This window comes from Cricetulus griseus, chromosome 8 (assembly GCF_003668045.3).
Source record: "Cricetulus griseus strain 17A/GY chromosome 8, alternate assembly CriGri-PICRH-1.0, whole genome shotgun sequence".
In the NCBI taxonomy this organism is placed as follows: Eukaryota; Metazoa; Chordata; class Mammalia; order Rodentia; family Cricetidae; genus Cricetulus; species Cricetulus griseus.
In genome coordinates, this window is record NC_048601.1 from 10948003 (window position 1) to 11092181 (window position 144179).

The 144179-nt window shown below is 42.7% G+C and overlaps 1 protein-coding gene across 1 annotated transcript; it reads left to right on the forward strand.

Annotated features, from left to right (window-relative positions):
- The first annotated feature begins 13128 nt into the window (after positions 1 to 13128).
- Positions 13129 to 109279, forward strand: Slc15a5 (solute carrier family 15 member 5). Its single transcript, XM_027429932.2, has 9 exons — positions 13129 to 13462; positions 19202 to 19424; positions 31750 to 31919; positions 44313 to 44536; positions 50013 to 50199; positions 62804 to 62986; positions 71329 to 71460; positions 105940 to 106048; positions 109138 to 109279. The coding sequence occupies exons 1-9, from the start codon at positions 13129 to 13131 to the stop codon at positions 109277 to 109279; spliced, it is 1704 nt and encodes a 567-aa protein (XP_027285733.1).
- Positions 109280 to 144179: the final 34900 nt, after the last annotated feature.

Below are 144179 nucleotides of genomic sequence, written 5' to 3' on the forward strand. Positions count from 1 at the left end.
ACACTCAATGATGCTCGTGTGACCTAAGTAAGCCCTGATTTAATATGTATCAAGAAGAAGTCAGGATTTCCCGTGAAAATAAAAATGAGCATTTTTCTCATTATTTTCAAGCTTGTTGACACCTACCTGGATAATTCACACCAACAAAAATCTTTGGCCCCAAAATAAGGGCTCTATATGAATTAATAGAGTCGTTGTTTTAATGAGCTGTGCAATCATACCCAGTCTCATTTACACAATGTAAACAGAATCTACATGTTTGGTTGGTGAGAATGCTTTAACTAAAGCCAGACACGGCCAGATCTTCTTTTATTCTCCTTTGGTCATTTTCTACTCAAGGATACATTGTGGCCTAACATGCACCAAGTTTCAATAAAAGTCGCTTTACTCTCTTGCTTTTTTTTAAAAAGCCTATCCTCAGCAATTCCTCCAAGGACTTCTTCAGAGTTATCTGTAGATGGGAAAGGCAATTCACAATGCAATAAAATTTATAGCTCATAAAATTATGAATAAGCCGAACGTAAAAAAAGAAAAGTTAAACTAGGTTTAAAATGATTTTTATAATATCAACCACATGAATTGACACAGAAAATGAATCGCAAATGTGAGGAATGCAACAACTAAATGCTAGGTGCTGTCTACGTGTTTAATGGGGACAGGCAGCACAGCACGAAGAGATGCTTGGGAAAGAGTCACTGATTTCTCAGCAGAAATGGCCAAAGTGGGGCCGGGGTAGATTTTGCTATTTTTTTTAATCATATTAACTGAATATGCCAGCAAATATACAAGCAAACATTCTTAAAAAAAAAAAAAAAGAGGGATGTCCAGAAACTAGAAGGTGAAATGTGAATCAGCCCAATGACTGCTGGTTTCATATCAGAAAAATAAAAATACAACAAATAAAGAATCAAACAGGCTGAAGAGATGGCTCAGTGGTTAAAAGTACTTGTGGCTCTTACAGAGAACAGAGTTCAGTTCCAAACACTCAGGCTTTGCAGCTCACAACCTCCTGTAACTCAAGCTCCAAGGGCCCAAGTCCTTCTTTCCACCTCTGTGAGTACCCACGCAACATGTGGTATCTACTCACACAGACAAATACATATAAAAACACACACACACACACACACACACACACACACACACACACACACACACACTAAAAAGGGAATTAAACCCCACTGGCCTGGAGTTTTACCTAGTAGGCTAGGCAGGTTGACCAGAAAGCCCCAGAAATATTCCTGTCTCTGCCTCAAGTGCTTGGATTTCAAACACATGTTATCATACCTGCCTTTTCTTTACATGGGTTCTGGGGTCAATTCAGGTTTTCGAGCTTATAAGGCAAGCCCTTTGCCCACTGAGTTATGGCCCCACCCCCATCATGTTCTTTCTTAAAAGAAGTTCTATTGATTAGCTGTATAAAAGAACTTCTGGATTTCCGTTTCACTTACCTACTCTGAATTAGTCTGAATTAGCTTTCCATCACCATGACTATATTTTTAGAAAAGCAACCTAAAGGAATGGCATCATTCCTTTTCTGTTCCTATGGAAAAAAATGTTCTAACAAAAATTAAGTTGGAGGAGAAAGGATTTTGGGGGGCTTATGGTTCCAGAGGGCTAGAACCTATCACAGTGGGAAGGGTATGGCAACAGTCAGAGGAAGAAGCATGGCAACAGGTGAAGGAAGTCACATTTTTATACACATAGAAAGAGGGATATGGGAGAGGGTGTTGGGTGGAGCTATGAGACCTCAAAGACCCCTACTGATGCATTTTCTACAACATGGCTCCACCACTTAAAACTTCTATAACCGCCACAAATGGTACCACCTACTGGGGACAAAGTAGTCAAACACACATGCCTGTGAGGGACTTTCATTCAAACCCACACAACAGGGAAAAGTTTATTTTGCCTCATGATTTCAGGTTTCTATGACAGCTGGTTCCATTGCTTTAGACTGAAATGAAGGAAAACTCTGTGGGATGAGGAACATGTGACATAAGAGGCTGCCAACCTCAGGGCAGACAAGAGACACAACAAGAAAGAGGAAAGGGCCAGAGGCAAGCTGTCCCCTTGAGAGACATTCTTCCTGTGATCCACTTCCTCCAACTGAGTCACAACTCCTGGTGATCTCTTCCCCTGGGAACATCAGTGGAGTTTGTGATGTTGGCAGCTATGATCCAATCACATCTCAACATTATCTGCTAGGGGCAACCCTTCAACAAATGACCTTGTGGGGATACTTCTTATCCAAGCAATAAAACTGTTAGACACCACAGCCCCCTCAGAATACAGAAGGGTGACTTGGTGTTTTATTGCTCTGAAGAGACACCATGACCCCAGCAACTCTTATAAAGGAAAACATTTAATTGAGGCGTGCCTACAGTTTCAGAGGATTAGTCCACATTTGTCACAGCAAGTGTTGGGAGCCAAATCTCAGGGCTGGGCATGAGATCCTAGGCCATTCTTGGCCGGCCACATAGTTGTATATTAACCTTTACATAGCAGCTCCTCTGATATGAAACGAGCAGTCATTGGTTTACATAGAACCTCAGCTCAAGAAAGGAAACAACTTGACTCAGTCCTCCACCCACAGGCTGAGACACCTAGGCAACCCTTCCTGGACCTCTTACTCATGAACTCTTTACCCTGCCAAACATCCTCTTTGTGGCTTCCTAATATCCTGCCTACATTAACACCTGGTACACAAACAACCCATTCTACACCTCTCCATATCCTGCTCTGCTGGCTATATAAGCTGGCCTGAGAAAAATAAAGTTTGCCACTTGATCAGAATCCTGTCTCATGGTCGTTCTTTCTTCATCTCTTTTCCCCATTCCCTATCCCTGACTCTCTTGCCCCAGGTTGATGTCCTGTAGGTCGGAACAGCAGGGAGCATGGTGGTGCATAAACAGACCAGGGAAGTAGCTGGGAGTTCTATATTCAGATCCACAAGCATCAAGAACAGAGAGACACTGAGCCTGGCTTGCGCCTTTGAAAGCCTCAAAGCTCACCCCCAGTAGCACATTTCCTCCAACAAGTCAGACCTCCCAAGCCTTTCAAATGGTGCCACTCCCACATGACAAAGCATTCGAACACATGACCCTATAGGGTCATTCGTATTCAAATCACGACAATGGGTAAAAACTATAGATATACTATCTAGAACTTTAGATCTACCATGGGGTTTTGTCCAGTGTAGCATTCTTGTCTGACTGACTACACAACATACTTTCCAAGATGACCTCAACTGTTCCATTGGCTTTAATGATCATTTATATATTAATGATTCCAGAATGAATTATCATTCATATTCTTGTGCCCCAGGCCAATACATCTATCATTATCTCATTTTCCCTCTGGAAACTTTGAGTAGAAAATCCAAATTCAAAGTAAATATCCAACCATAACCTGCTTTTTCTCCTAAATTCTCTAAACCTGTAAAATATCCCTCACACAAATCAATGTGGGCTGAGGGTGAGGCAGCATGAAAATGAAGTTGACATCCGTAAATCTCTCTGTTCCCATGCCAATGAACTGACATATTTAGACACCAGTGTCCATAACACATCTACTAAGCTTCTATCTTTCCATTTTTAGTACATCTGGGTCCCAAGTCTGTTCCTGCTGTTTCCTCCATTTTCTTCTCTTTGTTTTGAAGGGTCTAGCTCCCTGTTTTGGCAGCCACAACAGCCTAACACATGCTTGCCTGACTTTGCCTTGGTCACTAAGAGGTCAGATGCCTGCCTCGTGGCAAGAAACCAATCAGAAGTTAGCTGGTGGTGCTATGTTTTACATCTCTGGGTGTGCTTTATGGACAAGTGCACAGCAACGACGTGCAGAGCATAGCAACCACCCTGAGAGGACCTATGGGCCATAACAACCAGTTGACAAATCAACACAGGTCAAGTCCTCCAAGACTGGAGGCACACCAATACTGAGTACCCCCTAGACACTCCCCTTATGCTGTCCTATAAGATCTCTATCCCGTGGGTTCTCAGATGGGTTCCCAGCCATCCACCATGGTGGATGGATGAAAGGCCTGAGCTAATGGGGTTAGCTGGTTAAACAACTGCAATAAAGCCTCTTGCTGTTTGCATCAAGCTTTCACCTCCACCTAGTGATTTTGGTCATTGCAGTCCTGAGCCAAGATCCTGGGGGCCTGAGCCTCTGGGAGTCTTTCAATTTGAACTGTGAACCCTCTTTATGAGCCCCTTGAAGAAGAAACGAGAGGGTAAAGTGACTTCAGACACCATTCATTTCTTCCTCATTCTGATCAACAAATACACATGGAGGAAATCCACAACATGGAGGAGAAGAGGGCATCTGGCCATTTCTGGTCACAGAGCAAGCCTAGCATCCTATGGTTATCACCTTCTTGGGTTAGTTCTTGATGTCTCTGTGAGTAGGATTCATGGTGTAAACTTTCCCAAGCAAAAACATCACCCAACTGTGTCCTCAATTGTGGACGGTATCCTTCCTCATTTCTGAGCACTTTGCAAACACCTTCTGCTCAGCATTGAATGTCATGGAAACATTCCCTCATTAATGATATCAGAACCATGGCCATCACCAAGTCAAGTCACTACATTTGAGTCTTATCAACTTGACATATTGATTACTTAGTCCTTTCATGCAACTCCATCCACAACACTTTTATTTCCCCCACACTCCAAAAGCAGCTGTGTTTTCCATTTTAAATATCAAAATCCTCCAATTTGCCCTTTCTCACACCCAGTCTCCACTGAGTGACCTCAACTACTCCTACAGTTCCTGGTACTGTATGTAAAGGTGACTGGGTCTGTTGTCAGCTGCATCTTCTCGTCCAGATGTGGGTCTTTAAGGTGTCTTTTTGCCCTATTGTTACTCAAAGACTACCAGGATGATGCCTCTTCTGAGACTCTTACATACCTTTCCAGAAGGCTCCATTACATGAATGTGCTACCCCACCCAGTTTGTGTGGCACTGAGGTTCAAAACCAGGGCTTTGGACATACCGGGTAAGCATACTACCAACTAAGCTATATACCCGACCCTGGAGGTTATCTTATTGTGACTGTTTATATATGGCATATCTAAAATATCTCATCCACTTACTGAAATAAGGGGAAAGTTAGCTTCTTCTTGTATCTGGCAGAGTGCCTGACAGAGAGCAGATGCTCTGTGTGTGTTGAATTTTGATTGGTTCTAAATGGTGTAAATTGAGTGATTTGTTACCTAAGTTTATGGTGTATACATGCCAGCCTTATGCTGTCTTGTCTTATACCGAATTATTGTATAAGTCACTTGATCTATTTTATGGCCAGCAGCTATGAACAGCTTAAATTCTGCATTTTGACCAGTTGTGGATCTCAGTAATCGTCTCTGTCTATTACAGGAAGATTTGAAAAGCCGGAGGCTCAGGACACTTGTTGCTAGGTAGTGTCTCCTTGACAGGGAAGATGAGCGATGAAATCTCAACAGTATGGTTACCTGAACAAGACCAGCATAACAACAATACCAATTGACATGCCCACATGAGCAGGAGAAATTCCACATGATTCCTCCCCTAGAAGAAGAGCAACAGGTGGTCAATGGCTGCTGAGAAACAAAGAATCAGTTTTTTCCAGGGATGGGTTTCCACACAGGCTCTCCAATCTCAAGTGATCAGCCTGGAAACATGTACATACCAACAATGCCGAATGGACACAATAGGCTGCACATACATGTGTGTGGAAGGAGGGGACTTAAAATTCTTTTAGAATTTTGTGATCTAAAATATATACAGAAATGTCTGTGCAAACTTGCTATGAGATCCATCATAGGGACCAGATAAGCAAGACCTTGCCAGTCCTATGGAACAGCTCACTATTCCTCCCGTGCTCCCCCCGTTGCAGGAGAGGCATTGCTCCTATTTGTAGATGTTGCTTTCCAGTACAAAAGTCTTTTTTTCTGAAATCTGTGTCAGGAGCTAGGAAACGAGTTAGCAAGAGATGCCGCCTCACTCTCTGAGATAACTTGTTCTAATTTTCTCATTAGTGAAGACGACATCATCATAAAAAATATCTGCCAACAATCTGATATAAAAATGTACATGTGTCGTGAAAAATAATTGCTCTTCAATTACCTCTGAATTATAAAGCTGCTACACAGGTGCAATAATACATGGGCCCTGTGAGTATGAAAAACTGCAAAGCCTGGGTAATTATGTATATTTCAATGAAGACCCTAGAATGAAATTTTCAGAGTTTAGAGAAACAACAAAGCCAGAACCATAGAGCTATTTATAACCATATATTTTTGAGTTTTCTATTCTTTCTTCTATATATATTTTGAAGAGCCAGGGATGATTTTTTTTAACTCTGGCCTCCAGGAAGATAGAGAAATAATATCTCTTCCTCTACTTCCAACTGTACCCAAAGGGACAGGATTGAAAGGATAGACATCCAGACAGAACTACGATAATTGCATTTTTAAAAAACAGTTAAATCTTACTTGCTTACCCTGTGCTTAGTTTATGAATATGAAGAGTAGAATTTACAGGCAGACGGCTCTACCACGACTGTGGAAAAAGATGTATTTCTTATAAATTACTCATCTTTAGCAAGGGAAATTAGACTCGGATAGCTAGTCTTAAATGCCATCCAGGCCATAGTCTCCACTGCAGGAAACAGAAAACCCTACAAAATGAGGTTTATCACTCTGATGGTAGCTACTGCAGAACAGTCTAAAGCCGTATTACTACAACAATGCAGGTCTGAGCGGATGGTTTGAGCTTGGATGGTTAGCTGCATTTTCTACTCTTTAAGTCAAATGGAAAAGTTCTGTGATATACTTTTACCCAGTTACTGATTAAATAAAGGCTGTTAGAATAAAATTAGACATCAAAGGGGCATGAGTTTTGTTGTTTTTTTATATAAAGTTTTAATTAGTTCAATTTGTTTAAACCCATCACTGACGACTGTTCCAGTTTTATTTCTTTTACAGTGACTAAAACCTTTGACCAAAAGCAACTTAGGATAGGAGAGGGTTTGCTTGATTTACACTTCCAGGTTAGTCCAACCTTAAGCAAAGTCGCGGTAGGAACTTCAACTAGGTATTGAAGCAGAGACCCAGGAGGATGGCTTCTGTCTAACTCACTCTCTGGATGGCAATCTGGTTTATAATCTGGCTTGTTTCCTGGTTTATTCTTTTACTCCCTCATACAGGCTCATACATAGAAAGTTTTCATATAGTCCATAACCTAGTGCCATAGGGGTGGTACTGCCCACAACTGACTGGACCCTTCTGTATCAATTCATATTCAAGACACACTCCCCCAGACATGCTGCAGGCCAATCTGATCTATGCAACACCTTAACCAAGATGTTAAATCTTCTTTTAAGACTTTTTAAATAGTTTAGCTACAGCTGAGGCTGAGGCTGAGGCTGAGGCTGTGACTAAGGCTGAAGCTGAGGCTGAGGCTGAGGCTGAGGCTGAGGCTGAGGCTGAGGCTGAGGCTGAGGCTGTGAGGCTGAGGCTGAGGCTGAGGCTGAGGCTGAGGCTGTGACTAAGGCTGAGGCTGAGAGGCTGAGGCTGAGGCTGAGGCTGTGAGCTGAGGCTGAGGCTGAGGCTGAGGCTGTGGCTAAGGCTGAAGGCTGAGGCTGAGGCTGAGGCTGAGGCTGAGGCTGAGGCTGAGGCTGAGGCTGAGGCTGAGGCTGAGGCTGAGGCTGAGGCTGTGGCTGAGACTGTCTGTGGCTGTGGCTGTGACTGAGGCTGAGGCTGAGGCTGTGACTGAGGCTGAGGCTGAGGGCTGTGACTGATGCTGAGGCTGAGGCTGTGACTAAGGCTGAGGCTGAGGCTGTGGCTGAGGCTGAGGCTGAGGCTGTGACTAAGGCTGAGGCTGAGGCTGTCTGTGGCTGTGGCTGAGGCTGAGGCTGAGGCTGTGACTGAGGCTGAAGCTGAAGCTGAGGCTCTGGATGTGGCTGTAGCTTGGTTGTGGCTGTGGCTAAGATTGTATCCATGGCTGTGGTTGAGGCTGTGGCTATGGCTTTTGTTAAGGCTGTGGTGAGACTGTGGCTACTTGCATGTATATGCATGAGAGTGAAAGTGACTTCTGATCCCTGAGACATTAGATCCCCTTGAAGCCAGAGTTACTGCTGTTGTGGGCCACCATACATTGGGTACTGGCTACTTCTCTAAGAACAGGACATGGTTTTTACTGCAGAGCCATGATCTCCAGCCCCTAAATCAACCTCTTCTATTATTTCTACCTCTTTTGGGGTTTGGGGTGGGTTCCTGGGATTTGAACCTAGGGACTCACACATACTAGGTGATCACTCCACCTCTGTGGTATCTCCTTCCCTTATTTTTATTTTTATTTTTGTATTGTTTTGAGACAGAGTCTCACTATGCTGCCCATGTTGGCATTTGACTCATTCTGGAGATGAGGCATAATTTATAATCCTACTGCCTCAGCCTCCTAAATAGATTAGATTGCAACACCAGGCATAGCAGTATGCTAAATTTTCAAGTGTCTGGTATGTCACACGGGGCCACCACTATAAGGCACTGAACATAGATTGGCATAACTGGTAAAGCCCAGGCACTGTCCAAAGCAAAGGACAGCAAAGAATGGAATTGTCCCAAGTTTCAAAGAACTCATGATTAGCAAGAATCAAAAAGAAAGGCATACAAACTAATACACAATAATACAATACATGCATTGAAACAGAGAGTTGTGTGCAATACCTTAAGAATATGGAAAAGGGCCCCAGTGCCATTAGGATGGGGCAGGTGAAGGACAACCACATGCCTGCTTGGGGCCACTTGCCCTGGATGGGTAAACCAAACTAAGGGCCTGCCCAGCACCATTATGGTGAGCAAATACATGGTGGGGTATGAGAGAGAGAGGGATGGGCAGAATGGTTCACGTCCTATGGAGAGAGACAGATCTGAAGAAGCAAAGGTGGTGAGGGACAGCTGATATGGGTGGCCTACTTGCCACCCGGGGCCTGGCCCAGGGGCCATGTCTAACTCTGTAGCTAAGCTGCAGTCACAGTCTGTGTTGGTGTCCATGGCTCCTGTTACCACCAACGGCCATGAGAAAAGGTGTGCCCAGAGTTAGCTCTGCCCTTCACTGGCTGCAGCACTTAGGAGAGCAGGCCCTGCACCTCTCCTGAGCAGCACAGTCGAGCTGACCCTGTTGGAGGAGGCATGAGGGTGGGCCCTGAGGGAGTAAGAATGAGAGAGATAACCCATCAAGCCCATTTACCATGTGGTGGTGAGGCCAAGAGAAAGATATCCTCCCTAGCCCCTTGACACGTGCAGCAGGCGGGAAAACTGGCCTCAGAGGCTTGAGAGCAGGAGAGCTAGCCATGTCCCTCACCAACTGCATCACTCAGGTGGACCCTGTACCTTGCCTGGGAAACACAGTAGAGTTGACCTTGGTGGTGAGGATGAAGCAAGAGCTGGCAGACTGACCAACCTGGCTACCACCTAGGCCCAGAAGCTACGAAGATTTGGGAATGTGTGGGTGAATATGATCAAAACACATTGTCTAAAATTCTCAATAATAAAATAAGTAAAAATTAAAAACACGAGAGAATCTTATGAAGACTCGGGGGTACACTGTGATTGTGCGAACAGCCGTGAATATTAACAAAAGCACAAAAGACTAACCGTGATTTCATAGCCTTCTTTAAAATCTATAAATCCCCACTCTACATGTTTATTTTTGTGTACATGTAGATGTTTGTGTGTGTGGGTGCCCATGCCATGCATTTGGAGGTCAGAGGACAACCTTGGGCATTGGACGTTGCTCTTCACCTTGTGACTTTTACACAGGCTCCAAAAACCTACACTGAGGCCTCAGGCTTGTGTGGTAAGGGTCCTTACACACTGAGTCACATCTCCAGTGTTCAGGAATAGTTTTATTAATAAAAAGGACGACATTCAAAATCCCCTGCTAAATGTCATTCTCAAGAGCACCCGACACTTGTCATTTGAGTGCACTCTGTATTTGGCATTGAGAATGGGTAGGAAGGACTGGAGAGATGGCTCAGCGGTTAAGAGCACTTTCTGCTCTTGAAGAGGACCCAGGATTTGTTCCCAGCACCCACAATGAAACTCACACCCATCTTTAACTTTAACTTAAGAGATCTAGTGCTTTCTTCTGGACTCCATGGGCAATGGAAATGAACGTGGTATAAATATATGTAGGAGAAATATTTGCACATATAAAATAAGCAAGTAAATAATCATACAAATAAATAAACACACAAAGAACTAAACCTGGGTGGGGGAGTGGTAGGAAATGGACAAATAAGGAGGGGTTTTCAGCTCCACTTAGTATAATCCAGCTTCCCGACATCTGTGTCCTGTTCAGTCCTCAGTCATTTCTACACTAAGCTCCCTCTGTGACTTTCTGATACAGGCTTTGCATACAGTTGGTGCAAGGGACTCACAGACTGAAAGGGAAAGAGCAGGGCTTACCACTTCATTCTTCCCCCAGCACAGTGACTGTCCTTTCACTAATTGCTTTGTCCTTATCACAACTCTATCAGACTCCACCCCCCACCCCCGCTGCACCAAAAGCTCCAGGAAGCCTCACTTCAGTGTAAGTGGTTCTCTCCCCCCCCCCCCCCGCCGCAAGGTTGCTGAAGTGGGAGACCTCTGTAGTTCTCGCAGATGAAAATTTTCCAAAGCACAAGTTCCCACCACCTGTGGTCTGGTTGTGAGGCCAAGAATTCCAGCCTGATCGCCAGAGGCCAGTGCAAGGAGGAGAACTGTTCTGTTTGGGAAAAGAGACCACTGAAACACCCACTAGGGAGGCAGATTATATATATCCCCAGTGATCAGCTCCTCACATGTGGGACAAAAACTTCTTGGCTGGTGGTAAGGTTAACTTTCTGTGGTTTCTGTAAATCACAGAAACTACAATGGCTAAAAACCATATGTCCATTCTTGGGTCATTCCCTCCATGAATTTTAAAAATTTATATTATTATTATTACTATTATTATTTATTATTATTATTGGGGTTTGTGTGCATGTGTGTGAAGCATATGTGTGGTCATTCATACCAAGGTACACATGTGGAAGTCATAGGACAACTATTTTGGGAAACAATTGCTTTCTCCCACTTATATGTCAGTTCTAGGAATTGAACTCAGGCCACAAGGCCTGCAAGGCAAATACCTTTACTCACCGAGCCACCGAGCCAACCAATGGTATGGAAAAGCAGAGAAGTTCACGTCATGGAGGCCAGGCAGCATAGATAAATAAAAGCAGGAAGGGACCTGGACAATATTCAGCCTTCAAAGATGTATCACCAGTGACCTACTTCGCTGAGTAGACTGACCTCCTGTTTGTTTTTACAGGGCTCCTCTGATGGCCAGGTCCACGGCGACCTCCTGTAACAGGTGGGAGTCATTCTCCAACACAGGTTGGACCTTGCTCCATGCAGTCTGCATGTATATCCATTTCCCAGGAATAAGAACACAGAACAGAGCATCACTTTAACCTCACAGGCGTGCTCAAGTTCAAGGGATAAATTGTGTGATCATTCTAAGAAATGAATGATCATTTCTTAGATCATTCTAAGACAAAAAAAAAATAGGACATAGCACTAGTTTCATTTCCATTACTGTGATAAAATAACTTGGCACAAAGAAACCTAGGGCAAAACGGTTTATTTGGGTTTACGGGTCCAGAGGACAGAGGTCAACAGGGGGAGGAAGACTTGGCAACAGTCGGGGAAAGCATGATGGCAGAAGCAGTAAGACAACTGATCACACTGTACCTGCACTGAGGAAGCCAAGAGAAAATAGCAGCCCTGGTGTCCCCTCAAAGGCCACCCCCAGTGACCCACTTGCTCTAGCAAGTTGCCACCTCCTAAAGACTCTACAGTCCTCCCATAAGTGCCGAGTGTTGACACATATGAGCACTTGGGGACATCCAGATACAACCCACGATAGAGATGGCAGCCAAAGAAGGGACAGAGAGTCTGGGCAGATCAAAACATCCACCATACAGAGAGACTATTATTGGGGTTCAAATCAAAGCTCTGTCCTCACGGGGCAAACGACGAGGACCAAAGTCCACAGCCTTGATCAACCTTTGCTTTTGTACTCCAACATGGAAAATAAGTCCCACTTGTTAAAGTTTTACAAGTTGACCCAGTAATTCCTTTCACTTGTCTCCCTGCATCCCGGTCACTAAAACCCAGCTAAACCCAAAATAGTGAGATGTTCTCATCCATCACAGCTTTTGTTAGTCTAATTGGTGACTTCTTGCTTTCCAAAGTGAAATGCTTGCCTCCCTCCGTTCACTCAGTTGGAGGGTCAGGCTTCTACGAGATTCAATATTCCCCAAAGCATGTGTAGGCTCGTTGACGAGCTCCTGACTGCCGACTAATCACCAGTGAGTCAAAGGGCACCTTTTGATTCTGATTTCTTCCGAGAGGCTGTTCTACAAGCATGGGGTCAACCTAAAGGAAGGGGGTTTATTTCATATTTTCTCCTTTCATTAGAGAGCTTAAATTACTTCCTTGTAAACTCTGCTCGTTACCTAAATGTACTAGCACTTTTGTTTCCTAATTAACTTTCTTATCAGAATCCCAAGCAAAAATAACAAGAAATGTAATCGTGATAAGGTACCCTGCCTCCTCAAAACAGATTTCCTTCTGCACTTTATCTCTTGGCACTGTTCTGGCTTGTTTAATTAAAATATCAGAAATTATTAGACTCAAATTATTTCTTGATCTGGCGCTCAAATTCCCCTGAAAAAGTGTTCCTCCTGCCTCTATATTTAAACCTTTATCTGCGTGAGGCAGATGAACTTCCATATGTATGCAACTGGATTCACATAATTCAATATAATTTTGGAAGAAGCGTCTAATTTAGTCTCTAAGTAATTAAACAAACAAATCAGCTTTGGCTATGCTGAGCCTTGAGTGTTTAAATGTTGTGGTCTCCTTTCTTGGGCTTGTAGATTGTCAAGAGGAATAGCATTAATGTGCAAAAACCTGAAGAAATTTTAGCATGGAGCTGTGAAATTCAAGGAAGCCATCTTATTTTTTTTTCATTAGAGGAATGGGCCTGGGGTGGGGTGGGGGAGGCCGGGGAGCCACCAAGTCCAAGCAACTCACATAGTAGCATTCAAGGGAAGCAGTCATGTCCGTGACACACTTTACCACCACTGATGAACTAGCCTTACACGGTGGCCCTGGGCAGCAGAAGACAGTGAGACATCTCCTCCGGTGTTTCCAGGTTGGAGCTTGCTTGCTTCTGGTGGAACTGTGCGAGAAGCTGACTTTCTTTGAAGTCGCCTGCAACATGATCCCATTTTGCACGGTGAAGCTGGGCTATTTCAACCACCAGGCAGCCATTCTCAACCTGTGCTTTATTGGGGCATCAGTCTTCACCCCTACGTTTGTGGGATGGCTTGCAGATAACTACTTTGGAAGGAACAAACTGGTGTACATGTCCTTAGCGCTACATTTTCTAGGTGAGTGCCCCCTGCTAACTGGATTTTGGTTTTTTGGTTTTTGGTTTTTGTCACACAGCTGAATAAGATCTTGTCAGAATTTTTAGCTTATTTTATTCCTACCCCGTTCTTAGCATAAAATATAATAAATGAGCTCTGTTGTTTCAGCTTATTTAAGTCTGTATATTATTTAGGCTGTAAGTAGATGTGTATATACTGTGTTTTCCAGGATTTGTAATGCCCAGAGCATTCTGGGTACTACAATTTGGCTAATTATACCTTTGCATGTCAATCTGCTGCACACCTTAGAACGTCCTTGCTTCCCTCTTTGTGCTCCAACTGAAATTTATGACAGATCCTTTATGAAACATGAAATTCATTTGCTTCATAACTAGATGAGATATGCTAAAAAAAGGTCATTGAAGTTCGTGTAGAATATCTAAGAAGTGTTTGGGTTTATAATTAATCATATAGTAATTAGGTTTCACTTGAATGCATTTAACTACGGTTAGATGATTTAAAGGTAAGTAATTCAGACTGGGCATTATAATTGTTTACATAAAGAAAAATAAACATACTCCAGAGGCTTGGGAATGCTTGATGGGGCATAAAGAGCAAGCGGTGGATAGTGTGTGTGTGTGTGTGTGTGTGTGTGTGTGTGTGTGTCTGTGTGTGTGTCTGTGTGTCTGTGTGTGTGTATATGTGTCTGTGTGTGTGTCTGCATGTGTGTGTGTGTTTGTGTGTGTGTCTGTGTGTGTCTGCATGTGTGTGTGTCTGTGTGTGTGCCTGAGTGTGTGTGTGTGTGTGCGCGCGCGCGCTCGCGCGCCTGTGTGTGTGCAAGCCTGTGTTTGTGTCTGTGTGTGTGTGTGTGTGTGCATGTGTATGTGTGTCTGTGTGTGTGTCTGCATGTGTGTGTGTGTGTGTGTCTGCATGTGTGTGTGTGTGTGTCTGTGTGTGTGTCTGCATGTGTATGTGTGTCTGTGTGTGTGTCTGCATATGTGTGTGTGTGTGTGTCTGCATGTGTATGTGTGTCTGTGTGTGTCTGCGTGTGTGTGTGTGTGTGTGTGTGTGTGTGTGTGTATGTGTGTCTGTGTGTGTGTTGTGTGTGTGTGTGTGTGTGTGTGTGAGTGTGTGTGTGTGTATGTGTGTGTGTGTGTGTTGTGTGTGTGTGTGTGTGTGTGTGTGTGTGTGTGTGTGTGTGTGTGTGTGTGTGTGTGTGTGTGTGTGTGTGTGTGTGTTGGTCAGAGGACAACGTTGAGGGGTAGGTTTCTACTTTGCATCCTGTTTGTGGCAGAGTCTCCCTTGTTTCTACTGGAGAGACATGTAGGCCAGAGTAGCTGGCCTGTGAGCTTCCAGCCACAGCTTAACCTAGCTGTCCCACCTCCTAGCTTAACACAGGAGCGCAGGGATTAAAGACGTGTGTCACCACATCCAGCATTTTACATGGGTCCGGAACTTCGGGGTTGGTGGCTAGCACTTTTACCCACTGACCTATCTCCCTGGCCCTGGCTCACAACCTTACATTGGATCATTCAGCCCTTCTTCCTGGAAAAGCAGGAAGAGGAGAGATGGAAACAAGAGCTGTTAAATGGTTTACTTCAGCCAACAGCACACACAGCCACACACATGAGGCTAATTGAGTGGAGAGCCTGGCAGTCTCAGCGTGGTAGTTTAGGCAAGAGAGAAGCATGAGACATGATACCCTGGCGGTCGGTCATTCCCAGAAAGGCATCTATGTGATGAAGGGCCTGAGACAACCTCTCAGGTTCTGAGTTCAAGAGCCTGGCGGGTCGTGTGCTGCTGACGCATAGCACGTAGGGCAGCAGAAGTGCTTGCTGGCTGGTGCCTGTGAAGAAGCATGGTAGACAGTGGGTGCCCAAAGCCCTGGATTTCAAGCAGGAGGAAATGGCCGGTCAAGAAATTGATGAGCGCGTGACTCTGATTTGTGACCATCACTACTCAAATTCTGTGACATAGAGACTGATCTGGGTGACAGGTATTCCTTCAAATTTCAGAAAAACAAAATGTTTCTTTCAACCTAGTCTGTGGCAATGTGTTGTTCTGGGGTCTGAGAAGCAAGCAAAGGGAAAAACAATGGATTTCTTCTGGCCTGGACTTTCAAGGGAAGAAAGAGAAAAATCTCCAGGTGAAGAGGTTCCCTGTCCGTGGCAACACCTGTGAGGAGAGTAGGGCTGGATGAGCGGACAGTGCAACCCTGCTGTTGTGTATCAGGGATCGCTTTCTGACAGGGGACTAGCTAAGCCAAGGTGGGAAAGAGGAATTCTCCTTGACTGCCACACCACAGTGTTCAGTCACTTTCTTGTTTAGTGCTGTTATTTCCATCGGTCTGAACTCCTGTGTAAGTCATCACACTACGACACAAGTGGGAGATCTTAACTTTGGAATTTTTCCAAGCAAAAAGAACTACATGAACTTCCTATGTGCTCTTGTTGTCCTTTGGTTGGTTTTCTTCTGTGTCTCTCTGCATGTGTGTCTGTGCCTCTCTCTGGCTCTCTCTTTCTCTCTCCCTCCCTCCTCTCTCCTCCCTCCCTCTACCCCCCTCTCCCCCTCCCTCCCTCTCTTTTCCTCCCCCTCTCTTTCCCTCTCCCCTCCCTCTCTCCCCACCCCTGACCCCCCCACCCACATACTGGGTATGGAAGCCAGGGTTCACACACACTGGGCAAGCTCTCCACCACTGAGCCACATCACCATCCCTTTTAACCTTCTTATTTTGAGGCAGGGTCTCTCTAGCTTGCCCAAAAGGTCTTAGAAAACACTGTGTAGTTTTGGGCCTTGAAACTACTTTAGCCTCCCAGGGAGATAGATTGTAAGCCTGTGGCGCTAAGCTTGGCTTTGTTTTCTTCTCCAAGTTATAACCCAGATTTTCCTCTCGAAACTGCCAGGACATTGCAACCTGTTACTAAATATTAGAGATTCTAACCAAAGTATGACCTCTGTCTGAATTAATATCAATTTCGATTAAAAATGCAGCTTTCTCCTTGACCATGGCCTACCAATGGGGCTGCCAGTCATCTGTCCAGTTCCAGCCCACATACTGTTTTACCAATGTGACTTTCTGAAAAAGAATGAATTCATATTGTCTCATACTGCTTCTATTACCTAAAAAATAAACTACGAATTTAGCTTATCAGACTTTTATAATTTATATGAAATTTAATACCCTGGAATAGTCTAAGACGAACTCCAATGACATTGAAATCCTGGCTACATGCCTACTTCCCCCCCATCCATTCATTTTCCTCTCTGTCTGAAAGAGTTCTCCTGCCATTTTGTCAAGCCCCATGTTTATTGTTGTCCCCTCTGTGTTTAGCCTCACTGTTATCAAGTATAGAAAACTGCATGGGCTGGGGAGATGGGTGGTTTGGTTGCTAAGTGCTTGTCATGCAAGCACAAAGACATGAATTCATCTCAGAGCCAACATCCAAACACATGATGTGATGGTACCCAATTTTATTTCAACACTGGGAGATGGAGACATGCTGCCTGCTAACATGGAAGCACACACACACACACACACACACACACACACACACACACACACACCTATTCACCTCAAATATGGAACTTATGACAACCAAAGTAATAATTGCATCAAAATTCAATTTGGTGAGCCAGTGAGTTTGTATTTGGGGTTACTGATGGGATTATGGATGAGAGATAATTTATAAGGGCAGGGATGACTCAAGAGCAGGGGTCCCACCAGCACAAAGCCCACTCCAGCCTGTGTGATGACATGAAATGCACGTCCCTAGAACTCTGTACATGATTTTCAGACAGCTCCAGGGTCAGGCACTATCCTCTCTGCATCTCAGTCTGCATTCCACCCCCAGCACTTGTTTGCTGCCTCTATGACTCTGGGGAGGGTCTTGGTGAATTTAGTTCATCTCCTGGGTCTCCTGATCTACCCTCTCTCTTCTAGAAATAATGTTTCAAATTCAGACGAAACCACTACACACCACTAGCCAACTTGACAAGCACCAGGTCACTGAGATACCTCTACTTTCAAAACCAAAGTGGGTAGATCCTAAGGTATATAGAATACCCTCAAAGTCTCCCTGACTTCCCCATACATTTACACACATGTGCCAGAACACATATGTGCACACAATCTACATGACTGCAATTACGCTTCTGCCATGCACCTGTTCTCTGCACGTCTGCTATTACTGATGTACCCACTCACTCTTATAAGATATGACAGCATGTTTCCCAGCACTTACAGATACAGACAGATGACTTATGCAGGACGCAATGGCACACATCAAGGAAAGAAATTCTTATCAAATATATCACAGATTTGTATTTTTGCCACATCAGTTTTGCTAGAGATAAAAATGAAGTCTTGATGTAATGAAATCAGAGTGTTGTGACATTTTCTCAGAGGATGGAAACAAAACACTTTCGGGGCTTACACAGAGGCACTATGAGGTCTAGAGGGAGAATGTCCTTAAATAGATGGTCACTGCAGGGGCCAACTGAGATGAGCTTGCTGTTGGCTAGCCCTTGGTACTGCCATATCTCTCATGACACTTACGGAGAAGAAGATTATGTAGTAGAGAAACATGTGTCTTCATATCTGGCTGACCTTGAAAGAAAACACTTCAAACTCAACAACTTTCAGGGTCTACTCTCAAGGTCAATTAGCCCACGGATGAATGACAATCAAATGCATGTGTTCTCCACATGGTAAAGTCACATAGAAAAGATGTTAAATGCTGTTCCCAATTTATATGTCTGTGGAACTTGAGATCTAATTGAGGAACTAACTGCCCAGAACTATTTTATAAAAATTTGTACCAAGAAAAGGTAATGTCAAAGTAGTTGGACAGAAGTAATTAAATGGACAAAATAACATTAATAGCGCTGGGGGGGGGTGTAGCTTAGTGACAGAGTGAATGCCTAATGTGTGTGAGACTTTGGGTTCCAGTCCTAGTACCACGGGAAAGAAGGATGGATTGAGGGAAGGAGGGAGAGAGGGAGGGAGGAAGGGAAAGAAGGAGGGAAGAAGGGAAAGATAAGTGGACAGAACAGGAAGGGAACTCGACCAACTGACATCTCAATGTCAGTTTCAAGAGTAAACATAGCACATGAAAACGCTTGACAAGGAATGGGCAAGTTAGCCAGCGATGGGGCTGCACAGTAACTTCCCTTTGATGAGTGGAATCATCAAGTGAGGGCCCACAAGGTAACAGTGGAAAAGATGCTCACGCTTCCCTTGTCACTCCATACCCAGTCTCCTCCTGACTGGTCTCTGTGATTCAGGGCACACTCCTTTTCCCCAACCCTGGTGTCTCACCTCTCTCAGAATGCCAGGATCAGTTAAAACAGGCAATAAAGAGAATTTTCTTTTTTATGTAATTTCTTTATACGTAAGTCAACTATAAATGAATGACAATGTTATGAGTTTGTTATCTCATTTTCAATTATGTGTGTGGGGAACTGGGTTTGTGCACGGAAGTGCAGCCTGCCAAGGACAGAAGAGGTATCTGACACCCAATTCCACTCGGTCCTCAGCAAGAGCAGCACATGCTCTTAACCACTGAGCCGTCTCTCCAGCCACAGAACTTTCACACTTAGAAAATCCAAGCCATCCCTGAAATTGCATTGATCAACATAAGTATGCTAGTAAGACGCCCATACAACCACGAGCCTTGCACTGGAAAACGTTTATTTAGGATGTGCTCCGGCGAGTCTTGCAGGTCTGTGCTATTCGTATCCTCCTGCTCTCTCTGTCAACAGGCACTGCTTTGTTATCCGTGCTTGCTTTTCCCTTGGAAGATTTCTATGGAGGCTCTTACCCTGTGGTTAACAACGTGGCCATGGAGGAGAGGGCTGGCCTGTTTCACACAGCACTGCTGACCCTCTGCCTGGGGACGGGAGGAATAAGAGCTGTCGTTTGTCCTCTGGATGCTTATGGCCTTCAAGAGGAGGAATCAAAGAAGCCAAAGTCTTTTTTTAACTGGTAAGTGGCACTGGTTAGGAGAAAAGAACATAAATATAGTGTTCTTTCCTTGTTGGGGTTTTCCCACTGTATGGCCTTACTCATTAGTTGAGCTAGGTTAAGTGAAAGTGTGTGTGGTGACATCCATGACAATGATTCAGGCAATTATCATGCTCAAGGTTGGACACAGAACTCAGTTTAGAACACTTGCTGCATTTCCAGAGGACTGCAGTTTGGAACCCAGCACCAAAGTCAAATGGTTCACAGATGTCTGTAGCTCCAGTCCCAGGGAATCCAGTATCCTTTTCCGGCCTCTGCAGACACACACTTGCATGTGCACATATAGGCATGCAGACACATGCACACACACAAAAATAAACAATAAATCTTAAAAAAAAAACAATAATGGGCACATGTAAGTCAGAGCCAGCAACTTCTAAAGAAAATGATTAATTTATCCTCCAAGTGATAAGGCATATAGTTGTTTGTCACGATGAATAAAATGTGGCCTCAGAGCCAAACAGGCCAGGTGGACCTCTTACTTCTACTTACCACAAGTGACTGCCCATGACCAAGTCACTTCTCTCTAGTATGTTCGTGTCTGAAGACAGCACTAGTATTTTCTCAGGCATAACTGCTACAACCAAGAACTTGGTGCACAGCTGCAGATACTCAAAAAGGGAAGGATAGCTGGAGTCGTTATGTTGACTTGTAGCAGAGGAGACTGGAAAGTCTGGTAAGTCCACAGGTCAGTGTAAAGAGGAGATGATAACGAAAAAAGAGTATTTCAGAACGTGTTGTATACAGTTCTGCCCGTATCAATGCTTCTCACCAACATCATCCCAACACCTGCAGGAGTTAAGGTTTTATGATGCTTTTCTGCCTAGCCTGGGGAATATGAGGGTATTGCAAGCACGTATGTGTGTGCGCACGTGTGTACATGCACATGGGCTCCTACAATGGCCAGAGGTTCACCCTTGGTGTCATTCCTCAGGAGCTATCAAGTTTTTTTGAGAAAGGGTCCCCTATTGGCCCCCTGGAGCTTTCCAATTAGGCTAAGTTGGATGGCCAGTAAGGTCCAGGGACCCCATCTCTCTCCACATCCTTAGATCTGGGATTACAAGTGTGCATTGCCATGCCTGGCTTTTTGTATAGGTGCTGGGAACCGAACCTGGGTCCTCATGATTACATAGTACAGCCTTCACCTGTTGAGCCATAGCTCCAGGCCCTATATGTTTTTAAAGGAACCACTTTACGTATTGTAGAATAAAATTCAAGAAAATAAATGAGATCTGGAAGTTAATGAAGAGTCACTGTTGGCAGTTTAGTGTGGAATTTCTTTTGGGTGCTCTCTGCTCATTAGTGGGTATCAAACAGCTGTGAGCCACCATAAAAGTCTACATGACAGCCATTTCACACCTTCCAGCTAAAGGATAGATCAGCTAATGTTTCTGGAAAGTTCTATTTAGATCCAAAATGTCTCCCCAAAGGCCCATGTATTGAGGGTTTAGTCCCTGACTTATGGTACCATGGAGAGGTTGTACGACCTTTGCATAGTGGAGTCTTGAAAAAACACAAGTTAGGGTTTTGAAGGAGACACTGGAATTCTGGCCCTTTCCTCTTGTTCTACTTGCTTCTTGAGCACAACCAGGTAAGAAGCTTTGTTTGACCATTTGGCTCCAGCCACAGCCACAAGGTACTGCATTGTCACAGACTCCCTAGCAGTTGGACAGGACACCAAGGGCTCACTGAAATCTCGAGAGCTATGACATCACACTTTGCTCCTTTTGATTGTTGCCTACATATTTGTCACAACAGCTGAAAGCTAGCAGAGAGACACTACTTTCACTCTGTGTTGGGTGTTCTTGTTTTCGTTGTTGCCTTATTTTTGCTTCTTGTTTGGTTTTGTTTGGTTTGGTTTAGTTTGGTTTGGTTTGTTCTTTTGGTGTGTGTGTGTGTGTGTGTGTGTGTGTGTGTGTGTGTGTGTGTGTAAAATGGGTTCCCAGCATTGTCTAGAATAGCCATCTCTCCATCACTGTTATCTCTGGGTAAATCAAGGAAGACAGCACCAGACAAAAATGTTGAAAAAATTCAATCTTACAAACATTGAATGAGGGCTGGAGACACGGTTCAGTAGTTAGAAGTACCTGCTGCTCTGGCTGAGGACTCAAGCTTGGTTGTTACCAGTACCCGCATGTGGTTAAAGCCACAACTCCAGTTCCAGAGCGTCTGACCCCCTTCTGAGCTAGGGAGAAACCAGGCAGCCAGCAGCTTTGCATACACATGTGGAGGCCAAGCACTCACACCCATTTGAAATTTTAAAAACTGCATTAAATGAAAAACCTTTCGAGTCAATGTTATCTATGTGTATGCAGCTATACAAGCGATTTTCTTCTCTTCCTCATTCTTCTCCCCCTCCCGTCCTCATATTAAACATTACAAAACACTCAAGCCTATGTTGGATTAACCCTAATGTAAGGGAAGGATGGGGTCTGTCAAAGGGAGAAGGGGTGTTCACTTCCTCTTACCAAACTCTGCCCAGAGCACAAGGAGATCCTTCTTTTTCGTTCTCTTTGGAGGTTTCAATCCTTAATTAGCAACATCATTTTGATTAAATAAGACTCTGGAGGATTGCGACAGGAGAGCGATCAGTTGTTCTGAAAGATAGCTGCAGAGACTTTACTGTACTGTGGTTTTAGTCATTCAGAGTTGTGTTTAATCAAAGTGACATTTCTCAGGGTTGATTACAAAGGGACATTATGTGACTGAACTACTTCCTTTGGGAAACAGGGAGGACTCCCCGTGGGTTTGTGCTTTAGGGGGTTGAGTGGGAGGCTAGGGAACAGCACACAATAAATCTGAGGAGCTGGGAGGAGCCAGGCCAAATTCAGGAAGAACACATGTAGCAAATACTTTTTATTATTTCATTAAAATCTCTAATGAAAATGATCATTCGGTGTCTTTGAAGCCTAAAGATACAACTGTCTAGAAAACTAGATCAAGAACCACAGTCTTTCTCTCTTTTGGTTTGTTTGCTTTCTTGGTTTAAATACTAAACTACAGAACAAATTTTATCACCATCTACTTACTAAAGTTAGTAGAAATAAATGGCATGAATGAAATACCAGTTCTAGAACATTCTAAATGGGTTGCTGGCAAGACCGACAGAGACTTCACTGGCAGGTGGGCAACTAGCTGGCAATATTTTGTATTGGTCACTTGGGAGGGCTATGCCCTCCCTCCAGCCAGGTTGGTAGCTTGCAGAAAGCTGGTTTTCCCAGGCACAGTGTGGGATACCTCAGAGGGATGTATTTATTGCTGCTTATGTGCGTACCACTGGTGTTTGAATTCTAGAGAGTATTATTATTATTGAACAATGAGCAAGTCATAGCTAAAAATCTTCATTGCTCGAAAAGAGAACAACCCACTTAATAGGCAGCCATCTTTAAATGGCTGTCCGTTAACTCAATTATTTTCTCAAAGTCCAAAAATCCCCTAATGGGCTGAGGTTATAGTTCAGTGGTAGAATGGTTGCCTCGCGTTCATGAGACCCCCAGGTTCAATTACCAGTGCCACAAAAGAAAAATAAAATCCTCAAAGTTGCAAGCATGGAAAATGTAATTGATTTCAGCAACACCTTTCAAATGAAAACACACAACTTAAATCTCACTGATGTCTGTGTTAAGTCCTGATACCGGTACAAATGTCAGGCGCTCATAGTTGTGAGACCTTTAGGGAGACGTGTCCTTGCGTCTATCCCACCCGAAGCTCCCCCGCGATCCTGTTAAGCTGTGTAGGCTGGAAGTTTTAGGAATTGAAAACCTCTGTTCTGAGTAAGGCCGCCATAGGTAGGGGAGAAAGCCCCTGGTAGCCAACGGTGCCATCTGGAACCGAGTCTCTGTTACCGAGTTACCTCTCGGGAAGCATGAAGTTACAGCTCTCTGAAAAGGAGCTCTCTGCCAACAGCCCGGTGTGCGTACCCAGATCAGAACCCAGCTCTTTCTGGGATTTCCAGGTTCTTAGCCATGCAGTTACGAGTCACCACAGTGGAGCTAATGTAAGCCAGCACACCTGAGCAGGTTCTTTCCTGGAAGCCAAAGGATGGTGGAAAATTAAATCTGTTCATGCCCGTGATTTTAAAACCTACCACCGTCAGCTTCAAATCGCTCTTCGCATTTTTTTTTCTAGTTACTTTACCTGATAATTTACATTCTATCTCTATTTCACAGTGTGTTGCATTAGGGAGAATCGAAGTCCCAAGTAAAATATTGACTGGGTTCTTGAAAGGGGTAGACGATGAATTTATTCCATCCCCCGCATTTCAGATGTGTGTAACTAAATTGACCCTACACTACGTCTGTCCCATACAAAGACTCTTTGTGTTGAATATTGTGGTGGCTTGAAAGAAAATGCACCCCCCCCCCCGCAAAAGACTAGTACTATTAGGATATGTGCCTTTGTTGGAGTAGCTGTGGCTGTTTTAGAGGAAGTGGGTTGTTACTGTGGGGGTGGGCTTTGAAGTCTCCTATGCTCAAGCTACTTCCCGTGAGATAGACCACATCCTGTTATTTGCATGGGAAGATGTAGGGCTCACAGCTCCTGCTCCAGCACCACATCTGCCTACAGGCTACCTTGCTTTATGCCATGATAATAATGGACTAAACCTACGCGCTGTTAAGAAAGCCATCACGATTAAATGTTTTCATTTATAAGAGTTGCCCTGGTGATGGTGTCATAGCAATGGAAACTCTAACTAAGACAAATAATTACTCAAATGCAGAATCTTTGTTTTATGGAAGCACTGGAGTTAAAAACTGATTGCTGCACCAATTTTTCCAGAACTCAGAGAGCAATGAGTCTCAACTCTAGGTGCACACTAAAGCTACCACAGCATCCTTTAAAAACATACCAATTCCTGCAGGCCAGCAGTCTGGTTTACATCAGTTTGACACAGGACACAGGGAAGGGAAATTGTTTACTGCATTTTCAAGTTGAGAGACTTAGAGTTGAAAACCACTGCTCTCAAACAGTGTTACTAGATTTTAATATTCCACAAAAGCAGGTGGGTTCCTTGTGAAGTAAATGTCCAGGAATCCAAGGCATACCTCAGTTCCATGACAAGTTTGAGGCCAGCCTGGGCATATAGAGATCTTGTCTCAAATAAATAAGTAAATAAACAAAAATCATGTTAGTTTGGGGGAACTATTTACATTTATTTTATGGCAGGGAAAATGATGATTTACAAAAGAATTAAATATATATACATTTACATATAATATGTACTGCAGAAGAAAGAGGCAGAAGGGTCAGGAGTTCAAGAACTGCCTTGGCTATATAGCAAGTGTGAGTTGATTCTGGGCTACACCTTGCTTTAAGCTCCTACTACCCCTTAAAAACAATAATTCTCAAATCTGACCCCAAACATCATGCATTAGAAATTCCTGAAAGGAGTGCTCAGTATTGGGAAAAGAAAGTAGAAAGAGGTGGAGGAGTAGAGTTAAAAAAAAAAAAAAGCATCAGAGATCTGGGGAAAGAAGGGAAGCCAGTGTTGGTCAATTAAAACTACAAGTTCTACTTGACCCCTGATGTCCACTATCAAGATTAATGATCATTTGTCAGCATCTTGGCTTGGAAAAACAATTTCAGGAAAAAAAAAAGAAGAACTATAACACTTTTGCTTGCTTCTTGCCTCTCCAAATACACATACCCTTGCCAGAATATTATTTCAAATATTTCGATAGACTCACAGTTATGCTAGGAGAATGGTAGCACCAACCACCATGAAATCAGAAATTAGTGTTCATGTGTTTCAGTGATTCTTTTTTTGTTTTGTTTTGTTTTTTTGTTTTTGTTTTTCGAGACAGGTTTCTCTGTGTAGCTTTGAAGCCTATCCTGGCACTCGCTTTGGAGACCAGGCTGGCCTCAAATTCACAGAGATCTGCCTGCCTCTGCCTCCCGAGTGCTGGGATTAAAGGTGTGTGCCACCAACGCCTGGCTGTGTTTCAGTGACACTTATAAAATGTCTCTGTTCTAGTCAACAGTTACAGATCTGCTAAAGATCTTTGCATCTTTCAGGGCAAAACAAAATATTCTTTTTTGGGTCCCTAAGTTGTCCACTCACATTAGGAGAACCGGAAACTTCCAGAAAATTTGCCTCCCCTCCTGCATACCTTCTCAGGTTAGTCAAGAGCTCCTCTAGTTTTTTCTGTTAAGAAACACTTAAAATAAATCTGGCCATCTAAGAAAAAACAAAGTAATGATGTTACTTTCAAGTTATCACTAAGTAAATTAAGCAAGTGTTTAAAACAACGCCAAAATGATGGCTGAGATTTGTGACGAGAAATCCCGGGGATCATACAATTTTTTAAAATCGCCTTCACGGTTCCAGTTGTTTGCAGTTTCATGCCCACATTTAAACTCAGACTAAATTGTGCCCCTGCTGCTTTCAGTTTTCCTTAATCACTGGTATTTGTTTTGCTTTAGTGCTTTGCTCTCTGACTTTCTATGTGAGAGGTGTTTTATACATTCAATTTACTGGTGAACTCTGAGATGAAAGGAGCCTTAATGGTAAGCTCGAAGACTGGGCTTTCCTTTTATTTATTTACTTTTTTGCAGATAATACATACATAATTTCACCCTTAATTATCTGTGGCTTGTCCTGTGCACAGAACTGTAAAGACGGATGAAGAGTGTGTCTGTGCTGAGTAACTCTTTCAGAAAATTACACAGTCAAATGGGTGGGATGACTTTGGTTAAACTACATTTAATTCTTTATGTGAGATCACCTCTTCTACACAGATAATTTGATGCTGCAATTCTTTAGAGTTCCAGCTAGCTTCCCTAAGATTTAAATCTTGGAGTAATTTTTATTTTCCTTGACCCCCTTGGGAGCCATTCGGTGTGGATCACCTTGTGGTACACTGAAGAGTCACAGAGTCTTCTTGTATTTTTTCAATAGTGCTTGCTTACCATTCGGAGAGGGTATGGAATTCTGAAGAGTGAACGTAGCAAAGCATTGCTTTTGGTTCCCACCTCTCAGTTGCTACAGCCAAGGTTCAAGGGAACATCTACAGTTAAAAGGGACAGTTTGCCACAGCATGAAAGGTTAACGCCAGGCTGAGCCTCAGAACTCTACCTGGTTGTCCTTGAAAATTCTAACTGGGTACCCCACCTATATTGTGACAAACAAATTTAGGAGTCTTTAATGGCCGCTGTTTTTCTTATAGTATGTCACATCCTTAATTAATTTGTCGTGCATCCTCCATTCATTGTGGCTCTTCTTCTGTGCTAGGTCCAAGCAGATAGAGAAGTAGAGATGCAGAATAAGATAATGTTGGTGAAAAGAGAAAGTGACAAAGGTGAAGTCACAGTTCCCTTTAAAAGTTCAGGCATGAGAATGAGAGAATATTTCATAGTGGTGAAGAAGAAACCTGATGTGAACTTTGAAAGCAAGATACAAGTCAATGGAGATAGAAAGTCACGGAGATGAAAATGAGTATGTTTCAGAGTCAGTGCCATCCAGTGGCACTCCCCTTTCTACGCATTTTCACACAGCTGCCACTTTAGCCCTTTCCTGCGGCACCCCTGGCCAACTCTCTCACCGTGACCCAGACCATCACAATTATGACTCCATGCCATGCTCTATCTATAATCACAGAGATACTATGATCACTTGATTCCTTTCCTCTTAAAGTCAGATTTGATCAGTCCCACATTCTCTTTCCTTCCAAAGCACCTCCCCCCACACTCCAGTTATCCGAGAATAAAACCCCATCCTGTCACCATGGCCAGCCAAGCCCTACACGATCTGTACCGAAAGTGTGGGCTTCATCTCCAAACGTCATACCCCTTTGTCTTGGTTTCATGTCACAGTTCTTGTTCTGTAAGTCAGGATTGGAGGGAAAATGCAACAGAGACATTTCCCTAGCACCATGCAGCTAACATCCATTTTTCACTCAACTCTTTAAAATAATCTTCGTCTAGAAGGTATAATCTCTATTTTAAAAATTACACTGAATTCCAGAGCGTGAGAGGTCAGGTAGGGTGTGAGTGATTGTAAGAGTTTAGCTCCAATTCATGTCTTCTGACCGCCACCTCAAAGAAGAAGGACAATATTTATAGTTAATGACAGATGAAACACGTTGATCAAATGTCAAAGCCCGGATGAATAAGGAAATAATGGTGTCATAAAACTGGTAACTGCAGAGGAAAGAGGCACAGAAAGATCACAGAGCCTAAGTCCCTGCTTGGAGGCTGCACAGTGACAAATGGCTTTGGCTCCTGAGTCTGCAGCAAAGGTAGATCAAACCGGATGAGTCACCTCAATTCTCCATGTCTCAGATTTCTTTCCAAAAGAAAAAGTGGGGGGAAAGTTTTGTGAGCTTGTGTTTAGCAAAGAATTCTTAGAAATCACACTGAAAGTATGATCTTAAAAGAAAATAAACCTGATAAGTGGATGCCATCAACACCTTGTTAAGACAATTAAAAGACAAGTCCTGGACTGAAAAGGATTTGTAAAACTATGTAATTGATAAAGAACTCATTTACAGACATATAAAGATTTTAAATTCAATATTAAGGGAACAAACAACCTTTTAAGTGTGTGTGTGTGTGTGTGTGTGTGTGTGTGTGTGTGTGTGTGCAGGTGCACATACTCATGCATACATGTGTGGGAGTGAGGACTCAGTGTTGGCTGTCTTTATCATTCTCCAGATTACTTTTCAGGCAAGATCTCTTATTGAACCTGGAATTTATCAATTGGCTAGATCACCTGACCAGCCGAATCCCTTGATTCCCCCAGTCTTAGACTTCCAGTACTAGGACCGCAGGGGTTGCTATGTCTGGCTTGTTATGTGGATGCTGTGACCTGAACTCAGGTCCTCATGTTTGCAGAGCAAGCATGTCACCGCTAAACCATCTTCCCAGCACTCACTCTCTTTTTAAGTGGGAGACATATTTGCACGAAAGCTTTATCAAAAAAAAAAAGAAGAAGAAGAAGAAGAAGAAGATATAGGAGTTCAAAACTCCCTACAAGAAACTGGATGTCATTAGCATTTAGGGAATGCAAAAGCCAACAACAGTGAGACACTGGTGCAAATCGTCAGTGTTAACCATGATGTAAATGGTTTAGAGCATTGAGGGACATTTGATCACAATGTAGAATGCCACAAAATATAAAGGTCTCAAAAACCATTTGTCAACGTCTTATAATATTATATATTCATGTATCATAAACCCTGGGTATTTCACTCCTGGACTTCTACCTACAGAAAGTGAATGCCCGTATCTGTACAAATACTTGAACATCAATGTTTGTTTAAGCTGTGAGCTGGGAAAAAATGTCTGTCAACAGAAAATGAATGAATAAATACTAAATGTTTACCTAATGGATCCTACTTGGTGGTAAGAAGGACTGTCCTGACGGGGCACCATGAGTGAGTAGCAGATAGGGATGAATCGGGAAGGGACGCTGGTGGATGGGGGTGAATGGAGGTGAATAGGGGGTGGGTGGAGGAACAGATGGGAGAATAGATTAGATGAGTGCGTAAAAGCGAATAAGAGGGCTATGGCAATGGGGGTTGGATGAGCGGTTGGTAGAGTGTAGATGAGGATAGCAGGGAGTAGTCGGGGATAGACCAGTGAAGACTCGGTGAGAAGTGATCAGGGGGTAAAATGGCGCCAGATAGCAGTTGTGGGGGATGGATGGAGATGCATGATCGTGGACATACATGGTAATGGATACGGAAGGATGGGAAGGAACTATAGGGTTGGATGTAGGTAGATGATGTATATGAAGGAGTGGATGGGAGACAGATGGAGAGCGGTTGCTGGTGGGCAGTGTATGAGTGGGGCGGGTGGAATATGGGTAGATGGGCAAGCATGGAGGTGTACAGGGAAGGGATAAGGGCGGGTGAAGGGAGATAAGGCGTGGGGTACACGCAGCTGAGGTGGATAAGGATGGATGGGAAGAATCAGAGGACAGATGGAGATTTAAAAGAGTGGATGGGGGGTGGATGTGGGTTTGATGAGGCTTGGTTGCATGGGACAAATGGGATATTGGGGTATGTAGATGGCGGATAGACAACGCAGTGGGTGTGGGGGGAGTGTGATGATGGTGTGTGGAGTGGAGAGAGAGGGGGGGGCAGAATTTGGAGTGTGCAGAGGGGCTGTATATAGAGAGGGTTGAAGCACAGTGGATGACAGGCGACCAGCACAGCGGTGTGGAGTGGGGTAGTTTGGGGAGGTGTTGCCTGCGGTGGAGAGTATCCGGAGTGTGGGCGGGAGGGCAGGGCAGGGGAAGGGGCGGGACCTTGGGTCAATGGCAGAGCAGTCTCAGTGTAGGGCTTATGCAGGGGCAGTAGATGAGGAGGTGGAGGGAGTGGCAGGTGACACATTCAAAGGAGTGTGGGTATGGGGTATGGGTAGGGGTGAAGGTGCTTTGTAAGGGGGAATGATGGGAGAGTGACGTGTGTGGAGGGGAGTTGGCGGGGAGGTAGAGAAGGCAGTGGAGAGCAGGTGGACGGCCAGGGTGGTTCGCTGACAGACGTGATCGGGAGTGTAGGAACTATTAGAAAGTGGCAGGGGGGGTGTAGAAAGTGTGTTAGGGGGTGTGGTGGAATGGGGTGTAGAAGGAAGCAGCAGGTGTGTATAAAGGGAACAGGATGGCAGTGTGTGAGGGAAGGGGGAGGAGTAGCCGGGACGCAGAGACAGAAGCAGGCGGTGTATAGGAGAGGGAGTACACAGGAGGAAAGATGAGGGAACGGGAGGAAGAAGGAGCGAGGGAGGAGAGGAAGAAGGGAGGGGCAGGAAGGGAAAAGAGGTGGGGAAATAGAGGAGCCGTACATGGAGGGGGGACGTCTGAAGAGAGGAGCCAGGAGTGGGTGGAGATTGGGGAGGGGAGGTAGAGGAGGGAGAGGCAGAGAGAAAAGGAGGGTAGAAGAGGAGGAGAGGGAAGGGAGGAAGAAAGTGATCATGGGAAGTCCTGGTACACATGTCAGGAGGAACTACCATGGCCCTCACTCCTGCGTAGACACATTCCCCTGAGTGCAGGAACAACCTGGGACTTTCACAAAGATGGCAGGCCACAGCTCCCCTCACCATACAATATAGCGAAAAGAGGATTCTGCAGAGTTCGCTGGAGTCCCTAGTCAGTTGGTATTGAGTTAATCATGGGGGAATTTAGTCATGTAAGCCCTTTAAACTTCTACGAACAAAGCAAGCATATAAAGGCATTATTCTATTACAATTTGCGCAACCAAAATGTAAACACTTACATAATAAAACTTCATATACGAGGGGGGCATCTGTACTCAAGTGAGTAAATGGTGTTGTACTATATTATGTTGTACTGTACTTGCTGTATTACTGTATTGCATTGTACTGTACTGTACCGTATTATATTGTATTGTTGTTTTGTACCTCAATGACAGATTTTTAACTTGACATGGTAGGATTATGCCATTGAATTCTAAGCCAATAGGTTCTGATGCTAAATGAGGATCCAGTGAAAGGCTGGGAGGTGAGAGTATCTCCCCAGATGTAATTTGCACACTAGACTCTGGGGTAAGTGGCTTTTTCATGATCCTGGCCATTAAGAAGGGAGAAGGTTTTCTTCAGCTTCATTCCTTTGGCTTAATGCCTAACCTGGCTTTCAACTGGGTAATCTTGAGCTTTCTGTGTTTTTCTGTACTTCGGGATATTTTGTTCTTAAATGATAGACATTTTCCAGACTCATGTGGTCTAAACTGCTTAGGTATAGTCCTGGACTTCACTTTCTTCAGTTGGAACTCGCTCTGTAGAACATGCTGACCTCAAACTCAGAAATCCTCCTCCGCCTCCCAAGTGCTGGGGTTAAAGGCGTGCGCCACTATGGCCAGGCTATTTTGCTGTTGAATGATAGGCATTTTCCAGGCTCATGGAGGATAGACCCCTGCTTCACTTTCTTCAGTAGCTGCGGGGGGAGGGGGGGGATGAAAGGCTGAACCTGCCTAGCCTGACCTTTATTGCATAAGGCTCCCAATGGAAAATGCATGTTGACTTGTTAAGGTGAAAAAAGTATCCACTCTCATGGCAACTATTCTAAGCAAAACAAGGACCAGGAAAGTAACAGGGTGGTGGTGTTCCTACACTTCATGAAGCAAGGAGGAAATGCTATTGCAAAGTCTGGATCAGGGACCTGCCACCTGTTTGTAATCCATGTGTGAAATAAAACACCCACAACCAGAGACTTATGTAAAATAACTGCTGGGAATTTTCTTCTCTCTCTCTCTCTCTCTCTCTCTCTCTCTCTCTCTCTCTCTCTCTCTCTCTCTCTCTCTCTCTCTCTCTCTCTCTCTCTGTACTCCAGGGCCTCCTGGTCCATGAACCTGAACGCAGCTGCAGTCTTTCTGGGAATCTCATGCATCCAGCACTCAGGGGCCGGGGCCATTGTGGCCCTGCTTCCTTCTCTGTCCCTGGTCACCGCCCTGGCAGCTCTTTACATGAGGCACTGCAACCTGATCTATCAGCCAGAGAAACGTGAGTCACGCCTTACCTTTGGTTGGTGGGTAGATGGGAAGGTTTTTTTTTTTTTTTTTAATCTCCATCTTAAATTGCCTGCAATGTCTTTGAACTCACAGAACTGCAGAAGTCTGCAGCCAGAGAATGTCCCTAGTCTCTGCCCTTACCTCCCCATGTGAAACCAGCTCCATCTCTCAGACTTCTCTGTCCCATTCTGGCAGTCACATAGCACAACCGTTCTAGAATCTCATTCATCTGTGTTATGACAAACTTTCACATTCATAATACACATACACAATATTGCATATATAATACATAATACACATTACACCCTGTGTGGATACATGTGTTAACTACTTTTTTTAAAACCCCTCTTCTCATTGTTATGATTGTTCACCAGCAAAGAAAGGTGTTTGTAGAAAGTGAATTGCTTTTTCATCTTACTTTAAGTTTGATTCTTTTTGCTTTGTCTTTTGAGACAAGATCTCATTATATACAGCAATTTGGCCTTGAACTCTCTGTGTGTTCCACACTGGCCTAATCTCAGGATCCTCATGCCCCCACCTCCTAAAAGCTGGGACTACAGGTGTGTGTCACTGTGTCTGAATCCTAAATTCATTTACTTTTAAACATTTTAAATACATATGTAATTTTATATTTTAAAATATATGCAATCTTTTACATTTTTAAAAATTATGTATGTATATTTAATGTTTAATGGTAGCATGTAAGTGCAGTTTCCCTAAGAGGCCAGAAGAGGGCATCAGATATCAGCTACCCTTTAGAGTTACAGGCAGTTGTGAAACACCTAATGGAGGCTGGGGACTGTTTCTCTGCAAGAGCAGCAAGTGCTCTTAACCACTGAACCATCTCTCAGCTTCTAAACTTACTTTTAATGGATACATCAAAACATAAGGCATGCATATTGTTGGGGTATCATGTGACACTTCAATATGGATATACATATTTTGTCTGTAATGTTTAAATTAAGTTAAACACATTTCATTATAGTAAAACATTCAAAATCATTTTTTCCAGTTTTTTTTTTAAATACATGGACTTCGACTGGAATGGTGGTACATACTTGTAATTTCATCATTTGGAAAGTGTAGACAGGATTAAGGGTTCAAGGCCAGCCTCACATCAGCCACATGAGCAAGTTTAAAGCCAGACTGAGGTACCTGAGACCCTTCCACAACAAAACAAAACAAAACAAAACAAAACAAAACAAAACACACAGCACATGGCTGTTTTCTATAGTCACCCTGCTTTACCCTGCACACCCAACTTCCAGATTGTTTCTAAATGTAACTCAGCGCCCACCAGCCAGTCTTCCCCTGTCTCCCTCTATTAATCAGGTTTTTCAAAAGGAACAAAACTGATGGACTGTGAGATTTGCTTCAGTTAAGAAGTGTAGCCAGGTGGTAGTGGCGCACACCCTTAATCCCAGCACTTAGGAGGCAGAGACAGGCGGATCTCTGTAAATTCCATGCCCCCTGGGTCTATAAATCCTGTTCCAGGACAGCTAGGACTGTTATACAGAGAAACCCTGTCTCAAAAAAAAGAGAAGGAAGAGGAGGAAGAGGAGGAGGAGTGATGTCTTGGCTTTGTAGTTTTGTAGTCATAGTATCCACTGATTTCTTTTACATGCATCTAGTATTCCCCATTAAGGGAAAAAAATAGGTCTGTACTATGTTCAGTTGAGTCCTTCAAGTCCCATTTCTGAAGAATATAGCAAAGCAGATTTCTCAAAATACTGAGTTTCTCTCTTCGCTGCCTGCTAATTCCTCCGTCACTCCTCAAAGGTGGCAGCAACTGGCTTTCCACTTTTGGTTTCATTTCTGGATTTTAATTTACTTATTAACATTCTTATGTGGTTTTATGAGTTTAATGTAAACCTATGTGTTTACTATTTTTTTTAATTTTGCAACCTGTGGTTTGGGAATGATATCTATGTACAGTATTTGTCTCTTTGTGGAGTGTTCCCTCTAAACAGACCCCTCAAGTATCACACGTGTGGTAACATGACAGCATTTTCTTCATTTTCAATACTCCCATGTATCTAACATATCACAACATATGGTTAATTTAGACAGGTGACACTGACTTAGAACTCGCTATGTACCCAAGGATGGTCTTGAACTACTGACCTGTCATCACCCAAATGCTTGGATGACAAGCATGTGGTTCAAAACACACTTTTATCCACTCATCTGTTACTGGACAGCTAAACAGAATACACCTCTTACCTAAAGTAAATACTGCTGCAATGAATATAGGTGTGCAGAACCTTCAGGGCTCCACGCCTGGGAATCACGTGCCCAGAAGTAGATCTCATCCTCTTGTCTGAGAGCATCTCCTGCTGCTTTCCTCAACACCTGCGTCTCCCACGCTCCCATCCTCGGTACCCAGAAATTCCTCACACACTCTCCATATTTTATTTTCTCCTTTTACTTTTAAGTGTGGCCAGGTTGATGAATCTGAAGTGATGTCTCGGCATGATTTTGATTGGCATTTTCCAAATGATGAATGACACAATCTTGTCAATGTTTATCAGCCACTTCTATGTACTGTTTGATAATCTATTCAAGTCCTCTGTCCATCTTTTAAACTGGGACATTTGCTTCTAGTTATTGTCAGCTTGTAGAAGTCTGTTATACCCTAAATATTGACCTTATGCTGGATGTGGAAATTACAGTCAGTTTCTTCTATTCAACACTGGCTTTTTGCCTAATAATCTCTCTCTCTCTCTCTCTCTCTCTCTCTCTCTCTCTCTCTCTCTCTCTGATTAGCTGTTATGTGGATGTCATGTCCAAGGAACCAGGACAAAGTGCAAGACCACAAAGACCTTTTTCTTGTTTCCTCAGGGAGGTTGATGGTTTTAGTCTTTAATCTATTTTAAGTTACTGTCTGGTCTACACTATGAGTTAAACATCCAGCCTCGTTCTTTTGTATGTGGTTGTTCATTTTCTTCATCTCACTTTCCCTCTGTGGAATATCACTACTCTGTTGAAGATCATTTAGTAACAGACACCCAGGTTCTTCATTTGATTCCAGGCACCAGGACTGTTTTCTTCCTTCCTTGCTTGCTTCCTTCCTTTCTTTCTTCCTTTTTTTTTTTTTTTTTTTTTTTTTTTTTTTTTTTTTTTTTTTTTTTTTTTTTTTTTTTTTTTTGAGCAGGTTTCTCTGTCTAGTATCCCTGGCTGTCCTTGTACTCACTTTGTAGATCAGGCTGGCCTCTAACTCAAAGAGATCTACAGCCTCTGCCTCCAAATGCTGGGATTAAAGACGTGCATCATCACACCTGGCTTTGAGAACGACACATTTGCTATCACTGTTGCTTTGTAATGTGCTTTGAAATTAGAGAATATCAGGCATTCAAGTTTGCCTTCCTTTCTCCAGACTATTTTCACTATTCAAAGGGACTTGAAATCCCATACAAGTTTAAGGACATTTTTTTTCCTGTTCTGCACACATACACACACACACACACACACACACACACACACACGTATTGCTCTGATCTCTTTGGCTTGAGTTAACATTTTAACGACATTAAGACTTTCTGATAACAATCATAGGATTTTTCCATTTATTAGAATCATCTTCAATTTATTTATTTCCTTTTATTTTTCTGAACTGGGATCTCATGTATCATAAGATGGCCATGAACGCATTACACAGCCAAAGATAACATTGAAGTCCTGATCCTCCTGCCTCACTGCCCAAGTGTTGGGACGGATTACTGATACCCATTAAGGCCCTCCACGTCTTCAACTACTTTTTGCAAAGTTTTGTATTTCTCCAATGTACAGTACTTTCGCCTGGTTGGGTAAATTTATTTCTAAATACGTATCACCTTTCATGTGTACTGTGGTGAATGGCACTGCCTGGTACTGCAGTGTCACTGCCTGGTACTGTGACGGCACTGTGTGGTACTGCATGGTAGTGCCTCCTTAACTTTCTGTAAGAACAGTCATTGTGAGGACACAAGTGAGCAATCAGGTTTTGAGCATTAATTCTGCTTTCTTGTTTATTCATTTTTATATTAATTTATGTTTGTACCACAGTGAGTGTATGTGCACATGTCTGCAGACACCAGCAAAGGTCAGAAGAGGGCATTGGATCCTCTGGAGCTGGAGTTAGAGGTGGTGCTGAGCCTCCACACATGGAGGCTCAGAACAGAACCCAGATCCTCTGCAAGAGTAGCAAGCACTCTGAACTGCTGAGCCGTCCCTACATCCCCATCATTTTGAAGCCTGGAATTTTGCTAAATGTAGTTATTGGTTCTCGAGTGTGTGTCTGTGTCTGTGTGTGTGTGTGTGTGCCTGTGTGTGTGCATATTTGGTGCATTTAAGATCCTTTCATCTGAGAATATGATGTTTTTACTTGTCTCCTGAAATTCTGGCTTGCTTGTTTTCTATTTTTCTCTCTCTTTCACTCCCAATTTTGACTGTCATTATTTCTCTCCCACCCCTTCCTGCTTCATAAAGATTTTTCAATTTTTCTGGTAGTATTAGGAGCAAAACTTAGTTTCCTTAGGTTTTGTTTGGTTGGTTGGTTTTTGTTTTGTTTGTTTTCTATCATTTTTCTGTTCTGTTGTCTCTACATCTTTTCTTCATCTGCCATTAGATTTAATTTATTCCTATTTCTTTAGATCCTTGAAGTGCCAGCTTAGGTTATGAGGTGAGAGATTGCTTCCTTTTCCTTGGCCATGGGCTTCATCCTTAGTACGCAACTGCTTTGCTGAATTGCATGGGTTTTCTAGGTTCTTTTTTATTCCATTTGTCTCCAAATCCTTGCTACATTCTTTCATTTCTTTTCTAACCAGTTGCTTAAGAGAGGCTGGCCTTGTAGGCTCTCTTCATCAATGTCAAGATTTTACTCTTTAGTATATGGATTCACCCATTATTTATGATAAAAATCCTACATATTATTTCTAATCTATAGTATGAATTTTAATCTAGGTTCATGTGTTACTTTCCATGCACAGGTTTTTGTTTTCCTTAACATGGTTCTATTATATTTTCTTGGATTTAACGTTCATAATCAAGTTTATCTACCTTCTCCTTTGTTTCTTGAAGATTCTGAGCTATGGTAGAATAGTTTTACTCTGGGGTTGTAAAATCCATCCCATGTTTTCTTTTACTTTTTATATGTGTCTTTTAACTTTATACCTGTAAACCACTGGAAATTCAATTTGGATAGATTTTTAAGACTGAACACACCTCCTGTCTATATTACTATCAAGTTATTCCCTGTCTTTGATGTTGATTTTGTATGTTATCTTCATTGCATCTTGAATTGTGGGAATTTCTATTGTTCCCTTGATCAGTCTTTATGATAGTCTTACTTAACCCTGCCTTCTTTCTGACATGTTTCCTGCCTCTCCTGTTCAGCTGCATGGTTACCAGCAGCAAAACATCATGAGTTGTACTGTTAACTAATGTCACTCACCAGTGTCCCACCACACCACCCATCATTGTCACTCATCAGAGTCACTCTCCAGTGTCACTCACCAGTGTCCCACCACCCACCATTGTCACTCAGCAGAATCACTCTCCAGTGTCACTCACCAGTGTCCCACCACCCATCATTGTCACTCAGCAGAATCACTTTCCAGTGTCACTCACCAGTGTCCCATCACCCACCATTGTCACTCAGCAGAATCACTCTCCAGTGTCACTCACCAGTGTCCCACCACCCACCATTGTCACTCAGCAGAATCACTCTCCAGTGTCACTCCCTCACCAGCGTCACTCAGCCGTGTCACTTAATTTCTATCGTGTGCCTGTGAAACAGGCAGGAAAGGTAGCATTACTGCTTTGCAGACTGGGCTCCGTGCACTGCATCTCTGCTCCTGGCAGGCCCTAAACTTACCATTTCCATTGTTTTTACCAGTTTGTTCAAACTGTCCTTTCAGAGCCATAATTAGACTCCTGTGCCTCATGCACTCAATATGGAAGAGGCTCAGGGTTTGTTATTCACCAGAGTGCAGACCAAGGATCCAAAAGGCTGAGTTGATTTTCTTATGACCCAAACCCTGCAAAAGTTGACAGAGCAAAACTACAGCCTCTGTGTCTGTGAGTCATCACTTCATGGTACATGCTCTCCTGGTAACCAATAAATGACATCCATTCTCAAAAAGATGTCACTGTTGATCCCAAATACCAAACAAAGGAGAGAAAGGTAAAATGGGGGGGGGGTAAAGATAGTAGGTTTCTGTCTTGCCTGGTTCCACAGCTGCTTTTCCCCAAATAAACACATAGACACTATATTAATTATAAAACAGTCGATGGCTAAGGCTTCTTACTGGCTAGCTCTATTTTAGTTATTAACCCATTTCTATTGATCTAGGTATTTCCACATGGTCTTATCTTACTGGAGAAGAGTCCAGCCAGATCTGTGACTCCTTCCTAGGCTACATAGTGTCTCTCCGAGGCCTCCCTCTCTCTTCTCACTCCTTCCTCCAGTAGCCCCGCCTATCCTTCCTGTCTGGCTATTGGCCAACAGTGTTTTATTAATCAACCAATAAAAGAAACATGTATACAGAAGGACATCCCCCATGGGGAGGGGGCTTTTGATTTGGAAGCTATCTTGGCATTTTTCTGGAATATCTAATTACCAAGCAATCTCATGGTTTTGTGGATGCACACATAGACACTAATACATATAAATAACAGGATGAATTATCTTAGTGATACTTCTAATTGCCTATACAAGGCCCTGAGTTCCATACTGAAGCACTATGACAGAGAGAGAGAGACAGAAAGAGAGAGAGAGAGACAGAGTGACAGAGAGACAGAGAGACAGAGAGAGAGCACTAGCATGGGACATAGCTACAATCCCAAGATTTCAAATTTTAGGGCAGCCTGGTTACAGGGTGATACTCCGTCTCAAATACACAAACAAGGAAAGCATGACAAATAAGCACATGTATATCCAACACTGTATTTTCACATTTTCCAAAGAATGACTCAACATATGTCCATTGACTTCCCAATACCCTATTTTATCATATGCTAAGGTGATTCTTTCTTTGCTTACTATTAAGAAAACAATTTCATATGCTGCAAGCGTACAATTAGCCTAGGAGACACTCCTCAGCAGTTTGTTTATTCACAAAAGTCTCTGCACAGTGACTATGTGGGAGTGGATGCTTTTGCTTTTCCTTTGATGGTTTTGTTGGTGGTTTCAGCTTTGTTGGATCACCCAATGATTGTGAAATAAAACTTTCCCCAGCAAAGGATATAATCCTTATTTTGGCTTCTTCCTCTCTGATGACTAAATTGGAAATCTCTCCAAGCTATAATTCAAAGCCATAGGTGACCTTAAAGAAATGGGTTTTTTCTACGCTACCTTTTATCTTAAGGTAACTTTTCAAATGTAGACCACACATTCCATTATGTTTAGCTGTCAAGCAGGCCCTTCATTTGCATTTCTTCCCACTGCTATAATTTTGAGAACTGGCAGGTGACCAAAGGAGAAAAAATATGCCTCTGCCACGGAGAGTGCAATGTAGGCGGTTTTTTTTTATTATAATTAAGTACTATAGATATTCATGATTAGATCAAGGTCAGAGGAGTAGAACATAAGAGCCAAGGACTCAAAGGTACAAAGAACAGGAAAATGGCTTCCTAAAAGTATTTTTTTTTTCAGTAGTAATAATAGCTGCAATCCTTGGGTTCACAATAAAACATTTAAAATGGCTCATCTGTTTTATTCGAGAATGTGCGTGACTGCTGTGCGTGTCCCTGGGGTTTAAGCCAGAACTTCACATCTTCCCTGAGTTTTCATTCCAGACTGAGGTTTTTGTTGTTGTTGACTTTCTGTTGTTGTTGTCGGGTTTTCTGTTTCGTTTTTTCCTTTCTTTTTCCTCACTTCCCCTTTCTGCTCTGGGTGTGGAAAAAACAATCCAAGAATTACAATGACAATGGAATTTCCTTAAAGGCTCAATCTCCATGACACTCACAATTATTTGGATAACAGATGTGAGTTTTCTATTCAGCCTAGTGGATTAATCCACGGGGTAGTACGGCATGTGTATGTAGGTGATTTCAACAGTGAGAACTCCAGCCATGAGGGGCAGTTGCCATGCCCCAGCAGACACACTGGCTACCAACTTCTTTTTCAGAATGGCTTCTTGAAACTAGGCTTCCTTCTTGCTCCGTTCCTTCCCTCTTTCACCTTCCGCACATGCCTGTCGGTGGCTTTCCTCTCCAATGCTCCCACCCATTTCCCCACTTTGATAGCCTGATGATAACTGAGGCCCAGGATTCCATCCAAGAACCATGCCTCTTCTCTCTCCATGACTTTCTCTTCCACTGTCCCCAAGCTGGAGTCTTTAGTGGTCCCCACGGGCCTCTCAGCTCCACATCCACCTCTCTCCCAGTCTTGAGAAGCTCATCCTCACTTTTCGTTTGACTTTTAGACTGAGTTACCTAGCAGTGCCTCAAATGGGATCCCAACCCAACTCCTAGTTCACCCAGCTGCAAATGTACCACTTTCTCCCTAGCTGTCTCTCTCTCTCTCTCTCTCTCTCTCTCTCTCTCTCTCTCTCTCTCTCTTTCTCTCTCTCTCCCTCTCTCTCTCTCTCTCTCTCTCTCTCTCTCTCTCTCTCTGCCTCTGCCTCTGCCTCTCTTTCTTTCTCTCATCATAGTATGTAGCGCTGGTTGGCCTGAAACTCTCTACATAGACCAGAATGCCCTTGAACTCCCAGAGATCCTCCTCCCTTTGCCTTCTGCGTCCTGGAATTAAAGGCGTGCCTCCCGGTGTCCAGCCCATGCCAACCTCCTTTATTGTCCATGATATGTCACCAGCACCCAGCCGTTTCCGGGAAATGTGGCTGTCCTCTATTTCTCATTTGTCCCTCTTCCTTACCTTCAGACATCACAAGAGTCTGCTGGTTGCTGAAGACACAGTCCATTCAATCTATGGGTCTCTCCGGCCGCTACTGTCCTGTCCGCATCACCATATCTACTGTCTGGCTTCTGCTTCCCCATTTCATCCCCAGAGATCCATCAGCCATCAGGCTCAAGGGTTACTTTTACTTTTACTATTTATTCTACAGTTCTAAGAACCAAATCCTCATACATGTAAGTGAGTCTTCCTTCTAGGACTGAGACACAAAACAGGCCCCAGGTTAGCTTGTTCTAAATTAATTCATTTAAAAATATATAACAAAATAAAATATAAGATAAAACAAAAACTATCACATCAAAATTGGACAATACAAAAAAAAAAAAAAAAGTCCAAAGAAGGCATAAGAATCACTCATTCACTCACAGCACTCTCAGGAATCCCATAAAAACTCTAAGCTAGAAGCCATAATATACGCAGAAAGGAGCTGGAACAGACCCTGGCAGGCCCTGTGCATGCTGCCCCAATCTCTGTGAGTTCTCCTGAGCTTTGCTCATGCTGATGCAGAGGGCCTTGTTCTCCTGGTGCCCTCCATCCCCTCTGGCTCTTACACTCTTTCCACCTCCTCTTCCGCAGGGTTCTCTGAGCTCTAAGGAGAGAGATTTGATAGAAACATCCCATTTAGGGCTGAGTGTTCCAAGGTTCCAGAGTAGCTTTTAAAAATGTGAGCTAAAGCTATCTCTCTTCCACTTACAACCTCTTAATAGTTTCCAACCCTTCCAAGGGTGAACTCTGCATTCCTCCCATTGTCTGTGGAATCTAGACTCCAACCCTTCAGAGGGTACAGTCTGGGCTCCAACCCTTCAGAGAGGGTGCAGTCTTCCTCTGTGTAGTCTGGGCTCCAACCCTTCAGAGGGTGGACTATACATTCCTTCCATCATTTGGGTAGCCTGGCCTCCAAAGCTCTGGAGGATGTAACCTTCGTCTGTGTAGTCTGGCCTCTAATAAGCATTGGACTTTGTCTTCTCACCACATTCTTCTTAGCTCCTCCAATCTCAGAGCTTTTATGGCTGCCCACACTGTCCCAGCTCACTTCTGCTTCATCATCTGCCTGGCTGTTTTCCTTCAGATGATGCTATTATTCATTGGTCCTCAGTTTATTTGTCAGAGCCTTAGGAAACTCCCACATACCATCACATAGCAGGTTCTATCATATCAAATCATTGCATTTTCAACATAGACATGCAAGGAGTTGACTACTTACAATGTCTCTGTGACCGCTTGTGAGAAAAGTAAACATCTCTAGGAGATAAGAAAAAACAAAACAAAACAAAACAATGACTTGCCTCCTACAAATAATTACCATTTGATGATAAAGATTGAAAACCTAGAGTCATTTGGATCAAAGTGAATCACCATAAGCCTGTTGTCTACATAGCACTGTGTTTTTTTTTTTCTCAAGAATGATCAGTGTTTTAGTTATAGTTATTTCTGTGCAAAAACACCATGATCAAAAGCAAATTGGGGAAGCAAGGGTTTATTTCAGCTTACATGTCCCCATAGCACTCCATCACCGACAGAATTCAGAGCAGGAGCCTGGAAGCAGGAACTGAAGCAGAGACCATGGAGGAATGCTGCTCACTGGATTGCTCCTGATGGTTTTCCCAGGCTGTTTTTCCTACAGCACTCAGGACCACAAGCCTAGGGGTGGTACCACCCACAGGGAACAGGGCTCTCCCATGTTAATCATCAATCAAGAAAATACTCCATAGGCCAGTCTGGAGGAGGGTTTCGGGCATTATCTCAGTTGAGGTTTCCTCTTCCCAAATGACTCTCGATTGTGTCAGGTTGACATAAAACTAGCCAGGACAAGCAGAGTATGAGTTGAGGAGCAACACAAGCAAAGCTGTAGGGAAATGTCAAGGTTAAGTCACTTAGCCCAGTTCTGCCCATGATCTGCCTCTAGACTTCATCATCTCACACCCAGCTCTCACACCTCAAGTGAGCTCACTGAGCTAGCTAGGAACACCTCATGATGGAACAGTTCAGGCTGTGACAATGATGTACCTTCCTTGTTACTTCTTCTCTAGGGGACACAAGTCTGGCAACACCGACATGCTTCCATCTCCTTAGGCCAATCCTGAGCTTGGGAACACTCTGTGCTTGGGAACACTGGTCAGGAAGAGGTGACAAGGGCAGTGGATCCGAGTGGCTCTCCTGTCGGCAGTTATCCCAATGCTCTTCCATGTGACCTAAAGATACTTCACAGAGGCCACCAGAGAGCCACAAGTATCATCATTCTTGGTCACTACTAATTTGGGCTGGATTTGATTCAGAGACTTGGGGTGAAAGGGTGCATATTCAATTACCAGGCCCCCAGCGCTTCAATTAATCAAAGACTGACATCATCAGCCTATTACAAGAGCTACGGAAAAGATCAGAGGGAATCAATATAGCCAATTTATAGCCATAAAAAGAGATGTTGATAGATATTCCTTATTTAAATATAACAGCCAATACTTTGTGGCGTCTAAATGAATCTGGTTAGAATTCTTCTTTGTAGGATTTTCCTATGGGAAAGTTGGACACAATAAAATGACACTCAGGTTGTATTTTGAGGGCCTCTGGCTGACTTGCTGAGAGAAACTTAGATGTTTTCCTGCATGTTGTCCTGTTTTCCCTGTAACCAAACTTTGGTGTCTTATTATTTGTGGAAGAATTTGTCTGGTGAAAGCGAGTGTTATGAATAAAAAAGTCACAATCAAGATGGCACAGCTAGACTACACAATATGGGTATTTTCCTTGTCATGGTAGCAGGAACTCCTAAGAGAAACAAAGAAACTGTACAATCTAAACATCATAAAAGAAGCAAGCGTGAGGTTCGGATAACTGGGACGAGGCAACTGCTGATATCTGAGGCAATACGACATTTCTGATGCTAGGGCGTCCTCCATACCAACATGGAGTGAAATAAATCCTGGAAAAGTCAACTAATACAACCCTGTGTCTTAGTAACACTGTCAACATTCATAAAGGCATTTAAAGAGTATAACATTTAATTTTATGTCTGAAATTCAAGGGTAAAGTCAAAGAAAAGAATACATTTGCCTTCATCTCTGTGTCAAAATACAAGAACCAAGCCCTACCTGCCAAGGAAAATAAGGGTTATTTATATTTTACAGAGCAGTCCTGGTTCCTGAGTAAAGGATGTAAAAGAGAGCCCAGGTTCTCTTATTCATTAATGACTGATGTTAGAGACTTCTTAGAGACTCTGAAATTCTCTACTCTGCCGTTGTACCTTGTCATTCCTTTTCTAATGTGTCCCCTTGATCTTACTTTTTTTCATTTTTTACACTGGCTGTCAGGCACCCTGGGCTGGTCATCACAAAGCTATCCCGGTCAGCAGGCTTTGAATCCCACCCCTCAGGCGTGGAAGCCTTCTACCCCGCTTTGACCACCTCTTGTCCCTCGGAGTGTCGGGTCTTGATTCATGTCTGAGAGGGCTGATGAGCCACGTCTGAGCTAACACACACTGTCTTCAATGTTGTGCAGATTGCTCCCTCCTGACGGTCGCTGGTGTGTTGCTTAAAGCCCTGAAAAGACACTGCCTGTCATACTGCCACCTTGGGCAAGATGGAGCAAGTTGGTCAGACCGTGCCGTGCAAAAACACGGTGGATGTCACAGTGAACTCCAAGAGGAAGACACAGAACTTGTCTTCTCCACCCTTTTGCCACTCTTCAGTTTCCAGCTGGTTTACAGAATGTGCCTTATGCAGGTAGGGAAGACAGCCGACACACACCAACGACAACAAAACCACCTCGTGCATTATCATCCTGTATTAGTCACTTTTCTCATGGCTGTGACAAAGTATCTGACAATATGAAGAGTCCACCATAGGTTCATGTGTTAGAACATTTGCCACTGGTGGGTGACTGTTTTTGAGGAGGCAGAGACTTGCTGGAGGAATTAAATCACTGGGAGCGGATTTTTGAGAGTTCACAGCCTCCCTCCATTTTCTGGTCTTTCTCTGTTTCCTGTGTGTAGATGAAACTGGGGTTAGCCAGCTTCCTGCTCCTGCCACTATTCCCAGGTTCTCCCCACTGTTCACCGGTGCTCCCTCCAGAGACCTGCGTTAAAATAAACCCTCTCTTTCTAAAGTAACTTCTGATTGTAGTGTTTTGTCCCAGCAACAGAACAGTAAACAATACACCCAGCAAACTACTGCCTCCAAGCTGAACTCAGTCCATGACCTGTGTTTACAGTATTTTTCATTGTTACATGGGCCTAAGTGCACAGTGTGGGAAGACATGCAAACATGGCTTGGTGCTCAAATAGAGGCCAGAGGACAACAGAAGTTGGTTTTCTTCTTCTACCATCATGTGGGTGCTGGGGATTGAACCCAGACCACCAAGTCTGTGTGGCAAGCGATCCTTACAGCCATCCCATTTTTGTATACAGTGAAAGTTATGATGGCTTTAATATTTTACATCACTGGAAGCAAAGCAAAAGAGTAGTTTGTGGTGCTTAAAAATTATATGGAAGTTAAATTCCAATGTTTACAAATAAAGTTTTATCAGAACTTTGCCATGCCCATTGGTTTGTTATATCTGTGGCTGCTCATTTGCAAAGGTGTGCGACTGAAAAGCTGCCAAAGAACCCCTGGGTGGGTGTGGACAGGGTTATCACCTGGTCTCTGACAGAAAGGTTTGCTAACCCCTGGTCCAAACAGTGCACTGGAACTGTGCAGACTGGGAGAGTACTCCTGGTTGTACAACTAGTAGCAGGCATCAAAAAAGACACAGCAGAAGCCTTCTTCACTTTCATGGTCATTGCTAGAGAGGCACCTAGACCTGTGAAAGTAATGAGCACTGAACTACTGAGCAGTCCATAGCTAGCCCTAAAACCTTCTGTACTCAAAGCACCCATTACTAACTCCTTTTCTTCACGGTGAAGCAGCAAGTTGTATCTCTCTACACTCAGTTTGAGTCTTTTCTGTGAAACAGTCTGTATTTTGTATTTTGATACAAGTACAACACATTTTGGTAGATTTGGCTTTAGTCACACCCCACATTGCCTACTTTTGTCCCCTCCCACACCTCTCTGTCCCTTTCATCTTCCATCCAGTGACCATCTACTTCTCTCTCTCTCTCTCTCTCTCTCTCTCTCTCTCTCTCTCTCTCTCTCCACACACACACACACACACACACACACACACACACACACACTGAATGAACTATCTTTTTATGGGCAAGGTGTTATTTAAAGGAACATGAGTGGACTATGCAAGTAAGAAAAAGTTGATAAGCTAAATTTTAAGGAAATAAATGCCCAGTTTACTGGAGAAAAAAATTCAAGTATTTATTGATTGTTTATTGTTCACCACAGCTTCTTAAAGATGAGTCCCAAATATCTCCATTTACTTGATGGGGGAGGGGTATGCCTGTCATGACCTGGGGGTGGTGGGAGGCGGGGTCAAAGACAATGTGCAGGACTCAGTTCTCACCTGTTGCCATGTAGGTTCCTGAGATCACACTCAGACTGTGAAGGTCAGTCAGTGGCAAGCGCCAGAGCAGCTGAGCCATGTCACCAACTTGGTTTCTGAATGTCTCATGTTACCCCCGTAGAATAACACACAGAAAGTCTGCACAGCCCCTGTGATTTCCACACATCAGAGACTTAGCAGCTAGTGTAATGACTCATGTGTATAACAGCACTGCGTTGGGGAAGCTGAAGCAGGAGAATTGCTATGGGTTCAATGCCAGCCTGGGATATATAGTAAGTTCAAGGCTAGCCTGGATACTGGGCTGTACACTGAGACCTTGTCTTTAAAATAAATAAATGTCTAAGGCTCCAGTGGATAGAAAGATGATTAATTAACCTTGGACTTGTTAGCATATGGCAGGATGGTTGCTCTAACTCAAGGCTGATGTCAAGGCTAATTACCCAGAACACCTCTCTGACACTTTACTAAGTATCTTAATAAAAACTATATAGGTACCAACCTTATATAGAGTGATGCTTTGCTAGAAATTGAAAGAAAATGTTAGAGCATCCTTCTCCAGGTTGAAACTTCCATCAGGACAGGTTTAGACTAGACTTTGCCTCCAGATAAAATAATCACCAGCACAAAGGCAATCAAAGTACCAGGAATAAAACATCCCAGAATTCCATATTTTAAATTTAGTAGCAATTATTGACCTTCAGGTCCAAGACATATATTTAAAATATGTTGATATTAAGGCTGACAAGGTTGCCATTTGACATTAGGGCCACTCAAAGGTGAATATGAATCTCTATTGATGGCAATTACTTCTGAATAATACTCAGAGGCCTGTGTGAAATAAAAGTATTTAAAATTTTAAAAGGGGGAGGATTGCAGAACTTGAGGCAGAAGCAGAAATGATTTCAAGCTTTCAAGACACCACAGCCTTTTTTTTTGGATTAGGCAATATATTAATATCGCCTCACTAAAGATTAATGACACATTGGCAACATTATTAAGTTAACAGGTTTCAGTGTCTGTGATTCATGCCGATAATAACTTTATCCCTATTAACAATAATTCTCATTTGAAATCAGTAACAGAAACTTGCTCTGATGCCGCTCAGTCTTAAACTTATTCAGCTGCCAGCTCTTTTTAAACCGCACATCCATCGTTCATTTCCCTCAGATTGGGGTGTGTGTGTCTCTTCATTTTACAGAGGCAAAAATAGCTAACGTACCCTTCACTCTCACCGTCTGGACCCAACCAAAGCAACCCCTGTTTGTTGTCCCAAGTATCAGATTAAAGACTGGGAGATAAATTATCACCAGGACCTGTTCTATGCAGACAGGGAGAAGCAATAGGAAACTGTAGTCTAGCCCTATGTCTGGGCAGATAAACTATTGGTCAGTTTGTTAGCCGGAGCACCAACTCCGTTGACACTACTTACAAACTCTGGATTTGCACATCTGGCTAGGGAGAAGGGGTCAGTGAGGAAGGCAGTGAGAAGCTGTGATGTGGGGCGGGGGGGGGGGGGGAGGATGAGCTGAGTGGCTGTCCTGGGATGAGGGGAAGGCAGAATTCCCCCTTCATATCTAGTACTGTATGAAAATCATTTTGTAAAAGCCATCCCTCAAGGAAGACGCATGCAGGCCTTAACTGTGTGCCTCTCAGTGGCTTTGTGTGCTGCTGGGCATCAAAGACATCTTATGTGCCACTAATGGCACTTAGAAAGTGAGAAGCAATGCCCAGGTCACGTGTCATGTGTCACACTCCTCAGAGCTCAGCACATAGGAAGAGACCAGAAGCTAGTGTACAGATTTAGTTACCATGGGGGTTTCTAGCTAGCATGGGGTTTCCTTCAATATGAAAAAGGTTTTGTGGTCAATTGAGACTATGAGGTGGAGCAAAGGACATTTAAAGATTCTGTCATTTCTTGCATTAATATAGAGACCTATTCCACACATCTTCAGTCAAGATTGATTAGTGTACCAGGCAGCCCTCTCTCTCTCTCTCTCTCTCTCTCTCTCTCTCTCTCTCTCTCTCTCCTTCCCTTCTCTCTTTCTTTCTTCTTTCTTTCTGACTGTCTGCCTTCTCTCTCTTTCTCCCTCTTTCTTTCCTTGATTTTGCTTTTTTTTTTTTTTTTTTTTTTTTTTTGGTTTTTCAAGACAGGGTCTCTCTGTGGCTTTGGAGGCTGTCATGGAACTTGCTGGTCTCGAACACACAGAGATCCTCCTGCCTCTGCCTCCCGAGTGCTGGGATTAAAGGCATGTGCCCCCAACGCCCGTCTTCTTTCCTTGTTTTCTTTTTTTTTAAATTTTATTTATTATGTATACAACATTCTGCTTCCATGTATATCTGCACACCAGAAGAGGGCACCAAATCTCATAACAGATGGTTGTGAGCCACCATGTGGTTGCTGGGAATTGAACTCAGGACCTCTGGAAGAGCAGTCGGTGCTGTTAACCTCTGAGCCATCTCCCAGCCCCCTTTCCTTGTTTTCTTAAAGCTTTATTTATTCATTTTATGTACATTGGTGTTTTGTCTCATGCATGTCTATTAGAGGGGGCCGGGTTCCCCAGAATGGAGTTTCAGACAGTTGTAAGCCATCATATGGGTTCTGGGAATTGAACCTTTCTTATCACTGTGTTAAAATACCTGACACAATTCAAAGGAGGAAGAGCTTATTTTGGCTCCCAATTCAAGAAGGTGTAAAGCAGTTGTCCACATCGATTCTGTAGTCCAAAAACTTAGACCAGACAGAAAGGAGAGACAGGCTATCAAACCTCAAAACCCACCCCATGTTGTGCACTGTCTCTGGTTAGGGTCCCATGTTTCAGGGTTTCACAACCTCCCCCAAACAACACCATGCTTAGGGGATCAAGTGTCTGAGCACATACTCCTTTGGAGGACTGGACATAGCCACGTGGAAACACAACAACTGGCATGCCAGAATCATCTTAAAAGTGAATAAGAGGTTTGTATCGAGATGGACCAGCCACAAAGAACCTGTTAAAACTTCCAGCAGCTATGTGGCACCTCACGACCTTCCAGAGAGATCCAATGCTCTCCTTGGCCTCTGTTGGTACTGCATGTACACACACACACACACACACACACACACACACACACAAAACCATGCAGGCAAAGAGCCACACACATAAAATAAAGTGTTGAATGAAAGCAGTTAAACAGAAGCCACAAGCACAAAAAAGTTGGTCTTGCTTTTCTTGTTGTTGCTTGGCTGAAGCTAGAAACAAAGCCCTTCTAGGAAGCTCACAGAGGCAGCCCACGGTAAGCAATGTGTCTCCCCATTGTCCACTCTTGAAAAAAATAAATAATAAATAAATTGTATTTTGTTGCCAGCCTTGCTGTCATTTAGAGATTCTATCCTGGGCCTCCCTATTTGTTTCACGAGAGTGAAAGCAGACACCCTTCACACTTTCTGACGGCTTTTGCTTTCATGTTCATGAAAACCTAGTCAGTTTGAGCTTGGAGGGTTTATATGACCTGATTCCTTACCTGTTGCCTGAATGACAAAGTTATGAATGTGAACTAAATAACACAACAGAGTTCTCAGAATCAGTAATAATGCCACTGGACTGAACATGGCCTCTGGGATCACAGATCCTTTGTCAGCTCAATACTGGGTCTTGAAAAACTAAGGGACATCCATGTCACCTGTCATAGAGGTGAGGGGAGGCATCTGACAGAGTACCCACCCTTCAAAGGTAAGCCACAGCCTAACCCGTCTCTTCCTCAAATGCAGATCCCTTCGGGATATTATCTTCAGACCATGAATTCCAACCGGAACTTGGATGGATTTCTTCTGCCAATTGCACTAATGAATGCCCTCAGCATCCTGCCATTATTAATTCTGGTTCCCTTTATGGATTACTTCAGCCACCGTCTACTTCCCTCTAAGAAAGTGGAACCATTCCTGTCAGCATGCATTAGTAAGTACAATGTAGGATTCAGAGAGAATTGTTTGCAATCTAAAAACAAAAAAGACCCTGTTAAACTAGGTACCTGCCCCTGAGTGTTATATGACAAAGCTCATGAGGAAACCTTGGTGGATTCCATAGCAGGTAAGGGTGACCAAAGCAGGGGATAAACATGCCAGGCAGAAGTTTTATTGGAAAGAGAAGGGAGGGGAAAAGAAAGAGAAAAGAGGCAAAGAGACACAGAGACATAGAGAGGACAGAAGAGAAGAGGGAGACAGGAAAAGTCCTGTCTGCCCCAGGGAAAAAGAGGGGATGATTCCTTTCATGTAACCCTGGGCTGACAAGAGTACTGCCTGAGTGCATTCTGCCAGGTGACAGGGGCAGGCCAGCATAATGCCTGAATCCTTGCAGTGAGTAGGCACACCGCTTTCACAAATTTCAAAACAAATAAATATATACGTTTAGGAGTGGTAGCATCCAGGTGCCTGAATCTTTACCCAGACATCAACGTGGCATCTTCAATCCATCCTTTTATGCTTCCTCAGAAGTGACAGCCAATAGAAAGAGACAATGAAATTCCAAACACCACTAGATGGACATTCCTTCAGTAGGGCCGTCCTCACTCCTAAATTAGTCCCTAATGTGTTCTTAAAAGGAGAAGGTGCTTAGTGAATCTCTAAAAAATTAATAGTTTTAATTTCTAAACCAGTAACAAAATTTATTAAGAATTAGTACTGTGAATGTGGAGATACGGCTCTAAAGTGCTCGCCTACCATGAATAAAGTCACAAGTTCCGTCTCCAACCCTGAAAGAGGAAAAATGAGTTGTCTGATTCACAGCCCCTACATAGTAATTCTTCAGTTAGTAAGGGGTATCGCAATGATTTTCAAAGGGTTTCTGCAGTAGAACAATTTAAGACAGCTTCCTTAGGACATACACATTAAGCCATAAAATAAAATCCATCTGGTTAATGGAGAAAAAGCCACTGATGGTGTGTACTTCCAACCATGCTCAGTAAGGCATTGTCAGGGAACCTCAGGGCAGGTGCAACAGGGAAGCCAGCATGTTCTCTGCCACCGAACTGCTACTGTCTGCACTTTACTTGTTTGGGATTTCTTTGAGGGGCATAACTTACATAAATCTTGAGTCGCTTTGCTATGTGAGGCTTGAAAGCACCGGACATGCCATAGGTGCCCAGAATACCTGACCTCAGCAACATCAAATGATGTTCTAGATAATTGTGCCACCTTTATTCATGAGAGCATACCTAGAAGAATAGCAACGATTTCAGTGGAAGAACTCAGTGGAAGTTTTATAAGCATTAGTGATGATGGGCTATCATTTGCGGGGGACACCATTTGTCCTTTGATAGACAAAAAAAAAAAAAAAAAAAAAAGGAAACTCCTGGGAAATAACACACAGGACAAATGAACATGGTAATTGATAGTTGAGACATGATTCCTTTGCAAGAGTCAAGGGCAGAGTGCAGGTTTCTTCTTCCAGCTGGTTGACCTGCTTTGTCTCTCTTTAAGGACCCGGGGCTGTGGTCTTCAACCATGAACTCTTCCTGCTGTTTCTCTGTACAGGACTCACAGCTTCCTGTGTGTTTCCTGGTATTCCTCAAACCCATGAGCATGATTCCACCAACCAGAGCAGAGGGTGTTTGGTTTGGGCTAGAACTCAAGGTGACTAAAATCATCAAAGTGACTATGGTTATCCACACAGAGATCTTTAGAGCACAAGTTTCCAGAAATAACTTCTCACCTGGTAGGGCCTGTCACTGTTGTAATAGCATTTAGCAAAATACAAATCCTAATTTGTCTTTGCAATCTCTGAGTCTTAAACATGCTTTTTATCTCTGCTAATGCAGAAATCCAAGAAAACAGCATTATTTCCGAGAAGACCCAGAATTCCCTTTTGAATTTTGAAGACACAAGTGAGAGTAGATAGAATCTTGTGTGTTTGACTCTGTGAACTCACTATTGAAACAGAATAAAGTTGCATATGGGGAGAGCAAGGGTCCATTGAAGTTACAAAATGTCAAAAAGCTTGGCAGTCTTATACAAGTATCATGAAATTTACAGGCGGAGCTACCAAATTTATGCATGAAAATTTTAAATCTGGCCCACTTTAAGGAAACAGACCAACAACACAGCTACAAGAGTTTAATTAGAAATCCTCCTTAGAATAAAGCATCTTGAGTTCAGTTTGTATTTGATCAACTTTCTCTGTGACGTATTTGAAATCGTGGCTATTCTTCTAGGTATGCTCTCATGAATAAAGGTGGCACAATTATCTAGTAGTACATCATTTGATGTTGCTGATTAACTAAATTATCCCCTTGCCAAAAAAAAAAAAAGGTAACAAGACCTGTTGGGCAGGAGAAAAGAAAGCTAGATACACTTCAAAAGAAATGGAGCTTGGCTCCGCTGGGTATGGAATAGTGAATTCAGTTCTTTCTAAGCCAGACTCCATTCATTCATTCATTTGCATACTTGTTCAGTCATTTGCATACGTGTTCATTTATTTGCATAATGTTTTGCTATGGGAATATAAAAATATGATGATATGCATCTTTTAAACTAGATATTTGGGTAGGTTTTCCATATTCTGGTTATGATTATGGAAGATTAACAAGTTTCACCAGGACATGAAAGCCAAACCAAGGATACTTTCTGATACCAATTTACATAATTGAGTGGGCCTAGTACTAAAATTTCTTTCTACTTTGAACTCAAATGCCTGAAAATATGAGTGAAGCATATAGGTATATAAATTATGAATGGGCATATATTTTTGAGTTCCTGGTTTGAACATGGGCATCATCATGTATATATTATTTTTAGATGAATGATAAACCATAATTTAATACACCAAAGCTCATAAAGATAGTGTCTTTTTAATTTTGTGGCCATTATACCATTATTATTGTTGTTGTTGTTACCATTAGAATTATTAGTACTATTCCATTATTCAACTATATGTGGCTATAAGATTATAGAAGTTAAATCAGCAGCTTTAATTTGAAATCTTTACTGCTATTTGCAGTTAGCAATGGAAAATAATGAAATGCCCCTCCACTGGTTACTTTTCTTGAAGGTGTGACTAAATGACTGATGCAAGCAACTCAGAGGATGAAAAGCTTATTTCTGCTCATGCCTTCAGGGGATGCAGCTCATTATAATGGGGAAAGTTTGGTGACAGGAGAACGAGGCTTCGGGTCACTTTGAAGCACTAAGAGGCAGGGAGAGAAGATGCTGATAGCTCGTTTTCTTCTTATTCAGCATGAGATTCCATCCCATGGGCTGGTATTGCTCACATTAAGGGTGTGTCCTAGTTAGCTTCAACCGCCATCTTGGCCCAGCCTAGAGCTTAGACAAGAAGGCTCCCTGGATGAATTGCCTGATAGTATTTGTCTTCTGGCATGTCTACAGGGGATTGTCTTGACTGTTAGTTGATATTGGAGGGCTTAGTTCGTTGCAGACAGAAGCATCTCTAGGCAGATGGTCCTGAGTTATATAAAGAAGCTAGCAAGCAGAAGCCCTGAGTGAGTCAGCAAGCAACATTCCCCAGGATTTCTGCTTCAAGTTCCTGTCCCAACTTCCCACAGTGATAAATTGTGGAGTATCATCAAACAACCTCCACCCCCACACACACACACCCAAGTTGCTTTTGATCATGTTGCTTTTTGCAGCAAAATAATGAAACAATAAGGTATGCTGCAATTTAAAAATGGGGGGCTTGAGAGAAAGACACCATATGACAAGCCTTTGGTAGAGGGTTTTTTATTGGGGGAAAGTGAATGGGAAAGGGGGGACAGGAAAAGAGAGACCTGCCTCTAGGGACAGGAGCAGCAGAAAAGAGAGGCAGAGATGAGGCAGGGTGGGGCAGGCTTCGGGGAGACAGAGGGACAAGCAGAGAAGCAGAGAGAGAGAGAGAGAGAGAGAGAGAGAGAGAGAGAGAGAAGAGAGAGAGAGAGAGAGAGAGAGAGGAACAGAGAGAGAGAGGAACAGAGAGAGAGAGAGAAATGGAAGGTGGGCAGGACCCTTTTAAAGGAGAACATAGTGAATGTGCACAGGTGGTGCTCTTAATGGCTGCAGCTGAGAACCTATCCCGGCAGAACCCCGAGGGCAGGCCAGTACAGATGCTGGAAAACTATCTCTGTGCCCAGAGATTTGTTTCCGACAAGATTCCCGGTGTTGGAGAGTTGATGGGAACATTATCCAACAGCTTCTCTTATTGCTATAGTAAGTAAGTAGCCACTTCTCACATTGTCCCACTCGTCACAGTACTTACCCTTGCTCTCCCTTCAGGAAGCGTCATATTCAAGTGAAGTGAGTGGTGAAGACAGCAACAATGTTGCAAGGTAGAATCACTCACAGCTCAGACTCCTGAGAGATGGGGAAATCTCACCTAGTTGGTCCAACTTGAAATTTACTAAATCATTTAATTTGCTTTACTCAGAAACAACGCAATGAAAAGCATTTCTAATCCACGATATAAACTGCCGAGTTCATCACCGAATAAAACCATGAGGTGTGTCAGTCATTCAAAACATCTGTAGAGACTGGGGAGACGGTTCAGCTGATAGAGGGCTTGTCCAGCAGGCACAAAGCCCTGGCTTTGATCCTAAGCACATCATAAACCAGGTGTGTTGACACCTGCCTTCCACCCTAGCACTCAAAAGATAAGGAGTGGAAGGTCTTCCTCAGCTACAGAGTGGGTTTGGGGCCAGCCTGGGATACATGAGAGATCATCAAAAGAGAAAAACAAACCTCTGCACCTTCCAGAACTCTGCCATGCAAAGTCTGACCATATTTATCTGGTTTATATTCCCCAATAAAAGGCCAACCTTAATTTATCAAGATTCTAAAGTTGGTAATGTCATTGTGATTTATCCCATCATACCTTGCCATACTTTGCTTCAGACTTTCATAGTGCAAAATTGTTTACACCATGAGCATGTCTTTCCTTAGCATTGATTACAATCATGTAACCTGTGGCATTCAGTAGTGAGTGCTGACACAGTACTCCAGTATTTATCTGATTAAAATAAGCCCAATTAAGACTACTAATAAGTGCCATACAAAGACTAAAAACACAATTCCTCTTGTCTTTGAAGTACCATTTAAGTTGAAGTGCAGACAAAATATATTCAAATACCTGTGAGATCTACTCTAATATACCATGAAAATTGTGATTGTAACAGGTAGCCTGTTGTAATATAGTTCAAGCACAGTGTTGGGCTATTTATGCATAACAAGTATTTTCTATACTACTCATGATTGGTTGTTATATGACGTTCCCATTTGGGTTGGAAAGGAAGTGCTGGTTAGATTAAAATCAAAGTCCCGGCTCAGTCCCATCAACTGAAAGCAGGGTTCGCTCTTTTTTCTCTTCTCTCTCCTCTACTTTTAAATCCCTTCATGCTGTTAACAGTCCTGGACCACACTGAGCTTGAGACTGGTGGCAGCCCCCCTGCCTCAACCACCAGAACACTGTGATTCCAGGCATGTAAGACTAGGCCTGGTTGGAATTACTGTCTTCTGTGAGGTTTTCAAACTGATGAGTTGGCCCAAAAAACATCCTATAGGCCCAGTGCAAAATTATTTAATGGAAAGAACTGTGCAAACAGATACAGGAGTCACTTATAAATACGAGCTGCAGTTAAGTTTTCCTCTTAGTTGTTCAGTTGTCTAAGAGAGGCACATTGATAGCCTCAGACCTTAAAGTTAACATGTAGTTGGAACTAAGTTTGGAGTGGAGTAGATGGACCTGGTGCACTGTTTGAAGCAGTATTTGATGCCTTATAGAGAGAAACGCTTGTGTCTGGTCGTGTCAAATTAATCTGTTCCACACTCAAAAATTAAGAGAGACTGAGTCCCATCTCCTGAAATGAGATCAGAGGTTCAAAGAGAAACAGCTCAGAGATGAGGGGGGAGTTCCACCCAAACACAGAAGCATACAACCAAGAGTGATTTTTGAGAGTTTATGTGCATGAGTATTTTATTTTGACAGCATGTAAGCCCCTGTACCACCTGCATGCAGCACCCATAGAGGCCAGAAGGGGGCATCAGATCTGCCATGTTGGTTCTAAGACTGAAACCCAACCATCCATCTGCAAGATCAGTGAGCTCTGTTAAATGCTCGACTCTCTCTCTAGCCTGGCACACATTTCCAAAGTGGGAAGTGTCTTCCCCAAAGGCAGCAAACACATGATAATGAAGTCATTACAGAGTTCATTTTCTGTTCTGGAAAAGCTGCTAAATGAAGGATCCAAGAAGAATGTCCTAAAAATCTCATTAGAATTTCATAGCTATGACAGCACACTGACACATTAGATTCCATATACAAGACTGCCCATGAAAGTTCCATACTCTTCCTAATGGACACGCTTAGCCAATACCTTAAGAATCTTAGTGTGTCCATTACGTATTATTATATTTTTGCTTCAATATGTAACAGTAAATGAAGGGTTAATTCTGGAATGAATTCCAACTTTCTCTTATTTCATTGCACTTTAATTTCGAAAGTATTACATGGTGGGATAATAATATAAATTATGAGAGCTTCGAGGCTCTTTTAGGCTTGTCTGCAGTCACATAGCCAATATTAAAGCATATATTATTTGATATCTCCCCTGGAACCATTGTGCTCAATCTTGTAAATACAGATCTACAGGAACTTTAAAATCTGTGCACTCTGATCAATGGCAGTCTGCTTTGGGTATGCTGTGATCTCACCCCAGTAAAAAAAAAAAAAAATTAATGGAGTAGATTAAACTTAGATTGGAACCAAATTCACTGGCCTAAAGTTGCAGTAGCAAACACAGGCATTTAGATCCTCTTTATACAATAAACTCTGTCCCAGGTCATCTAAGTAATGCATGCTATAGTTTAAATGATCTCATGTTCTCTGAAAGTCACATTGAAATTTAATTCCCAGTGGGACAGTAGTGGGAGGTTTTGACTGCAAGAGGTGACTGAGCCGTGAATGGAATTCCATGCTCTTACAAAAGGGCCTGATGGAAGAAGTGTGTACTTTTTGTCCTCTGACTCCGCTCTGTGAGGTCACGGCCTTCCTCCTCTTTGGAGGCTGCGATCTCCAAGGCGCTGACATAGACCAAGCATTGGCCTGTACCAAGCAAGTGAAGTTGCTGAGCCATGATCATGGCTGTCCTAACAAGTAAAACAGAGAAAATAAATTCTGGTTCTTTATAAATGATCCTATTTCAGGTATTTTTCTTCAGCAGAGTAAGACGACCTTCCGAAACAATTAAATAAATGTGTGCTTTGTCCGAATTTGTGTGAAGGACCCTTGGTTGTATTGAGCTAGATCAGGTTGGAGGAACCTTTGGTTAGATTGAGCTAGGTCAGGTTGAACAGTCTATGATAATTGAGTTTAACATGGATAGGAACCATCAGAGAATATAATTTCAGTGCAGGTACTCATTCTGTAACTGGGGGGGGTGTGCCTGAGAGTTTCCATAGCTAACAAGCCCCCAGTGATAACACAGTGCTGGATGGTCACACAGAGGAATGTCAAGAACAGAAGAAGCCCCAGGACAGCTAGCTAAGATTTCGTGCAGGTGTATAGAACAACAGCAGTGGCCCAGAAAAAAGCCACAGTTTGTCATCAAGTCAAAAGTAAAATTAAAAAATGAACAGCAAACCCAGATTACTAAATAAATGACTCACTATAGCTCTGGACCAAATCTGGTCCCAAATATGCCCATGGACATGTAAACTGAGAGATTCTTGATGGGTGGTGGTAGTGCATCCTTTAATCCCAGCACTCAGGAGGCAGAGGCAAGCATGAGTTTGATGCCAGCCTGGTCTATAGAGTAAGTGCCAGGATAGCCAGACCTAAACAGAGAAACCCTGTTTCAAAAAAACAAAAATAAATAAATAAATGGAGACATTTGCGCAAATGAACATTTGGAGTTATTTGACCATAAGAAATGTTAACCCTGAGCCCCAGATAAGTGAAATCCCCCACAAATTGTTACTTTGAATGTGAATCATTAAAAGCTTGTTTTTTTTTTTAAAAAAAAAAAAACCTTTTGTTACACACATACTTGGCATACAGAAACTGTATGTATTACTGACCATTTACAGAAAACTCAAACCACAGACCCTAGTCCAACAAATCAGCAGACACACTACAAGCTTTCTCAGGCAGACTATAAACCTTCTGACCTATAGACCATCACTTGGTGGTCTCCTATCTGAACACTCACAACCGTGGCTTGGCCTTAGAGAGGAGGAGAGGTCAAATGCATGGGGCGATATGGGCATAGACCACGCGATGTCAATATTCAAAGTGTGTGAAGTCTTTATCTAGGTCACATGACACAAAAAGGCATCTCAGAAGACCCTCCTAGAAGTCAAATACTAAATTAGGTACCTCTCTGTGGTGGGGTTGAACCTGGACCTCACACACGCTAAGCAAATGTTCTACCACTAAGCTGTGCCTTCAGGAGGCAAGTTACAATGAGAAACCCGAAATCAACTTGACACTCATTCCTAGTTTTATGGCTTGCTTGTAAGATGTTTTAAAAGCACATATTATTACATCTTGGTAAAAAACTTTTCAACCATTGTGAAGTTGATCTGTGTGAACTGAATCAGGAAAAGAATCTACTATCTCTTTTTTTTGCCTTTTATTGAAAATCTTGTCTCTAATTTAAATTAAAAAATTGGGATGAAAAAAGAAAAAAAAGATAGATTTTTTTCTCACACAATATATACTGATTATGGTTCTCCTGCTTCTATCTCTCCCAGTTTCTCTCCACCTCCCCTCCCGTCTAGACTCACTCCCTTTCTGATTCTCATTAGAAGACAAATAGGCTTCTAAAGGATAATAAAAAATAAAACAAAATAAAGTGTAACAGGGAAAACAAAGCCCCAAAACCATCATACCTGAATTGGACAAGACAAACAAACAGAAGGAAAAGAGCCCAAGAAAAGGCTCAAGAATCAAAGATGTACCCCCTCATTCACTTAGGATTCCCTAAAAACACTAAGCTGGAAGCTCTAATATACACAGAGAGGACCCGGTGTAGACCTGAGCAGGCCTGAGCATGCTGCCTCAGTCTCTGTGAGTTCACATGAGCCTTGATCAGGTTGATTCAGAGGGCCTTGTCTTCTTGGTGTCCTCAGTCCCCTCTGGGTCATACATTCTGTCTGCCTCTTCTTCCACAGGGTTCTCTGATCCATGAGACAGACTAATGGAAACATCCTGTTTAGGGCTGATTATTCCAGGGTCTCTCACTCTCTGAATAATGTCTGGCTGTTGTCTATTTAAAAAAAAACATGCAATTCCTTCTATTTTCTTTATAATTAAGTTTTGATTTCCTATTGGCCAGATGTTGAACTTTCTAAAAAGCAATTCGGTTAATGTCTCAAGATTTTCTCTTCAAATATCTATAACCTTGAGATTTTTGTCTGTTTGGTTGGTTGGTCAGTTGATTGACTATAGTTGGCTGGTTTGTTAGGCAACTGATTGGCTAGTTAGTTGGTCGGTTTCTTATTGGTTAATTGGTCATTTGCTTGGTGAGTGGTTGGTTGGGTGGATGGGTGGATGAGTGGATGGGTGGGTGGGTGGGTGAGTTTTCTTGCTTGAATTCCTCTTTTTCTTCCTGGTTTTTGATTTAATCTTTCGGAAATGTCATTGACTTAGTCCTTCAAAGAGTATACCACATTTTGACCATTAGCTTTCATATACGAGTTCTCTTTCATGGAAACACATTCCTTTACTGTGTACACCATAACTCCTCCCAGTCTCCAAGAGCATTAGCGGCAGAGTGTCTCTCCTTCCTCTTTTGTATACTGGCTGTTCTTCTCAGACTTCTGGTGACCTCCACCTGCCCATTTATCTAGACAATAACTGAAAAGTATGACTGAAAGAAGTAAACTACAAGAACACAGCTGATAGTGTGTCTGCACACAGATGAGACTTACCAAATGTCATATCATTGTGGGAATCCCCCCTCAGAAAAAGACAAGAGATGGAGAGTAATGGGGTATTCCACTGTCGAGAGCAAACGCTTTCTATGCCTTGCTTTCAGAATACCCCTAGTGCTAAGAGTGAGAGATGAATGGGAGTTGCTCGCTGTCCAGAACCCTACTTTTCACTCTCATCATGCTCCTTCTCAAGTCCAAGGTCACCTTATGGAAACACGGAGAGTTATCTCCAGTTCGTCTTCAGAGGAACAGCAGGAACATGATGCTCAGCTGTCCTTTGCTGGAGAAGTGTGGGTTTGAGAACCTCACAGCTCAGAATACAAAGTTTCAACTGATTCTCCAACTTCCCTTCATCCTGTCACTGCCATCTGAAACACCTGGGCCTCCAAGTCAAAAGCTCCTGCTGATGCCTCAGAGCGGCCGGGGGTCTTCAACGCTGCAGTTTTCTGTCCTTTCCATAGTTTGACCCTTTTTTCTTATTCCAAATATAACTAACCATCACTGGGGGCATTACTTCGATGTTCTCTTCAGCCCCCTTTCAGTTTCTTCTGGCCTTAAACTCTCACACTAAGGAGTCCTGCCTTGATTCACGTCGTCTCCTGTGTTGAGGCTCATAGTCTTATTATTTTCTGAGAAGTTCTACGTATTTGACCACCTTTTGTGCCACGAAGTCTGTTAAAAATTAATGTTCCCTCCGTCTTCTTATGAAGCTCATTTATGCTACTGTCTCCACCATGTTTTCGGTCGCCTAGACTCATATTATCTGCCATCTCTTTACACTTCCTTTAGCTGCTATCCGTGGGCTCCACCTATGTTTCTACCTTTACTCCAGTGGCTCTCAGTGGCCTCTGCCTTTCTTTCTTTTCCTGAAGTAGATCCCCAATAGACTCAAGCCTCTAGACCTAACTGAGATTGTCACTGAAAAGGGAAAGGAAGGGCTTGCCCACCGTGTGGATGGCTGCCTGCTTTCGTCATCCACTCTTCACCTCTTCAGTTTTTTCACTCACTTTTAAAATTGCTCCTCATTTTTTTCCTTTAGGTTTTCATTTTTACTTTTGTGTGATGTGTATATACACATGCGTGGTGCATGTGTGGTGTACATCCCAGTGCACGCATGTGTGGAGGCCAGGAGAATGTATAATCTGGCTTAGTCTATCAATCTTGACATCATTTATTATATTTAAAGCTTCCTGCATGCATCATAATGCATATTGAGCGAATCCGCTAACCATTTTCCTCCTCTTTAATTCTTCCTCTAGCCCCAACCACAACTTCCCAGCCCTTATTCATCTGCTGTTGTTGTTGTTGTTGTTGTTGTTTAACCCAGATTCCACTTAGTGCTGCTTGTATGGATTGCGGGCCTCTCTACTGGAGCATGGGTTGCTTCTCTGGGCCTCCAGGCCTGAACAAAACTGACTCTCCCTAAAATTAAAAAAAAAAAAAGGCAAGAAATACTGGTGTGGATATGGGAAAAGGAGACCAATTATTGCCATTGGTGCAGCATTATGGAAATAGATATGAAGACTCCTCAAAGTTAAAGATTGATCTCACATGTGACCCAGTTAGGCCACTCTTTGGCACAGACTGGAAGGATTCTGTACCCTGCTACAGACATACTTTCTCTGCAGTGTCCTTCTGTTCGCAATAGCCAGTAGACAGAAGCTGCCTGATGTCCTTCTGCTGATGAATGGATCATGAGACATTTATACACAGTGGAATATTGTTCAGCCATAAAGAAACGTGAAATGAGGTAGGATATCTCACTAACCCTGACACATGCAGTTTTGGCTGGTCTGGCCAGCCAGTGAGCTCCCAGAGCCTGACCGTTACCTCAAATGCTGGGGGGACACTTACACATGACCATGTTCGGCTTTCAAGGGGATCCTGGGGATTCAAACTTGGGTCCTTTGCTTTCACAACAAATGCTAAGCCATCTCCCCACCCCTTCTTTACCTTTTTCAAAAAGGTTTCTAGTCTTCAATTCTCTATCAACTGCAAAGATCAGAAACACCACATAGAAAAATCATAGAGATGATAAAATTCTATTTCCAAATCCTTTAAAAACAATAATTTAAATTATATAAAGAGATAATTTTGCCTTAAAATGTTTTCCAAATCACTATTTTATTCAAATATGGCTTTTGAAATTTATCTGTATTACTGCTTTTGGGATATTGAGGCATGAATGTCAACATATCTGATACCCTCACAGTGTGAGACCTTGTTTCATTTAAAAAAAAAAAAAAGAGGAGGGGACGTTACCTTCAACAAAGACTTGTATGTGGGGAGTTAAAAGATGAAATCTACGACAATCATCACTGCTACTTGTGACCGGGAGACTTTATGATGTTAACAGCACGGTAGTATATTAAATCTGACAACTTCCCTATAAAGTCAGCATTATTCCCAGGTCCTTGGAGCCCAGAGAGTGACAGTAAGCAACAAGCACAAGGCCCAGTAAGGAGTGGATCAAGCAAAATGGAGTGAACTCAGCCCTTTGCAGCCTAAGCCTGGGGTGGCTGCACCATAGGGGTCGCGCTCTCTAGGTATCAGAAGGATGTTCCAGGGCCATTCCCCAAGCCAAATCATAAAGAACTTTGTGGTGTGTTAGGATGTTTCCAGCTCTCTTTTCGTTTTGATTTCCTCTGCAGTTGCTGGGAACGGATGTGCAGCCTTGTCTGTGGCAATAGCTGGCTTCTTAGAAATACACAGAAAACTCACCCCGGAGCAGTCTCCTTCAGGCAAAGCTTTCTCGGTTTCCTCCCTGGCCTGTGGCTCTCTGGTTCCTCAGTACGTGTTGCTTGGAGTGTCTGAAGCCCTGGTAAACCCAGCGGGTGAGTAAGGCTGTGAGCCAGTGCTTTAAAAGGAGTACGCCCCTGCATTCCCAGCGATACTTTCATTAAGTCTGTGTTCACCCACATTTAAAACAACAACGCGATTTTCTTCATTCCACTATCCATAGCTGACTCTTAATTCTATTAAGGTATAGATAAAAGGGCTCGCTAACCTGATGAGAGCCAAGACCATTTGGTCAGAGAGAAATGGGCAGAAATAAACCCGGAAGACAAGGAACTGCCCACACTGGGTTAAAATCTGTCCTCCACCCTGCCACGCCCCTCCCGCTAACTCAGAGGCACTCACACGTGCAACCTTCCAAAAGTGGTGCATGGACTTTGAGAGTATATAAACATGCAAATGAGATGAAAATTTGATGCAATTTACCTAATAACTCGATGTCTTCAAATTAAATTACCCTAGATTAAGTGTAATCACCAGAATTTCATAAGACCTGTTCAAGTTATGTTTATTAAATACCCAAAGTTTCTAGATTATCTAGATCGCTTATATTGATTAGGCGAGCCACTTTATACTTTATCACAGAATTTTGAGAACTTCCTGCAATGTTGTCATGTGTGTGTTTGTGTGTATATACACTTACCAGACTAACCTAGCAAGCATATCCTGGGTTTTGAAACTCTTCATGGTTCCCTGAAATGTGGTGGCTCCATGTAACTCAACCCATATTTTATATGATTAACTAAAGAAAATTTAGATCTGTTGCTATTTTCCAAGTATGAATATTTTACCCTATGTATTGTGCATGCAGTGCCTTTGGGGGCCAGAAGAGGGCGCCTGATCCCCTAGAACCAGAGTTACACATAGCCATGTGATCCACCACGTGGGTGTGGGAAATCTAACCTGAGTCTTCTAGAAAAACAGCTAGTGCTCTTAACCATTGAGCCACCTCTCCAGTCCCTTTAACTGTCTTCATATATCCAGTGTCTCCTGTTTTCCACAATCTTTGCATCATCATCCTAAATGAAAATTCTGATCATCTCATTTGTGTCTAAAATATTTAGTCTATTATAGTCTGAGCTACTTCAAACTTCTTTATGTAGATACTTAATAAATTTATGTCCACACATACAATGTCACATATATGAAACCAGAGCAATTATTTTAAAAAGTTGAAATAAGTTAATGAAATTTGTCTAATCGTAGTCACAAACAGTCACATTTTCTCCCATTGTGTTAAAACATCTAATTCACAGGTTCCATATGAACCGGTTATTAGATTCTGTGATGGCAAGGCCATTGTGAAGCACAGGAGAGAATAAATAACACGTGTAAACGAATGCTTCCACACAGGCATTTGCCATCAGCCCAATGTTGTTTGTAGGAAGTTCTTGAAAATTGGTCAAATTCTAGGCGTCCTGTAGAAGAATGGTTTACATGGAGGAAATTCCTAGCCTGCTCATCAAGGTGATTCAACATTGAGAAGCCAAAGAGATCATTAAAACCATGAACGATTAAAAAAACGATGGGTCGTGTGATGTAATCACTAACATAACACTTTAGAACACCTATCAGAGAACCGAGTTCAACTAAGTAAGCTTTTATCTACTGTAGGGTCTGTGGACCAGAGACCTGTGGAGAGTCATTTACTCTCTAAGCTTCAACTTTCTGATCTTAAAAATGTGAAAAATACTGTTATTCCTTACATCATAGCATTAGGGAGAATGGGATTGGGAGGCCCTTCTTTGAAAACCAACGGGTATAAAGTGTGAATGGCTATGTTGATCTGTAAAATCAGGTAATGCCAGGGAAGCAGTGCAGCAAGGCCATTAGCTTTCTGATCTTAAACCTGGACTGACCTGAGTTCAGGCCCTGCTATGCCACTGACTACCCATGCCAGGGTATTCTCTCATTATCTAGAGACGTTATCCCAAGAACCTCGGGAAGCATACTATGCAAAGCAAACACTGAGTGTTTCGTACATAGACAGCGTTTTGCAATCAGCAGCATCATGTGAGTTTATTTTCCTTACTGCTGTTTGCATGAAATCAGTAGTGCCATACTCAGGACTCAGCACAGCTCCTTGTGTCACAAACAAACTAAACACCTAATGACATGACAGAACTGCCTTTCTCCCACAAGCCACCCAGATCCCTCTCTATTCCTTCCTTCCATGTTGCCGACAACCCAACAGCAAGAATTAGTCTGTTTGGAAATACGACCTAACTCTGGCCATATCTGTTTGAAGAGCCTCTGAACACATACCCCCTCCTTCTCCTGCCACCTTGGCCCATTCTTTCTCTCCCTTTTAGTTTTTTAAAATTACTTTTATTTTATTTTATTTTATTTGTATGATTGCCTGCCTTCATGTATATCTGAGCATCATAATGTGTGCCTGGTGTCTCCAGGAAGCCAGAAGAGGGCATGAGAATTAGATCTCCTTGGACTTATAGACTGTTGTGAGCTGCCATGTGGATACTAGAACTCTACCCAGGACCTCTGAAAGAGCAGCCAGTGTCCTTAACCACTGGGTCATCTCTCTGATGCCAAGTCTATTCTCTTGAGAACAGCGATGGTAGTTTCTCCTAAACATCTATCCCAACATCCTGGGAATATCATTTCCCAGTAGACATAGAGGTAAACAATCTCACTCTCTCCTTGACAGGAGTAGGCATCTGTGTAGTGTTCCCATGACATGTTATAATATCCTGACCCTTCACCACTCACTACAAGTCTGTATGTTTCTAGGTCAGCCAGTGTAATCCCATTTCTGAGACCCATGAATTGACTTTGTGTTCACAATACCTTTTCCTGTTTTGAAATGATAGCTTCTTCTTCTTGAGTTTGCTTGAAAGTCATCCACTCAGAGAAGCCATTCTTATTACTTTATTTACTTCCCATCCTGTCTCTATAATAACCTCCTGCATCCTGCTCCCTGCCTCAGACATACACACTTCTTTTTGTTTTTTTGTTTGTTTGGTTGGTTGGTTTTTGGTTTTTCGAGACAGAGTTTCTCTGTGTAGCTTTGGAGCCTATCCTGGCACTCGCTTTGGAGACCAGGCTGGCCTCGAACTCACAGAGATCCACCTGCCTCTGCCTCCCAAGTGCTGAGATCAAAGGCGTGTGCCACCAATGCCTGGCTCTTGTTTGTTTGTTTTAAGTAACACAAAAATCTTGAGTAGCCTTCTATACTGTCTGCTGCTTGGCAGAAGAATGCGTGTTCCCTCAGGCAAGAGCTATTGTCCCCATGGTTTGTCCTCATAGTCATGTGAGTTCGACCATCCAGAAAGATGTGTACACACACATCCAGAAAGCTGTGCAATAAACAGTGTGTTTTTTTTATTGAGTAAATAACTGAATGAGGGAAACCAACTATTTTTATGTCTTGTGTGGATGACAGTGGCCAAGGACTCATTCCAAAGATATCCAGGTTCGTCTTCTGGCCTATAATGACACTCGGTACACTGGAGATGTGTTACTGGGGAAAAGAAAACTTTCAAACCAGGCTTAACTGTAGCAGTATGTTTTTCAGATGTTCATAGGCCTGGAAGCTTTAGAGTTACCACCAATAACAAAAACGCAAGAAAAAGTCAAGATGAAAATCTATCAAAACATTGTCATTGGGGAACTTGCAGCTTTTTAGCTGTTGAGGAGTAGAGAGAAAGTAGGAAAGATAGAAGCTGGGAGGGCTGTGTAGAGGCGATTACAGCATGGAGGCACTCACTAGGTCAGGGCAAAGCCACTTTAATAGATTTTATAGTTTGGTCTCCATTTCAGTTGGTCAGCTCTGGCATTATGGTACAATCCAAGCGGTAGACAATGGATAATGGAGTGCATGGCCACGCTCTAGTGCAATCTCATGCACACAGGTGCTGGCCTGTCAGTTTCCCACCACAGCTGTGTCATCACTAGATGGGTTCAAGATACGGTGTCTGAGGTGTAAATGGGTTGAAAATTAAGGCATCACGGAAGTCATCAGAGGTAAATGGACAGAGAAAGCAGGAGCTGGATGGATAGAAGGATGGGTTATATGGGAATGAAGGTGCTGAGAGCTCACCCACGTGACACTGTAGACAGAGAGCGTGAGAATTCGTCAGTTCTGAGAACACGATTGGCAGGTGACAGCATGCAAGAGAAGCAGAGGGTCACGTGTTGTCACGAGATTCCAGGCTGAAACTTTCAGCGAACAGTGCTCTACGGGTCCAATGGTGTCAGCTCCATTTCTGGGATCGGGCTCCTTTACATTTTCTAAACATAATAAACACATTTTCAACTGTTCAAGAACAACTGGGGGGGAAAAAAGCTTCTCAGCAACAAATTCCCCATCACAGGTGCCTCGGGAAGGCGATAATGCCTCCATATGCTACAGACTGGGCTCATGCGGCAAGTGGCATCCTCAGACCGTAGCCTGCTGCTCTCTGGAGGCCCGTTTTCAGCTCTCGTTGGCAAGAAGACGGGTTTTCATAGACACTTTGAAGTGTTTTTTTTTTACTGTCTCCCTAGGACAGTGGTTATTTTAGAGTATGGATGACTTGTTGATAATGTCTGTACTATAAAGGGCTACGAGAAGCGTCCTGGAGCCTGAAAGCACAGGTTGATGATCGCTAAAGTTGAGCAAGATCAGAACACGCAATTAGGCACCCGAGATTTGGAAATCTGAAGGCTTGAAAAGCTAAGTCCTATAAAGGGGAACTGGAGGCTTTCGAAAAATGATGAAAATGACACCAAAGAAAGATTAACCAGCAAGCAGATAGCTGGCAAAGTGTAATCATGAATTATACACTGCACCAGAAGTTCTAGCAAGAGAAAAGCATGGGATTAATAATTAAGTAGTAGAGTAATCATGGTCTCATGCATTGCCCTTCCTCCCAGGGAAAGAAATCAGCCCACTTATTCTTCCTGCCCATTATTGCGTGTATTTATGGTGAGCAGGATTCATAAGCCAAATCCATTGGAACCCGAATCAATTCTTCCCAGAGCCGCTTACACGCACATGAACATTCCTGGAAGCACCAGAGGCTTGACCGCAGGGTCCTGGTGGCGATTTCTACTGTGCAAAGGAGCTATAGAGCCTGGCCACCAATATCAGATGTGATTTGCTGCCGTCATCGTTGTCCTTATACACAGCCAGTGTTTATTCAGTTGAGAGCCTGGGAAGCCCCGTGCATGCCTCTGTCAGCCAGCCCTTCCAGAGCCTAAAATCAGAGAAGGAAAGGACACCTCTACCTGTCTTCGGCCCAGCTCTCAACAGCTTTCCTAGAGCATAGACAGGGACACCCCTAAATAAAGACAAGTGGAGGACTCACAGAAAAATAAACCAGAGATGTTTTGCAAGTACAGGAAAGAGCATTAATATGCATCTGTATTGTATGTCAGTAAGTTCACTTAAAGTGCTTGTCATTTAAAGTTCATTTAAAAGAAGGACATTTAAAGTTAGGGTTTCAATTGCTCTGAAGAGACACGATGACCACAGCAACTCATACAGAAAAACATTTAGTTGAGGTGATGGCTTACAGTTTCAGAGGTTCAGTCCTTTATCATGAGGGTGAGGAGTACAGCAGTTGGGAGTATGGTGGTGTACAAGCAGACCCGGTGCTGGAGAGTTCTACATCTCGATACAAAGGAACAGGAAGTGAACTGAGACCCTGTGTGTGGCTAGAGCATATACGAGACCTCAGAGCCCACCTCCACAGTGACACACTTCCTCCAACAAGGCCACACCCACTCCAACAGAACCACAATTCCTAATAGTACCACTCCCTTTGGGGGGCATTTTCTTTCAAACTACCCCAGTGCCGGGCAAGATGGCTCTACACATGAACATCCCTGTCAACAAGCCTGGTGACCTGCTATGAGGTGGAAGGAAAAACCTGATCCCAGAGAGTTGCCCTCTGGGCTCCACACAAATGCTATGGTGGCCCGTGTGATATGATAATGTGATATGATAATGTGATATGATAATGACATAGTTGGGGGACTGTGTGGACAGGTGCAGGGTTTTTCTAGGGGAAATACAAGCAAGCCAGGTGTGACCGATTCCCAAGAGACAAAAGAGGCATTAAAAACATACCTTTCTTCTTATAGACAAGACAAGGAAATGTCTAGTGTTTCAAGTTCGTCTGTTTCCTATTATCTTTTTTGTTTTTAAACTGGGCCTTAATACTAATTTATGATCTCACTCTAGAAAAGTTTTCAAAGCACAAAAGAAGAAGAAAATTAGAAGCCAAATAATTCAACCACTCAGAGTTAGGATAGTTCATATTACCATATGCATTTCTTTATTTGCTGAATAGAAACATTAGGCTGAGTAAGACGAACCCCGTTCATCCATCTTCCAGCTTCAACAAAGTATAATGCAGGGTAAAATGTGTCCCATCGACTCTCATCTCCGTCCTTCTCTCTCCCTGTTACCGTCATTTTGAAACAGCTCTCAGATACCATCCTATAATAAATGTCAAATGTTTCTCAACAAGAATGGTTTAATACAGCTACACCAGAGTATCATAAACATAATCCCATGGACTGACTTTAATCCATTTCTAATCTCAGAAAACAGGACTTCTAGCTAGTTTTTTGAAAATCTCCTCATCGTGGCTTTGTCTCAGTATGTTGCCACCGTCAAGACTCGGAAAAAGTTGTTTCAGGTAGCCAATGCTTAAGCCCTTCCCTCTTCCTGAATACCTCCTCTTTAATGGGGTGTGTTGCTAGTTTCCGTTCTGTTGCTGTGATAAAACACCCCGACCAAAACCAACTTAGGGGATGAAAAAGTATCTTTTGGCTTACAGCCCATTATGCGGGGAAGCAGAGCAGTAACTCAAGGCAAGTACTAAAATGGGCTGGAACCATGGAGGAATGTGGCCTGCCAGCTCATCCCTGGCTGGGTTATGCTTGCCAGTTCCTTCCACAGCCCAGAACCGCCTGTTTAGGGATGGTCCCACCCACAGTGTGCAGAGTCCTCCTATGACAATTAATTATACATTAATTAATAATACATTAATCGATAATTTACAACTAATAATCTGGTTTCGGCAACTCTTCCTTTGAAGCTCCCACTCTAAGGCGACTTTAGCCTGGGCTAAGTTGGCAATTTAGGCTAACCAGGACGTGGACAATGTATACAAAGGGTTTTGTACGGCGCCTCGCACCGGTAGGATAAATACTGTTTAAGATAGCTAACTTTAACACAAAAACTCGCAGCCGTCCAAATGCAGAGAACAACAGCAATCAGCCACAAATGAGACATCTATATCACCCCTGTCCCAAGGCCCCAGGGACCGCTGCTGAAGCAGAGGTGGGAAGATGATAAGAGCAAGAAGTTGGGTAGGACCAGAGGAAAAGCATCTTGTAGACACGGCAGGACCGGTGCACTCATGAACTCACAGCCGCTGTGGGAGCCTACACAAGACCTGCCGGTCAGCATTACAGCACTGAGTGGGAAGGAATTCATAAGCCTAAGTTCCCACCCGCTGCTGAGAATGGCTCCCAGGGGATGAGACTCAGTCCCTTTTAAAGGTGTGGTTCCTGGTGGGTCAGTCAAAGGGCTCCGAGGGATGGCTCCACAGGCAGGTGGTGTGGGCAGTACAAACTGGAGTTTAAAAAAAAAAAAAAAAAAAAACAGCAAGAAGCTATGCTGCGGGGTGGAAGGGTAAATAAGTGGGGTAGCTCTGGGAGGAGCTATAGGAGAAGTTGAGGGCGAGTATGATCGAAAAGCATTATATGAAACTCTCACAGAATTAATAAAAATATTAAAAAGAAAAATTGATAAAGGTAGCTAAACTTATTCAATACATGAAAATTAGCATTAAACTTAGCATTTTATAGGTAGCACATTAAATATAACCATACCTCTCTGTGTGCGAGTAATGATAATATTCCCATTTCAAACAGGAAGATGTTGAAACTTGGATTAATAAATTAACATATGGTCATGGGGCCAAAGGAAAAAAAAATGGTTATCATGAGATTTTAGAGCATTCTTGTGTAACTCCAGAATCCCTGTGCAAATTTTCTATGATAAATTCAAGTTTTCCACAGACTATGGAATCACAACAGAAATGATATCCAGAGTCACTCGAGCCTTGATACAGAGGCATCAGAAATATTCAAATATGTATGAAATTTGGTGAAGCCATTGCAGCACTCACCTGCCAGGCAATCAGGTCCTCCTGGCAGCTGTTTGAGGGTGCATGCTGTCGTATTTTATTCCTTGAAAAGTTGACTCTAAATTGCATCATAACCTACCTGGGCACTAACCTTAACAAAGCCCAGCCCATGTTTTGCTCATTGGTAAATTTGATGCATGATCAGCATTCATCAGGACATAACCTAAGAAAGTGATGGAGGTGAAGTCCTGAATTCTGACTCTTCTTGTTCTCCCCAGTCTCCATGGTAATACACAGATTCATTCCAAGCACCTTCAGAGGAACTTCCATGACTTTTTTGTCACTGTTCCAGGGGTTCGCATGTTTCTTGGGGGCACTGCTGGTGGAGCTGGTTTATCTCATCTCAAAAGGTAAGAATTCATTCACCATATGATTGTACACATTGAACTGATGACTGGGGAGCTGGGAGACAAAACCATAAAAAAGGGCCTTGCAAGCATAGTCTTTTTTTTTAATTGATCCACTTTTGCAATTAAGATAGAATTAAGATAGGAAGTAGACTCTTGCTGTATTCATTAATTTCCGGGAATTGTTTTTCTTTTGATAGGAGGAGGTAATTACAGAATGTCACTTCCCATGAGACAGTGTAGACTGTCTTTTGAAAGTGCATTTTAAAGTGAACTGGTCATCATATTGGAATTAGGCCTTGTGATGAGGCTGTATTCAGTAATGGCTGGTAGATATCAAAGACAATAAGGAAAAGAGTTAGCACCTGCAGACACATAGGGTTGTAGGTTGCTCACTCCATGGCCCACTTTGCTCTCGATTGACCCCAAATGTTGTCTACACAACTGAGGAGAAATTCTAAGGTAGCTAACGAACAATCTGGAAATATTTCCCAGTAGAAATTTTGAAAAGAGAAATAAGAAACAGGAAAACTTGAGATACAAATGTTAAAATGCTAATCTTAAATTGGCTTGTGAATGGAAAAGATGGGCAGCATGGAAGTCAGGTTAATGGCCACAGGGACATGCCTTTGGCTGTATTTTTAAATCAAACAATCTTACTTTTAAATGTCACTGTACCTTAAATTTTATCTTACTTGGCTTTTGCTTATTTTAAGGAACATACCATAAACTTATTCCTCTCTACTTTCAAAAACATTTGTGGTTGTACATTTAAAATAATGTAAAGAAAGGGATGATTTGCATTCTCTTAAACAAGCTTTCAGTTTACCTGCTTTCAGACTCTGAAGAAAAGAACTCCTCAGCAACAAATAAAACACAAAGTTCAAAAAAATACTTGGCAAGAACCCACTATATCCCAGGCACTGCAATGGGGTATTGGGGTGCCTGGACCAGAAAAATGGACACTCCCTAAATCCCTAGAAGATTCGCAGGGATTCAAGGAAACACTAACATCAAGAACAGTTAATATAACAAGTTAGGGGAAAATCTGCCTTGCCAATCTCAGAAAGTTAAGCAAAAGCATGTGGGACACTCACTCACTGTGTCTCAAGACCCACGTCACACAGAATGGTGGGAAATACTATTGTGATGCTCAGAGAACTCAAATCAAAACTGCCAACATTAGCTCCAGAAAGTACAGCACTTGACTCCCGATGAGTAGGTTCACTGTGGTAAAGCATTCCTTTCAAGACTGTATAAATGACCCGAAGAAGTCTCACTTAAATTTACATCTAAACGTTCCACAAGCTAAACATGTTTCCTTATTTCATATTGCTTAATGAAAACAATCCTGAAAGTTGGCTTTAAAAGATTTCTACAAGGAGCCGGGTGTTGGTGGCACACGCCTTTAATCCCAGCACTCGGGAGGCAGAGGCAGGTGGATCTCTGTGAGTTCAAGGCCAGCCTTGTCCCCAGAGTGAGTGCCAGGATAGGCTCCAAAGCTACACAGCGAAACCCTGTCTCGAAAAACCAAAAAAAAAAAAAAAAAAAAAAAAAAGATTTTCAAGGCTGGTAAGATGGCCCAGTGGGTGAAGGGGTTTACTGCCAACCCTGGCAATCTGAATGCCATCCCTGGAACACAAATGGTGGAAAGTAAAAATGGAACAGACTCAATAGGAGCACTAAGAGAGACACAGAATAAATAAATGTACAGATAAATGTAGAGTTTCTACAATCAAATCTCATCTGAAACACTCTAGAAGAACTTTGAAGTCAAATATGTTTACCAGCGTATCTCTTCATAAATTGAATCTGACTTTACTGCCTTCAGCATCTTACACAGAGGGAGATTAACCTTCCTGAATTTTCCTCCCAAATCCTGCATATTATCCACCAGCCACAACTTTGCAGATCCCAGCTATCACTAAAGCCAAGTTCACTTAATCAAACTGGACTCAGTGAATAAGGGATGGGGCATAGAAAGGCAATGAGAAAAACTGTCCCCACAAGCCAGCATATGAGCCTAATGGAGTAGCATCCCCAAAGACCACCTCAACAGAGTGCTGAATTCCATAGGAGCTGGTGACAGCTCAGATGCAGCCACGCTATTGTTGCCTTTTGCTAGGAGAAGCCTGCCTCGGCCTCCTGTGTGCTGGGATTCCAGGCATGCACCACCACACCCAATGTATGCCTTGCTAGGGTTTGAACCCAGGACTTCCTGTCCACCAGGCAAGCCGTCTGCCAGCTACTACATCCTCTGCCCAGCACTTTAAGTTTTCTTTTGCACTTATTTGGTATGTGTGCATATGTATGAGGATGGGGGCGTATGCCATAGTATATGTGTTAGGGTGAGAGGACACCTACAGCAATCAGGCCTCTCTCTTCCATGTGGATTCTGAAAATCAAACTTGAGTCATGGACTCAGTGCCTTTACCCACTAAGCCCTCTCACAGGCCCCCACCTCCAGCCTTTTTGATTATTGCTTTATTATAAAAGAAGACAAATTGAAATGTACCAGAAAGACAAGTACAAAGTACAAGCCTTGTGGCCCCACAACTGAGCAGGTTCCATTGAAAGGACCCAGTGTCTGCCCAGCCCATAGGTGTATTATAAAATGAAGAATTCTCCCAGCCCCCAAAACTCACTATATCAAGTTCTCACCGTTTTTACCACAGCTCTGTTAAGCAGGCAAGTTGGCTCTATCACTGACATTGTTGGATACCATTTCCCTCCTCCTCCCCTTTCCCCAGATTTGGACATCGGTAACTTGGCTCGGAGTCTGTGGTCTCTGTTTTTGGTTAGTCGGTTCCATTCTGAGTCATTTCGTTGACGAGAACGGTAACACCAGCCCCCGAACAAGAGTCATCTATTAGCATAAATCAGTATGTAAGTAGGAGATACATAGCCCACCATGGAAAACAAAGACTCTCCACCCTATGAAGAAGTTCGGAAACAAAAATACCTCCCAAGAACCAGATCTGTCAAAACCTTCCACATGGTGGTTCCTGCAAACATTTCCTTTTTTTAATTAATTCAAAAAAAACCTCCTGAATAAATATTGTGTATTACACATATTCTCTGATCCATGCTACCTCATTTACCCATCCCCCCTCCCCTTTGTAAATTCACAGGGAGTCTGCTTAATACAATAATCTTCAGCTGCAAACATTTCCCTGTAAGTGACATAACCCCATTCTTCTTTGTGGCTGACAAGTATCCCATTCTGTACAGAGATCACATTCCCTGTTGTACTCCTAGCTTGTTGACATAACTTGGCTTTTGTAAGACTGCAATAGGCAGTGACATGAAAGTGTCTCTTGTTATGTGTTGATTTGGAGTCCTTTTGGGCGAATACTCAGGAGTGATGTAGCTAGGTCACACAGTTGACCTATTTTTAGAGTTTTGAGAAACCTCCGTACTAGTTTCCATTGAGAGTGGACTCATTTATCTTCCTACCAGCAGTGTTCAGGATTCCCAGTTTACCACTGTGGTGGTTTGAATAAGAATAGGCTTACATATTTGGATGATCCATCATCAGGGAAAGGCACCAATAGAAAAGAATTGGGAGGTGTGGCCTTGTTGGAGGAAGAGTGTTGCTGGGAGTGGGCTTAGAGGTTTCAAAAGCCCACACCAGGTCAGCCCCTCTCTCTCAGCCTTTAGATTAGTATGTAGCTCTCAGATACTGCTCCAGAGCCATGTGTGCCGCCATGCTTCCCACCATGATGATAATGGTTATGGTGGTTTGAATAGGTATGACCACCCTAGACTCATGTGTTTGAGTGCTTGGCCTATAGGGAGTGGCACTATTAGAAGGTATGGCCTTGTTGGGGGAAAGTGTAGCCTCGTTGAAAGAAGTGTGTCACTTTGAGGTGCATGTATATTCAACCTATGCCCAGTGTGGCACACAGTTGCTTCTGCTATGTGTGGATCGAGATGTAGAGTTCTCAGCTTCTTCTCCAGCACCATGTCTGCCTGCATGCTGCCATGAAGAGAACAGACTAACCCTCTGAAACTTTAAGCCAGCCTCAATTAAATGTTTTCCTTTATAAGAGCTGCTGTGGTCATGGTGTCTCTTCACAGCAATAGAAATCCTAACTAAGACAATGGCCTAGACCTCTGAAACCGTACTGGAGTCGCCAATTAAATGTTTTCTTGTATAAGAGCTGCTGTGGTCATGGTGTTGCTTCACAACCAAAGCACAGTGCCTGAGACACCCACATCGTCCCTTACAGCTTGCGTCTTTGGTTCTCAGTGACTGACATTTAGATGAGGGTAACAGATGGAATCTCATCAGAGTTTAGATTTGTACTTCTTCAGTGGTCAGTGGGGTTAAATGTTTCTTCCTGTGTTTCTCAATCATTTGCAGTTCATCTTTTGCAAACTGTTTATTTCATTAGCCCAGTTTTGATTGCATGATTTGCTTTCTTGTTTGTTTGTTTTTTTTTAACTCATTGCAAATTCTGGTCATCAATCTCTCGGATGTATAGTTGCCAAAGAACCTCCCCCACTCTATAGGCTGCCTCTTAACTCATTTAGCTGCTTCCTTCCTGCAGAAAGATTTCACTGAAAATCTAAATCGTCATTGATAATTTGCAGTGTATAACTGGAAGCTTTTACTTTCTTTCTTATATATTTTTAAAGGATTTATTTCTTCTCTCATATTTTACATCCTGACTGCAGTTTTCCCTCCCTCTTCTCCTCCAGTTCTCCCCCACAACCTCCCCTCTCCCCCAGATTCACTCTTCCTCAATTTCCCTTCAGAAAGGGGAAGACCTGCCAGGGATACCAACCAAACATGGCATTATCAGGGACAAGGGTCCCTTCATGTTAAGGCTGGATTTTTTAAAATAAATTCATTTATTTAGTTTACATCCTGGCTGCAGTTTCCCTTCCCTTCTCTCCTCCCAACCCCTCATCTCCTCACCCCTCATGCCCCCCCCAATACACTCATCCTCCACTTTTGTTTAAGAAAGGGCAGGTCTCCCTTGAGTATCAACAAAACATGGCATATCAAGCTGCAGTAAGACTCAGCACCTCCCCGTGTATTCAGCCTGGACAAGGTGACCCAGTATAAGGAGTAGAGTTCCAAAAGCCAGTAAAAGAGTCAGAGACAATCACTGTTCCCACCGTTAGGAGTCCCACAAGAGGACAAAGCTACACAACTCTAACATATATGCAGAGTCAGTCCTAAGCAGGCTCCCTGGTTGTCTGCTCAGTCTCTGTGAGCCCCTGTGAGTCAGGTGAGTTGATTCTGTGAGTTTCCTTGTGGTGTCCTTGACCCCTCTGGCTCCTACAATCCTTTCTCCCTCTCTTCTGCAGGATTCCCTGAACTCTGCCTAATGTTTGGCTGTGGGTCTGAATCCTCTTCCATAAGTTGCCATATGAAACGTCTCTGAGGACAATGGGCAATCTAGTCACAGGATACGGCCAGTGCAGGCATTGCTAGGGGTCTTAGCTGGAGTAGAAGCTTTTACTTCCATCGTTAGATTTATTATAAAACTTTTGTAAAGGCCATAGCATTATCTTTGTTTTTCAAATGATATAATTAAAGTAGAAAAAAAAAAGTGCTCCAGGCATCTCAGCTTGTGTCTAACAGAGACCTGATTCCCCCAGCATACACAAATCATTTAACATACTAAGCAATGTAGAAGTCCCCAAGCATAAGGACTTTATAAAGACATACTTAATTCCTACTATGCAACCCCCGTCTGCCAGTGTGCACAGGAGCTAATATTCAGCCTATTCTAGATAGAGTAGAAGATGGAGAAACACAGTTTATATAAGGGGCAAAGTTTTGATGACCTTCAAAGAAAGGTTACCAAAGATACTTACTAAATTGGGTTCTGAGGTCATACACTCTAAATGTGTACTGACATTGTCACCATTTAAACAGAAAAATCAATTAATTTACCTTCTTCTTTTCAAGGCTCTTATTTTCTGTTCATAACATATTTGAGTAACATCAAATCATATCTCAAGAAATTAGAATCTTTCAGTTGGAAAGATTCATCATCACATCCAGTCTAACCTTGTACCAAAAATAGAAGTCGAGTCAGCCCTTAGCATACAGAATATGTCTCTGCTTGGCAACGGGACTCTGACTGCCTTCTATTGATAAGCGTATTCCACAGAATAAACCTGGCTTCTTATCATAAGTGTTGATGATAAACATGCAGAGAAGTAATGTGCTATACCCTCTCAGGCCAGACCACCTCAGTTTGAATCAGGAGAGCTGTGTCCATGTCCATTATCATCACGATAAATAATATATTGTATTGTTCTGAGAATTAAGTAATTAATACCCACAGCTGCTTCGCAATAAGAAACTGCAGTCACAATCCCCTTCTAATTTGTAGAAGGACCACCTCTTTTTCTTTTTGTCTACATCGTTCCCACTCATTCCCTGTCATTCCTCATCCATTAAACAACCATTTGTCAATACCTTCAGGACATGGTTTCCAAATTCAAGCACAGTTCTCAAAATAGGCACACACAGGACGTTTATCAGTCTTCTCTGTCTGTCTTTCTCTCATCTCCACCCCCCACACAGGGAGACTGTGTTGAGTTGTTCAGTGGTTACATCATGCCTGTGGTCAATTAAAACCTAAAACTCCTTCTCCTTACTTTGGCAGTCGCTCTCTCTTAAGCAGCTCTCATCGGGGCTTTTTCCCTAATTAAATATAGGATGTTATCCTTCTCCTTAATAAGTGTCAACCCATCATGCTGGAAAATAGACATTTTTGGAACTTGATTCTGTCACCCAGTGAATTGCTGATCTTTCTTGTGTCGTCTGCAGATTTAGTAAGCAAGGCCCTCGACTTCTCCCAGGTAATTGACACAATTGTTGAATTGGACAGACCTGAAAATAGAGCCCTATGGAAAATTCCCACAGACCTCACGGCACGTAAATGACAACCAACTTAATCCTCCCCTTGTGGGTCTAATCAGTTCCCAGTTCACCTAATTACTCTCATTCCACCCACCCACCTCCTCTTCCCTCCCTAAATGACATCACCAGAGGTTTTGTCATGCTTTACGGGGAGTGGATTCTTTCTGTGTTTGTGACAACCCCCTTACCCATTAGAACACAATTCAAGAAAGGAAATGAGTGTCAGTTAAATGATCTGTTCTTGTGATCCAATGCTGGCTTACAGTGACTAATTAGTGTCCCCCAAAGAGAATGGGCCTTTGACTACAAACATCACTTTGTGTAAGTCATTATCCATATAAGACTGTTTTCTCTTAATTAAAAATGGGGCAATGCTTTTCGTTTTCCCCAGAGACGATTAGAGGATAAAATTAAATGAAGTCTTTCAAAATTCCAGTGCCAGGGTTTGGTTTTAAATACAAAACTGTCACACCTTATAACAGTTGTGTTCCCTGTAAACCAGGTAAGCTGAGTCAGTCACGTGACCAGAAGACTGTGGAACAGGATTGACCAGAATAAAACCAACTTTTGAATGGGTTTTAGGCACCTGACACCCCCTCAGGGTTCCACAGAACACCTACAGTATTTTCAGCCTTTAAGAATCCATGTCAATTGTGTGTGTGTGTGTGTGTGTGTGTGTGTGTGTGTGTTGGGGGGAGTGATCAGCTATCACAGTCTTTTGGGCTCCAAGCTACATTAGTCATTTTTAGCACAGTGATGGGGAAATGGTGTGAATGCAGTAAATTCAAAGGGTTTCTCAAAACTCAACTGTGCAGCGAGATAACTGTTAGAGTGACATTTTCAGTACAAGTGAGAAATCTGATCCTTCTGGGATCGCTCACTCGGAGTGTTTTAAAGGAGAAGACATGAGACTAAACCTGTCCTCCTACACTAATCACTTCAGGAATGGTTTCTCTAAAAGTAGCGATTCTAATATAAGGCAGCTGGGAAGCCAGTCAAGCCGCCCGTGTCGACTCTATCCCATTAGGAGCAAGATCAACTTCTTCACACTTGTGACTCCAAACTCACCTTTTGACAAAAATAACAAAATAGAAATTCAGGAAGAAATGACATCTCAGTTACAGACTTACGGGTGATGGAAAGCGCCTGAAAGAAAGGGGGAAATTGGGCAGAATGAAGAGGTCAAGCTTTGAGTCCCCTGTCCCCTCTGTCTCACCTACTCCAGTTTCAAGGAAAAGTACAAAGAGTTTAGCTGTTTAATTCAAATCAAGACCATTTTAAATTAAAAATGAGATCTTTTAAAATTCTCATTTAAATATCTGCAGGAATCGAGGGCACTGGCAGCCATGTCAGCATGAATCACAGAGCTGCTCTTGAAGCAGAGATTTGCAGTTACGGGGAACTTGAAAGGAGAAGATCCTTCCTCTGAGTGGAAGAGTGCCGAGGCACTCCATAGTTCTGCACTTTGTCTAAGAAACGCGTTTCTTCCAATCCACGTCTATGACTGGGCTTTTAATCAGTCTGAGGTTTAAGATAATAGACTCCTAGACCTGGGAGGGGGAAAGCAGCACCATGCTGTCCCCAAAGCCACCTGTGGTCAGGATCATGTCCAGGTGGACAGGCCCTCTGCAGCTTCCGTGGGTAAACTCTGCTCATGCTAGATCCTCAGTCAAAATCAGGTACAGGGTCCCCCTGATATGACAGTGGTATAAAGTCCAGATACAGTTTTTTTTTTTCTATATCCTCAACCTTTATTCCCCCCTGCAAAAAAAAAAATATGTCTTGCTAGCCAGGAATATTTAAGTTCATAACAGTACCAAGGAAGAGTCCAAATTACCTATTAGGCTATAGGCAGTCATCAACCATTGCTATTGGCTCACAAGACATGGAAAAGGGTACATAATATCCTGTTTTAAAATTTTGTGGCACAAAGTCTCTCTCTCTCTCTCTCTCTCTCTCTCTCTCTCTCTCTCTCTCTCTCTCTCTCTCTCTGTGTGTGTGTGTGTGTGTGTGTGTGTGTGTGTGTGTGTGTGTGTATAGAAGGAGAACAACCTCAGGTCTCAGCCCACGTCCAGGGTTTCTTCTTTGTTGTTTAATGCTGTGTTTGCCATGCTAGCTTCCTGAAATTCTGTCCTCACGCCCCCTCATCTCATAGGTGTCCTGGGGATACAGACAAGCACTGAAGTGCCCAGAGTTTCTGTGTGTACTTATGATTCGAACTCAGAGCCTCACATTTGCATCACAAGTTCTTACCCACTGAAGCATCTCCATAACCTTAACTTTTGTTTTTCATTTCTTCTGAGCTTGAGCTATTCCTCTAAAATGGTTTTATAAGAAATTTCCTTCCAAGACTTTTAGGAGAACTATATGGAAAAAATGTGACTCACAAGATAATACACATACACACACAGTGTATATAAGCAAAGGTAATGACTTGGGTCATTAAGGTTGCTGTCATTTGAATGAGGTTCCAATGTCTTCCAACGTCAGTGAGGTGTATGTTTGCCATAGGCTTTCAATAATGCTTTAGGAACAAAAACATCCATGATGCAAAGCTTAGTTCTCACAGCCTGCCTCAGTCTCAGGCCCAGCTCTGAAGAAAGTGACATGAAACAGTGCCCAGGGTTCTTTGTGGACTCACACCATGAATGACAACTCTTCTGCACGACAAATACATAGAACAAGATAGAGTCAGTGACACAGGCACCTTGATGTGAAGATGGTCTGGAAATGGTACTGAAGCCAAGACTAGAAGGGTGTGTGGTTTTCTACATGGTGAGCCTAGCCCTAACCTCTTCCTGGTAAGGAGATCCTGTGATAGGGCCTAGGAGCAGAGAATCACTGGTTGCATGAAAGGGGCCCATAGAATGCTAGAAGCTGAAAACGTGCAGCATCAGAGAGACGAGCATTACTTTGTGGAGTTAGTTACACAGGAGTAAAATCATATGAGACCTTTGACTTACAGCAGATGTCTTTATAGCTTAAATGCTGCAAATCATAAAGGCGTTGGGTGAGTGACACTTTGTACCAGTATTTAAAGGTAGGTTTCTAGGGATATCTTATAATTGAAAAAATTGAGAAAAAAGAACAGACATTCAGAAGAAGGAGGGGACAAAATAATCCAGGCAAATGAATGTATGAATGAAGCAGAGAAATAGGCAGGGGAGGAGACGTGGACGAGATAGCTCTGCCTCAGAGATGGAACCAGCACTGCTTTGGGATGGTTTTGAAAATCATTAGGTGCAGGAGGGAGGAGGTAGGATCACAGAAACACCAGCTGCCTAAGAACTCGCTGGGTAGGAAAAGATTCTGTTTACTAAATGAAAAAGACTTGGAAGAAGACTATGCTGTGACACATAGCACATGAAGTTTGGCACACTGAAAAGTCATCTAGATAGAAACACCCACAGCTTAGAAAAGAAAGACTTTGACTAGGTAGAGAAATATAAAAATATTTGGCACAAAAATAACAGTTGAAACCATAAGGCTGAATAAAATTACCAAGTGTGAACATTAAAAATGAGGAGAAAAAAAATCTCAGGGATTAAAGTTTAGATCTGAAGTGTTGAAGAAGATGATGAAATAAGAGTCTACTGAAGAACGCCTTCACCAGGGTGTTGTGGGGGGAGCAGATTGTGTGTGTGTGTGTGTGTGTGTGTGTGTGTGTGTGTGTGTATGTGTGTGTGTGAGACAGAGAGGGTGTGTGTATGTGTGATATGTGTATTATATAGTGGTGTATGTATAAATACACACACCTAATGTGTACATATATATATATATATATGTATATATATATATATGTGTGTGTGTGTGTGTGTGTGAGAGAGAGAGAGAGAGAGAGAGAGAGAAAGAGACAGAGAGACAGAGAGAGTGTGTGTATGTGTGATATGTATATTATATATGTGGTGTATATATAAATACACACACCTAATGTGTACATATATATATATATAATACATAATATATATAATACAAATACACACACCTAAGTATATTTATATATATATATATATGTGTGTGTGTGTGTGAGAGAGAGAGAGAGAGAGAAAGAGACAGAGAGACAGAGAGAGTGTGTGCATGTGTGATATGTATATTATATATGTGGTGCATATATAAATACACACACCTAAGTGTATTCATATATATATATATATATATATATATAATACATATACATAATATATATAATACAAATACACATACCTAAGTATATTTATATATATATGTGTGTGTGTGTGTGTGTGTACATGTGTGGATTCTATAGATATGTATATAGTGAATGTGTACACTTGTGTATATACGTGCACTTTTCACTAAACCTAAGAGGTTATTTAAAGTGTATCGTGGTGTGAACTGCCACTGTGAAAGCAAACAGGCTGACAGAGGACCTCATAGCATCCATAGGAGCCATCTCATGGCGAAGCCGGAGTGAGAACTAGATTGATCCAAGTGGGCTGCAGAGTACCTAGGTAAACAAGGGAATGGAGGAGCTCTTCCGAAGAATTTAGGGCTGGGAAGATTTAAGAGAGAAGCGTCACCTGGAAGGGAGTGTGGGTGAAGGTGTCAGATTTAGCAAATCAAAATGCTGTGCATGCAGTTAAATTTTCATTTCAGACACAAAGTGAACAGATTGTTCAGGATTTTAGTATGTCCCATACACTGCAGGGAACATAAGTACGCAAGGAGTGGCCTGTGCAATAGTGAAGACATATTCGCTGTAAGTACAAGAATCCACTGTCCTCAAACTCACCTGAGAAGGCTGCTTTTATCGGGGACCTCGGGCACAGACTCAAGCTACTTTTATTCTGTGTTTGAGTGTACCCGACTGGTGAGCACACCCCGTAGAGGCAGAGAAGAAAAATGCTGCAGGAGACGGGAGAGAACTTGGGGAACTGATGGCGTCAAGTGCTGAAGAACAGGGAACGGAGGCTCAGTCAGGGGGCAGCATGGAGAGATGGGTCAGGAGAGAATGGAGATGCCAGCAATGAGTGCGAGCAGGTGTGCAGCCTCCTTCTGCACAGCGCCCATTTTCTTTAGGAAGCATGCAGCAAGCTGCCCGCGGCAGACATGGGCTGAAAAGGCAAAAACTCCACACTCCAACTAATGACTCTAACTATGCAAAAGAAGAGAAAGTCCCTCTTCCAAAGTTTAAAATTTGTAAACAATACTCTCAGTTGAACTGATTTGCAAATGAAGAAAGGACTTCACAAACAAACAGCTATTGGACAAAACCAACTCCACTCCTGGAGTTGGGAGATGGCTCCGTGGTTAGGAGAACACACTGCTCTTGCAGAGGAGCCAGGTTAAATCCCAACGGTGATGTCCGGTTGCTCACGATGGGCTGTAACTCCAGCCTGTTGGTGTCTAATGGTGTGTGCTCATGTGCACATACTCACACAAAGACACATTGTTAAAAATAGTATAAGTAAATCTTTAAAGCCGGGCGTTGGTGGTGCATACCTTTAATCGCAGCACTTGGGAGGCAGAGACAGGTGGATCTCTGTGAGTTGGAGGCCAGCCTGGTCTACAAAGTGAGTTCCAGGAGAGGCTTCAAAGCTACAAAAAAAAAAAAAAAAAAAAAAAAACTCTGTCTCGAAAAGAACAAAATAATAACAACAACAACAACAACAATAATAATAATAATATAAATAAACCTTTAAAAGTTAATTCTTGCCGAGCAATGGTGGCGCAGGCCTTTAATCCCAGCACTCAGGAGGCAGAGGCAGGCAGATCTATGTGAGTTTGAGACCAGCCTGGTCTATAAGAGCTAGTTCCAGGATGGCCTCTGAAGCCACAGAGAAACCCTGTCTCTAAAAACCAAAAAAAAAAAAAGTTAATTCTTGTTATACCTATGAAAGTAATGAAATTTAGAATTTTGTTATTTTTAGTAACTCCACTTAAGGGCTGATTTATTAATTCAGTCCACAAATACAAATCTGGTGCCTACTGTGTGCAAGGACTGGATAGATGGTGAATTAATAATGCCCAGGCTGATGTTTAATTAACAAGAAGAACCTTACAGAAATATTTGACACTCAAATTAATATCAGATATATTCATTTGACTAATGCTATTACAATTACAGCTCATAGCTAATGGCATTATCGGGCTATTATCACAAAGCATTACCTCTCTTCTGAAACTCATTTCCATGATAATTCATTGAAATCATCAAGAGAACACACTATCTTGATGGGTTTTCCCTCCCAGTGCTCTTGAAAAGAATGAACTCGCCCTTACAAGAAAGCCTGTTATGTCAAACACCATGCAGGCTCCTCTCCCTGCCTGCTCAGGTGAACAATGCCTCGTGATTTCTCTAACAATTTTGAAAGACACCATGTCCCTTCCTGGATACAGCAACTCCACTTCATTTCTATCCACAATTCCCCAGAACTGGAAATGCAAATTCAAGTGGAAATTCAGGAGATGTAGAAAGCAGGCTTGAGCCGTGCGTGGGTCTGAGGCCGACTTCAGTTCATCTGTTCACTCAACAAATATTTATTCTGTCTCCTTTATTTGACTTTAGGCAAACAGCTCAGCCCTTCTGTGCCTCTGTTTCCTTGTCAGTAAATTACAGGAAATAATAATTTGAGGTTTTCTTATTAGATAACGATGAAAAAAATGATAGAAAAGTCAAAGTTAGAACACAGTTGTTAGGTATTATTTCCTTCAGGTATCATGAAAATTAATGTGTTTTAAAAATTAACTCAGGTAGGCGAGCTATGAATCTCAAATGAAGCATTTAAATCAGGTTACTGAAAGGAGAAAGGAAAGAAATTAGCATTTATTAAGTGTCAGTTATATGCAGGCCTTGCTGCATGCATTCCACAAAGATATTATTTCACTAAATCTTCACAGGCCTTTGGAGGCAGGTATTTGTAGCCCCAACATATATAAGAAGAAAATGAGCTCAGAAAACATATGAGTTACCACGATCATATAGCCTTGGAGGATTTCCGGTTCCAAAGCTCTCCTCTCTGTTCTGGGTTTATTTCCCAGGGAGAAGAAGCTGGTCCACCCTGGAGGATGGCTAGTTCCTCTCTTTAATTGCACATTTCTTAAAGTCGTGCATGCATGCGCGCACACACACACCGGAAACATTGTACCTAGAGTACAACAGCCTTAGACCCCATCTAGGTTACCAGGCCTACCAAATTATTTCTAAAACCTAATAAGGAAGTCAAAGAGAAACAGCTTCTGAGGATCCATCTGCCTTTCAAAGGAGTTTCCAAAGGTGTATATCAAGAGCTTTCAGTTCCTTCATCTTCCAAACGACCCCATAGCTAACAAAAGGGGATTACAATATCATCCCCCAGAAAGAGCAGAAATCAGTTTAGAACTGAAAGTAATGGGTGGTATCGTGAAAACTGCTCCATGCATGACTGAATTATCTAAGAAGTTTCTGTGGAGGAGCATTTCAATGGAACTAGGCCTTAGGACCATCTCATTTTCCTTATTGCAGCCCTGGGGTTCTGTAACAATATCTCGGGGCAATTTTACAATTACTATGCCTTCTAAGGTGCAGTTTCAAGGCTCCTAATGACTATCTAATGAAGAGGCATAGGTGGTAAAAACACAGCACTGGGTCATTTCATAGTCAGTCACAAGATTTTTAAGTAAATCCAATTATAAAAAGAGGTAGGGGGTTGAGTTTGAAGAGAGGATGGACAGAGAAGCTGGAGGGATGATGCAGCAGTTAAGAACACTTGCAGAGATCTTACATTTAGTTCTCAGCACCCATGTCACAACTGCCCATGACTCCAGCGCCAAGGAATCTGCTGCCCTCTCTGGTTTCTGTGAGTACTGCACACACACACACACACACACACACACACACACACACACACACACAAGAAAAAAATGATATTTTAAAAACAAAGTTGATAAACTAATTGCATAAACTTTCTTCGAATAGTTTTCTATTTGTGCATATGAGTAGTTATTATTAAAGTCTATGCTTATGTAGATAGTCAGAAAATGGGATTATAGAAACTCTGTTCACTGCCAAATCAACACACACATGTCAAGTCCTATCTATCCGCTTTCCCATAAATAATATTGGGAGAGTCTGTATCATTGTGGTCACAATTGCAAAAATGAAAGAAAAATTTAAAAGCCCACATTTAACAAGTGGGTTGATAGTGTGTGTAGAGTGCATACATAACTTTTTTTTCCCATAGGGAATGCCTAGATTGGCTTCAGTTTTTCAAGGTTACAAATGCTACCAAGGTGAGCCTGTCTGTGCATCACTTGAGACCACCTCTTATTATCTCCTAAGAATGAAATCCTAGAAATGGGATTGTTCATCAGTGAAGCCGAAAGTCCTAAACTTCTCAGAAGTAAGACCGTCCCAAATAGCTACACAGATTGGTTGTGACAATGTTTGATGATACTGGCTGTCAATCAGGGCCGCATCATTTGGTGAAGCTCCTCTGTTGATTTCCCTTTCCAGATCCTTGCTGTCTCCACCCTCATAGTTGATTCCCCATCCAGGCCTCAGGCTAATAGATTCCTTTCCTCCTTCCTCCCAGGTATCAGACAGCCTGAGTGCAAGCAGGTACTGTGGACCAGCTGCCAATCACATGGCATAGAACTTCCCCCTTCTTGTAAGATATATAGGGAAGGACACGTCCTCTGACCTGTGGACCTGATCCCTCCTCAGAGCCCTTGTCATGTTGCTGTCTGTCTGTCCCTCAATAGCATTAATAACTCTTTTAATAAATCTCTTACCCAAAAAAGCAATCCACATCAGCATCCCACTTAAACCCCAAACCTGAAACCCTTTCCTCTATTATGGTCACATGGCCATGTTGATATTTGCCAACCCAATTGGCAAAAACTAACACCCACAGCTACTTTATATTGTTTGGGCTGTGAAATTGAGGTTCTTAATATCCTTAGAGAATTAATATTGTATTTCTTTGACACAAAGTTTTTAGTTATGTCCTCTTTCATTTTTCTTCTGTTATACTTTTACTGCTTTCCTGAAATCACTATAAAGAAAGGCCATTTTTTTCCAGATTCATTGTGTACATTATCATTTAGCCACATTCTTCTCTAAGATCTTCCTAGTTTTGACTGAATGTTTTGCTTTTAGAGATGAGTTTCTTGGACTCATCTACTGCCCTACACAGTCAAATCTGTCGAGTAGTTTCCACAGTGATTATTATTGTTGTATTAATCTTTGGTTATGCAGGTCTCATGGCTGAACTTTATTTTCTTTTTTTGTTTTTTATTTTGTTTTTTGTTTTTTAGTGTGCATGTGCACATATGAAAGGCACCTACCTTCTAGAATCTCTTCTCACCTTCCACCTTTGAACAGAGTCTCTCTCTTTCTGCCCTACTGCACACTCCAGGCTAGATGGCCTACAAGCTTCCAGGAGACTCTTCTGTCTCTACCTCCCTCCTTGCCTGTAGTAGTGCCAGGAGTATGGGTGTATGTTACCACACCCAGCATTTTTATGAGGGTCCTTAGCTAGAACTCTAGCATTTTGATCGCCAGACTCAAATGACAGGCACATTTACCTTCTGCACTGTCTACCTTTCCCATGGCTAGCACTGTTGTTCATTTTCTCATCCACCTGAATTTCATTTTGATTTTAAAGGAAATACATAATCTGCTTCAAAGAACCAACATTTACAGTGTTATTCAATAGATGTTATGAAAATCTGGTTAAACAATCCCACAGCTTCAGGATAAAGCAAATTAAATTACCTTATTTGTGATAAGTTGCATGTGTGTTCGGTCCTAGTTAACATGAGAAGCTACTCCAAGCTGCCTGTCTTTCATATAGACTGTCTTACCTGCTCCTCTTAGCTGTCTTTCAGTCTTAGCTTCCTGTGGCTTTCCTTTTAGTTGCGATTTTATGATATAGATTTCATGTCTAATATCTCTAATAATCTTTAATTTATGATTATTCTTTATCTGTTGACTCAATATTCTTTGTGATTTATACTTAAAGGTGAATTTTAGAAGTGTTTTATACATTTTTCCCAACCACATTTTCTTAATCTTTTACCTAATCCTTTTCGTTTTAACAAAATAAGTAAAATTTCTAAGTTAAACTTTAGGGAAAAAATGTTCCATTGACATGGAATACAATTACTTTAAAAAAAATCTATTGAGTCACCGAGGACCAATCTTAGGGCCTGATACCATCCTGGGCAGGCACTGTACCACTACGATGCACCCTGGCTCTTAGTGATTTTTAATTTCTATTGGATATTGGTTAATTCCCTTTAGTAATATTTTGTTTACTTTGCATGTGTACTGTCTTTCTTTTTAGATATGCTATAAGAATGTCTTTTTTTCTTTTTGTCATGAACTGACTCGTTCTTTCTCGTTACAATGTGCTTAGATGACAGCTCATATATAGTAAGATGTGCTTTGCTTGCATCTGCTCAAAATTTCTCAAATTGTCTTAGTAAATGTAAGCGTATTTCACTTGATCCCTAATTAACTTCTCAAAAAAATAATCCCATCATCAAATAAATGTGGTATTTTACATTTTTTAATTTAGTGTACAATGGAAAAAGGGAGACAGAGAGTGAGAAAGAACAGATGCATCAGGCATGGGGCGTGGAGCCTGTGGAGGTCAACCAACCAGAGTTGGTTCAGGCCTTCCAACTTGTAGAGACAAGGTCTCCTGCTATTTCCCACTGCTGTGCAGCATACATACTCCAGGCACCTAGCCTGGGAGCTTCTGGCTGATTCTCATGTCTCTGCAGGAATGTCAAAATAACAAGCATATTCCACCACATTCATCCCTTCACCTAGGTTAAAGATGAAACATGGTCCATCAGGATTCTATGGTATGTGCTTTTACCTACGGCCATCTCCCCAGCCCCCAGATAAATAAGTTGTGTCCTTATTTCTAGTTTTTACTTTTTTTCTTGATATCATCTTTCCAGAGCAATGGTGACAACAAAAGACTTCCACATTTTGTCTTTCTATAAATATGGATTTGTCGTATTTTCCTCCTAAGTGTGTTTGTGAGTTTATAAAGCCATACGCTTTGCCATGAGTCATCCTTCGTCTGGCGTTTAAGCACATCACGTTGTTTTGTGATGAATAATTCCTAAGCCGCTCTTGAGATCACTTTATGATGTTTCCCATGATCCATCACTGTTGTATATTTCATTAATAAGCCTTTTGGTATGAAATCACACACCAAAGGTTACTTAAGGTTACTATTGCTATGAAGAGACACCATGGTCATTCAACCATTACAAGGAAAACATTTAGTTGAGGGGACTTGCCTACAGTTTCAGAGGTTCAGTCCATTATCATCACAGTAGAGAGCATGGCAGTGTTCGGGCAGACATGGTTGTGGAGGAGCTGAGAGGTCTACATCTTGCAGGCAACAGGAAGTTGACTGACAGTCACACTGAGAGAAGCTTGAGCAAAAGAGACCTCAAAACCCGCCCCCAGAGTGACATACTTCCTCCAACAAGGCCACACCTCCTAACAGTGCCATTCCTTTTGGGTGCCATTTTCTTTCAAACCATATATATATATATATATATATATATATATATATATATGAAGAATCAGTGCTTAACAGCATGATAACTGTCCTGTTGTGTTCTTGATGAATAAAGAAAAAAACTCCAGTTCAGTCAGAACCGTACTGCTTCCCATCTTATGTTTGATAAGACTATCTCTTCCCTGTTATGTGTTCCTAACATCTTCATAAAAAAAAGTTGATTATAAGTGTGTAAATTTATTTATGCCTCTCTATTTGTTCCACTGGTTTTACATTGTATGCATCTACTTATACGACAACACCATTCTGTTTTGGTTACTATCACTCTGAGGAATAGTTTAAAATCAGGTATTATAATATATCCAGCTTTGCTCTTTGTATTTAAGGTTGCATTAGCTACTGAAGGTTTTTTGTCATTCCATACTAATTTTAGGACAATATTTTCCCCATTTTTTCAAGAAACTGTGGTGATATACTGTTGCTGATTTAATAAAGCCACTGAGATCAAAATGCAAAGCTAGCTAGCTACAGCCATAGAACCAGGAAGTGGTGATACACATACATAATCCCAGGACTTGGGAGACAGCGAGTGATGGATCTCTGTTAGTTTAAGGCCACACTGACTGAGCTATTCAAAATTGATCCAGTGTATAAGAGAAACAGCTCACACAAAGGTGACCTCAGCACTTGGGATCACATGCCTTTAATCCCGCCACTTGGGAGACAGAGACAAACAAATAGATCTCTGTGAGTTCAAGACCATCCTGGGCTACACAAGAGTGAGTCAGAGCTCACGCCTTTAATCTCAGGATTTAGAGGTATAAAGGAATAAGAAAAGGGTCTCATGTGAGATTTAGTTTCCAGACAGGGAAGGCATAGGATTGCAGTCTGAGGCTTGGTGGAGAGCAGTGCAGTTTGCATTATACTCTGAGGATTCTTGAGGACAAGACAAGCCTTTCAGCCTGAGGTAGAAGTAAGAGCTAGTGGCCGACTGCTTTGCTTCTCTGATCTTCAGCTTGAAGCTTGAACCCCAATATCTGTTTCTGGGTTTTTATTATTCATATTACAAGAAACTTGATTGAAATTTTGTAGACCACTCCCAAGTAACCATGCAGAGACCAAGCATTAATTATAAATGCTCAGTCAATAGCTGAGGCTTGTTACTAGCTAATTCTTACATTTAAATTAACTCATACTTCTTATCTATGCTTTGCCACATGGCTTGGTACCTTTTCTCAGTACGGCATGCCCATCCTGCTTCTCTCTGTGTCTGCTCTCTACTCCTCTGACTCCGCCCTTCTTCCCAGCATTCTCTGTTTTGCTCTTCCCCTATCCAGCTATTGGCCAGTCAGCTTCCTTATTAAACTGAACACAGTGACTTATATTCACATTGTAAAGGAATATTTCACATTTCCCCTTTTGGCCTAATTAAAAAGGAAGGATTTAACTTTAACATAGTAAAATTACATAAAAAACAGTTATTAAGTAAAAATTATAGTTACAATATCCAGTCAATTTGTATTTGGAAAACTTAGAGAAAATATTCTATTATTTATCTTGTCTTTGTGACTCTAAAGTTTTATGCCTAATTTACCTTTTATCCTAAGGAAAATTTAACTATAACTATCTAGTCCTCAACTCCATCAAAGACCCCAGAAGAGTGAAATGTTACCTAATGACAGGGACATCTGGTTACCTGGACAGTCATTCCAGGTTCTTCTGTAGCATCTGGGCATCCAGCTTTGGCCTACAGGCCTAGCATATCTGACAGACATTTCTGAGAAGCAGGGAATTTTGAAGGATTGTCTTACCTTGTCTTGGCAAGGTATAGTAGTTGGCTTTTTTGTGTCCTGCTGACCCAATTTGGATAGCATACTGTCAGCAATTGAGGCAAGAGTATTAAAAAACAAACTCCATATGGAGTTTCTTCGATGCCCATCATCTTCTCTGAAGTAGATTGGTGCTGCCAGAGCAGATGTGTTTTACTCTCATGAAAAACCTTAGGTTATTAATCATATTAAATGTTATATTCTGTAGGTCTTTGAAGTGTTTGAAGATCATCTAAATATATCTGTTTATGACATTGAAAACATACCTAACATTACTCTAAGTTTGACTATTATAGATGACTATTAATCTGTATTTCTTAATTACATATTCCATTTTCAAATGAGCTGCATAAACACACTACCCTAAACAAGAGTAGAAACATACATGCAGTATAACAAAATTAACTTTAAATTTGTATCAATAAACCAAAATCCACACAATGTAAAATGTTTGAAATAATGGCTGTTTTTGAATCAAATGAGATTTAATAATCTACCATTTTTACCTCATCATTTTTAAGTTATGTCCCCCTCTTTGCCTTAGAAGGAGAGTTTTGAATTTAACTCTTTTGTTGAGTTTCAGTTTAGGTATTGTTTTTTGTAACCAAAACCCATAGCAATTTTAACTAACACATCTCAAATGATAATAAACATCCATAACCCATCTTTTGGGGATATAGGCATCATTCTTTAGGCTATGTCCTGTTGTTTGGGGTCATTAGAATCTTTGGGAGAGCCTTGAGAAAACCAGGATAATTGTTAAATCTTGGCTGGAGTATTCTGTGAGGCTGGATCATCTCAGTCAGCAGCCATGAAGCTGTTCTTGATGCTGGATTATTTCTTTATGTTTGTAACTAGGATTTTTCAGGGGGTCTTCCTTGATCAAACCTGACCATCTTTAACTTTGAACGAATCCATAGCCTTTCATTTTCTTTGGAAATAAAAGCATAACCTCTTCTCCAAAGTAACACATCTTTTGACTTCCATTTTGAAGTCAAGACTTGTTTAAAATATATTAGTTAGTTTAATCCAGATTTTTTTTATAATCCTATGTGTGAAAGCAGCTGTTGTTCGTAGCAATCAGAAAATCTAAAGACAACACAATAATATGCAGAATCTAGACTCTGTGTATTTTCCATCTTTATGTGGTTAATTATATTTTATTACTCTATTCCTTTTCTAAGGACTTAGTTATTTTTAAACTACGAGTGTCTCTACCCTTTCTCTTTTCTCTCCCAAGCCTACATACATTTTAAAACACACTGTAGTCCATTTAGAGGTAATTTTTCTGTCTAAATCTGTCTTTATTGTGTATCTGTAATCCTTAAAGCTACAAATCTGTAATCTGTAAGACTCTGACCGCAAGAGTCTTTAAACAGCTAAGCCGTGCAGCGGTCTCAGTTTTGGCAGCTAGCTCCACCCTGTTTGGTTCCCTGAGAGCCTAGTAGCTTTATGACAGAGGGAGGGGCACAAGAGCCATGTTTACTGCCCCAACTCTGGGGAGTTCTTGGGTCCGCACTGCTACCGAGTAGTGCTAGTGCGCCACCTGCTGCTCATCAACCCCATTTAAGTGTTCAGTAGCAGGGCCTCTTAAAAGAGCCATGCCCAGTTTTGCCCTTAGCACTGAGCTATGAAGCTGTCTCTTAAAGGAGCTGAGCATCTGCTTGCCACTTGCCAACAGAAAAGGTGGTTACCAAGAAGCTGCCCTTGACTCCATTTTTGTGTGTTTAGATTCCTTTTATAATAAGCTATGCGGAAATTACAGCCCCACGTTGGAATGCCATTTGTAGGCAAAAGTTTCTGTCCTGCAAGCCACTCCCAAGTAACCACACGGAGGCTTAATATCAATTATAAATGCTCAGTCAATAGTTCAGGCTTGTTGCTAGCTAACTCTTACATTTAAATTAACCCATATTTCTTATTTATGTTTCGCCATATAGCTTGGTATCTTTTCTCAGTACAGCATGCCTATCTTGCTTCTCTCTGCTCTGTTTGCTACTCCTCTGACTCCACCCTTTTATATTAACCAAATCACAGTGACACATATCCACACAGTGTCAAGGACTATTTCACAAAATTTTGATGGGAATCCTGGTGTCTCCATTAAACATTTTTCTTCATAGCCTTGTCTCAATGCTGTTGTCAACCATTAATAATTTTCATTTCTCCTTGATTCAAGTTTGGCAAAAAAAGTTTTCTAAAGTCATCATCCCACCTCCCAAGTGTTCTGACATCAACAGGGCACACTTGGGTACCACTAAATGTCCCTGTGCTCTCTGCATCCCGGTTTCAGGTCCTGACAGGGTTGCAGTCTTCTTTATCCTGCTGTGCTTTCCCGTGTGTGTCATCAGCTTTTAGAACTGTTAAACTCAACATATTCTGCTGCTCAACTTCTTGTTCTCATCTCCAACTAATCCCTTCCATTCGTTCTTCAATTTTAATCTTGCATGGTTAGCTCATTTATTATTACTTTTGCATTAAAAATGGAAACATGGATGACTTTTAAAGTGCCATCCTGGAGTTCCTATCCATAACCCTAAATTTATAGATGCAGGGTTCTGTACTTTCTCTCACTGTTCTGTGGCTGTAGGTTTGATTTACCTGAACCTGTTGGCTATTCGAGAGCAGCATCTTGACTTTCTGGGTCTGCTTTGTAATTATTTTTTGTGAAACTACTTGAGCCAAATACATTAAAATATTTATTAGGCATTATCAAGGCAGAGCCTTTTGCCCTCCACTATATGCACAGGGCTAGGTGGCCACAGCTCCTGGGGCTTCTTCTGTTACCACCGTTCCTCTCACTGTAGGAGTGAGAGGTTGTGAAGTCCGTGACTACACCCAGCTCTACACAGGTGATAGGGGTTGGAATTCCGGTCCTGACATACCAAGCACTACACCCACTGAGTCATCTCCTGGCCCACATCATGCTTTTCATCAGCACAAAAAGTGCCCCCAAATCCCTCTGGATGGTTTTCCCTTTGGACTCCTGCTTGCCTCCAGTCAATGTCTCTCTTTTTATTTCCGCCCAAAGACTTCCTCTTTATTCACATTATTTTCATTCTAGCTGGCCCATCCTGTCTCTTGTAAACAACACTCATAATCCCTATTGTAGCCATGTTTCTTTTTCATGTTGAGCCTCCTTTTCTGTATTTACTCATTTTCAAAACAGAGATTCACAGAGACACATGGTTTGCCAGTTGAGAGTATGTAGAACATTTTTTTTTTTTTTTTGCTAGAGCCTACAGTTAAAGCACCTCCATTAGAACTCTAGCTACTGCAGCCAGGTGGTGGTGGCACTTGCCTTTAATCCCAGCACTTGGATGGCAGAGATAGGCAGATCTCTGTGAGTTCCAGACCAGCCTGGTCTACAAGAGCTAGTTCCAGGATAGACTCCATAGCCACAGAGAAACCTTGTCTCAAAAAACAAAGAAACACCCTAGCTACTACAAAAAAAGTGGCTGCTGGGCTGAAGGAAGAGCCTTGTGTGCACTTATATGACAGACCCAGACCCCATCCCCATCAGGAGGGAAGGCTTAGCCTATAGACTGAAACATACATGGTGATCCGGACCAGGAAGAATCCATACTTCAGGGAATGGCACTTCCTGGATACCATGTACCTTTCCATCCCATTGCTCTTGTTCTATGGTCATGGGTTTGCTCTTCCCAGTATAGCTCAGAAGCAGACAACTTAGTACTGAATAGCACTGCTGTGGAATATCCACCGGGGCCACTTGTCCTTCCAAGAATGAGAGGGAAGACAGGGAGAAGGGAGGAAGAAAGGGAAGGGTCTTGGTTTGATTCCTTCTTATTGCAATAAAACAGTGACCAAAAACAGCTTGGAGGAGGGAAGAATTTATTTCAGCTTTCATGTCATACTCCATCAACGAGGGACGCCAGTGCAGGAACTCGGAGGCAGGAACTGGAGTAAAGACCATAGAAGAACAATGGGTACTCACTTGCCATGGTTTGTTCAGTTACTTTCTTATACAGTGCAGACCAAGCCATCCAGAAATGGTACTACCCGCAGTGGGCTGGGCTCTCTTCCATCAATTAGTGATCACGAAAATGCCTCACAGCCAAGCCCACAGGAGACAATCCTTAGTTGACCTTCTTTCTTGCCAGGTGACTAGTTTGCATCAAGTTGACAGAAAATTAACCAGTGCAGGAAGAAAGGATGGGAAGGAAGGAGGGGGAAGGGAAGAGGGAGAAAGGGGGGAGGAGGAGGGAGGGAAGGAAAGAGGGAAGGAAGAAGGGAGGGACTGAGGGAGGGAGGGGTACCAATGATCCAGTACTTATGTGAAAATAACATATTCTTTCTCAAAGTGGCCTTGATCTCTGCAGTGGCAGCTCATTCTGTTACCTTCTACTTGTCCCATTGATGAGGAAGAGACTTCCCATTGTTCCCAAAATAGAAGACAGTGGCCATAAACAAGCACTTGGCACTGTGCCTATGGTCATGGCAGCAGTTTTTCAGTCTCGTGTACTCACGACCAGGGAGAGGAGAAGACAGCTGGCCGTGCAAGGCCATATGCAGGTGGGGATTGTTCTCAGAAAGAGCTTGAACCAGCGAGGCCTGTGGGTGCAGGCTTAGCAGTAGCAAAGATGTACCCTTGGTTTCTGAAGGAGGATATGGTTGGTTTCTTTTTCTTTTCTTTTATTATTCTCTCGTAGATCACATCGTGACAGCAGTTTCTCCTCCCAGCCCCACCACCTCCCCTCTGCCCAAAATCTATTCCTTCATGCCTCTTCAATAAATAAATAAAAGAGCAGGCCTCCCAGGAATATCCATCGAACATGGTATAACAGGTTACAATAGGACTAGGCACAAACCCTCATGTCAGGGCTGGATGAGACACTCCAGTAGAAGGGAAGGCCCCAGGTACAGGCAACAGACACTCTCCTCCCACTGTTGGGAGTCCCACAAGAGCACCAAGCTATACAAACATAACACACAAGCAGAGGACCTAGCTCGGACCCATGCGGGGTCTGTGACTGTCACTTCAGTCTCTGTGAGCCCCTATGAGCCCTGCTTAGCTGATTCTGTGGGTCGTGTTCTTGTGGTGTCCTCTACCCCTCTGGCTCCTACAATCCTTCCTCCCCCTCCTCTGTGGGGTTCCTCTGGCTCTGCCTCACGTTTGGCTGTGGGTCTCTGCATCTGCTACTATCAGTTGCTGGATGACACCTCTCTGATGACCCTTGGATGAGGCACCAAACTACGAGTCCAGCAAGATGTCATTAGGAGTCATTCCACTGACATTTTTTTCCCAGTTGTGTTTGGTCCTATCCTGGGTCTCTAGATGTCTTGCTTCTGGTTCCTGGCCATCTAGGCAGTGTCATGTGGTAGGAGCCTTGCCTGTTATACAAGATGGCCAGTTCGGATGCTTGTGTTCCTCATTACCAGGAGACCTCTATAGTGTCACACTCATAGATTCCAGGGAGGTTTCCTCTGCATTAGGTTTCTATATAACTCCCCAAATACCCCCCAATTCCAGTCATCTCTCCAAGTACTCTCTCCCTCTCCCGCTCGTCACCCACCTGACCCTTCCTGTTCCCATCCCCACCTGCCTCCAAACACCTGCAAAATCTATTCTTTTCCCTCTTCCCAGGGAGACTCATGCCCTCCCTCCTTGAGCCGTCCTTGTTACTTAGCTTTTCTGGGTCTGTGGGGTGTAAGGTGGTCCACTGATGGGGGAGGTCCTTCTGTGTATATGATTGTCTTATTAGTTGATAAATAAAATACTGTTGGCCAGTAGGAAAACAAGATAAGTGGGGCTAGGAGTCAAGGAGGATTCTGGGAAAGGTAGGAGAGAGCGCAGAGTCACCATGTGAGCCCGAGAAGACAGGACACTTGCTGCTGGCATCCGACAAGATAAGTCTTATAAAATGTATAGATTTATGATAATTAAGACTGGCCAAGCAGTATTTGAAACTAATATAAGTGTCTGTGTGTTACTTGGGACCATAATGTGGCCTGTCTGCAGTGTGGCTGGAAATGAATGCTCCTCTGAGACCTTGCTTCTGTCCTATTTACTTCCCTAATGTCTCTAGCTTCTGCCTGCTGGGATTAAGGGGGGCTTCTAAGCCTGGGGGGCTTCTAAGGCTTGTGGCTGACTTTGCTTTTCTGAATCCTCAGTCAGTCAAGCTTTAATAAATCATAAATAATATATCACTACAATTACCTCTCTGATGGATGTGGAGTTGGATGAAAATCTTCTCCTATTCTGTAGGCTGCTGTTTGGTCCTTTTGACAGTGTGGTTTGCCTTACAGGTTTTCAGTTACATGAGGCCCCACTGATTGTTGAGCTTGCTGTCAGTGCTATCAGGGTTCTGTTCAAGAAGTTGTCTCGTGTGCTAATGCATTCAAGACTGTTCCCAACTTTCTCTCTTATTAGGTTTGTTGTATATGGATTCATGTTGAGTTCTTTGATCCACTAGGACTTGAGTTTGTTCAGGGTGATAGATACGAATCTATCTGCATTCTTCTACATGCCAACATCCTGTTAGACCAGCACCATTTTTTTTTGAAGATGCTTTCTTTTTTCTATTGTGTGTTTCTTGCTTCTTTATGAAAAATCAGGTGTTCATAGGGTGTGGATTTATGTCTGGGTCTTCAATTCCATTCCATTTATCTGTTTTTATGCCAATACCATGCAGTTTTTATTATTATAGCTCTGAGTACAGCTTGAAATCAGGGATGGCGATACCTTTGGAAGTTCTTTTATTGTACCAGATTGCTTTAGCTATCCTGGATTTTTTATTTTTCTACGTGAAGTTGAGTATTGTCCTTTCAAGGCCTGTAAAGAATTAGGTTAGGATTTTGATGGAAATTTCATCGAATCTGTAGATTGTTTTTGGTAATATGGTCATTTTTGCTATGTTAATCCTACCAATCCATGAGCATGGGAGATCTTTCCTTCTTCTGATATATCTTCTTTTATTTCTTTCTTTAAAGCCTTGAAATTTTTGTCATACAGGTCTCTCATTTGCTTGGTTAGAGTTGCTCCAAGACGTATTATTTGTGGCTCTTGTGAAAGGTGTTGTTCCCCTGATTTCTTTCTCAGCACATTTGTCATTTATGAATAGGAGGGCTACTGATATTTAGTTAATATTGTATCCTGCCATTTTACTAACAGTGTTTATGGGCTGAAGGAGTTCCCTGGTAGAATTTGGGTATCACTTATGTATACTACCATATCATCTGCAAATAACAATACTTTGATATCTTCCTTTCCAATTTGTCCTTGGAGTCATCTTGTTCATTGGCAGAAAAGTGAAATCTGTTGGCCAAAGGCTGGGGCAGAAGACAGCTGCTTCATCTAGACAGAAAGCCAGTCATATGGGCATTGAAGCTTTCCCTGAAGGTTGAAAACATGTCTAACAAGAACCAAAAATTGCATGGGTTAGACTTTGTGAAGCCCAAAGACAAGGCAGAACATGGAATTTTGGTTTTTATAATACAGAGACTATGACTGGAGAGCAATAAGTATATTTTTCTTTCTTATTAGAAGTCTTGCTGTTTGGAGTGCAAAGTGTGTCACCCTATATGTTTCTCGATCAGGTTTCAAAGCTTTATTTTTTGCTGAAAATTATTCCAAGAACCTCATATTGTCTTGTAAATGAGTCTCAGAAATCGGCAGGGGCCTTGTATGAATAATGTGTTTGAGGAAAAAATTTGAGTCAAGTTATTTCGGACAACCACCCAAAAGCTTTTCAAGTTGTTAGTTGGGTAATAATGGTAGTAGTTGTGTTTGGCATCAACAAGAGACAGCCATCATGCCCAGGTGAGGATGAAACAAAGGCTTTCTGCTGAGTGATGCCTCACTTTCCTGTCCAGGGCCTCCACACTTCAATATGTAGACTACCCAGAGGGACTGTCTACAGGAATCTGTAGTCCTGTTGTCTCTGAAATGGCCGTGATAACTTCAGATAAACAGAGACATTTTAATGAGTGTGGATAAAGTCCAATACCCAGGATAACTGCCATTCGAATTTCCTCACTTCTCTTAAGCAACTTGAGTGACCACTTCTTGGTACCCAAAGTTTCTTTAAAATTGGTTTCAATGGCAAATAAATTGAGGTTAGCAAGTGTCCCCCAGGGAGATGCCTAATATCTCAATATTAGGCAGTGCCAAATATCCCAAATGTTCTGTTAATGTCAACAATGCAGCCTTCTCTGTTAACTAACTCGATACGTCGTGAAAGCGAGTATCTAGAGCTCTCTATGAGGGTAAACAGATACCATGCAGTAAAGGGGCCATCAATGGCAGTCTTCTTCTGTTAACTTGCTGCTCTCCTGAGCTGTATTCTAGAGATGCTTCCTTGGCCTCCTTCTCTACCTAAGGTCTTCACTTTGTCTCCTTTTGCAAGGATGCTCCTGACTTCAATCAGCTCCCAGAAATGTCAGATGAAAAATGGCCCAAATGTGAATTACGACAATAAAAGTTTATAAGCTACTAAAATCAAGTTATAGCACTAAGAGCTGAGTCAACTGACGATGTTAAATGGAACATTTTACAGCTGGTCCTGAGATAATGATAAAAAAAAAAAAAAGGCACACAGAGCATGAAGAAATAACTGACAGGAAACAAGTCCCAAATCAAGTCCAGGGCACCTGACTGCTGTGTGAGCTATCTCTCAGCCTAGATATGGGCCAGGGAGGCCCTAGGTCCTGCCCCAAATGATGTGACAGACTTTGATGATTCCCCATTGGAGGCCTCACCCTCTCTGAGGAGTGGGTGGGGTGGGATGGGGAGATGGTGGGGGAGGTGGGAGAATGGAAGGGAGGGGAACTGGGATTGGTATGTAAAATAAGACCGTTTTAAGTTAAATAAAAATTAATAAAAAATATATAAAAAATAAGGCAACCTTTAGCTTTTATGAAGATGCTGTCCAACCTGAGGCTTGATTTTTGTCCCGAGCTGTCAATCCAGGCAAGGATTCTGTTTACCATGACTCTTACCACAAAAGCAAACTTCATCCAGAATGTTAAATCATAGTGCATTGAAAAACTGTAGGGCACATGGGAAGATCACCATCATTTTAAAAAGCCAGGTGCTTAAAACATTTCAGAAGGGATGCAGAGCAAGGCCTAGTGATGTAATCTCCAGGGCCAGCTACCCAGGGAGGGCAAGGCAGACGTGCTAGATGTTCAAGGACTGTGTGGTCCACACAGCGAGTTCAAGGCTAGCCCAGAATTATGTTGGAACCAGAATCTCAAAATAAAAACATAAAGAAAAAAAACATGAGAAAAAAAAAAAAAACAGCCTAAGAACATAGGTTACTGGCAGACAACTTGCTTACCCTGTGCAAGGCCCTAACTTCAGTCTCTAGAACTAGACAATAGACAGATAGATAGATAATAGATAGGTGATAGATAGAGATAGAGAGAAAGAGAATTAGGAATCAGAATAGCTAATGGGGCAATCTGGCATTTTATTTTTTAAGTAACCCCACTTACAAAATATTTAAGGAACAGCTTGACAAATAGCTTGACATTTCCACTTACTCCCTCTAACCTCTCAGGACAGGGTCCTCCCCTCCAGCTCCCCCACATTCCTATATACCAAGTCACAGTGAATTTTATCCATGCCCGCTGTGTCCCCAAAGACAGATGGAAGTGTGCTGCCATGCCCAGGGGACTTGGTACTGCCTCCTGAAAGACTGGTATTTGCTGTAATTGCAAAATCTCTTAGAAATATGATGTTTTACCTCTAAAGATATTTCAAAATTTATATTCTTCTCCCTCATTTGACTTTGTTATAATATAAAGATAGTCTTTTCAATTACTTACTATGGACCGAAATTCATGCTCCAAGAAGAATTAATGTCGTGTTAATTCTCAGGTTTCACGTGCTCCTTGCCAACCTCTTACCCGAGCCAGAGTAACATAATGATAAAACGGTATAATCGCATGACACATGAAGTGCTGAAGTGAAATGCAAAGGACAGAAATATGACTGGGATATTAATACAAGAGAAAAAGAAAATAGCACTGCTTGAATGGGCTTAGTGGGCTAGCTTAGTTTTTTTCTGAAAATCAGTGGGATGTTAGCTCACCTTTCCTTGGCCTACACCCCAACTCCCCCACTCAAGTACAGCTTTAGTAACTACACATGCATAGGGGTCGGGCAGAGACACAGACACAGAAATGCAGACAAAAAAAAACAGAAAAAGAGAGACATGGGGCTTTAGTATTCATTTGCAGACCTACAGGAAGATACTCAGTGCAAACGTTCATCTAAACACCAAATGGAGGCATCATCGTGTCACCATAGCAACAGAATCAGGCATTTCCTTTATAATGGTACACAGATGAAGAAGATGAAAGGCTGGAGAGATGGCTCAGTGGGTAAGAGCACTAGCTGCTCTTACAAGAGCATATCTGGGTTTGATTCCCAGAACCACAGGACAGCTTCCAACTGTTTATGACTCCAGTCCCAGGAGATAGAACGCCCCCTTCTGGCATTCTAGAGTGCTGAATGCACACGGCATGCATACACACAGACCTGGGGGCAAACCACTGATGCACACACAATCTAAATGATAATATCAATTAATGAAGTGTGGTAGTATAACCCATAAAACAGCACTTAAACTCAATTCTTCTCTTTGAAGATAGCATCTGGCATTGTAGCCCAGACTGGCCCTCAGACTCCTGGTCAACCTGCTACCTCAGTCCCAACAGAACTGGGATTTCAGGTGTGTGCCATTTCAGCAACAACTTTATCTACGGCATTCAAGACAAGGTAATTCCATGGTTGGGACACAAGCATGTTCCAATGGGACGTTAAATGACAGAAGAAAAAGTTGTTGTTTTATTATTATTATTATTATTATTAACCCTTACAGTTTTATTAGTGATCAAACCTCTTTGTGATGGTCAAACTTTTAAAATTTATTTTTATTAAATCTTTGAGATTTCCATACAATGTATTTTTATCATAGTCGCCTCCCATTCTTTCTCCCAAATCCTCTCAGATCCCCTCCTGCCCAGCTCTCAACTACATGTCATTTGTTTGGTTTGGTTTGGTTTGGTTTGGTTTTCAACAAAGTGAGATCAATACAGAAAGATACAGTTAGTCACCTGACTATGGGGAGCCTGGTCCCCATTTAATAAATTTACAATATAACCCGTACACCCAAGGCTCAGGAAACATTGTGGAAAAAAAAAGGGGGGGGGCAGAAAGGATTGTAAGAGCCAAAAGCCCAGGACATTTGTTGCTGGTCTCCTTTGTGAAGGAGAGAGACAGAGAACACTAAATAGGGAATGGCATAGTCAATCACAGCTATCTAACTTAGGTTATTAACTTAGCAGAACATAACCCAAATCCGACTTCTAAGTCTGTGCTTCCCAGGAAGAGACCAAGCGATACCTTCTAGTTCCAGAAGCATCCGGTAGTACAGACAAAGCTCAGCACTGAAGGTCAAGGCCTTCTGCATAGAGATGGGTTGCTAAGTCCCAGACCCCCTTCGTTAACACCCTAGAAACTATGGCTCTAAGAAGGCAGGGGACCCAGTCACTGGCATTTGAACCTTCAAAAGGGATGGGCTCCTAGTCTCATAATGTCAAAGTGTATCGGTTTTTCTAGTCACTCAGAACTACAGTCGGACCTTTCCTGTAAAGACAGATTTTCCTTTTAAACTGTATCATATGGGACCATATTTCTGGCTTTAGAGTATTGGCTAAAATTGGGTATTAGATGTATTGTATTTTATATAGCATGGTGGATTGTAATACATCAGAATCCATTAAGGAAGCTGGAGAGATGGCTCCGGTAGTGAAGCATTTGTCCTGCAGGTGTGAGGGCCTGAGCTTGGGGCTCTGGAATTCACACAAAAAGATAGACATGGTGGTTGTGCATGCGTATAATTCCAGGCATGGTGGGGTGACAGGCAGACTCCAGTGTCCAGGCCCAATATCAGCACAGAGGTGGATGTGACCATTAACACCTCCTTTCTCTCTAAAGGAACTGATGGCAGTCTGGCATGCAGCATTAGCATTCTCATATGCCAGTTGCTTAACAAGTATTCCTGCCTCTCCATCAATCACAAGACAACTGACCACCTGTAAAAGATGAGAAGCAAAGCCTTCACATGGCTCATCAGGCCCCTGTCTAATTTTAGAAAGTTTCTCTGTCTTTTTTCCAGAATCCGGTAACTTATGCCATGCATGTGTCCTCACTCCCAGAAAACCAAGGGGCTCCCTTCCATATGGGCAACACATCATCCCGGCTTCTCTATCCATTCCAGTCATCACTGGAGGATTTCGGGTGCTTGGGGGAGGGGAAGATGGCAGGATTCTCATCCTCAAGATGAACTGGCATTCTTACTTTTGATTTTCTTGGTCCTTTCTGACCTTGCACCAGAAAAAAAAAAAGCCCCCTTTTAACTTGTAAGATTTTTTTCCTTGTGTTTCATGATTTAGATCATATTCATGTAAAGAATCTGTGTCACAGCATTTCTGAATCCTCTGGCACGGGAATACTTCCTCCTTGTCTCTGGGCTTTCCCTGGATTCTCATCAACTTGATCCCATACTCCAGGATCTAGCGAGCCCTTTTCAGGAAACCAAGGGTTATATTGTGTTATTAAATCTCAACGTGTTTGCAGCTGGACTGTAGACGTTGCAGCGTCTCTCTTAGTTAGGAAATGATGTATCAGCTCAGGCTATAGGTCGCGTCTCCCTGTTTTTAGGCCCATGTTGATCCTTCCTTACTTCGTGCTGTGGGGGACCTCATGCCCTCTTAGGTTTCCATTCACCTGCATCAGGTGCCACTTGTCATCTTTCTCCAACCTATGCAGATCCCTGTCTGTGAGACCTGGGAACTGAGGACCAGAAAGAAGGGGGGGCGGGGGGGGGAGGGAGGAGCAACAGTATAATTCAGGGACAACCTTACCTGAGTTTCAGGGTACTTTTATACATGAATGCAACAAAGAAAGCAATGATCCATGGAAGGTTGCTTGACTTCAGAAAAACATGTCCATAGACATCAGTAAGCACATACTAGATGTTAACAGAGCAGCCCTCTCCCAGAACCTTCTCTCGACAGACAGATTTTAACATGATTGCCTGGCACCTACTATAGATTATATCTGAGAAAGCAGGAAATCGAGGCAGAAGGCCATACCCAGATTCAGGGAACACTGACCAGATTGGGTTCTATAGCTGTATTCTGACATCCAACAAAAATAAACATGTCTTATAAATCGAATGTGTTGCCACAGGAGGCACGAACTCACATCCAAGAACAATGCAGGGAACAAGATGCATTTGAGATAAAAGACCCTTGCCTTCCTACCTGGAGTTTCTCTCACAGTTCTCCAAGGCATTGTTCACCATGAGTCTTTCTTTTGACTGTGTTTCGACACTGGAAGCTCTTGGGCTAGCCTAGCCTACATGACAGGGTTCCAGGCGAATAAGACCCTGTTTTGAACAAAAGCTGCAAGGAGTTTAGGTGCCGACACTCAAGATTATCCCTTGACCTCCATTACACATACTCTACTTGCGTGTATCTGCACCCAACACGCAGGAAGATTCACATATGCACACATAAGCATGCACTGAATAAAGATTTCAGATGTAGGAAGAGGAAAAAAAATCGTAGCAAAGACCAAAAGCAAAAGTTAAAATCTAATAGTAAATGAAGTACCTTGAATCCTGAGTAATAGCATAAATACTTGGTTTGATGCTGTAAGGAAGTGGATATCCTTTGTTGCGTATCTTCTAGCTAGAATAATTATTCATCAGGTCCAAAAAAAAAACAAACAAAACAAAAAAAACTCTGCATCAATCAGAGATTAATGTTACCTACCCAACACTTGCAGTGATCTGACCATTAGGGAACCCTGGATTCACTCCATTTGTCAAAATGTGTGTCATCTGACTGGTCTTACGATTAGATATGCAGAAGACAATCTGATCATAAAAAAAGAGTTTTCAGTCCTTCTATATGTATTTACTCCATATGTTAGGTACAGTACTAAACACAGAGACTTGAGAATAAATGAAACAAGCATAGATGAGGCAAATTAGTATCATGACCAAGGTTACCCTTATAACCCAGAGAAAGGTGTCTGGCAATGCTGGGGTGCAATGCTTATCATTGTTTCTATTAATTGCAGAATTAAATGAATTTTGGCAATGAAGTTTCAGATAGCTTTCTTTCCCAGGCAATATTACTGAGGCAAACAACTCTCTATGAATTGCAGGATAATAAAATATTCACAGAAACTTGCAACTCTGCAGCTGAATAACAATTACACACTTGCTCCAAACAGGCAATTGGTTTCCAAACACATTAAACAAAGGCAATTTAGAAGGCTTCTTCTTCGTGCTGGCATCCTTGACGCTACTGAACATCCTGGGATTCTGGAGGGCTTCACGGAGGTAAGTGTGTGGGAAAAGGAACGATTTCTGACTCCGTGAAATATTGGTCTGAGACTCATGAGTGAGCCAACGGGTCCCATATGCCATGATGAGACAAATTAACATCCTGCAGAAATTTAATGGATTATTCTGAGCAAAAACTTCACTTTAGACTTTCCTTATCAACCAGTTCTCACAATAAATAAGTGCTTTATTCCATTATAAAGCATGACATGATGCCAGTGTGGTTTTCTTTATCCACTGTAGCACTGTTTTAAAGTTACAGGTAGCTATATGGGTAAGTCATTGCCATTGGAAAAAAATCATTAAACAAACATCTAAGAACTTAATGACCCTAGAGATTTGGGTTCCATTCAAACCTTTAAATCAGCAGTGGCCGTTTCAAGGTCAGTAGGTGAAAATCCATTAGAGCAGTGTTTCTCAACCTTCCTAATGCTGTGACCCTTTAATACAGTTCCTCACATTGTGGTGACCCCCAACCATAAAATTTTGTTGCTACTTCATAACTATAATGTTGCTACTGTTATGAATCATAATGTAAATATCTTATATACAGGATATCTGATATCTGACCCCCCAAGGCATCATAACCCGCTGTTTTAGAGACTCACCTAAGTTGTCAGAATAATGTAATATCATCTTCATTGTGCATAATCTCACTTGTCTTATAGTTAGAGTATGCAAAATACTGTCTAATCATGGACCTATTTTTCATCCATTCAATCCCTATTTGCTAAAAAAAACCTCCATGAATCAGGCACCTTTGTGTCATCTGCTATCCATCTATTCATTGATTGTCCCACCTGTCTCTTTCTGTCAGATTCTAGCTTAATCAAAGAGCAATTTACACATGTAAATTATGTCAGGATAAACCAGCCTCTGGCTTGTAGGGAGAGAACTCTGTAAAGGGCTAAGGCCCATGTGCACCACATCACAGGAACTCGAGTTTCATTGTCCTCACTTGCCTCTGTTTATTTACTGTAGACGTTTACCTATGAGACATCCCACTTGCCACCTCTTCCTTGCCCAAACCAGTCTTTCATTCTTCTATCAAACATCTTTTGGATCAGCATCCAGGTGACAGATGGCTGCAGCAAACAAGAAGTTTGCAGAGGCAAAAGTAAACAGATGTTCCATGTCATCTATAGCCCTGATCTCCCCCAGGTGATGGTCTGTTATGGGAGACACTGAAACCCTGCAAAGAGGGGTGGGAACCAGACCTGAACTTGAATAGCCCCTTTAGTATGAGCCACCCTCCAAAGCACACAAGACCTACCTCTCTCCTACAACCTGGAATTTCTCTCTAAATGCCAGGCTCTTAGAGCACAATGAAACAGTAAATCAGCGTCTCACAGGAAACTTCAACAAGGATTTGTAGCTTTGTAGGAAAACAGATTATGTCATGAAAACAGAAGCCAAAGACACGTGCTCTTTCCCTCCAGCCACTGTCTCCTACCCCAGAAGCTGAGCCCATTTGCCCACATGTACAGTCCAGTACCACCTTTCCATTCTTTATTTCATAGTGTTTTGGTAAGAATTTGCCTTTGGCTGGGTGGTGGTAGCTCACACCTTTAATCCCAGCACTTGGTAGGTAGAGGCAGGAGGATTTCTGAGTTTAAAGTCAGCCTGAACTGAAGTAAGTTCCAGGACACCCAGGGCTACACAGAGAAACCCTGTCTCAAAAACAAACAACAAAAAAAAAAGAAAAAGAAAAGAGAAAAAAAGGGAGGGAAGGGAAAGGAAAGAAAAGAAAAGAAAAGAAAAGAAAAGAAAAGAAAAGAAAAGAAAAGAAAAGAGAATTTGCCTTTGCCCTTCACAGAAGCAGCCTCCAGAGTCAGGGATGTCGTGATCTGTTCCAGTGTATGAGCAATGTAAACACCCACACACTCCTTAACCCAGCTAGGCCTTGGTTTCTTCACCTCCTACTGTGATGCAAGATTGTCTGAGGTTGAGTAACTACTCAAAAACGTTAGCAATGCTAAAGTGTCTACCAATTTGGCCTCTACAGCCCCTCTCTTCTGCTTCATTCTTCTCATGCTTATGCTCAGGTATGGTCTAGTTGGCCATGAGTGTGACAGAATCCAAGTAAGTCTTACTTGGGAATCACAATTTATCGGCTCATTGTGCATGCATGCATTCAGCCAATCTGTTAAGCATTGTTCCTGGCACTAAAGAGACAATGTTGAACCATGGAAACTCCATTAGTACAAAGGGGATGAGATTGCTGTCCAATCTAAAACATTTAAGTATCTGTGGTTATTGAGTGAGAGCTTGAGGTTGGTGAAAAGCAAGACGAATGAAAATGTCCAACACCAGAGATTACAGCAAAGACAAGGGATTATGCACCAAGGTGGGTTTGATTCATAAACAAGCGCAATTCTCTCCACACCTTATGTAAGCCATAAGGAAGTGTTTTACACCTGAATTTCAGTTTTCTAGTGTGTAAAATGGGAACAATCCCTCCTCCCAGAGTAGTACATTGGAGAAGCTATTGCAGAAAGGTAAGTTTCTCTGATGTTAGGGGTGGACAGTGGACATGTTTAAAATGTGGTCACAGATTCCTTTGACAATGGTCTCAGCACCAAATTCATGGTACATATGATCAATACAGTACAATTTACAGCACATCTGATGAGCCCTTGGAGTCCAAGCAGCCATGAAATCCACTGCCAATAAAATTTCAGGCTTCCTCTCACTGACAGTACAGAAAAGACTCACAGGTGGTTGTAAAACACCACCAACCTGCTGGTCATGATGGTGTGTGCTGCCCTGTAATCCCAGCATTTAGGAAGCCAAGGCAACAGGATTATCCTAGTTCAAACAAGCCTAAACTACATAGCAAGTCCCAGGCGTGCTTGGGCTACATGACAATACCTTGTCTCAATAATAAGACAGCCTATCTAAAGGTCCTTCTAGAAGCCTTACTATGTACTAAATAGAACTCTCCTGTCCTTGTACAAAGACTGCCTCTTAAATAATGACCCCTGAGGTGCCGTCATAAAGGGTAGGCAAGCACGGGAGGAAGCCTGTGATTTATCAAGTCATCTACATCTGCTCCTAAGGAGAGCTGGCTTTCTTTCTTTCTTTAGATATTGTAATCTAAATCATTTTAATGCCCAGAGCATCAGTGGAGGAAATCGTGAAACTCTTCTCTGGGAAAAGTCTCTGAAGTTTTATGGCAGTACACAGGAAACATCGTCAAGTATTGATCTTTGGGAGACAGCCCTATGAAACTGGACTTGACTCTGTCTTGTGAGCGCCACGATTCATTATTTTCTTCTTCAGTCGGACACTTTATACATTTTACTGGGAAAGTCAAAATAGAAGAAAGTGACGATGAATGATATCTATGTACTTTATTTACAAAGAACAGTTATGACCCTCTAATAAACTGTTACGCTTTTGTATTGATATGTTATGCTTTTGAACTAATTGATTTCAACTCTATGACCAGAAAATGATTATTTTCTATGTCAACATGGCAATCATATTATATAACCTTTACCATGGTTCAGCAATTGAAAGTGACATGCAATATTTACTTACAATCTTAATGTTGTTAGAAGCTAAGAAATACTTTATATTGTTATTTCTGTACATTCACTAAGTCTTTATTGTATTCTAGGTAGTATGACCATAGCTAAGTCTAGGCAGATAATAAATGTGTGTATAATTCTGCTATATTTGACCTTATTATTCCCCTAAAAAATATTTTGGTCTAGGAAATTTTTTTCTGAATTTCAAGACAATGTTACTAAAATGGAGGTAGTTTGGTTTGGTTGCATTTGGTCTTGTTAGGTTTGGGAGAAAGGTCTCATGCAGCCCGGGTTGGCCTCAAACTTAACTTATGCAGCTGAGGAAGACCAACGAACTGGGATTACAGGCCAGGCACCTCCATGCCAGGCTTCTATTATTATTGTTGTTGTTGTTGTTGTTGAATAAAATTAATGCCCTGTCCCTTTGTCTAAGTTTGTCTCAAGGCTTGCTTTTGAGCCTCCTGCTCCAGGTGACTCTTCCTTGCCCCCCCCCACTGCCTGTATTGATGAGCCTAACCTGAGTTCCTCCATACTGACACCCAGACCTTGAAGGTTTTCACAGCACCCTCCATCTACTTCCCCTTTGGGACTCTGCTTGATTGGGCCAGAGCATTTACCAGGTCCCTGTAAGTAACTGTGGCTGAGCCCCCCTGTTGCTGATGCAGCCAGTAAAGCTGTGGAATAAAAGATGGAGCCAACTTGACTGGGCTTCAGTGTGCGTTTTGAAATGCTCCTACAGCTGTAAAACACCAAGTGTTTTTCTTATTCCAGTTATTTGCTATTTGCTGGTTTGTTTGGAGGACTCCTTATGAAGACTAGCCGGTATATGCAGGAATTCCTCCCCACAACTTTTCAAATCCTTTATTTTGCATAAATCCCTGGCAAAGCGGTGTGGTGGTAGAGCCTGATGCTCTTACAACTTTCCTTGCTGGGAGAGGTTAAATGCCAAGCTTGCAGTTTTGGGCTTAATGAACACCCCAAAGGGTCCTCGTTAGCGCAGTATCTAGTGCATTGGTCTCATAATGAACACCCGGAAGATCAAGAAAGCTCCAAACGCCTCACCTTGGTGTAAACGAAAAGCCATAGCTGGCTCTTGCTGTTTGCAAAAGGCCTGGAGCGACTTTGGCCCTTCCCCACCTTCCCCCTTACCTCCTTAATTTCTACATTGTAACAGGAAAAAAGGGTGTTCATTGCGCTTTCACTCTTCCTTTGCCATGAAAGATCTGCAGAAATTAGAAAATTGACCCAAAGCAAGCAGTAGAAGAGTGGAGAACTCGCACATTGGCGTTGACACTTGTGATTAGCTAAATTGCAGTAACTACACAGGCTTCCATTCGGAACAGGGTGCATTCACGCAGCAGTTTCTTCTCTAGTGCCTGGCGACATTATCGCTGAGCACCTGGAATAGTTTAGGCATTAAGTGTAATTGGTTTTGCTTTACATAAATCTGGAGCTTTGTAAATAAGCGGAGCGTTTCAGCTTCTATATAACACCAATTAACTTAAAGGGATGCCTTGTTTGCAGAAGCCTGCTGCGTTCTGTACTGTATTTCTCCCATAATGTGCTCAATGGCAGCAGAGTCCTGTGTCTGCCCTGTTCCTTCGGCTCCAGCCACTTCCACCAAGGGTCTCCCAGCCACTCACTCACTGTGGGTCACAAAAGCTGAAGGACTCTAGTCTTCCCCCAAGAAACACCCTCAATGCTGGATTTCTGCTCAAGATTTGAGACTTGAAAGGAAGGCACTAGAAAGTGTTTTCTCTGACCCACAGAGCACATAGGTCTGACCCCATCTGGTTCAGTCCACAAGGGACAGGGACATCTCTTTCCTCCTTTTTCCCTTGGGATAATTTGGTGCAGCCCAAATTCAGACCTTGTGTCTGTACACAAGATTTTTTAAAATGTGTTCTTTAAAATGTGTATGAATGAAGTGATATATTATTTATAATTTACTAACACTTGACTAAGGATTCAGAAAAGCAAAGTCAGTCTCAAGCTATAGAGTTCGGCCAGTGGCGGTACACACCTTTAATCCTAGGACTCAGAATAAAGAGGTAGACGGATCTCTGTGAGCCCAAGGCCACCCAGATCTACACAAGAGTGAATCAGTCTAAAAGAGAATTGTAACTCACACCTTTCGTCCCAACATTAGGGAAGTATATAAGACAGAAGCAAGGTCTCAGAGAGAGATTCAGTCTCTAGCCACACTGAGGAGAGGCAGCAGTGGTGAAGTGCGACTTGGAGAAGAGCTTGTGCATGGATCAGCCTTTCAGCCTGAGGTAGAGGCAAGAGGCTAGCCCTTTCAGCCTGAGGTAGAGGCAAGAGGCTAGCCCTTTCAGCCTGAGGTAGAGGTAAGACGCTAGCCCTTTCAGCCTGAGGTAGAGGTAAGACGCTAGCCCTTTCAGCCTGAGGTAGAGGTAAGACGCTAGCCCTTTCAGCCTGAGGTAGAGGTAAGAGGCTAGCCCTTTCAGCCTGAGGTAGAGGTAAGAGGCTAGCCCTTTCAGCCTGAGGTAGAGGTAAGACGCTAGCCCTTTCAGCCTGAGGTAGAGGTAAGAGGCTAGCCCTTTCAGCCTGAGGTAGAGGTAAGACGCTAGCCCTTTCAGCCTGAGGTAGAGGTAAGAGGCTAGCCCTTTCAGCCTGAGGTAGAGGTAAGACGCTAGCCCTTTCAGCCTGAGGTAGAGGTAAGAGGCTAGCCCTTTCAGCCTGAGGTAGAGGTAAGACGCTAGCCCTTTCAGCCTGAGGTAGAGGTAAGAGGCTAGCCCTTTCAGCCTGAGGTAGAGGTAAGAGGCTAGCCCTTTCAGCCTTTGGTAGAGGTAAGACGCTAGCCCTTTCAGCCTGAGGTAGAGGTAAGACGCTAGCCCTTTCAGCCTGAGGTAGAGGTAAGACGCTAGCCCTTTCAGCCTGAGGTAGAGGTAAGACGCTAGCCCTTTCAGCCTGAGGTAGAGGTAAGAGGCTAGCCCTTTCAGCCTGAGGTAGAGGTAAGAGGCTAGCCCTTTCAGCCTGAGGTAGAGGTAAGACGCTAGCCCTTTCAGCCTGAGGTAGAGGTAAGACGCTAGCCCTTTCAGCCTGAGGTAGAGGTAAGACGCTAGCCCTTTCAGCCTGAGGTAGAGGTAAGAGGCTAGTAGAGACTGCTTTGCTTCTTTGACCTTCAGCTTGAAGCCTGAACCCCAATATTAGTAGTCTCTGGGTCATTTTTTTTTTCGTGTTACGTATGAACTTACCTGTAAAAACATTTTTATCATAGTGCCTTGTTTCTCAATGGGGAAAAAGGCAAACAAGAAACAAACAAAAATGAAATCATCTCTGAGATCTGGAAGCGGATAGATTTTCTCCCACGCTCTTTGGCCATTTCCCTTATTATCTCTCCACTCAGCTTTCTCCTTCGTCTGCGGTCTTCCCTCAATAATCTTGAGTTTAGCATCTAGCCCGTCATTGCCAACCTGGAATTCTTCGCTTTATAAAAGCACTTTGAAGAACTGTGGGGACTGGTGATTAAGTAAGCACACTTGCCGTGTACTTGCGAGGTCCTGAGTTTGACCTCCAGAACCCCAAGATCGTGTGGCACGACCGTACATGCCCAGCATTGATGAGCAGAGACAAGCGGATCCCAGGCGTCCCAGGTCCAGCCAGCACAGCCCAGTGAGCTTCAGAAACTGTCGCCAGGGAATAGGTGGGAAGACTGAAGACGCAGGTCACCCACTGCCCCCCTCGTGTTTCTGTGCAGATGCAATCACAAGCACACACCATACACACAGAGTTCTAAAGTGCTTTTGTCAGCTAACAGGGTGACGGGAGCGCCAAATAACAGCTCTTGATTCGAAAAGCTTCCTGTTAATATTGTGATTAACAAATTGAACCCCTGCTGAGAACGGCCAGGGTCTCTGGGTCTGAGAAAACCATCAGTGACGATGAGCTGCACAACAGCCAGATACCACCGCTTGTTCTTTTGCTGTGTGGGCGTTTCATACACGATCCACCAGACCGCAATAGACCCACTTGTTGTATATTGGGAAAGGGATCAAGGGAGGGGTAGGTGTTGGCCAACTGGGAGCAGAGATGGAAGGGGTAAGGAAGAGAAAAGAGATAAAGAGACAGAGAGAGGGGGCGGGGACAGGAGAGAGGGAGGAGACAGGAAAAGTCTGGTCTCCCCAGGGGAACAGCAGGAAAGAGAGGAGCAGGAAGGAGAAGAGAGCAGGAAGAGATGAGCAGGCAGAAAGACTGTTAAGTGGGCAGGGTCTTTCTCTTAAAGGGGTCCTTAGCACCTCCATGGAACCCTGGGCTGACCAAGGTACTGCCTGAGTGCATTCTTCCAGGTGTCAGGGGCAGGCCAGCATAATGCCTGCATCCTTGCACCACCCCCACCATAAGGAAAAAGCCGTCAGTGATGATGGGCCCTGCAGCAGCCGGATACCATCCCTACCACAAGGAAGGCCAGAATATGATTCCCAGTCTAAGACTTTTGAGGAAAGCCCTCAAATCAAACCAACAGCAGAGTGATGACAAAACACAGGTTTCCCCAGAGCAGTCTGGTAAAGAGCAAGGGAATTAAAGGAGTCGCCAGCAACAGCGACCTGTATCTATGTCACCCTTTGTAGTTTACAAGTCTCTGCTGCACGTTTCATTAAGACCAGCATTCTGGGATGGAGGTACATTATAGTGTCTCCATGGTGCAAATGAGAAATTGCAACACCAAGGCAGTAAGAGACTTACCAGGAGCTACAGGGCTTGGGAGACAGTTTACTCAGTACACTGCCTGTCACATAAGCCTGAGGACCTGAGTTTAGGTCCCCAGCACCTCAACATGTAAAAAGACAGTAAGACAGGTACTGCAGCACACATATATAAACTTGGTGCAGAGGACAGAGACACACTGAGTCCAGGAGACCACTGGCCACCCAGCCTTGCAGAATCATTGCGCCCTGGGCTCAGTGAATAACTGTTTCAAAAAATTAAGGTGGGGTGTTGTTGGGTTGTTTTTTGTTTTATTTTTTAAACTCTAGCCCCATGTTGGAACACCAAAACATTGTTATTGATTTCTTTTTACTCTTTACTCTTTTGGGGGCCAGCCAGCCAGCTCCCAAATAAACACCCAGGGAGGCTTTTTCTTTTGAATGCCTGGCCTTAGCTTGCCTTTTTTTCTTGCCAGTTTTTATTAACTTAAATTATCCTGTCTATCTTTTGTCTCTGGACTTCTACCTTTCTCTCTTTCTGTATATCTTTTCCTTCCTTCATTTCCCATGTCTGGTTGTGTGGCTGGTCCCTTTTCTCGATCCTTGATACTCTCTTCCCAGATTTCTCCTCCTCTTTTATTCTCTCTGCCTGCCATCCCCACCTATTTCTCTCTCCTGCCTCACTATAGATCATTTGGCTCTTTATTAGACCAGCAGGTGTTTTAGACAGGCAAAGAAACACAGCTTCACAGAGTTAAACACATGCAACATAAAAGAATGCAGCACATATTTGCATCATTAAAACAAATGTTCCCCCACGTAAACAAATGTAACACATCTTAAAATAATCTTCCACAAGAATGGACAGCAATCAAGCAAGTCTCCTGACATCAACCTTTGTCATCCATATGCATGACCTGTACACACATATACAAGCACAGATGCACCCACACATGTACAAGTACAACCCACGCATCCATGCACATATATGAATCAGTAGAAATAAACTTTAAGCAGAGTTGCAGAAGTATTAGTTTTCAGAGACAAGTCCTGAAAGTTACACTGTTATTCTCCAGGGCAATGGCTGCTTTCAGAAAGAACACTCTAGTTATCAGCAACATTGGATCAACGCACATGGATGAAGCACTCTCCATCATCAGGAGGGAACAAGGAGAGGAAAACCATGGCATGGATAGGGATCCTGACTAAACAGCTAGGATCTTCCTCCATTGGCACATGGATGGAGCCTGTGCTGCTCCCACGTGGACTCCTGATAGGAGGTACACCTCACTGAAAGATTCTTCCAACTGGCTACAGTGGGAGCAGGGATCTCACACTCAAAATTAGCTCCTTCGGTTCTTTCGTTTCTGTCATCAAAACTAGCCAGATGTTTGTACTACAAAGGGTTCTCAACTGCCTTTAAAAAGGCAGTTTGCAAGAAATAAATGTTCCCAAAGTCTGATCCATAGCAGTGACGATTCCTGTGCAATTTGCTGAGAGCACACAACACTCTTCCTTCTCTTGGTGTGCTAGTTCACTTAGCAATCAAAGTCACCACCGGTTTTTAGATAGTCTCAGGGGGGTTGACAAGAGATGAGAGCTGTTTCACATGGGTTCGAGGAACCACGCTCCAGTCCTCCAAAGAGCAGTATGTCTGTTCTTACTCCAGCCCCCAAAATCCTCTTCTTATTCCACATCATAGCCATGCTGGAAACACCTCTTGGCTCCAATTCCATCACTTGGATGCAAGTCAGGCGGTTCTCGGGCTTATGAAGCCACAAGTGGCCAAACTTAAATAAACACAGCAATGAGTCCACAGCCTATGACAAGTGTCTATTACCATGGTAACAGCAAGTCAGGAACACATTTAATGGCACTTAAGTGAAAAGCACTGCAACAATTCTATAATTCTACCACAGATAAAAGCTGGAGAAAAATGGACTCCATGGGAGGTAGGGATTTGGCTAAAACAAGGGGGCACCTCTTCCCATCCAAGATATTATAAAAGAAACACGCATGTCATCATGGCAGTTTGCACTTCCCCAGCAGGATCCATCATAGAAAAGTGAAGAAAAGAATAGGAAGACACACCGAATTCAACACAATGCAAGCATGTCTCTATCAGAAATGACAGAGAAGAGAAGACAGCCTTCAAACTTGAGAGCAGGTAGTGGTCATTCAGAAGTAGGCATTTTAGTTCGGACAGTATGCCCTGCACACAGTGGGTACCTTGATTGGTATGAATTGATGGTAGTCCCCTGAGCATGCCAGATGGCTTTTCTCTACTTCTCAAGCATTTCTTACATTAATTAAACCTTCCTGACCCAATTCAATGTGTCTCCAGAAACCAGACTTTTGCTCCCCCCCCCACAACTTGGGCTCTGCCTGATTTCACTGCTGCAGAGTGTGGTTGAGAAGCAGCAACAAGCAGCCGTGGTGAATGAACCGCTTTGCCGCAATTAGAAGTTCGCAGGGAATAAATTATCTTCCAGTTCAAGCTGTCCAGCAGTAATTCTCATTAATAATAACACTTCTACAACAGTCTGCTTCCCACAATGACAGGGAGTGCTAGAAACTTTAACATTATTCTTCAAGCCAGAGTCACATCCCAGACGGCTGGCCCAGATTGCCATATGCAGCAGAGAGGCAAGGTTTAGAAGAACAAAGACGGCCCTGGAGTTCGAAGACTAGGGAAGCAGGTGGAGAGAACTCAAAGGGGTTCTCTCCATCAAGATTTCTCTTCCAATTCATACTAAATCATTAGCTGATTTTCACCTTAGGGTGTTTATAAAGGGGATAGTTTCCCAAGGTCTCTCTTTTTCCTGAGTAGAAACAATTTCTTCACTGCAGCAGCTTCAAGCTGCCCGTGTGACCTTGAGGTTATAAAGGAGTGGTCCATGAAGGCAGGGATGATTGTGGAGATATATAAAGTTAGAGAGAGTAATGAAGAAACATTAAGATAGATGATAGATGGATGGCTTGATAGATATATGATGGATATAATGAGAGATAGATGATAGATAGATAGATAGATAGATAGATAGATAGATAGATAGATAGATAGATTGATAGATGATAGATGATGGATAGATAGATGATAGACAGATGATAGATAGATAGATAGATAGATAGATAGATAGATAGATAGATAGATAGATAGATAGATAGATAAATAGATAGATAAGAAGGAAGGAAGGAACAATGAATGGATGAGTCTCAGCCTACAGTTGACACTGGCTGTCCACTCGTGTACTCTGCCAGTGACACTCTTCATCTAATCTACAGATACAATTTCAAGTTTTGTGAGTGCTTAGGACCTGGGGTCCACAAACATTCCAAGAAAGAAATACTGCGGACAGAAAGCCTACTTTGCTTGTGCCCTAACTTAAAACCACACAGCATTCTTACCCTATAGTCTGTTTAGGGCAGCTATGGAGTGCCATCTCAACTCAAAGGAAGAGCAGTTAAGTTCCATCTCTTCCTGAAAAATAGCAAGATTCTTATGTTTCATTGGGTAATAAAACAGTTGCAGTGGGATTTTAGGCTTTGGGTTGAGTAACTCCCTTCTAGAGTGATATGTGGCAAGAGATCATTCTTTGTTGCCTAGTGTGGCCCAGAGAAGCAAAAAGTTTAGGCAGCACTCCTGTCCTGAATGAACAGAAGGGTGGAGACCAAAGCATTCCAGGCAAACCTAGGAAGGAGCACAAGCAAAACACACAAGTGTGATGCAAAGGTCGGTCTTAGTGTGGAAATGGCAGTTCATATGCTGTAACCAGTTACAAGTCTCCAGACCCAGTGTGAGACATTTGTGTTTCAGAAAGATCACTCAGTCAGAATTGTAATGGAGAATCTGACAGAAATTAGATAGCCATTGGAGAACCAAGTTAGGTAATTAGTGCAATGTAGACAACAATAAGGTCCCTGGCTAATGGTGTAAGACCTAGCATGGAGACAAGAAGAGACACACCAACCTGAGAATCAGGGGTCAGGTAATTGATGGAAAGTATGCATTTGGGCCTTACTTGTGCTAAATTGTTTCTTAAAACTTTTATAATAAATTTTTTACCCTGGAGTTAGTATTAACCTCACATTATATATCTTATCCTTGAAACACAGAGATGTCCAGCTACTTTTCCAAGGACAGCCATGACTCATAGAGTCCAGCACTGAAAGATGGCATACTCAATTATAAATACCACTGCTTGGATGTGGAGTTGACACAGGGAAAGAAGTCAAAGAGCATTACCAAGCCCCTGACTTAAGACACTCCATGACAATTGAAGCTGCTTAATTAGATAAACGTGGGAGGGTAGAGGGGTAGACATCACAAGAGAGCATTTTCATACAATGAATTTAAGGTGTCTGTAGGAAACGGAGTGATGACCTATGCCGTGAGAGTTACATAAAAATCTTTGTTTATATAAAAATCTTCAGTCATCAAGAATTCATATTTCAGGAGAATATTTAGGAACATCTGGCCATGTTTTTATCTTATAAATGAATAAATATAGACCTAAGGAGTTGATGTGGTTTGCCCAGAGTTAAGTACCAAGTATTTTACTTGGTAAACTTCAAAGATCTCTATCAGTCTAACCCAGTAAAACAAGTATTCCCAAAAGAGTTAGATTTGGGAAGAAGGAAAGAATCAATGCCAAATACTGGGTTTCATTTTTTTAATTTAGCTTAATTTCTAATAGACTTAGGAAAAATTTTATTACATGAATTGTATATCACTAAACACATACTCAGAGCCATCTAACTTCATAGGAACAGCACCGATTTTCTTCATAGACTTCTGGGATAAGCTGAGAGATCAGAAAGGATCTCAGCTTAAGAATCAGACAGGACCAGATATGACTAAGTCCCCAACTGGTCATAGCTGGGAAACCTTTGATGAACTATTTATCATTACAGAGATCCAACCTCCAGGTCTCCAAAACAGCAGGGATATATTCTGCATTATTTTAGCCCTTGGAAATATCTTAACATGCACTAAAGATCCCCAGACATGGGGTTATTCAATTCAAATTAGTCACCAGCTATTTTTATTCCCCCTCAGTTAGCAAATGTTTACTGGATTTCATCTCTGTTCCCAAGTAATTTGTGGGTATGTACCAATTATTTTTTTCTTATTGTTAAATCAGAAAAATTAAAAGTTTCTATTTTCCCATTTATGTTAATCCTAACAAAAATGTATCCAGTAATAACAATCACCTTGATATTAGACGCAAAATGCATCCAATTCTGGGGCTCGAAGAGATGAAGATGTAGAAATCTTGTTTATCAGAGCACAAAGTCCCTGTTGGTTCATCATAATAGCATTCTTAGCCCTATGGAATTTGGATTGTCTCCAGATAAACAATTAACTGGCCCTCTCTGCCTTCCTACTCATAATTAGATTATGGATGGAGTTAAGCATCCCACAGATACTAGCCATAAGACATCATTCATAAAATACCATGAAACAAATGAGGTCTTGATTATCTGTTAAATGCTTCCATGAGTTCTTCTTTAAGACAGTGAGAGCCTTCATAGAGTTAACTTATTTCCTTCTTTAATCAACAATTGTTAAATTCACCACAACCATCTTAATAAAAAGCAAACTGAAGTCTGCTTATTTCTATTGGTTTTGAGCTATATTCTTGTTTGGATGGAGAGAGGAGGTCCATGCTACACCTTCTGAGTCCAACCTTGGAAAAGGTACTTCTGAGAAAACACCAAATGGCAAACTCATTCCAAAGGCACCCATGGGCTGGGGAGATGGCTCGCCGTGTAATGCACTCTCTGTGCATGAATATGGACCTCACACCCAACTGCAGTCCAGTGCTGAAGAGGCAGAGAAGAGACAGTTCTGGACATTTACTGACTGACAAATTTAGACAATCAATGAACTCCAGATTTAGTGAGAGACACTGTATCGAAAAGTAAGATAGAGAATACTGAGGAAGACACCTGACAATAATTTCCAGTCCCAAAGCTTGTGTGGCAGGTACTTTACCCAGTGAGCCATTTCCTAGTCCAATAAAATTGACTTGAATGTGCTATAATTGATATCACTATGCTAGTAACATATGTGATTTGGGTTCTTGGCATGTATTTGTCCAGAATACAGTTTTAACATCCATTTGGAAGATCCAATGTCAAAACTTAGTCACAGGACATCAGACATACAAAACCAAAACAAACAAAAGAAAATACATGGTCTGGCAAGATATGCCCACCAGTGCAGTAGTGGCTCAGAAGTTATGAGAGTAAACAACCACATTCTGGTTGTATTTAAGACCTACTCCATAAGATGGAAACTGTGCCTGATTGTTAGGAGGGACAAGAAATTATGGCTGCATAGATCATAGACCTTAGGAGAGAAACTACTACTATTACTCTGCTAAATAGACTCCTAATGACTTCTTTTTCTATTCAAAGATTAGCATATCTCCTAGTCACCATTAAGGATGATTCGTTTTGTAATACTTGATGATTGATACAGAGACCCACAACTGTTCAAGGTGTAGAGAATAAGAGACTGTAGAGAGCTCAGTGCTAAATAATACTATATCGTATCCCCTCCTCATAAGGCTCCAGGATCATTGTGGAAGAGGGAGATGGCAGACTGTAAGAACCAAAAGTAGTGGAGAGACAGAAAAACTGTTTTCTATACACAATGGAACACTTGCACACATAATCTCATAGCGGTTGTGACAGCATACAAAAGACCTGCATATTGGAACTAGAAGAAACCATTCTGAGTGAAGTAACCCAGTCACAAAAAGACAAACGTGGTATGTACTCACTTATATGTGGATTTTAGACATGGAGTAAAGGATTACCAGCCTACAATCCACACTGCCAGAGAAGCTAGGAAACAAGGAGGACCCTAAGAGAGACATACATGGTCGCCTGGAGAAGGGGAAAGGGACAAGATCTCCTGAGCAAATTGGGAGCATGGGGGGGAGGGGAAAGGGAACTAGGAGAATGAAAAGGGGAGAAGAGGAGGGGTGAGGAAGACATGATGGGGCAGGGAGTTGAGTTCGGGAAAGAACAGAAGAGAGCAAGATAAGAGATAATATAATAGAGGGAGACATCATAGGTTTAAAGAGAAAAAGAGAAATCAGGCACTAGGGAAATGTCTGGAGAGCTACAAAGATGACACCAACTAATAATCTAAGCAACAGAGGAGAGGCTACCTTAAATGCCCTCTCCTGATAATGAGATTGATGACTAATTCATATGCCATCCTATAGCCTTCATCCAGCAGCTGGTGGGAGTAGAAGCAGACACCCACAGCTAAACCTTGAACTGAACTGAAATCCAAGTGCAGAGAAGGAGGACTGATGAGCAAAGGGGTCCACACCAAGCTGGTGAAACCCACAGAAACAGCTGATCTGAACAAGGGGAAGCTCTTGGTCCCCAGACTGATACCTGGGAAACCAGCATGGGACTGATCCAGGCCCCCTGAATGTGGTTGTCAGTAAGGAGACCTTGGAAATCTATGGGGCCTCTTGTAGTGGATCAGTACTTAGCGCTAACATTAGGAATGGACTTTAGGAGCCCATCCCACATGGAGGGATATTCCCTGAGCCTTGACACAAGGGGCTTGGCCTAGGCCCTATTCCAGAGAATGATAGACTTTGAAGACCCTCCCCCCATGGAAGGCCTCACTCTCCCTTGGGAGCAGAAAGGGTATGGGATAGGTAGGGTGTTAGTTGGGGGGGGGCAAGGGAGGAAGTGAGGGAAAGGGACCTCGGATTGACATGTAAAATAATATTCTTTCTAATTAAAATAAAAAAGACCTGCATAAGAACAAGCTGAACAAGATCTTAACTTGGATGAAGGAGGTAGTCATGAAGTCCCATCCTCAACTGAGGAACTATTGGTAACTGATAGCCTTGGGAGGGGAAGAAGAGCGAGAGAGACAGAGATGGAGAGAGAGAGACAGACACACACACACACACACACACAGAGAGAGAGAGAGAGAGAGAGAGAGAGAGAGAGAGAGAGAGAGAGAGAGAAAGAGAAAGATTTCTTCATGGATGTTGTCTCTGAGAGGCTACCATGTTCTGGTAGATTTCCCCACATTCAGACACATACTAGCAGCACTAAGTAGATTAGTATGTTTATAAATAATGTCACGTGGAATCTTGAGGGAAAGCTGGGGCAGGAGAGGAAGGAATGAGGGACACAGTTGGTCAAAACACATTTACGCATGTATGAATTTTTTAAAACATAAAAAATATAAACGCCAGGGAGAGAGTGTGATCCCCTATGTACTTAATTAGCTTAAATTGATAAGAATGTTTGAACAACTAGAACTAAGAAGCCTTCTCAATTCCTCATTTGGCAATTGTGACAAAAGTTACACAATTTCTATATTAATCTAGCTATTTGGATTGAAACAATGTTTGCTAGGAATAGAATATAGAAAACAGTAAGGAAGGAGAAAGGGAGGGAGGGAATGAGGGAGGGAGAGAGGGAAGGAGAGAGGGAGGGAGAGAGGGAGGGAGGGAGGGAGGGAGGGATAGAAGGAGGAGCTAGATGAACTCATCAGAATACAAGACATTTCCCTTCTGAAAGTTTGGTGCCTCTGTTCTCCTAAGCCCATGAAGAACAGAGCGAGGCAGGCATTAATGATTTCCCAACCATTCCTCATCTTCGCTGTGCTGGGTGTGCACTGGAGATTTCCTGCAGTGGTGAGTGAGGAGCACTCTTCCACTCAAAGTCACTTATGGTCACAGAGGAAGCTACACTGTGAGCAATGGGTTGTTAGTTATAAAACCAAAGTTTACATATGATTACCAACTTGATTATCTCCCAAGTTGTGCCAAAGCACTATCCCTGTGACTTAAATGTGTGTAAAAAATTGTTTTTAAGAAACTATCTGAAAATATATGTGCCATTTTAAAACCAGGTTACCTCCCTGACTTTTGGACTGTATACATGGCATTAAGCTGGGAGTCATGACACTTTACCCTAATTTGCTTTCTATGGCTGTGGTAAATACCATAACCAAAGCCAACTTGGGGAGGATAGGGTTTCTTTCAGCTTATAGCTTACAGTTCACCATGAAGGGAAGTCAGGGCAGGAACTCCAGGCAGGAAGCTGGAGGCGAGCCCTCGAACACAGGCCATGGAGGAATGCTGCTTTCTTGCTTGTTCCACTTTCCTTACTTGGCCTACTTTCTTTCTTAGAGCTGCACCACCTTTTGCAGAGTGAGCACTCCTGTACCAATCACCAAGGAAGAAAATACTCCACAGATTTGCCCACAGGTCACTCTCATGAAGACATTTTCTCAACTGAGGTTCCTTTTTTGCAGATGACTCTAGCTTGTGTCAAGTTGACACAAAACTAACCAGGACACACTTTCTTCTTAACCTCCTATGTCCTCATTTGCAAAGATGCAGCCAGTGGGGAAAAAAAAAAACAATAGCAGCATTATTCTGAGACAACTGAACTGGCAAAATCCAGAAAAAGATGGTCCCATTCATAAATGCCCAACTTGTCAGCTTTGATTCAATGCATCCTAACCATAGTAACTCAAAGAAATATAGCACAGGTGCTGATGGCAGGCTAATAAAGTATCTAGGAATACAAAGATGAGGGGGATAGAAAAGAAGTGTCCTTCAGCAAGAGGCTAGAGAGTAATGAAGCAGCCTGTCCAGTCCAACATGTGGGGGATAAGTACAGTTTGACTAAGCAAAGTGGGACCCGTGGCCACCTCCTTAAGTGACTGCATAACTCAGAAAATCTTCAGCAACCTCAGGAGTCACCGAGACAGAATCTCATCCTACTGTATATACTCTCAACAGCTATTTCGAGGAGTGAGAAGAGACTCTTTGTGAGACTTGGGCGGGGGAGTTCCAAAGGAGAAAAGCATACACTCAACTTCTGTCCTGGAACTCTGGGAAGGAGCGCCTACCAATCAACATGCTGCTTGGGATTTCTGGGGCTGAAAGACCAGAGTTTCTCCACGTTACAGAGACTCCTCTGAAGGTGTGGGGCACATGGACCCATCCTTCTTTCCTACCTTTTATAACACAGAATGTAGCTCTGAGAAAAGAAGGCTGAGGAAGGATGAGAATGGAGCGAGAACAAGAAGAGAACACGGGTGGCCCCGTGTAGGTGTGGGGTGGCCCCGTGTAGGTGTGGGGTGGCCCCGTGTAGTGTGGGGTGCCCGTGTAGGTGTGGGGTGGCCCCGTGTAGGTGTGGGGTGGCCCCGTGTAGGTGTGGGGTGGCCCCGTGTAGGTGTGGGGTGGCCCGTGTAGGTGTGGGGTGGCCCGTGTAGGTGTGGGGTGGCCCCGTGTAGGTGTGGGGTGGCCCGTGTAGGTGTGGGCGGTCAGAGGCTCAATAGTAGGAAGCAGTGTAGAGAAGAAGCCTCACAAATCTCAGACACCATGATAGAACAGGTAAGGACCAGGGGTTGGCCACCATCTCTGGTTTTCTATTCACATGAGACTGAGAATTCTCAAGCTTTATAGAAATAGTGGAAAAAAAAAAAACAAAAAAAAAAAAAAACCAGAACTGACTTAGATGGGGTCATTCACAGGTATGGGAAAATAGCACCTCTGGACTTGTGTTTAGCTGAACTGTGTTAAACAAGGTTACATCTTACATCCTACAACCAAGACGTTTGACAATCCTGTGTCGGGCATGCACACATACAAATGATTCCCTCCCCGACCTTGAGAAGGTGTTGGCAACGTTGCCATTGTTCAGACTTTCTTAAGCCTCCAACATCCACCAACTTTATAAAGCACATGAAAACAGTGATTGCATTAATTTATACCTGGACCTCCACTGTTGACTACTGATTTTACAATAAAAGAAGAGAGGTGGGAGTGGAGGAGGGAGAGAGGGAGGAAGAAACAAAGGAATAAAGGAAGGGAGAGAGATGGGAAGGAGAGGGGCACACGTGGACTTCTGTAACCCAGGCTTATGCCTTAGGCAGGTTACCTTCTGTGATTATCGATTGCCTTGAATTTCTGTAACTGGAGACACATCCATAAACATCTTAATTTAGATTACAGCATTTATGATAGAAGGTGAGAGGTGGGGGTGGGAGGAGGGAAGCAAGGGGAAGTGAAAAGATTCACCTGGATTGTGGCATTTTCCACTAAACAGGCACTCACTGGTCTCTTGAAATTTCCAAAATTCAACAGACAGATGTTCAGTAGCTCCAAGAATTAAAAGAACACACACACACACACACACACACACACACACACACACACACACACACACACACACACTTTAAGAAACGGTTATTGTGTTGTAATACATACATTGTTAAAGTGATGATCTTAAAAGGAAACATTTCTCTGGATGTATTTATATATTTGTAGGAAATAACAACTCAAAATACAGCCACATTACAGTCAGAGTGCTGATCCCACCTCATGTCTGAGTTAATTATCATTTCCTTTGGAGACTCTTGTCAATGTCTCTAGCTCCCACAGTGCCTTATATTTCTTCCAACTTTATTTATTTATTTAATCACTATTTATCTATTACTTCTTTTTAGTAGTGGTGGTTGGGGTGGGGGGCAGGCTTCCAGGAGTATATGGAGGGCAAAGGACAACTTTCAGGAATGGGTTTTCTCCTTCCACCTTATTTTAAAACCGTGTCTCTCCTTTGGTTTTTGCTGCTGTTTTTTTACACTCCAGTCTAGCTGGCTCTTGGGCTTCCAGGAAGTTCTTCTATCGCCAGTCCCTATGTAGCAGTGATGACAGATGCATGCCATTACAGTGAGCTTACATGTGGGCTCCAGGGTCAAACTCAGGTTGTTAGGCTTGCGTGGCAATTGCCTTTGCCTGCTGAACCATCTCATTGGCCCTATTTCTCTCTACTTGGATCAAGTCTCTCTCTCTCTCTCTCTCTCTCTCTCTCTCTCTCTCTCTCTCTCTCTCTCTCTCTCTCTCTCTCTCTCTCTCTCTGTGTGTGTGTGTGTGTGTGTGTGTGTGTGTGTGTGTGTGTGTATCTCTGTATCTCTCTTTCTGGTGTGTGTGTTTGTTTGTGTGTGTGTTATACATACATGTTCACATATGTGTGGAGGTATGCTTGCCAGTTGATGTCAGGTGTCTTCTAACACTCCTCAACTTATTACTTTGGTGATTTATTTTATTATCCCATATTTGTTTATCTGCATGTACAAATATGTATGTGTACACATTAAGTGCATGTGTGGATGCCCACAGAGGCCAAAAGAGGGCAACCCTAGATGTCCTAGAGTTAGCTGTAAGACCCCAAACATGGGTGCTAGAAACTGAGCTTCAATCCTGGAAAGCAGCAACTACTGTTCTTAACAACCGAGCCTTCCTTCCAACCCCCTGTTTTTGAGACAGGATCTCCTGCTGGTGAGCTTAGAGACTGTCTTCTCAGCTCAGCTGGTTGGTCAATGAGCCCCAGCATCTGTCTCTGCTCCCTCACTCAGCACTGGGGCTACAGATTTGTTCTACGACATCCACTTTACATAGATGCTGGGAATGTGAACTAAGATCCTCATGTTTGCACAGCGAGGCTCTTCCCCACTGAGCCACCTCTGTACCCAGGCAAGTCCTGTCAAAGAGGCCGCAACACTGGTATTATCACGCAAGAGAAACAGGGAAGATGAGAGGGTCTGGGTCTTACAGCCTGCCTCCCAAACATGTATCTTTGCATTTTCACAAGCGTTACTCTTAATCTCATTTTTCATTCCCATCTTGCAACTGTATGCCTTCCTATTGATCTTAGTTCTGCTGCTTGGAGACACCAATGAGAAATGCTGAGAACATTCAATAAATAAAAAATATCCATCCACCCAGTACGTGATTCCTGCTTAGAAAATTGTGCAAGCAAAATTGTGTTCTTTCTGCCGCCTGTTAGTTCTCAAGACCAAACTCTATGTCGTGCATGTGTAATTAACTCCTGGGATGGGCGGAGGTATTCTAAATTTCAAATCCCAAAGATTCTGAAGCCCATCATTGCCTTAGAGAAGTTGCCTTGTGTAATTATTGATTACCTCAGCTGCACTGTAATTGAAGTCACATCTCCAAGACCTCAGTTTAGATTGTAGCATTTGTGACTTCTTTTTTTCTTTGAGCGAGAAATGAATTCATTTGCATCAGTTACATCTTTTAGAAGTTCTTAACCAGGAAAAAAAAAAAAACTCTATAGCACTGACTTTGCTAGCTTAGACTTAGCCAGGCACCTTGATATACCGGTGCATATTTTATTCAAACAATCCTTTGTTTAAAAAATACACAAAGGCAGCCCAAGAGAAGAGTTTTTATCAAGCAGGCAAACCAACCCAGGGCTCAAAACTCCACCCTTCATCTCTGTCCTATGAGAAATGGGAGGTGAGCAGCAGGAAAATCAGAAAAGAATTTGTGCTCTGGTGGCTATAGCTTCTGGTTGTTTATTTCTTGACTCCCCCAAGCCCTAGTTTTATTCTCTGTGAGAATGAATGGGTGGGTACCTGATTCTCCACTAACACTTTCTGGGTCCATAGATGACATGTAGAGATAGGTTTTCACAAGCATCTGGTTCCACTCCCATGGTGAGGTCAGCCAGCTCCTAGAGCATTGTAGATAGTCTGTCCACTAGTGACAAAACACCAGAGTGGATCCTAAGAAATGGCACTGGGAATTGGTCTCCCTATTGTGAGCTCTAATTGATGAAATCCCCAAGCCAGCTTAATATGAATGTAGAATTCAACAAAGCTCTCACAGCACAGCCATGTTGCTCTAGGGCCACACAGACTTAGGGAAGTAAAACATATCCCATGTTTAATGATTGTGAGGAAAAGTGGAATTTATTAGTCCATAGCACTGGAAAATACTACTACAGGCTGCATCATATCCCTGTTAAAATTTATACATATTCATTCCTCAGTCACAGTGTTATTTTCTGTGATTCCAGTTACCTGTAGCCAACCATGACCCAAAAAATTTCAATGGAAATATCACAGAAATAAGTAATTAGTATATTTTAACTTGGGTGCCTTCCTGGGTAATGTGATGAGACTCCCTGTCATCCCACCTGCCCCTACATGGATCACTCCTTTGTCCAATGCGGCCACACTGTATAGGCTACCCTCCTGTTTGTCACGTTGTAGGTGCCTTGATTGTTAGAAAGTATATTATGTTAGAATGTTATTGTTAGATAGTATTGTTGAAATGTTCTTATTATATTGCTGTATCAAATTACTTGTGAGTGTGGAACTGGCATTTTATTTTAAAGCCATCTTTCTATACTGGGCACATTATAATGATGCTGGTGTTACACTGTGAGCTCTTCAAGCTTGGGATATTCTCTCTTGGCTCACAAGATTCATGAGGCCATTCTCTCGGAAGTGATATAAGCAATAAGCAATTGGTGGAACTGCCTGGAAGTTGTTCAAGAAACTCCAGTGATGTAGTCTGGATAAGTTACCGCCCCTGCTGAGGTGAGCTTCTCAGGGATGCAGTTGCATGAGTTGCTATTCTCCTGTAAGTGCCTGTCCTCACCGCTCTGTAGTCCCTTAACCAGACAAGAAAAACAAGATGCACAGGTGGCTTCAAATCCAACCTACTGCTTTCCCTAAAGAAAAGGAGACTTGGGCACACAAAGAGCTGTCAAACACACACACACACACACACACACACACACACACACACACACACACACACACACACAGCAGAACAACTGCATGAGAGGCAGTGAGAGCATAGCCATCTGCACACCAAAGAGGCTGCAGGGGAAACCAACCATGCAGGAACCTTCATCTTGGGCTGTCCCAGTTACAGTACTTTGAAAAATAAGTTTCTATTATTTAAGCCACACTGTCTGTGTGTGTGTGTCTGTGTGTGTGTGTGTGTGTGTGTGTGTTAGGTGGTAGTGATGTCATTGTTTTGAGAAAGCATATCAGGCATCCTATATGCGGCTGAGGCTGTCCTTGAACTTCTGATCTTCTCAAGTATTGAGGTTACAGGCACATACTACCATGTCTGGCTCTGCAGTGCCTATTTACACACCAGCATCAGAGCATGAAACTTAAATATCAAACATAAAATTCCCACAATTCAACATCTCATGTCTCATACACGTGTGTGTGTACATCTTTTACCATTCCTACCCAAACAACAGAACCCTTAGAAACACTCCCTCCACTGTTTTACTGTCATTCTTGATACATGACCATTCTACCAACACTCCAAACAAAATGTATTGGTAAGGAGAAGCTAAAAGCAACACCCACTATGGATTGTCCTTTCTCTTTCCTTCTGGGGCATCATTTTGAGTTGAATGATGGTTGACTAACACAGGGAACAGCATAAAGGACTAGACAGAGCTCTTCTGCTGTTCATGTTCCTCAGAACGTCACTGCTTTCTTTCTGTATTCAAAGCAAGCTCTGGTTCAGAAAAAAAAAAAAAAAGCCCAACACTGTAGTTCCAAGGACCTGTTTATGCAGCTGTAGACACAGCTGATTTGGTTTGTATTCACATTGTACACTACATCTGGACACTTTGTGGGTTCCACTGGAGTTCTGTGCCCGTGGGGCATCATGAAAGCCATATGCAAACAGTGGTGAGGAATGACAGACATTCTAACGTCTGCCCCTCTTTCCTATAGGATTCTCTTGAAAACCACCCAAGGTATTAAGATTTCCATCACAGCAGAAATAGCAAAACTGTATACCATTGTGTTAATAGGGCTTCGTGCAACTGCCCAAAACCAGTCCTGCTCCATGATGGGGTATTATGGGAAGCTTACAATAACCTTAGAATCAGCACCATCCCCTTCTTTGTGTTGCCTTGGGTCTCCTTTGTGATCAATTGGCAACTACATAAAACCATTGAGAATGAGCTGGGAGGAACTCCTTGCTCAGAAGTTCCAGTAATTGTCTCCATGTATCTTCTCAATTCACATAAAGTATGTGTTCATTTCTGGATCAAACACTGTAGTCAAAGCAAAGTAGCTTTCTAATTAGCCTTGACTCCGTGATAATGTATCCATCCAAAGCAGACAACTCCAAAGAAACATTGTACATGGGTAGAAATCTGGGAAGGAAGTAGCTCTCCAGGGAAATGATGACATAAAGTTACCAAAGGTAGAGTAGATGGGAACAAAAGTCAACTGTTTAGTCTGTTTTCAGAAGCCCTGGTGGGGGCTGGAAAAGCCATAGGACTTGTGTTGGTGACTTTTACGTGTAGGTTAAGATCACTGAATAATAGAGTCCACCTATGCCCTGACTCTTTTCCAAGAAGTTGTAATCTATGCAATAATTTTGCTACAAGATACTCCACTAGGATGTTTGGTGGGGAATATGTTCCCTGTTCCCTAGTTATTATCATCTGGAATTTACTACCAAGTCACCATCCTTGCCCCAAATAACTTCCGTGACCCTCTTTTAGATAAGAATGGATTTTGGTCACTGTACTGATCCAGTCACTGGCTTAGTGCTGTTGTGTTCAGAATTCCTGGGAAATCTCTCCTTTGTCTCACTTTCAAGGTCCTGGGTTGGACACAGAAGTGGTTATAAGAAGGAGGGTGGAGGTAAAGTATCCAAGGCAGAGGAGGAAGACTGGAAAGAGGGAAGCCCACTTATAGCTACACATCCTACTATACCAATTTGTTCTGGACCTGCTACTGCAAGAGCTTCCACCCTATTCCACCTATCACTCAAGGGTTCCTTACTCAGTCACAGGGTCGTCTTTTCCATTCTATGTGGAATGTCCATTGTTGTGCCATACTCTCAACACACATTCCCAAAAGCTCTACTCAAGAGACCCCCCCCCACGCACAATGGCTGCATATTCCTAGAATTCAGTCACAAACCACAGAAGCCATGCTTTCTACAGTTCCCACTGGAGCCTTTGAGATTCTCTACTCTGTATCTCTCAATTCACTGAGACCACACCTTTGTTTCCTGCCTTCTCAGTTTGCACTCTGTTTACATACAACCAGCAAAACCAAGTAGCCAGGTGCTCTCAGATTCTGTGGACGTGGTATTGGGAACAGGAAAAGATCTAATGGAGACCACTGTGTGTTCAAGATTATTTTAACCACCAGGCTGCTGTTAGGGCAAGCTTGGGTACCTAGTATTCTCTCCTCCAAGAACATCCTCTTCTGGAGGTCAAGTTCACTGGCTTGCTTTTTTGACCAGGGAGATGTCTGTGATGGCGCAAGCTTATGTGCAAACTCATAATTCACAGGCAGTGGATGAATTCTCATGATGAATTTGCCCAAGATATGGAGAGCTTGTGGGCTTCTTCAGGCCTGAGCAGGAACTAAGCCACAAACACAGAAAAGCTGTTCCTCACTGAGCCTCTTGTCAGGACACGTCACTTGGGATTGCATTAAGAGCCTCTGAGACAGCATTGGATGAGGTTCATAAGAATAGCATTAAATGTGAGCTTGGTGTCATCTTATTCTGCCCCTTCTTAGTGACTAGGGAGAAGCTTTGTTCAGCTACTGAATGGCAAGGCTGGTACTCTTAAGAATTCTTCCTTCTCTCTCTTTACAGAAAATTCTGAAGATCATCACAGCGAAGACTATTACCACTAGTATGGACTTGGTGGCTCTAATTTCTTCTGGATTATTGGGAGTTTACCTCACACAATCTTTACCAGTTGTTCTATACTCATATCAAGATTAGAGAGAAATTGTCAAAGCCCCATGAACTTTGATAGGCATCTGTTCCCCAGGTCTGCCTGACAAAGACTTCTCTGGGTGCATCTGATTCTCTGTAGCAAGTGTCACTTTCTCTCTTAGTCCTGCCTGCTTAGGCTCTCACCACATAATAGCTACTTTTTGTTTCGGTAATGAATTCCATGACCAAGAGTGGCTTTCAGAAGAAAGTTCCAGAGGGAGATTCCATAATTGTGTAGGCAGCGTGGGGAGCACGTGGAGGGGGAGTCTGTGATAGCAGAGGAGGCGTGGGAGCAGGTGGCCAAAGCAAGAAGCAGAGCCGATCACATCTCCAACCGTAAACATGAAGGAGAGAGAGTGAACTGGCCTTGGGGCAAGGCTACAAACCCTCAACCACTGGGCCGAGTGGCATACCTGGGGCCATACCTCCAGAAACCCTCACCCAGACAGCTTCACCAACCAGAGACCAGGTGCTCAAATATGTAAACTTATGAGAGCATTTCTCATTCAAAACCACACCCTCAAAACCAGAATAAAACTCCAGAAAGCTAATGAACTCACATCTGCTTAAACGGCACAGCTCTTTTTGGTGATGGTCTCACCTCTGAGTATAGCTCTCCAGGTTACTGCTCCCAGAAAAGGGAACAGTAATAATGGAGAAACTGAAGAAAAGTCAAGTGAGAGTCACTCACAAGGACACCTCCGGTGTACAACTGGAACACGTGTGATCTTGTCCCTGGGCTACCAGACAGACCTATATATTATTTAAAGAATAATGACGTTTCTGGCCCTATGATCTCTGTCTGTAATTAGGTGGAGATCAGATTCCCACTGAGAGGGGTGTCTGTGTGTGTATGTATGTGTGTGATGGCATTCAGCTCAAATCGTTCTCTAATTATTTATAGTAACCACAAAGCGTCCTTAAAGTTGACTTGCTAATGTCATTTAATTCTGCCCCTCTTCTTCATTCATGTGACTAAATGAGAGCCTATGAGACCAGTCCCTAGGTCACCGTCATGAGTGATTTAGTTGTCAGCTTTTCTGCTTAAGCTGCCTACCTGGATCGCAATTAGCGCTAATTATTGTAGGGACTTATCGCCCAAGTGAGGAAATGTCTCCCTTGATAAAAATCTACGCTACAGAAGAAGGAATTTAAATTTGCTGCTTCTGAACCTAACACCCAGACTGTGAGGGAGAACACTTGACCTTTAGGAGGGTAAATGTAAGAGACAACATGGAAGGAGGGTATTTCCAAACTACAAAGTCATGAAGGCCCAAAGCTCATCTTGGGGTGAGTCTCCTCCATGAGCAAACCGTGGTTCTGTTAGCAACAGGCATAGAATTGGTAAGAAGCCTTGGCTAGCTATTGTCAGATGCACAGCTCAGGGGAGAGGCTTCTGTCCCTGGGTCTGACACATCTCCCACCAAGTGCCTAGAGCCTCCAGAAATTCTCTAGCTGGATTACTCTGTAGACAGCGTGCAGGAAGACAATCAGAGGACATATATCAAGCTTCTTACCAATGCTGCAAGACTGTCTCAGTTGCACTGTTCTTCCGGGACTCTGTTTTCTCCACCAGCTGGGTTTCTCTGCCTCAGCACTGCAGGCATTCAGTCTGGATCCTCCCTGCTGTGGCTGGGTGGTGCACTATGGGATTTATAGCCGCCCTAGTTTCTATCAAGCAGGTATTATTCACACCACTAGATTGTGAGAACCAAAACTACCTCAGTACACTGTCAAATCTTCCCAGAGGAGTCGGGAACACGACCCTGAGGAGAGCACCACTCTTCTGGGGTACAGCAGGTTCATTTGAGAAAAGCCATGGATACACTGAGGATTTTTTTTTAACTTCTAGTGTCTGGGGATGTTGACAGAATTTGGTGGGGAATTTTGCTTTAGTCTGGCTATCCATGTGACCACCTACAGCTAAGTGTTTACCTCACAGACCCTGAAGGCCAAGAAAGTCAGTCTGGGTGTTCACTCCTTTATGTCAATGCCACTGGGTTTTGTTTTTATTTTCTGAGAAGCAAGACAGAGAAAAACAAGAACACTCTCTGGGAAGTGGGTGTTCAAGTACGGACACATTAGAGATATCACGCAGCAGCAGGACCTGTCTACCAGTGATCGGGCATGAGTTAAGGACCTCTGTTCTACTTTCTATTATGAGTGATTCCATCCTGCGCCTCTGTACCATCTGCAAATCCATGTTTGGAAGCAAAGCACTGAGACAGAGGTCACAATACTGGTGGTGACTTCGAACACTGACAGGTCACTGTACTGATACTGAGCTAGAGGTCACAGCAACAATTCTTACCTTGAGCCCTGATGAGGCAAACACCATTCTGACTCATTAAAAAACCTTGCCAATAATTCTATGTTCTAGGAATTATTATCATTTTACAAACAAGAAACACAAAAGTACTCAGAGACTAAGAAACTGCTAAAAGTGTCACAACATGGAGGGTTTGGGAAAACATAACAACAGCAACCAAAACTAGAGCTGTCATCTTTCCCTGCGATGCTGCTGTTCCTGGATGTACGCATGAGGAATGTAAGCTGTCTTGCAATAGAGGCATCCATATAATAAACCTTGTTTATTAGGGTGGTATTGACATATCTAAGCCGTGTGATCAGCCACGGTGTCCATCAGTGACTGAGTAGATAAACAAAATGTGGTGTACACACAAGTATACAATAAAGTATTATTTGACCCTAAAAGAGACAGAACTTTATAATTTCCAGAAAAAAAATGGATGGAATCAGAGATCATGATGTTAAGTGAAATAAGCCAGACTCCAAAGAGAAATATTCCAAATATTCCAGGTTTTCTCTTCTATCTGGAGTTTTCATTTAACAGCAAGGCATGAAAGAAGCAAGGAGCTACTTGGGGAGAAGGGAAGGACAATCAAACTTAGGAAGCCTATGCTCTCAGCACCTCTAAAGTCCTAAGCATGTGGGAGTCCACAGGCTGAAGCAAACCATAGGTGGTAGTCACCTGATGATGGCAGAAAGTTGTCATGATTCATCAAGATGACTGGATGCAGCATTTATATAGCTGTGCCTTGCCTGCTCCTCGCTTTCCTCGGCCCTGTTTCCTGCCCTATCACCCCTCCTCCCACAGGAAAAAGATGGTGCTGTTTCCTCTCAGCCTGATGACCACTCTTCTCCCACAGATACAAATGACTCAGCCATCATCTACTGCTGTTTCTCAGAGTTTGGTCCAAGAAACACCTAAATATGAATCATCAAAAGTACTTGTTAAAAATAATTATACTTTCCAACAGAAAGAACAGTGACAAATGCCTAAGGAGTTAGCTATGCCTGATCTTATGTTTGATTCGGGTACTGAAATCCCACACAATAGTCTATAAATGTGTGTAATCACTATGTGTTAGCTAAAACTAGGACTATTTCCCTACAAGGACCCATGGGTCCTACCAGAGACACCACTGAATACAAATGTCTAGGAAGGAAACCCAAAAACCTTGCTTTAAACCAACATCTTAAACTGTTGGTTCTTGGATTAGACAATCGGAGATTGGGAAGTGCTGATTCCAAATGCTTGGGTTTGCAGGTCAAGGCACGCATCGGAAAGAGAAGTCAGCATCGTTGGACTGTTCTGCGCCTATCATTTGTGCATTTGTCAGCCAACTTCTGAACAACAAACACCTGGATAACACTGACACGTGGGAGACAGTGTGGGTACGTGAAGGCAAACTTGGGGACACAAAGTGGGAAACCAGCGTTAGTCACAGAATTCTTAATTCCCTGTGGGTGATGTCCTCCACTGTTGGCATTTATAACACAAAAATACGCAATTGTATTGCAGACTTGGTTTCCTTAGGCCCGATGATCTTTTTAATATTTATACACCTACTTATTTTTAATTAGCATGGCCAGTAATAGATTTCATTATGGCATCTTATGTACATTTTATATGCATGGGCCATCACACTCTCCTCTCACCTTTCCCGCCTTGCCACTGCCATCCACCCTTCTTCCTCACCCTTGCTGGACTCCTATCTCCATCCCAAAACTTCCTCCTTGGCTTTCAGGTTGTGTGTATTCCATTACTCTCCCTTATTTATTTCATCTCTCCTTCCTTAGGGTCTCTTTCTCTCCTCTCACAGTTCCCTTTCTACTGTGATGACAAATGCCCCCCCACACACACACACACACACTACAGGGTCCACATTCGAGAAACAGTGCACGCATGCTGTATTTGTCTTCCTGGGTCTGGATTATTCTGCTTAGGATGATTTCCAGTTGCATCTCTTTCCCCCGAAATCATCATTATTCACCTGTCCTTACAGCTGATAACATCCCAGAGTATGTAGGAACCACATTTGCTTTATCCAATGGCCATAAAGGCAGCAGAGCCCATAATTTGCAGCATGCAGAACCTTGTGCAGTTACACGGCAGGTGGTCTCTTTTGATAAAATATGATCAATAAAAGCTTTCAATTAGATGTCCAAAACTAACTTACGAGAGTAAAGCCCTGGTCGTGAATTCTCACTGGACGATCTTCTTCAGCTATCAAATGTCTCAGCTGTTTGGAATCAACCAAGCCAGAGCTCATGGGATCTTTTGCATCCTGCTCATAGTTCATCCCAACCAGAAGTGTCTGGGTGAGCAATCATGCAGACTGACAATACTCCTGATAGCCATATATATAGACACGGATGCTGGTGTAGAGACTACACAAAACCAAAGCCAAGTCAACTTCCTCCATTGAGTAACACAAATAGGATCCTGGTAGTCTTCTTATGAGTCAGCAGAAAGGCTCTTGCAGCAGATGAGCCCTGGTTCTATTCTCCCATCAAGAGACTATGCAGGGGTCACTGGGGCTACTTACAGGGTCTGCTTTTCAGTTGCAAGCAAGTTTTACAGCATTCTCTAAATAGATATAAAATAGTTGGGGTGGAGGGAATGGAATTAGAGGACCAGACTTCCTTGGAGTCTGGTGGACTCTATTCAGGGAGGGTAAGATTCAGTTTCCTGTAGTCTCTGAGCGTTCCCTTCTCTCACTAAGGAGCAACCATGATAAATTCAGCTGCAGAGGTGCCTCTATCTGACTTCTACGCCGTGGGGTGATGGATGGCGTGAAGCTGCTCGGTCCCCGCATTGCACAAGCTCCAGCTACACGTCAGAAAAAGGAACTCACTTCATTTCCATTCCTTCTCTCCATAAATTCCAAGAATTAACTGAGTACCTACAGTACTTTCTTTTTAAAACAGTACCACTTCTCTGGTCTTTGGGGCTACTCTTTGGCCAGGCAGAGTGTAATTCTCCATGTTGGATATTCACAGAAGGGAAGCTAATACAGTTAAATAATTCTCATTAACTCTGACTAGATAATAAAATGGAAGTAGTATTAAATCCTTCCTTTTCCCATTTTAACCAGACCAAAGATCTTTTGAAGATTTAAGATCTTTTTCTAACTTTTCATTGCTTCCAAATCCTTACCCAACTTTTTTTTTTCCTCTAGCCACTGGGTCCCTGGTTCTTGTAATATCAAACATCATTTAAGCTTCTCAATAAATCTGAGGAACGTAGTATTATCCCATCTTGTCACCAAGGGCCTGGGCTTTAGAGACACGGCATGTTTGCCCAATGTCACAAAGCCACAGGACTTAACTATGGTCTGCTAACAATAGGCAGTGAGTGGTTGCACAGGAGCCAGCTGGTTAGGGCCTACTACAAAGAATGGATGACAGAACAAAATTCAGACCATGTAGCATGCTTAAGAATACCACATGTTCAGGTCTTGTATTCCCATGAGGTCTAAGAGTTTTTGGCATACTCAGAAAGGTCAGCATTCTTATTCTCCCGTGTTCTCACCATTCCCTACTGGCATGCTTCCCTTTGGAGCCTCAGAAAAACTGGGTGTTGAAACACATTATGAAAGCAAATACACAGTGACACTAGTGGACAAGACCCAACAAATCCCCTGATACACACACACACACACACACACACACACACACAGAGAGAGAGAGAGAGAGAGAGAGAGAGAGAGAGAGAGAGAGAGAGAGACCCTGAATTCAGCCTCTTCAGTCATTTGTTTCTAATCTATTCTGCTAGGTCAGGGCTAGGCAATGCTCCTGGCTGCATCCAGAACTCTTGCAGGATCCGGCTAAACAGTCCTTGGGAAAACGCCTTGTTTTTCTACCTGCCAGTTAGGAAATGGCAGGGCTGCATTAGAGGAGGAGTGGAGACATCCAGTGGCCATGTATGTTGGTAACAACTGAATTATCTGTAGAAAGATAGGATTTGGATAGAGTCTCCTACTGAAATGTCTAAGGAGGTTTCTGGCTCGGTCAGGAAACTGTTGTGGGATATCTGTACACTGTGTGACAGAGTATTGCTGGGACGGGTGTAATAAAAAGCTAGGCAGGAGGCATAAGAGGGACTTCTAGGCAGAGAGAGAGAAAGGAGATGAGTCTGGGCGTTAGCCCAAGGATGGGAGGAGACACGGAGGAAGCAGGATGGACCATACGTGACAGAACATAGATTAATAGAAATGGGTTAATTCAAGTTGTAAGAGCTGGTTAGAAACAAGCCTAGACCAAATCCGTGTCATGCTTTGTGAGCTGGCAGCTACAGGAAAAATCTGACTACAGGAAAGTGTTTTCCTCATGAGCTTGAGGATCCCAGTTCACGCGCCAAAACTGGCATAAAAGAGTCAGGTGTGGTGATATGCACTTCTGATCCCAGGGCTGTGGGGTTGGGGACAGGCATACCCTGGGATCCAGCCTAGGCTGCTTGGCAACTTCCAGGCCAATGAGAGACCCAATAAGAACACTACCTTTCTGAAAAAAGGAACAAAACAAACAAAATCCCAACATGGAGGCGCAGGCAGAATGACACGAGAAGCTGGCCTCTGGTCTCCATGTACACAAGAACATACATGCTTGTCACACGTGCACAGTTCCTGTTTCCGGTCATTTTGTTAAATATCGTAATGATGACCTTTGGGTGGCCAGAGTGCTTACATGTAGACTGTCACTGCCCAACCAGTGTATTTCCCGGACACTCTCACCTGTGAAGAGCTGGGCTCTGATTTTCTCCACTGCTCTAAATGATCACTGTATTAAAGTTATTTAGTGTTCTCCCAAAGTAATCTAAACATAATAGACTGTTGGACTCCTTCTATCTATATGCAGGGCCTTCCCAGGGTGCAGAATATACTAATACTAACGTGAATCTGCCTTGCAGGGGTACAGAGAAAAAGGAAAACGGTGGAGGATCAAGAGGGCCTACTGATTGCTGTACAGTTTGGAATTGTTTCCAGGGAGAAAGAGAGAGAGAGAGAGAGAGAGAGAGAGAGAGAGAGAGAGAGAGAGAGAGAGAGAGAGTAAACCCCCCAAAGTAGTAGTATTCAGAGTTGCTCAATAATGATGAGATAAAAGAATTTGCCCAGGGGAGAATTATGTATAAAGGTTCACCAAACAAAGTTTATTTATTATGATTATAATAATTCTTACCTGCATTCTAGAGATGGCCCAGAGTCAAGAGCACTGGCTGCTCTTCCAGAGGCCCTGGGATGAGTTCCCAGCACCCACATGGCAACTTATGACTGCCTATAACTCCAGTTCTAGGGGGATCCAAAACCCTCTTCTGGCCTCTGTTGGCACCAGGCATACACACAGTGAACAAACATAAATATAGGCACTTGCACACATTTATTCTTTTAATAGTCTATTATTAAAAGAATAAATAATTCATCTTGTCACCATATGGAAAAACTTTAAACTTAACAGGCAAATCTTTAGCTGAATGTGACAAGCAGACACTAAGTATAGGCTGAGCAGATCGAGAACAGGAGACCTCCAAGGGCTTAATGCTGGGAGGTGGACTGAAGTGTCTGCTCTCTGGGCTTCTAACTCAGGGTGGCCACCCTCAAGCAAGTCAGGAAGGCATGCACACTTCTTTGACACTTTCTCCACTGGGGCTGTCGTTTTGCTTTCTGTGGTCCCATCACAGAAAACTCAGACATATCCTGTGGGCCCACCAGACTTACCCAACCTTCCACAGATCAACCAACAGTTGGTACAGGCACATGTGTCCTGTAACATGGTAGGAATCAAAAGGGAAGTTGGTGAGTTTTTGAAATTCAAGGCTAAAACAAAGAGCTGATTCCCTTAATAGGAGATGTGTCTCCAGGCTAAAGTAACATGCAGGAGGGGCTAGGGAGACGGCTCTGTGGTCCAGACCACTCACTCTTCTTCTAGACGACTGGAGTTCAATTCTCAGCATTCACATGGTGGATCCCAACCATCAGTAGTTCCAGTCCCAGGGGATCCGATGTCCTTGGCTGCCCTCAGTGACGTGGTGCATAGACGTGTGTGCAGACAAAACACCCATACACCTACAACAGATGACTGCAAATGTAAAAGTAACAACCTGCAGTGTTGGGATTCCAGGCTGATGTCAGATGCCACTCGTCTCAGTGTTGTGAAGCCCATCACATAGACTCACCACTAAGAATAAAGCAGATCCAAAATATTTTACGTGGACCATAGTTATTTATGTCCAATTATTCAGTCTTATTTTAAGATATTTCCATGCTCTACAAATGCTAACGGAGATGAAAGCGGATATAGAGCTAGGTTCTGTCTGACCTTAGCTCTTTAAGAAGGTATTATATTTATTTCTTTTGTTGGGGGACACATTTGGGGAGGGTCAGAAGACAATTTGTAGGAGTTGGTTTTCTCCATCCACCATGTGGATCCCAAGGATAGAATTCAGGTCATTAGGCTTGGCAGGCAGCAAGAGACCACTGAGGCATCTCATGGGCCCCCTTTCACTCTTGTATTTTTGTTGCTTTTTAAGAAATTTTTTAACAATTTCATGTCTATATTGTGACCATATTCACCCCCTAGTCCACCCTCTTCTCCTCTCAGCTCTGCTGTCTTCTTCCCAATTCTTCCCCTTCCTTCTTCCATGCCTCTGCTATGTGTGCAGGTCTGCTGTGTGTTCATCATCCCAACAGTCATGTTAAATGATGAAGACAAAGAGCCTTCTGCTCCCATCTAGCCTCTGGCTCTTGTGGTCTTTGTGCTCCTTCTGGAAAGTCCCTTGGGCCCTGTGTTGACACAGATGTTCCATTCGGGGCCTGGGGACCCAACAGTCACTTATTCTCAGAGATCTGAATCCCAGTCCTGTCTGTCGCAAGTCCGTCTACATGAGCTTTTTCATTCTGCCATTGTCACCAACTCTTAGAGATTTGCTTGGAGATCGCACTTGATCTGCACTCATTTGCCCTCTTCTACTGGTGCCTGCTTGCCTTGAACACAAAGCTGGTGTAGACAGTGTAACAGGTAGAGACTTCTGTAGACTGCACTTCCTTGACACCCACTTTCCTGAAGCTTTGAACATGCTGAGAATGGGAGGTCAGTGTCCCAGCCCTCGTTCTCCAGCTCACACATCATCTGACCTTACATGAGTGGACACACATTCTGTGCTTAGCTTTCTGGTTCAGAAAATGAGTAGTTAGGTGGCTCGTAGAGGCCACCATCGTAAAACATTGGCTGGTCTCTTTCTCTGCCCGGGATTAATTGTTCTATCCGTACTGTATTATGGCTGTGCAAAAGTCAAGTCACCTCACACTTCCAGGTCTTTGTAAGAGATTTTCTCCTTCCAAAAGCAAGATCAACAGAGTTTCTTCCTAAGAAATGATTAAGAACATTTAGACTAGATTCGTGCAGCACAGAAATGTCCCCTGCTGTATCTCCCTCTACACGCACCCCAAAGCCTTATTACATCACCCACATCCTGGGACAGGTCAAAGAGGCGAGAAACGAGAAGCCAGGAATCCCAAAACCTCACTTTCTGGTATAAACACCAATTCTTTTTTAAGAAAGTAAGGTGGGGGTGGGGGGGGGAGAAGTTGCAGCTGATACTGCTTCTCAACAGTTTGCCGTGGCACGAATTGGAAGGTCTGTCTTCTTCCTTGCCTGCCAACCCAGGGAGAGGAGAAAGACCCAGGCAGTGAGGGCTGAGGCAAGAGTTTGCCTTCCTCTTCTGAAACACAGCCTTTGCATTTCTTGCCTGAAGTTTAACTTGATTATGCATTCATTAAAGAGGAGTGATGGCGATGATTAAACAAAAACATCTTTAAAATGCAGAGTTCATTTCAGCCCATTTGGTTTTGTTACACACAAATTGGATTTGCATGGCATCCCGCACAGCAGGTACTCCACTTGAAATCAAAGACAGATGCTTTTACGGGATTAAAAAGAAAACCGAGGGGGAGGGGGCGAGGGCTAGAGATTGAGATATTTTGCATTTCGGTAATAACGGTCCAGAATGAAATAGTGAATGTCTTGCTGCATTATCCATATAAGTGTTTGGGCTATAATTAAAAGGAAACAAGAATTCCCATCATAACTTGAATAATTGTCAAAGAGGAACATTTAATTTGCAGGGGGAAAAATGATTTCTCCCATAAATGTCTAATAATACCTTAGCATATTTGAAATTTAATCATAAGTGGCTTAGAATTAAACCGTGTGAATTATTACTGAAACATTTCAAGTGGTGACATTAAATGCTTTGTTTGAAATTAGCCATTAATTCAAAGTCTCCTCGCGAGCTGCTGTGAGAATCTAACCCCTTGTCTGTAAACAGGGGTTCCAGGATCTCCCACTAGATAATTAATCTTCATATCTCTGGCAGAGTCACATTGCTAGCTATTTGCTCAGATTCCTTTAGTTCGATACTCTGGATGCTACAGTTTTATGGTTGATATGATCTGCTGTCTTAAATATTTCCTGCACATTTGTCAGCTTATTGGACATCTGTTAATATTATTCAAGAAAAAGGAAGACCAGACCAAAAGTCAGACCTGCCAATCACCTCCCAATTAGGTCCATTTATATGATGTCTTCAAGTGTGCCAGACTCTAGGGCAGTTCCATTAGTGTTCTGCATGTGCCCAATGCCCTTACCCAACAGAAAATTGGTTCTATCAGTGGTTACAGTTATTGGCCTCTCTCTGTAGCTATGCCCCTGTCATATGGATTTGTCAACTTAAGAAAAGGTGGAGTCTATTTCTTCAGCTCACGAATCTAGGCTTGCTTTGAACAGTGGAGTTTGGTGAAAGGTATGACAACATGTGGATTCTAAGTCGTCTCTGGAGGCCTCGTTCCATTCCATGGCCCATGGCCCTCATTCTATGTCCTACATCTTACATTCTCTGTCGCAACCCCATTTCCTACGTGCCATACCCCACGTTCCATGTCTCACACCCCACACCACACCCACACCACACCCCACACATCGCATACTCCACATTCCACACTCAGCTCATTCTCTTGAGCTCCTAGCTCTGCAATGGAAACAGTGCCAGGCGAGCGGGAGAGAGCTGCCATACCAAGCCACAACTCCCACTAACACCTCACTTTCCCAGAGAAGCCAATTTGCCCAGCCAAGGTGTAGCTGACCACAACCAAGTATAGAGAACTGCCAGGCTGAGTCAAACACATGAAAAAAATAATTAATTTGATATAATACAAAATTAAATTAAGGTTTCATCTCACTCCATTCAGAATGGCCATTAGCTATGAAACAAACAACAACAAAATGCTGATGAGGATATGGGTGAAAAGAGAGCTCCTATTACCGTCAGAGGGAATAGAGGCTGGTACAGATATTATGGAAACCACTATGGCAACACCTAAAATTGAACTACCACATGACTCTGCAGAAGCTACACAAGTGTGCTCCAGAGATACCTGCTCATCCATGTTTGTTATGGGACTGTCCATAATAGCCCACTTATAGAATCAGCCTAGAGGCCAATCTACAAAAGAGTGGACAAAGAAAATGTGACAAATAAGAACAAAATAAGGACAGATGCAACATGAAATCATCATGTTAAGCAAAATTAAAGGAACTCAGAAAGACAAATAATAATTTTCTTTCATATGCAGAATCTACTTCTACTGCTACTATACACATGCACACACACACACACACACACACACACACACACACACACACACACACACACACACACGAAGACAGAGTATTTGGGAAGAGAAAAAGAGACCAGACCAATTGTAGTGGAGTAGAGACAAGAGAGGGAAATGGGGGGGACATGACTGCAGTATTATATATATGTATGTATGTATATCATAGTGACACCTATCATTCTGTTCTTTGAATACATGATAAGAATTAGGGGGCATTAATTTGGGAAGAAGTTTGATACACAGAAGGGAAGGGAAAGTTACATATGTACACACACACACACACACACACACACACACACACACATTTGATTTGGACTTTTGGTGACAAATATTTTTCTATCATTCCTACA

Excerpts from the sequence above, each read along its gene's own strand:
- Slc15a5 (XM_027429932.2), top strand. The coding sequence starts at position 13,129 with ATGTCCGTGACACACTTTACCACCACTGATGAACTAGCCTTACACGGT. Across the intron at positions 19,425-31,749 it reads CCAAAGTCTTTTTTTAACTG|GGCCTCCTGGTCCATGAACC; the intron begins GTAAGTGGCACT and ends TCTGTACTCCAG. Across the intron at positions 106,049-109,137 it reads TTCTGGAGGGCTTCACGGAG|ATATTGTAATCTAAATCATT; the intron begins GTAAGTGTGTGG and ends TTCTTTCTTTAG.